Consider the following 128,676-nt stretch of genomic DNA (forward strand, 5'->3'; position numbering starts at 1 on the left):
TAATGACAAAACATCGTTTTCAACCTTGACCTGAATTCGCATATCCAATTGCTATTTCTACTTATTGCTTCAAGGCATTTTATTTTTTAAAGACAGTTTTAATACAAAAATTCAAAAACATATAATTCCCTGCTTATTTTATTTTTTTTATTTACACAGCAACATCACCATTGGTTTCTTGCGGAGATGCTGTTTCACATAAAAGCTTTGATTGAAAAATATCAATTCCTGCATCGCGTGAATTCATGTTCTGTGACCTCACTCAGTATGTCAGACGAGACTTTCATGTTTTAATGTGTTAAAATTTACCTACACCAATTCTATTGCTAACCTCCGTACAGATGTATTCAGAACAACATTAGACAATTTTATTGCGTAATATGCTAGGTATATTTCAGAGTAATCAAAACTTAGCCATTGGCAAATAGACACGGTCGTCTTGTCGGCATACCGCCTTTACGTGATCAGCATGCATTCTTGTCTGGGATTTAATTCCAGATATAATTTGAAACCTTTGACCTACCTTTTTGTTATTTTTTCACAAGATGTTTTGATACTAAAATTATAGTGTGGCGAAATGTTTCAAATGAAATTTTACTCCAAATACAACTTGATATTCTCATTCAAAAGTTTTGATTAATGGCTCATGTGTATACGTATTTCTTCCTATATACCAAGTCAAATGTTACGCGTCGGGATGTATCGCCAACCGTATACGCGGAGTTGTGGGGCGAAAACTGTGTTTTGAGAACGTCGCATCTTTGTACCATCTAAATATCCGAATTAAAGATTGCTGCTTAATAGGTACATTGTTTGGATTGTGTACCCGAAGAGGGAACGCGGTTCTAGTCATTTTTTGAACGGATTATCTTCCAAATTAGTCTCAACAACAAACTGTCAATTAGAGTTTAGACCCTACTGCGCTTTTACATAAGACAGGAGGAATTGCGTAACATTTAAAAATATTCGAACCCGTGCGGCCATGATGTTTTACGAAAGTATTCAACATATGCATCGGGTTTCTTAAGAATTCTTTTGCTCGTTGTAACATATGCAGCAGAAGCCGGTAATGGATGAAAAAGGAACGTAGATGTGAGGTGGCCGAGAATAAACACTTTTTAGGGATTTCCGTGTGAAATTGGATAAAAACAGACTTTGAAGTTATGAGTGCATCTTCGTTTTTGAATGAAAATTTGCTTACTTGCTACCAAACTCAAATCTGTGCCACCCGTTTAAAAAAACACAACACGGCAACATTGTTTTCTATTGAAATGAAAATATTTATCAGTATTTAGTGATACCATATCGTTTGTTTGAAGTAATTAACATATCTGTTAATAAGTTCTAATTTCTCTTCTAGATTAGAACAATCCTTAGATTAGAACAAGGTTCTGCAATCACTTTTAATCGCAACCCAAACAAACGATGATTTCGCGTGGGAGTTAATAAGGGAAGATCAGAACAAGGTTCTGCAATCACTTTTGATTTCAACCCAAACAAACGATGGTTTTGCGTGGAAGAAACACAAAGATTATAATCTAGATTATAATCTTTCACGCGTTACCATCGTAACCAACTCATACGTCATTCAATTCTTATCTATCACGTTTAAAACCCAGTCTAACCGAGTTTCCTGAGGCCATTTTGTATGGTCTCTTTCGACATTTTTATTATAGTCAACTGTTAGGCCCTAAAACGGCAATCATTAGTTTTTAGAAGCGTTAGTTCTTTTGATTGATTAAGTTCTTTTGATTGATTGACATTTTGACACGCATACAAACACATGACCTTGTTCATTTTTATTCCAGCTTTATCTTATCATCCATGCTTCACCACAATTTTTAATATATTGCACTTCAAAATCGTGACAGATTGCCAGTGTGCTTTCTATAAACGTTCGTTGTCATATTACGAAATTTTACAAATAACAACAAAGACTAAATACACAAAGATTGTCATATAGATAATTGCAGATCATATTAGTAGATATTGTCGCTAACGTATTTTTTTGCCAATATTCCTATGAGAAAATTTCAAATAAAACTAAACGTAGTTTTAAAAGTAATTTTCCGCACAATATTTATATCACGCTCAAATATGATTTCGAATAAAATTATTCAATCAAGAAACATAAAAAATAAATATAAAATTCAAATAAAGTCATACAAAAAAACAAAGATGTATAATATTACTCATTTGATTGAGCTATGTCATCCATTTCATGATTTATCACTAATCCCCAATATTTCAGCGGAATAGAACATTATTTAGCTAGTCGTAGAAAACACGTATAAATATAACCTTTTTTTACTGAAAACGTTCTGGTCAGTCTGGTAATCATGAAAAACTGGTACAAAATAGAATTTCGAAACAATATTTATAGTATTACATCTATGGAGTTTTAATTGCATGTAGTGGATAAATAAATATTACACATGAAATGGACTTCAGTTTTAGGACTATCATTGAAAGAATGGTGTTGGGCACTAGGTATCTAAATATACAGTTCCGAATGAAGTTGGGTTACGGTTATTCCGAATCTTGAGTGTTGAGTCCAAGTCCTACAAAAGTCGTAAAACTCTAGCCTGACTTTGTTCGATGTACTGCCAATTTGTAAGCCAAATCCTAGTACACGAATATAGCTCAAACTAGTAATCTAGAATGAAGTTTAAAATGTTATTATTCAGTTATAAAAACAGAAATACAAAGATGCGATCTGCAATATTCATAACTCATTTGATTATTCTAAATAATATGTAGTATTTATTTCATATAGAGAAAAAATGGGAAATCACGAATTTTAACACACATAGTCTAGGGCCATCTAATACTTCACCATTTAGCACTGTGATAAACTGTAGCAAGTTTACACACGCCCCCGGATATGTGCGCCCGGTATTCCATTTGACACCCGTGGGTAATTCATTATTATAAATAATTTCCTTACTCTGAAATATTTGTCTTTCCTATTTATTGATTTTGTAGTCCACGATTTTGTATTTCTATGTATTTTGTGTATAATATATATGTAGTTTGTTGAGTATTGTGATAATACTATACAGCCGAAGCGCTGCACGATGGCCCAGATCTGAAACCATCGGCCATTAGCGAGTCACAAAATATTTGTATTCTAATAAACTATCATTCATCAGTAGGGAAAATGTAAAAAACATTAGCCAAGAATTTAAAGAGAACATGGCATTGCGTCAGAACGGTCCGACATCTATCGACAAAGTCGGTGCCCACTGCTTACCTGATTTGCAATTTTGATTTAAAGCTTTTGAATGCTCATATGACGTATTTTTGTGTAAATTACATATTATGCTACTTGTACAGCGGTTCTGTCGGTAGTCGTTGGACACTTCTTTCATATATTTGAGCATTTCTCTCTTGTATTCTTCATAAGTGATATCTGAACAAGATAGAAATGCTCAAAATTATGGACACGAAAACGAAGTAGTGCGGATATGTAATCTTTCACAGTAGACTACCGGTACTGTAGCCTTCCCTGGCCACCAGATGGAAGCGAGCGCGAACTCGGGGTCGCCACACGGTGCGCAATTTTCGTTTTGATGACGTCATCACACACAAAAAACGAATGCCATAGGGCCTACAGAAATTTTTGTAATAAATAAAATTTGTATCCTTTTAGCGACAACAAGACTCTTAATTATTTAATTTCAAAGCAATTGGTCCAATAATTATGCAGAAAAGCGATTTTTTTATAACAACAAAAAAGAAAACAACAACAACATATATAATACCAAAACGATCTATAGGCCAACTTCGTGTCTGAAAGCTCAAGTGTTACTTTAACGTAGGATAGTAGGATGTGTACTGGACTACATGTCTTTTCTCCCTATCTACTTCGGATCCGATGCTTTATTAACAAGATAGTATTGAAGTGATAAATAGGAATAACATAAACTTGTAACATAAATAGCAGCCTATTTGTGAGCATTCGTTAGATGTAAATCTAACCTCTTCAGACAAAACAAGATAGAACTACTTGTTTGTTTAACATATTTTAACATCTTTTACCATAAATACACCTCGTGTTAAGTTTTTAATATCTTAATTTCCAATACAAAAACCGATTCAAATAAAACTCAATTAGACGTTTCATGTGATTCCTTTCTATTACGCTTAAGTCGAATGAGGGTGTTATATATATGTGATTACCAAACGTTATTTTATTACAATAACGTATACGAGGTAAGGCTAAAAAGAAACGGGACTGACGTCACAGATTGCGCAACACTTTTGCAGTGTGGCGTAATATGTGTTCTTTGTTTAACAGCTGTTTTGACACAATATCGCAATTATTTTTGCTCTTCAGGATCCATAAGTGAATGTGATAAATTTCTTGTTGAAAAAAAAATGCTGTGCGAGGTCTGATGGAGTTTTTTGGCGATAGGGGGTTCAATTAAAGAATGACGACTGAGCAAAGAATTAACATGAAATTTTTCGTATAAACGTTATAACAAATAAACGTTTCTGTATAATAAAGATATTCTTTTATAATCATATGGGTTCATTTTAGTTAACACTGTTACATTTGTATTGGGGAAGGCAGACTGAATCAGAGAAATGTCCTTGGTTATATGATTTCTTTCGGAAAGTGAGACAGTGGACTATTTAAGGTAAATTACTGTCGAATTCACTTATCCGCCATAACCTAAATCCTAACCTGGTACACAACGTGACTTGGTGCGCATACTTCAGGAGGTCCAGATATTCTTTTATATTCAGTAACTGGTAAGTGATTGTTTTGCGGTATAATCTTGCATCGAACAACAACTGCCCTAATAATAATTGGGTCCATTCTAGTTAACATGGGCAGACAGAATCAGAGAAATTTCTTTTTTTCATGAATTTTTTCTAAAAATAAGACAGTGGATTATTTAGGGTAAATTACTCTTGAATTTACGTATCCGCCATTTTTATGCGTACAGACTTTATCGATATATTGCATAGATCCGTTTTCCACTGCATTTTGATTTATTTCACGATAGATACCTATTATAGTGTATATCATTTTATTAATATTGTCTATCGAATATTAGGTATTTCTTAATCTTGTGTCTATATACGTGCTGAAAAGCAGTTTGATAGCGTTAGTGTTATTTTTAAAACTCAAGTGTTACTTTTATGACTTGAACAAACAAGGATATCACGCTTCTACTTTATTGCTATGCTGGAAAAACAAGCAATATGTCATGTGTTGCATGTTTTAATTAAATCGGTTTTTGTATTGGAATTTAAGATATTACAATCTTGACAAGAGATGTATTTATGATGAAAGATGTTAAAATTTGTTGAACAAACAAGTAGGACACATCATAAGATTGCATGAGAAAAGCTGTTTACTAAAAAACAAATATATATTTGTTTTTTAGTATATATATTTGTTTTTTAGTAAACAGCTTCTCTCATGCAATCTTATGATGTGTCCTACTTGTTTGTTCAACAAATTTCACCATCTTTCATCATAAATACATCTCTTGTTAAGATTGTAATATCTCTAATTCCAATACGAAAACCGATTTAAATAAAACATGCAACACATGACATATTGCTTGTTTTTTCGAATATATCACTTCTGATCTTTATTGCATTAACCACAATAATAAACGTTCTAAATGGCATATCGTGATGTTGCAGACCGGTATTCATTTTAGGAAACTTAATCATCAAAATACAAAACCAGCACCACAACGAGGAAATACATAACCGTTATTAGGTTGACGTTATTGGATCTGATCGAGTGCTATTTCGTGTTTTTGCTTGAAATTCATTTTGAATATTTAATTATGATCGTATTAAAGCAACATTCCAAGCATAATGTTTGTGTAATTTCTTGTGTTTAGTACATATCATATTCGAAAATGGACTTCATATCACGAATGCGTATAAAATATTTTACTCAGAACAATTTGAAAATTCAACATAAACAATCTCGCAATTGGTCGCTGATTGCCAGAAGATATATATATTCTTTTATAATCAGTAACTGGTAAGTGATTGTTTTGCGGTATAATCGTGCATCGAACAACCAAAAACTGCTCTTAAATTAGGTCCATTCTATAGTTAACACTGTTACATTTGCAATGTGGAATGGCAAACTGAATCAGAGAAATGTCCTTTTTTATATGATTTTTTCCTGGAAATTAGACAGTGGATTATTTAGGACAAATAAGTTTTGAATTTCCTTATCCGCCATTTTGATTTGTATACATACTTTATCGATGTATTTATTGTCTGGATCCGTTTTACTCTGCATTGTGTTCTATTTTACTAAATACGTGCTGGAAAGGAGCTTGATAGCGTTAGTGTTATTTCAAAAACCCAAGTGTTACTTTTATGATTTAAACAAACAAGATATCACGCTTCTACTTTATTCCTATGCTGGATATTTTTTTTGTTCAATAAACAGCTTCTCTTATGCATTCTTATGATGTGTCGAAATTGTTGTTCAACAAATTTTAACATCTTTTATCACAAATACATCTCGTGTTAAGTTTGTAATATCTTAATTTCCAATATAAAAACTGATTTATTCGAAATTTCTAAAAACATATAACACATGACATATTGCTTGTTTTTTAATAAATTGCTTTTGATCTTTCTTGCAGTCACCACAATTGACGATAACTAACCGTTCTAAATGGCATATCGTGATGTTCCAGATCGGTATTTATTTTAGAAAAATTCATCATCAAAATACCAAATCACCACAACGTTATTAAGTGGAAATAGAGTTCATTTTCGTGTTTTCGCTTAGAGTTCATTTTGAATATTCAATTCAGAAAATAACCTATTTAGATACGCTTAAAATTGAAAAGAAATATTTCCGGCAAAAGTGATAGCGTTCAATGTTAAACATTACAAAAAGTAAAGGTTTTTGCTGATGACTTTTTGTGAGACTCGTAATCCCTCAATACTAGTTCAAAATAGAGTCTTAAAGCAACATTCTACGCGGCATAATGTTTGTGTAATTTATTGTGTTTAGAGCAAGTACATATCATATTTGAAAATGGAGTTCATATCACGAATGTGTATAAAAAATATTTTACTCAAAACTATTTGAAATATCAATCAAAACAATTTCGCAATTGGTCGCTAATTTCCAGAAGATATATTATGAAGAACTTGTAAGCGCTCATATCTGATTTAGATTGACACTGTAGCTGAACCAGTTGTAAGTCAACGTCGTTAGGAAAACGCTAGGAAATTTCACATCGTTAATGGCGATTTTTTTCCTTTGACGTTTATTATGCTCAAGTCGAATGAAGGTGTCATATATAATATGTTACAACCGTTACTACAAAAAAACGTTTCCTGTATAATAAAGATATTCTTTTATAATCAGTAACTGGTAAGTGATTGTTTTGCGGTATAACCTTGCATCAAACAAACAACTGCTCTTAAATAATAATTGGGTCCATTCTAGTTAACACTGTTACATTTGCAATGTAGAATGGCAAACAGAATCGAGAAATGTCTTTTTTATATATATGATTTTATTTTCTGAAAATTAGACAGTGGATTATTCAGGGTAAATTACTCTTGAATTTACTTATCCACCATTTTTATGCGTACAGACTTTATCGATATATGGCCCAGATCCGTTTTCGACTGCATTTTGATTTATTTTACGATAGATACCTATTATAGTGTATATCATTTTTTAATATTGTCTATCGAATATTAGGTATTTCTTAATCTTGTGTCTATATACGTGCTGAAAAGCAGCTTGATAGTGTTAGTGTTATTTTTAAAACTCAAGTGTTACTTTTATGACTTGAACAAACGAGGATATCGTGCTTCTACTTTATTTCTATGCTGGATATTTTTTTTTTCAATAAACAGCTTTCTCATGCATTCTCATGATGTGTTCTACTTTTTTGTTCAACAAATTTTAACATCTTTCATCATAAATACGTCTTCTGTTAAGATTGTAATATTATAAATTCCAATACAAAAACCGATTTAATTAAAACATACAACACATGACATATTGCTTGTTTTTTCAAATATATCACTTCTGATCTTTATTGCATTAACCACAATATTTACCTGTTCTAAATGGCATATGGCATGGCATGTGATGTTGCAGACCGGTATTCATTTTAGGAAACTTAATCATCGAAATACAACACCACCACCACAACAAGGAAATACATAACCGTTATTAGGTTGACGTTATTGGAGCCGATCGAGTGCTATTTCGTGTTTTTATTTGAATATTCAATTTAGAAGATAACCCATTTAGATACGGTTAAAAGTGAGAGAAAATATTTTAGGTAAAATGTGATAGCGTTCAATGTTTGACATTGCAAAAAGTAAAGGCTTTTGCTGATGACTTTTTGTGAGACTCGTAATCCCGCGATACTAGTTCAAAACAGAGTCTTTTTCAAGTACATTGCACGCATAATGTTTGTGTAATTTCTTGTGTTTAGAGCAAGTACATATCATATTCAAAAATGAAGTTTATATCACGAACGCGTATAAAAATATCTCACTCAAAACAATTTGAAACATTCACCCAACACAATCTCGCAATTGGTCGCTACTGCCAGAAGATATATTATGAAGAACTTGCAAGCGTTCATTTCTGATGTCGATTGACACCATAGCTAAACAAGTTGTAAGTCAACATCGTTAGGAAAACGCTGGGAAATTTCACATCTTTTCTTGCGATTTTTTTCCTTTTACATTTAATGTGATTTCTGTTTATGTTACGCTGAAGTCGAATGGAGCTGTTATATATATGTTACAAACGTTATTACAAATAAACATTGTTACATTTGCATTGGAGAATGGAAGACAGAATCAGAGAAATGTCCTTTTTCATATGATTTTTTTTCTGAAAAGTAGACTGTGGATAATTTGAGACAAATAAGTTTTGAATTTCCTTATCCGCCATTTTGATGCGTGCAGACTTTATCGTTGTATTGTTTAGATCCGTATTCCTCTGCATTGTGTTCTATTTTACTATATACGTGCTGGGAAGCAGCTTGATAGCGTTAGTGTTATTTTAAACTCAAATTTTACTTTTATGACATAAACAAACAAGATATCACGCTTCTACTCTATCCTATGCTGGATATTTTTTTCAATTAACAGCTTCTCTTATACATTCTTATGATGTGTCGAAATTGTTGTTCAACAAATTTTAACATCTTTTATCATAAATTCATTTCGTGTTAAGTTTGTATAATCTTAATTTCCAATACAAAAACTGATTTAATTGAAATTTCTCAAAACATACAAGTCGAATGGAGCTGTTATATATATATATGAATGTTACAAACTAATAAAGATATCCCTGCATAATAAAGATATTCTTTTCTTACCGGTAACTGATAGTTTTTTTTATATTCTTTTATAATCAGTAACTGGTAAGTGATTGTTTTGCGGCATAATCTTGCATCGAACAACAACTGCTCTTAAATAATAATTGGGTTCATTTCGGTTAACACTGTTACATTTGCATTGAAGAATGGTAGACAGAATCAGCGAAATATCCTTTTTTATATGATTTTTTCCTAAAAATGAGACAGTGGATTATTTAGGTTTTAATTTAATTTTGAATTCACTTTTCCGCCATTTTTATGCGTACTGACTTTATCGATATATTGCCTAGATCCGCTTTCCGCTGCCTTTATGTTCTATTTTACGATATCTTGACGCGCTTATCACAGACATACTTATTATAGTGTACATTATTTTTTAATATTGTCCATCGAATATTACGTATTTCTTAATCTTTTCTCCATATAGGTGCCTAAAAGCGGCTTGAAAGCGCCAAGTGCTGATCGAAAGTTAGACACTTAGACAAAATTGATCATATTTTGCGATGTGCTGTAGCCACGTCGTCGAAAATTGCCTTCATCGAAATCGTCATCGATTTTTAATATTAGTTAATGAATGCGCCCTGAATTCGCAATTTAAAATGATGTTGATATTATGACACAAAAATAAATTTTATAGAAGCGTGCATGACGTCACTGCGAGGAGGAACCTCACAAATGAAATAGCCTAGCGCTCCTCATCATCTAAATCCGTCCATGCTTCAACTACATAAACATACTACTACTTCATAACATTTTACGCTTATTTTAGGTGGACTCGTTATGATTTTTTTTAGGTGGACTCATAGACAGAATCTACACTACACTGTCTTTCCTGACGACATGATCTTATGACCAAATTTATTTCTATCTTCAACCCAAGTATATATATATATATATACATATATATATATATTTATATTTGTCTACAACTCTAAGTTGCCTTTAAAACGCTTCATTTAGTTATTTTATGCTTCAATCTTACAATTTCTAAATGCAAATTTCAAAGCACCGCAGGGTATTCAACTCAAATTAGAAGAGTGCGATTCTTGTTGATATTTATTTAACATTTATGAGATCTGATTCTACAATCAGTCACAAACTGACTGATTGTAGAAGACACACATCTCACGACTTTCACAAACACGCCAAAACCCACGCCGAATAATGCAAATGGAAAAATACGCATCGTCGCCGTCGTTTTGCGTGACGGGACTCTGCGTCAAAGTACCAGTTGTAATGTTTAATGTTTTTTAATGTTTAAATATTGTTTATTCGAGTTTTTTCTAAATGAGCCATTCTGTTAGTTGCAAGCTGTGATTTCCCGCGGACAGAAACGCCATTAAATCCAGACTGGAGTCCGTCATCAATACAAAAGTCACAATCTATCTACCCATAATTTTCAGGGAAAGACAGTCTTTATGGAACGGTAATTAATTGGGAGCACCAATTTTTGAGATCTCCCCATGCCCATCTGTCTAGCTTGACTTTTCTTCGATGAAATTATAAATATTCTAACTCTTACACGCCTAGAGTACTAGACGATTTGAGCAGCCATAATTTTAGTCAAACGGTAAAACTTTGACACGCGTCCAGCGTGCGCGAAGGCGCAGCATTTGGAAATGCGAATCAATAACCTAGTACAAGTTGCGTATGCTCAGACAGCCTTAAGAAGAGCAGATATGCATTGTTAGTGGCTGTTACCAATGTCGCCGGAGAACCGATTGGATGAAAGTGTCGTCAATTACTGAAAAATAACCGTGAATGAATCTCGTATTTCACGGAATCATTCATCAGAACGCATCGTATTCGAGGGTTTTGCAGGCGGAATAAAGCACAGAGACATTAGAAATAAATTCAGTTTTCAACAGAATTGAAAGCAGATTATGATACTTACAGTACGTACCACTGTTATCTAAAATTCGATGGGTGAATACAGGCAATTTTTGCCATATTCTTTAGTTTTGTTGAGTTGTTAACAGACACAAGCAAACATTGATTATGAGAACTATGTAGAGTGTCGGGGAATTTTTACACCAAGCTCCGACTCCTAGTTAGCAAAAATGTAGACTCCAACTCAGAACAAAATTTTGGCGAATGAGAATGCTCAGTTAACATAACTCAGTTTCCCGTTTAACATACTTTGCACTAATGTGTTTTCGTGTTCTAAGGTACATATATATTATATATACACCCGCGAAAGTGTATTCGCCGCACTGATTAATTAGTAGAATAATAAAGGCACTTTGTTATATTTTTTTAGTTTTGCGCAAGACAGAAAACGGCGATAATTTATATAAACATTTGACAGTGCAACTATATCAACGAAAAGGTCATGTTTCACGTCACAAAGATTGAATCTTTTCTAATGCACTATTATTGTCACTTTTGAAGTCTTATTTTGTTGAATTCTAATTTGAATGTAGTGACTTTTTGGAACGACTGAGGACTCTCGCGAACAACAAGCATTTGTCTTGTTCTTGCCTAGTAAACAATGGCTAACCGGTACTACAACTAGATGAAAACCAGCGGTCCGTGCTATTTTGTTCACTTTTGTTATGTATAGTTACGAGACCCGATCAAAGTTTGAATTGGAATCCGAATATCATTTCGCATCCGGGTTTTTATTATATAGACAAAAACAATAATTCATTATAATACCAATTATAATCCAAACAAATAAAAAATCACTCTTAATAAAAAGTTCATTTTGCAATTTAAATGGGTTAATCATGGGACGATAATCATTTTTATAATTCAGAAAATATTTCCAAATTAGCAACACAATACAATAGAAATCATTCGACTATAGCAAGATTTCCGCCTTTTTTACTTATCGATTTTAATCTGTAAGTATGTTGATAGGCATTTGTCTGTCTGTCTGTTAGATGCACGCGATATCTCACGAAAGCGAGATTGAATCTGCTCCAGATTTTGCATGTCCGTTTATCATATCTCGGACCAGAAGCCTATTGATTTTGGGCGAATTATGTCGTATAATTAGCGAGTTATTAATTAATTAGTGATGGGGCACAAGGTGTCACTATGGAGTAAGAGCGCTGTTTAGGGGATCCCCTAACTTTCGATCGATAAGTCTTCGGTCTCTGACCGATATTCTCGTTTAAATATTGATCCTTTCACTTTGGAAAATTTATTGGTTTTGATGAGTCTCTCTCGACAGTCGACAGACAGTGTATTTAATTTAATAAATCAAGACATAAAATGCTTATTATCAACTAGTTACAAAGTTAAATATGGTCACGCTAATAACCGAATTGCGTAAGTCATTTTCGGCGATTTTGAGTTTTTTATAAAATAGGTATTTATGTAATGCTGCACACTTGTCTGTTAACTCAGATTTTATTTTAGGAATTCCGAAACCCATAAAAATGAAGGTTTAGTATGACATGCAAATTTGTGCAATGGTTTCGTCATAATGAATTATCATTGGTACCGCAGGACTATTGTGACGTCACAAAGGCAAATAACCTCGGCGAAGTATTTTCGAGTTTTTGCATCTCGGATTCTAGCTTACTGCGTATTAATTTGAATTTATACTACAGTATAAGAAGACGTGCATTTGTGATATTCACTGTCCGAGTCCAATTTACCTTGGTTGGCTTTTATATTGGGTGCATTGCTGTTTTTCTCTTCATATTTAATCTTAGTCTTATTTCGGTGGATGTGCAGAACGTGTTATATTGATGAAATATATATTTTTAAACATAAAAAATAATGTAATTGAAACGGATTAGCTATTTTGGGGATTAGACATTGTAGATACCGAGAATTACATTAGTTTTTGGAATGTTTAGTTTTCAGGACTGGTGCATATAGTAAAGTTGCAAAATTGCGTATGTCCCCAAGTCATAGACACATTTCTGCCTAAGTCACAGTGCGCCATTATGACGACACTTAACTGCATCATACAAATTAACTTAAATCCGGCTACGATCGAAAAATTGAACTATTGCAAATTATTGACTCTCATTGGCATAACAATATCATTAGGAAGTTATTTACGCTTTTTCAAAACTGCTAAATATGACTTACGCAATTCGGTTATTAGCGTGACGATATGTAGAAAAAATGGCATACGAAATATTCTAACAATATAGTTCTATGGAGTAAGGATTTGAGTTCAAAGTCACAGGATCAACGAATTTTTTGTTCATATGAAGTTTGTTTGTTTTCGGAGACTCAATTAAAATGATTTAATTGCTCAAATGGCTTACTGGGTCATCCGACATGTAATTGAATTCGATAATCTTGAAGAATTTGTGATCTATTTTTATGATCTTTTATTAATACGGAGTATATGGTGGTCGACAAGAACACTAGATAAAACAAGCACGAACCCCAAGAGCCATTTAATATAGCATAGACACTGACATTGTTTATATTCTTGCCTATTCCACGTAGTTGTTACTTATCGATTTTAATCGGTAAGTATGTTGATAAGTATTTGTCTGTCTGTTAGATGCACGCGATATCTCACAAAAGCGAGATTGGATCTGCTGCAGATTTTGCATGTGCATTCATCATCTCTACCAGAAGCCTATTGATTTTGGGCGAATTATGTCGTATAATTAACGAGTTATCATTTTGTCAAGGTGTCACTATGGAGTAAAAGCGCTGTTTTGGGATCCCCTGACTTTTGATCGATAAGTCTTCGGTCTCTGACCGATATTCTCGTTATTGTAGTAACATATATACACGACAAACAAACTTAAACTATATAGTCATATCGTCTTCCTCTGCCGTGCTGATTTGCCTTCAATCAATCGTTGCATATTACAAAGGTCGCAAAACATTGCATGTTTTCCCTATAATTCAGTACATACGAACTGAAAAAAAGACAAAACGCCACTGTGATGACCAGTAGGATGACATTATTACTTAAGTATAGTGCGATATAGTATTGTTTTGGTGTTTTATTTTGGATTTCACTTCGGAATTAGCTATATTGTCAATGCTGTTCAAGTATATATATATATCTAGGGAAGTGTTTATTGCCTTTTAAAATGCTTGTATTAAGTTGTTTTCTACCTATTGCATAAATGATCCGCTGGTTAGCTATACTTTACCGGATTTTTCGCGATTTTGGTTGTTGTTCTTGATTTTAAGGTTTGTCTTCAGATTTCAGGTCTTTTACTGAATATATATATAAATTGTTTTTCCTACACTGTGATACCTGGTATCTGGTATTCTTATTGTATCCTTTCTGTTCTGTTCATTTTAATGAATGCAGTGTTTAGTTGTATTAAGATTGTTAGTTGATAAATAAGATTAAAATAGCATTAATTGAAGTGAATATTGAGAAGAAGATTTGACATCAGACCCTATTATAAGATATTTCGAACTGGGAAAATTCATACATAGACTGACGGTACACTACAAATTTTTGGCGAAAGTACGCCGAAATATATTCTAGAGATAAAATGACATGCAAAGTTTGAAATAACAGCACATGGGGAGACAGGAAGACTTTAGTGGTCGAATTAATACACTGGAGGCTAAATCGACTACAATGGATGAACTTGGTATTGATGTAAAACAGTGCCATGACAGTGCGATGGGTCTTCATCAAATTGTGAGAAATTGGCGAGAGGAGCTGCAAGTGACATTACATGGTTTTCAGGAAAACGTGATTTAGACATTATCTAAAAGCAAAAGCGCCCAAGTCAGTTGGGCAACCCTAAAATGCGGGAAACGAGAACTGCACTGAAATGCGGGTATTACGGGAAACTTCACTAAAAAGCGGGAACGACGGGAAATTGCTCTACGGAACGGGAAATATACAATATATAGTATGTGGGGCAAATTGCACTAAAAAACGAAAGCAAAGGGGAACATGCACTTGGGTGTGGATGTACGGTAAATTGCACTAAAAATCGGGAACTACTGGAAATTTGGCTAAAAACATAGAACGACGGGAAATCGCTCTACGAAAAGGGAAATATACATTGTAGAGCAGGGGTCGGCAACCCCTGGCACGCGTGCCAATTGTGGCACGCGAGAGGATTTCTCATGGCACGCCAAGCGATTTGAGCCATATTCAGATATTTATTTTCGTAGTGCGACAAACATTCTACAATTGAACAAAAAATACCAAATCGGACAAATTCATTGAAAAAACATGCAATATTTAACTGCAATCGATGAGAGGCCGAAATCTATACCCAAAATCGGTGTAGATAAGCGTGTGCAGTCGATCATCCCCCTCCTTTTACATTTTTGGAAAACTGGAAAAGTCGCAAATACCGCGTGCGATTTTCTTTGTGCTAAAATACCTGATTGTTTTTATCAGCGTGACGTGTTATTTAGGTCCTAAACACTTTTAGTTGGTGTTTATTCTCCCTTAATCACAACAATTATATATTTCACGACAACGATAATAATTACTTTATTTTTGCTCAGAATTGAAATTCGCTGAGAGTTATTTTACAATCGATCGAAAATAAAAAAAAATTAGCCATTAGGCATGTTTATCTCATATTTTTACATCAAAAGATTGAGTGGTATTTCAGACTAATAATGTTTATATTTTGACGCAAGAAGACGTAACCGCGAGTTACGTTGGACACAAACTTATATCAATATAGAAGAAAGATTTAGATTCTCGTAGCTGTCATGAAATGAATATTTTACTGGAGATAAAAGTTGGTATACGCTGAAAAACTCGGTCTTTTTAACGAGCGCGTGATCGCGGCGACTGTTTTATAAGGAAATGAAAATTTTGAAACACCTCCTTTCGAAAATCCTGAATGCGCGCCTGGCTGATTTTCATCATTTCACCGTGAGCTACATGTAGCCTTAACAAAAACGATGAAATAAAGGCGCTTCGTGGTATGTGCACCAAGATGGCAGACACCGGAACGTAGAATGTGTACCAGGTTTGGGTTAGGGCATAAATTTATTCCAATTTTCCTTATTTCAGTTCTATTACGAGTTTGGGGACTAGCCAAATGACTCCCGTAGTATTTGTACCTGGAATTACGGCCTAACCCTTAACATGGTCCGCCATCATGGTGCACATACTACGGGAGTACCAAAATAAATTGTATCTTCGTTCGTATTTTCGCGTTCACATTGTTTCTGGCTACAAAACTAATCGCGAGTGGCCTTTATACCTATTGCTTTAAGTCGTCCAAAGACAGGTCGGATGTAGAAATGCCATATGCCGAAATCTCTCGTAAGCTAGTTTCCATGCACGTTATCCAATAAAATTAATTTGTTTCTCATCCGCTTACTATTCAAATCAGGTAGTTGGCTATGCCAACCATACACATAGAAATGTTTGGCAAGCGAAGGTGCTCATTATTCATAAACTGGCACGCCGAGGTCAAAAGGTTGCCGACCCCTGTTGTAGAGTATGTGTGGGGGAAATTGCACTAAAAAGCGGGAATGACGGGAACTACGAGAAATTATACCAATACAAACGGGAAATTTCACTAAAAAGCGGGATCGACGGGAAACTTCAATAAAAAGCGGGAAATTTCAACTAAAATACGGGAACTATGGAAAATTTCAATAATAAACTGAAACCATGGGAAATTTAGCTCAAATGCGGGAACTATATATAGAATATTTTACTAAAAGCGGGATATACGGAAAATTTGACTAATGGACGGGAACTACAGAAAATTGCCTTAAATAAGCGGGAATAATTTGCAGAAAATATTTAGTTAGGTATTTTTATACAGAGAGTTTGAATAAAATTCGAAAGATTTGAGAAATGGTGGGAAGAGCTGAAATCGGAAAGGCGGGGAGAGTGAGAAAATCGCTGAAAAACAGGAAGTATGTATTCAGGGGATTTATTACAGAAAATTGCAATAAAATGTGGAAGTATCGAGAAATTGCAGGAAGAGTAGGAAAATCGCGATTTCCCGTCGTTCCGGCCATTGTCGTAGTTGGCGCTTTTTTAGTGCAATTTTCCATACTTTCAAACCCATGTGTCTATTTTGCGTTGCTCTCGCATTCTAGTGCAATTTCCCCCACACATACTCTATAATGTATATTTCCCGTTCCGTAGAACGATTTCTAGTGCAAACCCCCCACATATACTCTATAATGTATATATCCCGTCCCGTAGAGCGATTTCCCGTCGTTCCAACTTTTTAGTGGAATTTCCCGTAGTTCCCGCTTTTTAGTGCAATTTACCAAACATACACACCCAAGTACATGTTCCCTTTTGCTCTCGCTTTCTAGTGCAATTTACCCCACAGACTCTATATTGTATATGTCCCGTTCCGGAGAGCGATTTCCTTTCGTTCCCGATTTTTTTAGTGAAATTTCTCGTAGTTCCCATCATTCTCGTAGTTCCCGCTTTTTAATGCAATTTTCCGTATATACACACCCAAGAGTATGTTTCCCGTTGCTATCTCTTTCTAATGCAATTTCCTCCACACATACGCTATAGTTGGGGTGGGCAACGTTTCTAGTCGGCGGGCCAGATGTGGGAAAATGAGGTCCTCGGTGGGCCGGATTATTACATGGATAGTATTCAATATCTTAATCACATATTTATTCGCTAATGCAAGAAAAAAAATTATAAATCGCGTTTAAAGTAAAGTTTAAACTTTGAAAAAAATAGAGACCAAAAAACACATAATGAATTTATCATAATGTACTAAAATTGTACTTCAATAGCTTCTAAATTCAGTGAGACATTTGTGGTCAATCAAAGTTGTCAACAAGTTGTTTAAACTCAGGCTTGTTTAGAGTTTGATGTAGAAATTTTAAGTAAAGAATGCAGGTTAACATCAGTTAGATTGGAACGTAGCTTGGTCTTGTTCATGTTCAAGGTCGAAAATGTTTGTTCACAAATGTATGTGGACCCAAACAGAACGAGTAGTTTCATGGCCAGTTCTAGCTGCACAGTATCCGGCGCTCTTTCAACGTGATGACAGAATATCAAATTCAGCAGCAAGTTTTTGAAAGTCCGCAAAACAACGACCAAATTCATTATCCAGTGCGTATATCATATTAGTGTACTTTTCAGTTGACATCATTGGTTGTGCCGCAGTTGCAAGTGTTGCAAAGTGTGTTGTGATATTCTGTGTGAGATGGCGAGAAAACAGTTTTAGCTTCACTCTAAATTGTCTAAATGCCCTCACTGTTGTGTACATTTCGTGAGTAAAAGTGCCCCTCCCTCGAAGTTTGGTGTTCAGTTCATTCATATGTTCAAAAATGTGCGGGGAGAGTAGAACGACCGGCAACTTTCAGGAATGATGCGTCGGCCCACATTACAGAGTGAGTTGGATACAGTCAGCGGGCCGGTCAGAAAAATTCTCGTCAAAAATGTACTACAAACCTGGGTGCGTATTATACAATATTATATAAGTTTACAAGATACTTTAATGTCAAATAACATCACATCATGATTGGCAGATGTTTCACTGGCAAATGCATAAAACATATTACCAGATATGTATAGTTAACAAAAGGCAAGCAGACAGAATGTCTGAAACGTCCGAAAAAAACACCTACAAGGCAAGAGAGGACGAAATTTTGATATGCGTATTATGCATGGAGTTTAAAAAATTCTCGTTAAAAATGTACTAAAAACCTGGGTGTGTATTATACACGGAGAAATACGGTATTCTTTTGCTAGCTTGAGGTGTATCAACAATTGGGTCAAATTGAAAACAAAAATAATTTTAAATTTTCTAAAACTACTCCCAGTAAATTGTCGTTTTCTGTGTGAATAATGAATTTCACTATGAAAGGTTTGAAAAATGTATTACATTTATATAGAAAAAACTTCAAAATATTACAATTATTGTTAAGCGTTCGGGGGCCGCATGCGGCCCGCGGGCCGCGAGTTTGACACCCCTGCCTTAAACAACCTAAATTGCACAGATTTTTGTTTTTGTATCGACTGCAAAACCCACAGTACACTTATAGATAGGCTTACCATACGTCCCGCTTTAGGCGGGACAGTCCCGCTTTTCAGCGTTTTGTCCCGCCGTCTCGATAAGTCAGCCAAAAGTCCCGCTTTTTCAGCATAATACACAAACATGTTCTCGTTACTGTTGTTTCTGTGTAGCGCAGCGCTAGCCTACTTACTGAAGGTGAATGGTTCGTTTCCCGCTGATTCCCATTGATGGCAGACGTATCGCATGTAAAACCAATACTGATTAGTCTAAATTCGAATTATTTGTACCGGTATCGTTGACGTCAATTCCTTCCTATTTTTCGAACTAAACCCGATATTTGGACAGAGAATATGCGCATGAAATTTCGATAACAATATGATCAATAAAGACAGCCGAGATAGCTTTAAATGTAGGAATGTAGGCCTATGTAGTAAAATCGGAAAATGTGAAGTTACAAAATCACAGCTAGGGAGTTGTTGTCTTTCAAGGCGTCCCGATTTGAAGTCACAAAAATATGGTAACCCTACTTATAGAGGAAAAGTCGATTTTCGAGAATGTGGATTTCAGAGGCAATTCAGAAAGAAAGTGAATTAGATATTGAAGTTAATTTATTAAATATTATTTATTGGTTTTTTTCAGACATCTGTCAGTGTCGTAGTCCTATTTCTAGAAATAATATTGCCTTTGTTTCAAATACACAACCACATAAACTAAAAAAAGACTAATTGTAATATTTTTGTTCACTATGTTCTTTGTTGTAAACTGCTTGTCTGAGGAAGTCTGATTTCGGTCAGACAAGACGTTACAGAAATACATTTGTGTTAGTGTGCAGCAGGGCTCTTGAATTGCATAGTTCTTGTGCTGTGTTGTTGTAAACCTATGGTTATTGATTTTCTGGGAACCCCTTATTTTCAGTTTCGCATCAGGATTGTGGAACAAACTGCAATGCGTTCAGTATGTTCATTTTAATACAAAACTAAAGAATTTATTCAGTTACCAGATGTGCGCTATGAAACTCTGGACGAAACTTTTCTGGGTGTTTTTTCGAGGCCTCGTCTCACGGCCTATATCCATGGTAAGGATCTACAAGTGTTTAATAACTTACTTATACTTTTTAACAACGCCTTAGCATAACTTAACTAATAGTAACTAAAAAGGCGATGGAAAGGCTACCCAACTCAACGCAAGATGGAGCAGTACTAACTGAGATTCATCCGCTCGATAACAGCTGATCAAATTTAATTGTTACGTCATGCAGAAGTCTGCGTTCATTGGCCAAAGTTGCCAGAAAAGTAGAGAAAATAGGACAGATCGTAGCACATATTTCTTGTAGTGAAAGCGTCTTTTTGGTAAAACGTGCAACTTTTGGAAATGGGAACAAGGTATTATTTGTTACTGAATTTCTAAGGAACATTGTAGAATTATTTCTAAGTAGTTCCCTTATGTGCGATACGAAACTCTTTTTTTAGGCGTTTTTCAGGGCCTCGTCTCACGGCCTAATAGTTCTTATGATGTGTTGTTGTAAACCTATGGTTATAGATTTTCCGGAGAATCCTCAATTTTGCATCAGGATTTTAACCGATTTACTTGTGTTTTTGTGTTCACGGTGTTAATTTGTAGCTTCATCGAATAAAAATGGATGCGTTTGATGGCTTCTATAAAATGAACGCAATTCTTCATGTTGTGTCGTTGTATACCAATGATTATTGATTTTCGGGTAATCTCCCGATATCCAATTTTTGCATCAAGACTTTTGTAGCATATTTTACAGAAAATGTGCAACTATCGTTAGTGGGAACAATGAGCATATATACAATGAGTGGAAACTTCCAAATATTTGCTCATTAATCCAATGTGCCCTGCATTTTTTACGTCGTCCAGATAAATAGTTCGTTGCATATGGAGAAAGCATATCGCTCGCAGCAAAAATCCTTTGCTTCGGCCGCGCCGGGTGCGAAATTGGCCGTATTGAGGCTTTTAATTTTTCGATTCGTGTTCGGTTTTGGGTTTCGAAGTATGGTACTTTGAAAGCATACTAACTATAAGCATATGCTTATTGGGAATGCATATCTATTAGGCAGAAAACGTAGCTATAGCACAGAATATGAAGTCAAGTGCGGTTATTTCTAATTATAGCATGGAATTTAGGTACATATTTATCCAGGGGAAAGCAATGGCGATAAGAAGGCCTAAATGTATGGCGAACCACGGCTTCTCACAATCATAGTTTATAAGGTGCTTCATACGAATCCCCAGGCTCCCCTATTTTAAATTACTTTGTCAGTCTGGGATATCTTGACATAAAAAACGAAAACAAAAATTCGAAGAATAGCAGGGAATCGCCATTTCTCTTCACCTATGTTAAATATGTTATATCAATGAATACAATTCCCCACGTCCCCCTTTACATGGGTCGCATTCCGTTTGATAAACTTTTTTATGCGAAACTTCTTCCACAAAAAAGCAGCACCGTCGTTATACGGTCGCGCATTATGGTTTCGTCAAAACTATATTATTCTGTGTATTATCACTGCAGCGCAATTAACACCGCCAGACTTTTTTATCTTTACGACATGTCATCTTTTTTAGTTGGCGCTAATAATGATAAATAAGAATGCGTGATTGTTATTCAGTAACACGCATGTAACCGTCGTTTAGTTAGGGCGTTCAAAATGAAAGAAGAGTTATAAGCTAATTTAAGGACATTCTCTTTTATTTTAATACAAATACAGGGCGCATTAAAAGCAAAATAGAATTTATTAACATAAATTTACAACGAGTTACGTAAAATTTACCGACGGCTATCGCCAACAGGCAGAAACGATGAATGTGAGAATTTTTTGTTTTTGCGCCATCATATATTTCAATTTCTAATTTTGCGTAAATCGCGTCAACATCGTTTTTGTAAATTTAGAAACGTTGAATCAGATAAGCAAGGCATGTGAATAAGGTATTCTATGCAAATTTCCCGAGATATTGTGGAGAAATAATATTTTGACCACGTAGAAATGCTATTATTGCTGATTTATTCACGTGTTAAGTATCAGTGTTTGAAACCAAAGCTGAGTTACGTGAATACTCAACAATTTGCGGAGTTTTTTAATTATTATTTAATACGAAAGTAATACGGAAACGATAAAAAATTAAAACATAAAAATGTCAACTATCAGCTTCACAAATATCGCATCCCGGGGTCAGTAAGGATAATATTGTTCGCTCAAAATTGGGGCCGTAACTGTGATACAAATCCTACACAGAAGATAAAAATCAGAATAAAATTAATTTTTGTTGTGAATGCATTCCTTAATAGTTGTCTTTAACATATTCGCCGATATTCGTTAAAATATTCGAATAATTTTATATAAGAAAAATACGATTTTGCCCACCAGTAATCACGACGCATGTAAATAATCATTGAATGGCAATAAAAAATCAACTTTATTAGCATTAAATTCCAAGTAAAAGTTCCACATTTCATGCATTCGATCGGCGCTACACGCGAGCGTGTTTTTGTATATATTCACCAAAACCGTCAGAGGCGAGTTACACATAACTGTGGAATTTCGCTGTGAACGACGCATTGTTTTTAATTTATTACCCGCCTTACGCCGTCATAAATTGAACTTTTGGTGCACTGTTTTAAAACCACCGTAATCCCCCCTCCCCCGTTGGAAAAATCCTGGCTGCGCCCCTTGTCCAAGTTCTATATCTCACTATTAATTACAAATATATAATTGCATCCAAATCAACAGTATCTATATATATGACTATATGAAGGATCGTTAAAAGTAAATAATATGTAGGCAAAAATCATAATTGATAACAAAATGTACTCTAAATAATATAATGAAAAATTTTTTTTTGGGTAAATTCACAAGACATGAAAACGGCAAACTTTAAATTTCAATGGCAAGATATCCCAGAGTAATTTATAGTTAAAATCAGTATTTTTAATAAATAAACGAATAAGTCACAAAGTCCTGGCAGCCTGGGAGTTTATATGGAGCACAGAGCTATTTGGAGAGGCCGTGGTTCGCCATATATATTCAGGCTTTCCTCTCTCCCTGGATAAATATGTAAGTCTCATGTTATATCAATGAATAAATACAGCAATAACCGCACCCCACTTGGCGACTGATTCATATTCTGTTCTGTAGCTACGTTTTCTGCCTATATGCATTCCCAATATGCATATGCTCCTAGTTAGTATGCTTTCAACGTACCATACTTCGAAACCCAAAACCGAACACGAACCGAAAAATTCAAAGCCTCAATACGGCCAATTTCGCACCCGGCGCGGCCGAAGCAAAGTATTTTTGCAGCGAGCGATATGCTTTCTCCATATGCAACGAACCATTTAGCTGGACGACGTAAACATTGCAGGGCACAATGGATAAATGAGCAAATATTTGGAAGTTTCCACTCATTGGTGGGAACAAGCTGTAATGCTGTATGTTCATTTTCACACAAAACTAAAGAATTTATTTAGTTTCACTGTTATAACTTGTGTGTTCTTTAGGACTGGGAATGGTCAACCGGGTAATCGATTTTAGATCGTTAACGGTTACGATTTATTTTAACCGTTAACTGACATCTCAGGTACAAATCATCTTAATAATGTACAATTTCTTCAAAAAAGATTACGTCATCGCAAAATCCTGTGGCGTTTAATTCTAAAGAATATCACTAACTGTATTAGTAAGGATCCAATATATGTGACTAATATTTGAAGTACCAAGATTGCTGATTATGAAAATTTGGCAATAATTAATTATGAATCAGTTTTCGGTCGAAATATATTGTTCACGAATTTATTTCAAATTCGTATATTCAACGTCAACCAACAAGTGAGTAGTTGATGCTGTTTTTCTTTATATATCTCAAAGTAGAATTTGCACATCGAACACTCATAATTTGTCACATAAATGATATTTAATAACGGAATCGGGTTTTACTAAAATACTTTCATATGTTCTAACCACGCTGCATATCTCTTGCAGCAGAGCGATCATGAAACTCTATCTCGATTCATGAATAATTTTGAGCGATACCGGGATAATATCACGCGAAATTGCTTTGTAACCATTGTGGCGATACAAGCTAATATTATAAATTATTACGTGAAACGTCATGCCGCGGGGACCCGGTTAATTTTACCCGGTTAACGGTTAATGTGTTTTCCTTGAAATTCCCAGCCCCAGTGTTATCATTTACATTTTGTCCTGGTGATTTTCGTCTTGGAATAACTGTGCTTTAATATATTTCCCACTCTTTAACTGGTCAATGACAGCACAGCATGGTGGTATTGCATTGTGGATAAAACCACTGAAGCATGCTTCCTGGGTATGCTGGTCTCCGGAGGTCATTCAGTATATTGGTGTAGCAGGGACAACATCTGTCTTATGTCTTTCTTACTTTATATTATGTTATTTGTGGTGACAACTGAACTGTTTATATTGAGTATTGCTTGTGTTCAATAAAACATTTATTTACACGTAATTATGGAGCATGGATACAAGAATCCTCCATTTTTTGAAGAAAGCAAACTGTAAAGTCAATAGAAAAATGAAGTGTCAATATGGACATTGGTTACAAGTCTTCCAAAGCCTAAACAGGCTATTGCTGTTGCTTTATCGCTGACTGGAAAAGCAAAAAAAAGCAGTGAAGATTGCTGCAGAAGAGTTGAACAAAAATAACGGTTTGTCAACTCTGCTAGAGAAATTGGATGCAGTTTTTGAAAGAGATAAAGTCGATCAGACATATGATGCGTACCACGCATTCGAATCTTTCAAATAAAAACCGAGTGAGAATGTCAAGGATTACATTTCGAGATTCGAAAGGATGTATACAAAGTCTAAGAAATTTGACATGACCTTACCAGATTCTGTATTGACGTATAAACTTTTGGAAGGTGCTGAATTGCGTCAACATGATAAACGACTTGTTTTGGCAGCAACCAGTAAACTGGAGTACGAAAGCATGAAATCCTCTTTGAAAAGAATTTTTGGGGAAAACCTGATGTTTAAGTCAACTTCTGTTGAAGTTAAAGATGAACCACTCTTTATCTCTGGCAAAGATTTGCATAAAAGAAAGGGTCTTCGAAAAATGAATCAATTGCGGAAATATGGAGCAGCGGAAGCAATTGAAATTCTGTTGTGCATTTTGAAAATCCAATCAACATCATACTACAAGGTGCCCTCACAAGGAAGATTTACTTCAGAAGTGGAGGCTGTTGATGAAGATGAGCTTGTCAATATCACACTATTATCAAATGGTCGAAATAGTCTGGTAGATGAAACAAGGGCATGTGCAGTAATTGATTCGGGTTGTACATCAACAGTTTGTGGAGAAGATTGGCTAGCGGACTACGTCGAATTGCTGCACAAAATTAAGCAAAAGGTGAGCTCCGTTACTTTGAAGTTTGGTGATGGCAGTAAAGTGCGATCTCTTTATGCTATATGCTTACCAATACAGGGAGTCCTCGGGTTACGACGGTCGCGACTTACGCTGTTTCGGGGTTACAACGCTGTTATAACCCTTCATAACGCACTCCATAAAAGATAATACTGTTATGTAATATCTAAGCCCTTAAACTGGATCGTTGTGATCAAGAAAATCATTTCTTTGGGCTCATTGGTTTTCGTCATTTACATCGTAAATGACGTGGACAATACAGTACGATATGTATAGAGTAATTTATATACTGTACAGTATAATGTTCCGACTTACACTGAAATTCGGGTTACACCGCGTCTCAGGAACGGAACGCCGTCGTAAGTCGAGGACTCCCTGTACAGATATCGGGAAAATCATGCTCCATAAATTGCGCCAATCATTGCGCCAGTCATTCCCAAATCACTTCCCCCACTTCTGAGTAAAAAAGCGTTAAAGAGAGCAAAAACAATCATAAATTTTGAAAATGACAAAATTACGATGTTTGGTCGAAGTGTTGAAATAAGAACAACCGATAGTAAACACTACTGTATTAAAATATTACCAAGTCAGATTGGGAATGAAATAGAATTCTTTTCTTGAAAAATGGTTACAATAAGAATGAGGCGAAAATACATTTAATAAAGCATATGCAAAACTCAAGAATCTTCTAGAAAAGCCGGGTCACTCTGAATTCTATATACGATTTAATGAAACTGTTGCGGTGAATTTGCACCAGTTGGACTTCAATTTATGGTACATGCACAGTAATGATTTGTTCACCCGATTGAGTGCTGGGTCCATCATATCAAGAAAAAGTTCCAAAGGTATTGTCAATCACTTTATTGATCATTGGATAAGTGTATATGGTACTCCAAGAAAAATCTTAACCAATGAATATAATAACTCTGAGTTTCGTGACATGGCCGAAAATTTTGGGATAGAGGTCAAAAAGACAGCGGCAGAAAGTCCGTGGAGTAATGGCATTCTGGAGAGGCATAATGGGGTGCTTACTGAAATAATGTTAAAAGTACGAAAAGAACAATCACTTGATTGGAATACCGCTTTAAAATGGTCAATCTTTGCCAAAAATTATTGCAAAACTGCCATGATTTTAGTCCTTATCAGTTGGTGTTCGATCGTAACCCAAATTTGCCATTAGTCCTAACCGATAAACTTCCAGCGTTAGAATGGGCCGCGGGACGATGACGTTTATCTCTCAGTTTCGTAGCGCACATAAGGGAACTACCTGAAAATGATTTTAAAATGCTCATTAGAAATTTAGTAACAGATAATACTTCGTTTCGATTGCCAAAAGTTGCACGTTTTACGAAAAAGACCGTAAATATATACTACTACTAGATGTCCAACTCCGCTCGCCGTATAATAAACAAACAAAGGCGATGTTGCACCTCCAAGTGGCGGGCGTCACGGTCGGTGGGTTCAGACAAGGTGCTTAACGACGACGACTCTCCTGCATCAGAGCTCGCAAACTCCCCTGTTCGTTGATGACTGATCGAAATATTTACTGAAGGGCGCGGAGAATTTGATAAAAATGTACAAATAATTGTGAAAATGAAGACACAATCTGTCTTGCACATCCCCAGGATGATGTGACAACTTTCTTGTCGAAAGAAAACAAGGCATCAAAAATGCGATGTATTGCAAAAAATGTCAGTCAGATGTAGGAAAAGTGGTGACGAAAATGAATACTTTGCACCTTATATATAAAAAAAAAACTTAGCAGCATAGCGTTTTGGTCTAACTTTATCTCAAGTATTGTACCTTTTACAGAAGTTTTATTCTCCACTTGACCTATAATCAGGGCTGCCATAACGTCCTTATTTCTAAGATTTGTCCTTATTTTTAACAAACGTCCTTATTTTGACATGTGTCCTTATGAATGAATATACCTGTAAATTAAACTTTAAATTTAGTTTAGATCTGGAATGAGTAAACGTAAAAACATTTGCCGGGATGATTATGAGAAAGAATTCCGCGGCGTCAAACCAAACGAAAGGCCAGTGATTTGCGCAATGCAGCTTTCGTGAATGTGACATTAACCTGGAATCCATAGATAAAGCAGCAATTTCTGCTCACAATGCAACCCAGAAGTCAGAAGCACAAGGACTCTGCTCAAGAAATTGAATCAAACCAAGAGTCAATGATTATACAAAGGTCGCACTGCATTAATACATTCTGTTTATTACATTTCATTCATTGTTATTTTATTACTATGTTTCCCTATCCTTATTTTGGGGTTCATATCGATGGCAGCACTGCCTATAATTATAATACTAAATCTCAAAAGCGTAATAACCACCAATCTCACAGTCGAAGAAATCGACTTTCATCGTTTTCATCGTAGTAAACACAGTCAATTATGCGCGCGATGTACCTTTTTTTCCCATTTTGAAACTACCGACGGAGCCGCACGTAATCAATTGTGCGCGCGATCCGCGATGTACCTTTTTTCATTCTGAAACTACCGACGGAGCCGAATGCAATAAAATAAATTTCGATTGTTCGTATTTGCCCATACATTGTGATTTTTTAATCGGCGATATCTTGCTTAAACATAATTTCAAGTGCGAAAGAACAAATCAAGTTTGACAAATCCCAAGATCGCAAAAATACGACTCCAATTTATTTATAGTTGGCAGTTTATCACATATATATTTTATGTTATTTTAAAATAGTATTCTTTAAATCAGCCTTAAATAATGTCATCAAGCTGTTATTGCTTCTTTGAACAGTTACAAAATTGGTCAGTATTTTGAAAAGTAATCGAATATCTCGCGGAGCCCCTGGGTTTCTCTCGCGGAGCCCTGGGGCTCCGTACGGAGCACTTTGAGAACCTATGCTCTACAACACAGTTTTTCAAATCTTCTTGTAAGTTTTCCGAATCTTCATTGACACTTGATAATCTCTCAAACATCGCAAATTTCCTTTCAGATACTTTTCGGCGCCAGTTTTTCAACTTTAGGACAAATGCTCTCATATGATCATTGAGCTGAATGATGTTTGCACCCTTCCCTTGTAACTTCAGATTTAAAATGTTCAGTTTTTTTAAAATATCGGCCAAATAGGCAAGATTATTCATCCACAATTGATCATTGAAGTAGGAAAGAAATTCATTTTTTTCATCGCAAAGAACAACTTCAATTCTTCCTTCATCTCAAAAATGCGGTTTAGAACGTTTCCTCTGGACAACCACCGCACAGCTGTATGGAAGAATCCATCTCTTTAAACTGGCGTGAGTTGAGGGTTCCGGATTTGATGTAATTTACGATTTTTACTACCGAATCTAGTACATTTCGCGGAGGGGTTGGCAAAGTTTTACTTGCAAGCGCGTATCTATGAATGACACAGTGTGTACCTTTGGCTTCAGGAGCAAGTTCTTTGACTTTCTTTTGAAACCCCGAACGTGGCCCTAGCATGGCAGGAGCTCCGTCAGTACAAACTCCACAAACACGTTTCCATTCTAGATTTGCGGATTCGAAAAATATTTTTAATTTCTCCATAATATCTGAGCTTGTAGTTGTACTGGCAAGCTCATGACAAAAGAGGAATTCTTCTTTGATGTCCCCTGAATAAATATATCTTGCAAAAACCAACAGTTGGGCGCATGAACTAACGTCTGTTGATTCATTAACCTGAAAGGAAAACATCGGAGAGGCTTTAATTCCATTTACCACTAAATCTTTGACATCTTGGGACATATCTGAGATGCGCCTCTTAATAGTTGTGTTGAAAAAGGAAAGTTGTTTTACTTTTGCCACGCTGTCTTCTCCGAGAATTAATTCCACAGTTTTCAACAAGCACGGATTAACAGAGTTTCTCAATTGTGTGAGGCTTTTTTTGTTTTGCAATTTGCAGAGAGACTTCATAGGATGCTTGCACTAAGGCCTGTTTTTCTTGATAGAAGCTCCCTGAAACATCAAGTCTTTGACGTTCCATAGCGGCTTCATGTCGTCGAAAAAATTCTAAATTCTTCGTGGTGTATTTGGAATGCTTAGTCTCCAAATGACGTTTCAATTTGGACGGTTTCCTGGATTCAGCACTGAGAACGACATTGCACAATACACACTGCGGCTTCTCAATACCAACGATGACCAAGGATGTAAAACTATACTTCAAATAGTCTTCCTCGTATTGTCGCTTCTTCGCCATGGTAAATAAAATACGGAATTATAAATTACTGCAGGATGTATGATAATCTTCAGGATAAAACAACATAGACTACAAGCCTACCCCACAGAAAACCCCTTGGTGCAGCATTTCTTCGAAGCCCGCGTGTTTACCGTATCTCGGCGCGCGGAAATGCAGACAGTTTTTGTGACGTCACAATGAATAACATGCCATAACCATCTCGTGCCGCTTGCTTGATTTTCAAGCAAGAAGCGACATTCTGGGGTCTCACCACAGCTAGTGAAAATCTCTCGAAGGCAAACGCGAGTCTATTCCAGACTTCTTTGCGTTCTATTACCAATATGTAACCTAAAGCATTGTAGTATTTTTTACTGTTTTGCAAGACCTTCGCGACCCCCCTAGAAACCCGTCGCGACCCCCAGGTTGGGAACCACTGTGCTAGACCAAGATGTCCGTTTCTTTTGAGTGCGATGTCATACTTAAATTTTATGATGGATTGAAAATTAAGGTCTGGTAACTGGTTTCCAAGTTTTTTTTATCGGCATAATGTTTTTTATAACTTCATTTAAACCCATGCCTTTGCATCATTTTTGGTATTACTATTAGGCGATGAACTATTTACCGTAAGGAGACGTTAGGTGCCTGTCGCTAGGTAACGTAAGCGAGTCGTTCGTTTTTGTTTGGGAGATTCTCTTTGTTGCTTTCTCCCAACACGTCGAAATCCTACAGGTGAGAGCAAAAAACTACTGACGACATTGGTTCGATGCCGTCTGGTACGAAATGGTTTTCAAATCAGGATTTGCTTATAGGCCAAGTGTATTAGTAAACTTCTTTGAGCAATTAGTACGGGTGAAGACGTGTTTTGCGATATGTTCTACCTATATATTTACGGTTCTACATGTTGTATATACTCTCGTACCACCATTTCTTGATATAAGTAGACAGATGTACCGTAACCGTTCGTTGGCAATATCTTCTTACATTTACGTTATTTTAGACGCTGTATAAGATCGACTTCATGCTGAACTTATTTGGTACAATCAATGCATTGTAGCTCGCTAGATTAAATATGAATTAGTAGCGATATATTTGCAAAAAGTTCGACGCTGGCATGTGGCAACAGCGTAAAAATAGTTTATGGTGAAGATGATGACGTAATCGATTGTAGTCTGTCGCAATGTTAGGATTCGATACTATGCCCCATGTTGCCAGTACTTGGGACGCATACGGGTCGCTTTGAAACCTTCACCGTTCGTATGTACGCAAGTACCGGTACCCTATTGCGTGTTAGTGGAGAATCCGTCTCGCAAATGAAGTCAATTATCTTCGTCGAGCACTTTTCAAAATTGGCCGCGATTTGCGTTCCCTATTCACGGCGCATGAGTAATGTTACGGTCGGTGTCGACCAAATATAGTCGTTCGGTAGAACGAAGTCTTTTCCCAGTGATCGTTTTCATTGTTGAATATTATAGAACTATCGAAACGTTAGATATGGGTTTTATAGAGTGGTAATTTATATGCAGATAGTAAAACTTCATGCAATATTACACGACAGTTACTTTCTAGTTAATTTGCCACAGGAGGCCACAAAATAAATCGTATTACTATAACAATATATCTTCCGCCTGGGGAATAATACTTCGAGAAGACCTAAAATTTCGATTTGACAGAGATTTCGTGACTTCGAGTTGCATTGTATTGATTCAATGACATGTGTTCATGTTATACCAGGTACACATGATCAATATAACATTACCGTACATTGTGATTGGTGTTCAATCGTTCCAAAGTCATAAATAGCAATAGATATGTTATCAATAACTAATAAACATTGTCAAAAAATGTCAATCCTGTTTGCATCACAAATGTTTGTCACGACCTTTGTCGACCGGCCTATCATTTTTTTTCGATTTTGTAGGCAAGGTAGCCTATATCAAAAAATGCCCATCTCATAAGGTAATATATATCAATGAACGAATTTTATCATCAACACCTGGGTCTGGAAGGGCAAACACTTCAGTGTATTTTACTACACTCTTATGTGAACTCATTTCTACCGTCACACCTGGCTCGCCACAATTACGTTGAGTCGAAGTGAAACAAGTCTCCCGGACAACGGAGCTAACTCAAGAGTAATAATGGCGGTCCACTTTTAATTGAGAATTTTTTTAGATTAAAGCAACATATTGTATATATAATAATCAAGGGGTTCGTTGTATTTTTCGTTCGAACTTTTAATCCATTCACGGAGTTGTTATATACGTCATTACTGCGTTGGCTGTGACACCATTTGCAGCATTTGTCATTCGTCGGCGTGCTGTGAACACCGCCAGGTCAATGTTACAGAGTTATTACGCAGATTCCTTTTCGGATCAACGGGTAGATTATGTACTTCGGCGATTGGCTATTACAGCGCACGTAGCGCTTTCAATCATTGTATCATCATTAGAAATTCTATTATTAATCAAATGTTTTCTCTCTGGTGACGAAGAACTTTCCGTTGGGAAGCACGGTCGTCGATCGCATGGTTTGGTGTCCTTTTTAATTAATAGTGATTCTCAGCATTTCTGTTTGCATTGGTCTATTTGGTTTGTTACCCAAGTGCGAAGTCTGTACCACGAAGTTTGCCCTATCTTATCAGAACTTCAACTATTATAGTTTCTTAGTAACATGTTGGCCAATGACATGCTTAATATGTAAATGATGACAAAATAGATGCTTGAATAAAATATCTCTAATGTCTGGATTCATCTAACAGAGACAGTAGTAGCAGTAACATTGCTTAATATGGTAGTGGAAACTGTTTGTGGATATTTAATGAAGGACATATGTTATTAACCACGTTGAAAACGTATTGGGATGTACCTGTGATAATTTTAGGATTGAATCACTAGTCACTACCAGTTATAACAGGAATTATTATAAAGAAAAACGATATCAATGAAATTAGAAATGATAGCAGACGAGGAACAACCGTTATGGAATGGATATCGTAAGTTTGAAGTATTTTGTATTTTTGCAGCAATTGCATTAACATTTTCTCTAGCATATTCGGAAATGTGAATGCTAAACTTATCTCATTTCATTGTTTACTTATATTTTGGCATATTGATGTTCAGATAAGGGCTGTGCATTATAAATATTTCCTTTGAGTTCTCGCCCGCAATGTTAATTTTTTATGTGAAATATTTTCTCAAAACCTAATTAGGACAACTGAACACTATTTTGTGCCATTTTTATTGAATTACCCCGTTTTAGTTCATGCCACCTAGAATATTATATGAACTGTGATCACCTGTTATCTGTGATGGAGAGCAAAAAATTACTGTTGTCTTCATCTAATTCGAAATTTTATTGAAAATATCCTTAATTGCATACTATTTTTGGACCTCAAATTCAATTATCTGTATGAAACTATAATTAATATTGACATGCGCTATACGTTACCAATGGGATTCATATTGGAAAGGTTGATACCATCGTACACTTTTCAAGCACTGCACACAAAAACGACAATCACCAATTGTGATATTGATCGTGATCAGTGAATGTAGTAGGTTATGGCTTTATTTGAGAATAAGTACTATTCAGTTTATTCTATTCAAGAATCAAATATATCACGGGTGAAATATTAAATTTCGATGCCTGTTTTATTGTATAATTTATAAACTATCCATTTGTCAAAAATGACCATTAGATCGCACTTAGTATTTATCGACGATTTGTACGCATCTCTGAATAAAAATAATTACCTGTACCTTTGGTTTGAATATCTTGAAGAATGAACAAATTTCTTTTTTCCACCTAATTGTTCGTTCTTCATTGCTAATTGCTAGGTATGAGCGAAGAAAGCAACGTATTCATACTATAGCATTATATAATATTATAATTATAAACACAATATTAAATGATATGAAACAATTTATCCAGCTCACTGTAATTGTATACAATTTTTATCCCCGCTAATTATGTCCACGACCGGCCGTATAATCTGTAATATCCGTCTCAATAACTCTTGTATAGACATGGTGGTACCTTTAATTGATGGAGCAGCATATAATTGACAATTAATTACATTAATATTTGATTTAGACTCTTGTGACATCGATTAACTGTAAACAACATTTTTGCATGAAAGCATAATTTTTATTGTCATAATATCACCTTTGGGGCCATATCTTCGAATACAGTTTCCTATAATGACAATATCCTAGTTATTATCAACTTCAGTTTGATTGTATTTTTATTTTTAATGTTTCGAATCATATGTATAAATGTTTAAAATAGTTTAAAGCCACTTTCAATAGTTTTACTGGTACCTTTTCTCGTCCAGATTTTCTGACAATCTGATTTTGGTTGACACACCAGCTTATTTTCCTACTTAGAAATCAGTGACACTGATCTAAATGGATTTTAACAAAAAATCACCGGAACATTTATCTTTAAATAATTTTCATCTTATTTTACAGTATATCAATTGCAGGGAGAAGCACCTCGACCCAAAGCAGTATTGTGTAACAAACCTGAGGTATGAATTGTATATTGCTCTTTTTGAGATAGATAGAAAAATCTGTATTATCTGATCTGATTTAACATAATATTGAAGTAATCATAGCATTTTGGGTATTATAGTCTCTATTACACTGTATTTGGAAATGAAGGTCACCCCTTTCTCATGTTGGTCGGTTACAGTACTTGAACAGTGACAGAAACGCACAGGAAGGACTTATTTTACGGTTGACCGCGATACACTGAGGATAATTTTCAACTCATTTTAAACAATGTGGTATTACATCACCTTAAACGTTGTATTCATAAGCCATCTTAATCAAAATTGTTTTTGTCGAGAGTGTATAAACCACGAATGGTTCGCCTTTCGAAGCTTGTGCTATTTCGATATCGAGACGTCTCGATTGTATTACAACGAACTTTTGTTCGCGGGTTTAAGCAATACTGAATATTACTTGTGGATATTGAATATTTACATTCAAAGTTTTGGTAGGGAGAAACAGACTACGCTCTTTTGAATCCACGGAGTACCTGAATCTTGAACGAAAACAAATCATTAACTCAATACACACAACGGTCGTGGAAGCAACATTTAATAAGATCCCATTCCCTTTTAGCATCTAACGAAATTGTGAAGGGAAATTGTTTTGCCAAACGTGATTCACAATGATATTGTGCTCCGTTCTGGATACATACTTGTAAAGTATGAAAGTTTTTTGCGTTAACTTCATTTCAAACTGTCAGTCGACTGAAATCTGATGTTTCGTTGGAAGATGTGATGCAATTTTTTCCCCTGGAAAAATTATTTCAAGCATATAATCAAAATCAGAAAGGATTTTGCATGTACTCCCTTCATAAACGATCATGTGAAATGGATGGTATCTCTCGATTAACCATTATTTGGTAAAATCTTATGGTGACTATCATATACCTACAGTATTTTCGCTATTCCAACATAATGACCAGCAAAACCAAAGCAATCTTTCTTGTTCGTCTTTGCGGGAGAGAAAACGCGGTCGTTCTTGGATAGTCACCCTCAGTAGTTTTATTGACTTAGTACTGATTATCTATTTTCCCGGCTCTTGTGGTGTAAATTATGGCAATGAGGTACTTTAACCGATCAAACTTTTAGATAATTGACACGAAAAGACAATTTGAACAACTTATTTTGGAATTAGGGACGAAGTCTGACGTATATGTGGTTTGAGGTTACGGCCATGTCGAATATATTGCGAATTAGGATAAGGGATCATTATGCTTATGAAATGTGTGTGAGTGTTAAGCAAGAAGCCTTTCATTATCACCTGTTTAATCACAAATATATTCAGGCATGCCTTAGGAATAAATTGCTCTTTGAGAATCGTCGTTCGCGAGGCATGTGCCTTTAGTGAAGTTTGAGTGAAGTCATTTTGACTTTGAAGTTACATTTGCCTATAAACAACGTTGAAGTATTCTTTATTTTTTTAGTATTATATATATTTTTATCTTTGTTTTTCACCGAGGCCGACCGATCATATGTACAACAATAGATCTAGGTTCTTTGGCGTGTTGGCTGTTATTTCTAGCATATTGTGGTTCCGTTACGCAGTGTCAAGCTGAATAGCTAGCTACTGATGGAAAGGAATGCAAAATATTAAGTTCCGTGTCACACTATCAAGGTTTATTGTTCTTCTCTAAAATAAATAAAAATCATATATTCATGGCGCGTGGGATTGATTTTGTGAAAAATATGATGGCACATAGAATTATTCGATGATTCCTGTAAAAAATATATAATTTCTTTCTCAAAATAAATAAAAGTAAATATCTTGAAATATAAGCCTAATAACAATCGCAGATTAGTTAGATTTTCATTTTCTACTTGGGAACCATGGTCGTGCCCGTGCCCCATTCATTCATAGTGCATGAGATTACCTATCATCGAATGTAAATTGTTATTAACAAGTTTTACTCATGGTTTGGACAAAGGAAAGTAATTGCAAGTACATCGCGCACCTGCTTGTCATGTTGCTCAGCAAAAATTTGTTCTTTGCAATGTGTAATCATTGTAAGATTACATGCAAATTAAACGTTGTTTTTCACGCCAATAATAATAATTATGATTCAAAACCCATTTTGAGACGCATTGTCATTTTCTATCTTTATCTTTTTTTTCAGACAAGATTTATGAGATTTTCCATTTCAAACATTCTTAAATATTATAACAGAATTCCTATTTCACACTATACTATATACTGATGTGCATAATGATCTAAATTTGGCGTTTTATTGCCCCTGGTCATAATGACAACCTGTTACGGTCTTGTGCCTTACATTGCTAGGCAAAGTACATTCCAATCCCCATGCCTAATTTCCGTAACACGATATGTCGTGTGCTTTGTTTTGTGTATCACAAATATCACAGAATGCGTCAAATATAGCGTATAGGAACGCGTGGTATTTACTGTCTATTGATATGAAAATCTTTGTTTTAATTTTGTTCAGCATGAAATAAATTAGTTCCTTGCATTTCTTGATTACCTTCAGCAGTCGTTCGGAATCAAATCCTTTCAGCTATGTGACTTTATGACCCTATATTTTACCTTATAATTTATATTTTGGTTCTTTGTGCTCAGTTGTTTCGATAATTGTTCAATGTGGAATTAAATACCAGACATAGTTTGACATACGCGCGGAACTTTTTTTTCACGAAATTGTTATATATATAATTACTTAATTTAATAAAATAAATTTTCTAAATATATTTATAGGTGTTTTTGAATAAGTTTTCTTAATGTTTATTTACCCTATTGTTGTCGTTTATTAAAGACCTTTGTCTTGTATTTGGAAGACCATCCATTAGTTATGTCTTATAAGTTTCATCGTGTTTCTATATATATCAGTTGGTTGCAAACCGATCCTTCATATAATTTCAAGTTATGACGATAATAACAAGTCACGTCAGGTCAAGAATTATAATGATGATTTGTTTGCTTACTTCATTTTTGATTGGATTATCCAATACGTAATTTGTCATGAATCAGTATTAGTTTTTGTACTCGTGATCAACGCTAAAACGGATAAGTCGTTGGACATATTTCAGTTTTGTTGTTGGTAAATAATATTGGATATATTCTAGGTCAAGCAGACTTTCACTTCAAAATTAAAGTTGAAAATTCTAGAGGATAACTTTTTCTCTTATACATTGATTATCTTGTCATTATATTGTCATTGATAGTTCAATTTATTGGATTTTGCGTTGGTCCCCAATACCTGACAAAGATACTCACTTCCAAGCAACGCTTGTATTTTGAACCTAAACCAATATAAAAATAATGTTAATATATCCTGAATAATCTCTGTTAAAAATCATTACCTAAAAATTGAGAGAAATAATTTGGTTTATTTACCTCTCTGCATTTTACAATATTCTTATTAATCTTTTGGCGCGATGCTGTAAACGTGATTTCTTTCGGAAGCTTATTGCTGTTGTTTGTTTTTGGTTCGAAGGTGATAAAATTGCACCTGTATTTTCGTGCTTCACTCACACATACTACGTCATATCGATAGGATTGTTCTATTTCGTATACATGTGTTATGAAATCAACATCTGTTACTCACTTGTAATGTTAATTAAGAGTGGATCAATTCATTGACGATTGCTCTGGTGCTTTTGTGGGATACAGACTTAGTGTCAACGCATATGCCGCATTCATTCCATAACATAATAAATAAAGCACATTGTGTAACACCATTTATATTTTCGAGTGTGATCATGGAAAAATCATAAAAATCGATCGATGACATTCAAAATAACTACGTGCTAAGCTGGTTGGGATATGCCAAAGTTGGTCATTCGATATATCCATCTTAGTCCGAATCTTTGTAATCTATACGAGGATATCACTAAATTTATAGTCTATATTCTTACAGGTGTATATTCAATCTATAGTCTACTACTTCAAAATATCTACTGTCTAATTTTATCGCTTTGTAAACAAATCTGAGAAAATACAAGAGAGATTTGAGAGAGTGAAACTAGACCCTCTGATTTACTAATACCCCGTCGAATTGACTTGCTCTTGCATGTCTTATTTTCACATTGTCCAAATTGAGAGCGATTATGGTACCACAGTTAACTTGGAAGTTGACACATGTTATTGAAATCCCTTGTAAGCAGCGGAATCGATTCGTGTTGTACATGGAGATGTTATCTCTATTTCACCTTTTTGAATGTTTTGGTAACATCGACTTAACGGACATCATCGTATGATATTAAAGCGTCTTTTGCAGGTGCAAACGCTTCGTAATTTTTGGCATTAGTCATAAATATACACCACATTAGATTAGTTTTGACATAAAGCCGACCATAATACGAAGTATAACCACGTTGGTCCGAAAATTACAAGCTGTATTTGTGCGATATTTGACGCATACGTGCTGCTCCATTTTTGCAAATACGTGTTACTGTACGAGATATTGCCCAGTAATCTAGTAGTATGATTTTTATATGCAAGTTTAACTCATACACGTTTTAACTACCGGAGACAACATAAACTTTGAAATACTCGAAAAGTTTGGATAAGGGATGGGTATATGGATCTAGATGCTATTTAAATACAACCTCCGTGGATGGATATTGGTCTGTCATATGGGGGAGCAGGTTCAGTCGACCGTGTCCATTTTTCTGCACAAGGCTAACATGGCGCATCACATCACATTAGTAGAGTAAATATGAACCGATGTACATCTTCCGATATGCGTGCCTGTCATAACGACGAGATTTCTATCCAATCCGTGGAAACCAAAAGTTTACCATCCTCTTCTCCTCGCCAAGTTGCTGAGATGAGATTTACTTATAGCCACCCCATACTTGGTAACTCGGTTTGTTTGTTGTGCCGTGTTTGTGCAGAAAAATTGATTTTCTACGGTAAAATGGGAGCGTTTTGTTGATAAAGTGGTCGCAAAGTCATAAATAGAACTTTCAACATATTACGAAAGCTTATTTCGGCATAGAAATTGATTCTTAGTAGTGCGTTTTTATCACACTTTAGAGGCTGTAGTGTGTTATGCGTTAATCAAGTTCAATTCGTTTGAGTGTACTGTTCTCAGTGCAGTCTAATCGTACTTTTTGTGTTTTTGCGTTCTTTCCATGAATTATTTATAATTGTTGTAGTTTGACGCCCAAATTTACGCTCCATAAATTTGGGTCCACATTAAAAGAGTACTCGTTATCACAATATCTGTCACCCAGCTCTCGCTGTTTATCGTTTTATCGGTGTAAATAATTGGCGATTAAACACGACTTCGTGTTTAATAACGTTAGCCCTCGACAGGTAATTTCAATCTTCGTTGGAGATTTTATTCATAAGTGGATCTGCATATTGACCCACCGTGCTAAGCAAACGAATACATGCCTGGACTTGTTCGCTCGTTAACGCATTGCCCAATGAAAGTAGACGTAACCCTACCTAGACATAATGTCGGCAAGGAATTTAAATCCCAGTTTCCTATTGTGTAGGTTGGAATGCGAGACGATATCAAGCTGATTCGTGGTTTATTTCAACTGTGCGAAAACGCGGATGAATTTTGAAGACACTGATTTTATAATACACATATCTAATGTATATAGTACAGTACTTAGTATTTGGAAATGACATGGAAATCACAAATATGAAAATTTGGCGTTAAATTATACTGAGCAATGTGTACGATACATTGGAATAAAGGTGTTACAAAAGATTAATCTGATCATCATTTCAATTCCCGTGTGAAACACAGGTATCATGTTCTGGTATTGTTAACGATGATTACCAGTAAAGATTACGTCACATTTGCACGACGATTGTTACATAATTTTGTAACGTTCAGTCAACCATCATTTCACAGTATTCAATGTAAGCCGCGTTTTCAGTCATATTTAAGCAAATGCGCGCTTGATATATACTTTTAGTTTAATTAAGTATTTAATTTAAATAATTTCCAGCAGTGTATCAATATGCTGACTTATTTATCATTGGTAGATTTGTATTGTTCCACAGTTATCTTTAAGATACCGATAGTCGATCCATCGTAGGGAAACGCTCCCCATTCTCATATCGTTTGGTGTGTATTCTCCTGAATCATTTCAAGTTAAAATGTGGTATACAATTAATAAACTATTGAAAAACTCCGGCCTAACTTTTCCCAATTCGGGCATGACGAGATCCGTTTAGCTGCGTCCGGTCTGTCGTCATGCTTCATATATAGATGCTCTTTGCTGGCTAAACTGAAAATAAGTTCAAAATGTAATTGAAGATAAGTTGAAAAGTAATATTACGACCTTTCCGGCGTTTTGTCTCCATAGTCGTGTAATTTGCCAGATACTCTTCCAAAGTATGCCGCTTTACCTTTTAGAGTTGTAAATGTGCTACATTCTTGAATCGTAGCAATAACGGTTCCCCGAGCCGTATCGCTCTCTCCTTTCAACGCTGTCCGCTCGCAGAAGGTCTGATTTTCGGTTTTATATTTATTGGGATTTGTTGCTGTTGTGGAGCGATAGTTGAATGTCGATTTGCGGATTCTGCTATCTGTATAACAGCTAATTTTACAAATATGCTCTCAACTTATGAATTAACCGTCAACCACGATTACCTCTTCCACAAACGTGTCCTTCATTTCCAAAAGCGGTTCAAATAATTATATACACACCGTCGTTGATGGTGGTGATTTACATTCTCTTTCAAAAACTCCCACGGTTTGAAAAAGGTATTCGCCGTACGGTATAGGTATAAACATTCAAGTCGAAACTTATTTTTAGTCTTCGAGGGAAGAAAAGTATCGAATTCGACTACCTGAAAGTTGCCGGTGAAAATAGAACCATAGCATAGAATCCACATTTTCGATAACGTGTGCATTGGTCCTCTTTAGCAAAGCCCTATGTCTGGATAAACTTGGACAATAATGACTATTTGTAGAATAAAATATCCCTCAACAGATGTATACAAATAAGGGTCGTTGATAATTTGCAACGTGTTCTATTAGTTCACTGACTCACGTAAAGTACAACATATGTAAACATGGGGTTGGTAAACATTATAATTTGTAATTCTGTGAGACGTGCACTAATTTACTGTTAATAATAAAAGTCAATAATCGTGGAATCGGGAGCTCCGTACGTTAAATAAGCAACCCAGCATACCCAGAAAAGACAAGAAATAAACCACTCGAAGCGAAATGTAATTGCCATCGATATTCCTGTCCAGATAAAGCCAGACAATAAAATTAAACATTCCGTCCATATGTCGGTCTCAAATTATATTCCCTTGGGTGCACTTCTAGCCGCTCGTATCTGATCGAAAATTCTAACTCGGTTATATGTTTACTCACTCCTTTGGCCTTAGAGTGGATTGGAAAAAAGTAAATTGCTGCATTACTAAAGCAGTCCAACAGTAGGTTAGGCATAGTTCTACCAAAACATCTAATACTGTGGTCTCCGTCATTTGCCACGTCCCAAGCGTTTACGACAGTTTTGATTGTTGCTGACAATTCATATTCATAATAATAATTCAGGATATTCAGCCCAGCACGACACATTATTTATACATTAATAAAGAGTTCAACGGTCTGATTCAATGCAACAACAATTCAATACGCAAAACAACTTGAAATGTACTGAATTTTGAATTCATTAAAACAGCTTTGACAGTTCTAGATATATTTTACTCTCAACCACATGCGATACCAACTGACCAACCAACATCACCAGCATTATTTGTGATATTTCTTCATTATTTATATTTTGACTTGTACTAGAATTCCGGCTCGTTTCCAAACTTCATTTGTTAACATTGCGGTATATTTTTATTATTGGTCACACCTGATGATTCATTCAGTAATCGACTTGACATAAGCCGGTAAATATTTTCAGCTTTGTCATAAACCTACCCATCACGTGGAAAAGCGTCAAATCCTAATTCTTTCGCGAGTTCTCAAGCCGAATCCAACAAAAGCGTACTCGTGTGCGGTATCCTTTAGTCATTGTTGTGCGGTATTAACAGTTCGAACATGGTTCTCAAGTTCTTTTGTGTTTCGCTGCACTTCAATTCCTTAAGATAAGCTATTCGGTCGATGGTGTTATGTGACTTTTGTTTGTAATAGGACTTGGGGGTGCTTGGAGTAATTTGTCTAAATGTCAAATTAAGTATCAAAGCGCGGATAAATGTCGATACCAAAGTACAGTAAAGTTTATGAAAAATGCCACGACCAAGAATATTATTCACCTGTGAAGATCGCAAAACATGTCATTAAACATATAAGGTTTGACGTAGTAAAAGATAAAGGTAACCATCAACCAGCGTGGTATCTCACACCTGGCTATGAAGTTGATTAGTAATAAATTGCCAAGTTGTATTTGGGTGGTCAAATCAACGTTTAAAATAGACAATCATAAGACCCACTATCAACGGGCTTGGGCTAACAGTGCTCATGAATGAAAATTGAGCTATTGTAAAACTCGTCATTTATCAAACCAAAAGGTGTTAATTTGGTTTTTGGATTTCTGCATTAAATGGAAACTTTCTATTTTTTTTTCAGGCAAAGATGGGACGTCCACCTTACTTCGGAGACGAATGTCATGGACTCATTTCCAGAGAAGATGGGGATATTTTGTGTCAGGAAGAGGGCAACTTCCTTATCCGCGAATCTCAAAACGAGCGAGGACGGTATACTTTAGTTTTAAGGTAATGTTTTTAAATATTTTTTCTCAACTATTGTAGCAGTAGTTGGCTTTCATGAATAAAGTTGTCTTTTGTCCATTAGCTAGTTGATTTTAAGTATAATTGACGTCTCAATGCGATAATGACGTCCAATGATATACCGGTAGTTGAAATTTCCTGTAGCATTAACCAGTTTTACATCCAACTCATAAAACCAATGAAATATGCTGTATTCAGTTCGTAAAAATATTTGTCTGAATTTTGTTGGAACCAAATTCTAAGCGTTGACTCTACCCTAACCAAACATTTAGCAGCACGGCGTGGAACAGTTAGAAATTTTTACTAGTCAAAACCATTCCCAATTTCATTATTTAACCATTATGCCAACATGAGACAAATGATGAAAATTGCCTGTTTATTTACGTTATTATCATTTCTATTTTAAAATCTTCATGAGTTGTATTATGTTACGTTGTCGGATGTTATGGTTGTCAGTTTAGGAAGATAAAGCACTTAAAGTTCTTTCGCGTGCGTGCTGATTAATTGTTTTTGAACTAGTTATCTAACAAGAGGGGATGCGGTACTAGATTTTGGCTTAATCTTTTGTGTGCCGACTAATTGAAAGGAATGCAAATAAAAGCTTGCTTTAAGGGCCATTTGCTAAGTTTGTCAAATAATGGACACCTGACGCGCCCTTCTAGACTCGAAAATTGAAATACATTTATGGTACTTGTCCGCAAATGCAGACAAGTACTACGGAGATATTTTTTTAGCAGTTTTTCACATGTTATAACAACGTAATTATCAGAGAAGAAAATCGTTAACCGAATTTGAAATACTCGTAATTTACTGTGTATTTACTTCGTCTCACATCTGTTGCGCCGTCATTTATTGGTAAAATCGTAAATTGGACGGTATTTCAAGCGATGTCGCAATATTAAAAGTATTATGGGCGCAATGTTTACATTTTCCGTATCGCTTTATTCTTTTATCGCACAAAATTTTACCTCAGGTTTTATGGCAGACAGCAAATATTTGAAGAACGGTCAAATTGAATATCACATTATCAGCTCCATCATATATGCCGTCTTTAGGCTTATCTGAAACGATAATATAATCCACGAAAAGTGAACAGACGAATTATTATATGGTTTTTCAATGCAGATACATATATAAGTAAATTAGTTTTTGAAATAATTTAGCCGCAAATTTATCTGCCGTCTGAAAGACATGATTATCGACCATAAGTTTTAACATGACTTTTTTATGCGGGAAGATTCATCGCAACGAGCGAAACGATCCATGCGGTTCGAATTCACTTATTTTTTAAGTATAAGACTTAAAAAAACAGATTACGACACTCTATGATGATGTTGTTATACGCAATGTGGTTTTTCTTCAATTGATTTACTTGTGCACTTGAATGCGTACGGATCTTATAGCTCTGAATAATGATGCTGTCATCCAACATCTATGTCGTGGTTGCACTGTTTTCAACTGGAACAGGTTCACGAAATACAACGAAATTGCCTCATGCTTAAATTATTATTGGATTACGACATTACAATACGAAAACAATTACTTCTTTAGTCAAAAATGCGGAAGAAGATGATTATTCATCAAGTTCCCGCCGTGCTTTCATGCATACTTCCTCATTCCTATTTCATTTTCTTTATATTTGAAGATTTCAGTATTTGATTTTGTTGTTTTTCAACTTACTTACTTTGACCACTATCAGATTTCATTACAAAGTACACCATATCCTGATGATCTAATAAAAGCAATCACGTTTTAGGGTAAACTGTGGTTTGATTAGTAAACCCTTCAGGTTATTCTGCTGAAAAATTTACTGAACTAATTCCGGTATGACGAATACTCAACCGCTTCACACATTCCGCAATGAATCATTATAGCAATACCGATTCACTTCAAATTCCTAGATGCTTGAGATTATCACAAATAAGTCTTGTTTAAGGACAAACGGTTGACGACCACTGATGTGGGTGTCATGGTTGCCACGGAACATTGTTGCAGGGGAGTTGCGCTGGTATGCATATGCAGTATATACTATATACATGTGAATGTATTGGAATTAGTAACAAAACGTATTTTTTTTTTTTAAACTTGGATCTGGAATCGTCAATTACTAATGCGAAATATCATTTTGGTGGTCTACTGGTCGGCATCAGTCAAATTTCTATAGTCCCCTACAGGCGAACTATTTATATTCCTTTTCTTATGATAAAATTAACCAATTACACACAAACCACATCCTCAGGTGTGGGAAAGTACGATTAAACTTTTAAACCCTTTGCTGTTTATTCGGGCAAAGAAATATGATATCGTAGTCGAGTTACCATATTTTCCCCTAAACTGCATATTGCGGCTAGGAAATGAGATTATTGTGCAAAGGTTGGGTAAAATACATGAAGCCAACAATATATATTTTGTAAGCTATTGTGTAATCTATTGCACATACCACAGACGATCGACTCGTAAGTACCGGAGCTGAAGTCCGATATTCGCTCCTAAATAGGGATTATATGATTTTATCTGTTTTTCACGTAATTGCTAATTTTCTAATATAAACATAGTTCATTCAAAGTTGTATTAGTTTACAGACAACTTGACCCGCGTCTGACAGTATAATTTCAATACACATGCTGAGATCGTGATTGTGGGTATATTTTCGAAATTATAGAAGGATTGGGTCACTTATTATAATCCAATCGAGCCGAAACGGAACTACTTATACAATCCGCGTTATAATTGCTGTTTTGAGTATGGGATGAATATATCTACCACGTGTTTTATCTCTGATCCATGCTGTGCTATATATAAATATTTGAATTTATCTGTAATGAAGTTTATGTACCGTCGTCGTTTTCAGTGTGATATTATGATTTCATTGTCAAGATAAAAATCAAGTATAAGCAAATGCGATATATAGCGCGTCGATGACCGCTTGCAGTTGTTCTATCAATATCCTTTCCACGTTTAGTTAAGGAATCCGGAAATTGATTTATTTGCTTGATAAAAGATGAAAAAATGAATGTGTATATTTTTTTATCCGCCTGTTTTAATAAGTAACAATTCATTTCTTACCCACTCAAGATATAGGATCGATTATCTTGGGCTAAGTTTTCTTCGTATTGCCCTGTATGCCAATAGTTGCAGAGTATTATCGCTATTCTGGTACTTAAAAACGTCGCGATGTGTGACCATTTCATTTTTGCCCTATGTCAAAGTAATCCATCTAGAAATGCCCTCCGCGTACCTTTCGAGGTATAAGCAGACGTTTGGGTTTTGAATTTCAGTCATTGTGAGAATAGCGTATCTGTCCTAATCTCTTACGAATCGAGTTCTAAATATATCCAGAGAGCTTATGAAATAGCTAAGCCTTGAAAATTGCAAGACTACGATTTCTATCCGATGCGACGATTTCTCCGAATGCCCCATTTACAGTGTGTATATTCAAATCACCGTGGTCTTGTGGAGTTGCGACCGATTTGTCGATGTAGAAGCACAGCGCTTCGTATTGCGTATTCCTTTACATTTGATATGAATTATGAAGTCGCCAATAACATTTCCAGCGAAAATGTTTTATTTATTTAGATTGCTTTTGCTGTCAGCTAAATTGAATATTTTAAAATTGAACTTTTAAGTCGTGGTTGATTTATGGTTATTGATAAATTGTGTATTCGTCGTTGGGGGCAATAACCCCAATAAAGGAAAGCGTGCCAGAAATTTGATTTACGGATGACAGACGGTGCCTAAATAAACTAAATTAACAAAAGGCGTCGATGGCCTTCGAGTACGTGACCCATTGTCTCCGATGATGAACGACCATTTAGTTTGGCCGCCTATATCTGCACCGGTAACATGTGTATCCAATTGTAAATCCGCTCTGCAAATACTTGAGCCACCTGCCAACTATTTCAAGACTTGACTTGGGTGGCTCTTCAACGTTTCCGCTTTTGATGAAACCGATTTCCCCGTTAATTGGCGGCAACACAAAAATCTATTTTGTAAGAAGGTTGACATTCATTTCTACTTCAGTGAGCGACAGTATTTTGTGAGGAAATTAAGGGGATACTTGATGTAACGCCTGGATAAATTCATGGAATGGAATTGTCGTCTGTGGAATTTAAGTTATCTACAAATTTTTCATATGCTTTCACAGAAGTAATGAATTTATACAAGATTGACAATATGCGAACAAAATTGGTCATAACGTACTCAATTCTCCAGGGGTTACTCAGGTTTTCAGAATCGCTTGTGTCGATACTCGATATCCATGTCAATAATACGTTTATTCGTGTGTTGGTGTACAGTTACAGTTGCACCTTGGCTTGTGTTTGGACGCAACCCCAAGTTCAATAGTATTTTGTCGTGTGCATGTCACATTTTGCATTGTTTTCCGTCATGCTGTGCTGTTTACCACACTAGTAGTAAGTAACATAAGTCTTATAAATAGGAATGGTTTAAATTCAAGTGACATGACCCCCTTCCCCGTGGTTAACCGCGAATGCTTGGTCGGCTGTAGTTTTTGCACTTCGTTTCCTGTTGACATAATGCCAACACATCTCGTCCACGAAACGAAATACAAATTTTTGTACGTGGTGCATTGCAAAACTAAATGAGGGCTGTATTTGAATTAGGGTTATCACAAACGACGCTAAGTGATTGCAAAGAGCATATTTATCCCCATTACCATAATACCCTTTTATATTTTCAATTATATTCAGCAGCTTGAATTATGCCTTTAGTCAAGGTTTGACCGAGCTATCAGATTCAGCTGCACTGTAAATTTACTGTTGGGTAGGTGGGCTGGTTACAGGTGACGTAGATCGCCGAAATAACATTGGAATGACTAAAACTTTGTCCCGTCGCCTTACTAATAACACAAAAAATACTAATTTTCAGTCGTTAATCGATAAACGTTATTAGGGTTCCTCCACGTCATAATTTAAAAATACGTCGAATTTCCACTTTTACTGTCACACGGCAATTTCCGACTTAAATATATCTTTATGACCACCCTCCATTATCATCCACTTGGAAATCAATCTTTTTAACAATCTCTCATCCCGATACTTTGTTTGCTTTAGTAGATCTTTTAAAATCGATGACTAAATGGACGAATACATCGACCAGTCGTCCGATTATTTAATCAATTCCACTATTGCGGGCCGATCTTGGCCGATGTTAAGTTTTATGTCTTCTATTCAAAGGTTGAGAAAAGGTCGACGTATTTCTCAAGAATTTCACGCTTTTATTATCCCAAATGCAGTGTTTTGTTATTCGTGGCAGGCCTATTGTGGATTATCACAGTGCGAAAAGTTTTCTTTATTTTACCGTGGCACAATTTTAATGCCTTGTTTTCAGGGAAGCACAGAAGCCAACCGACGATGGTCATGGTGAATTATTTAGCACAATCAAATCTTATGAGAAAGTTTTATATAAAATTAAATAGAAAACATAATGTGTGCTATTGAAATTTGCCAAACTGAATTTAAACATAATATTTGTTTCATAAGAGCGATGCTCCCAAATTTGTTGTATGATTATGAATACGCGAAATAGAGGCGCCCAATATTTCTCCATATTTTTCATAACATATAATAAATGTGAAGTCTAATTGAATGTTCTACTTATACTTCTAAGGTAGTATTTCTAACACTGAAATTGTCCGATTTGCATTCAGTCCAATTGGCAATTTGTGTTTCATGGTGTATTATAAATTTAATTTCTGTATTATATTTCATCCTACAAGAGCGGTTAGCGTCTAAGCTTTCGTTACATTTATGATTATGTTTATAAAACACTGGATGCTGTGAAGTCGGGCATTCGATACTTCTCATAAGTTCTTGTGTCAACATCCTGTCTGTCTGGTAAAAATATACAAACCGTCGAAGTCTTCGGTATAGCTATTTATCAAACGCGGGCGTGTTCAGATGTTATAATTAAACCGTACGCACACTTGCTGAATTACAGGTTCGTTTCCGCTACATTTTGTCTTTCTTGATTATTAGTGATCCTAGTACTTCGATTGTACGTTTCCTATTCTATAATCTGTTTATCTTCTCAGATAGTTGTGTGAATTGCCTAAACGAGTTTTTCCATATAAGTTAAGATAACAGATATAATGAAAAATCCAAATTAACTTACAATAATCGGACACTAAGTAAGTGTACATATGGATCGTTTTGGTATTATGTTGTTGTTGATCATGTTATTAGTATTTTCTTCTTCTTGTTGTTGTCATTAACTACTGGCCAGATGAAATTTTCTATGGTTAAACATTGTATTTTCGCTAGGTGGCTATTACTTATTCATTTCAAAAATTTCGGTTGCCTTTACCGGGTTCGTTTTTGTATGCAATGACGTCATCAAATTAAAAAATTGCGCTTCTTATGGCGGTTCCTCTTTCGCGTAAGTTGTTGTTGGTGGTTAGGTACCGGTAGACTACTGTACCCTATTGAATATTTATTTCGTGTCCATATATTTGCGCACCGCTCTCGTGTTTTATTGTTTTAGCATTTCAGATAATTAATTTGAACCTGACAAAATGAGTACATTAGATGACAGAAATGCGCCATCACTAATTACTTCGGAAAGTCAAGTGCATTTCAAAATTCAAACTATCGATAACGTAAACGTAATGAGGCGATACTTCAAATAGCGTCAAATAATCGTCCGGAGCGTGACTTGGAAATTGTTGAAACGCCAACATCTGACACACAAAAAAACTTAGTGTACCATAAACAAAGCGCCACACGCTTTATGACACTACCTGTTCTAGATAGTATCTGGATTGCAGTATGTCACAGATAAATTTAGAATTTGCTTAACTATATATTGTTGAATTTATAATACCCCACTACAAGAACTTTAGGTATCATACAGAAATTATGCTGGATTATGTCCTAGATTACAAAAAATATATGTAATTGCTTCGAAAAACGTATCATTTTGGTTCAAATGGCAACATATTTGAGCGGATTTTTGTGGAAAATTTGACCATAAAGAGTTTGACCTTTTATACATAATGCTCTTTTGTTGCTTGTACACCATCAAATTATACGTTCCCCAAATTCTAGATCAATGCCCAGGATATTTTGGATAAGCCTGTGTCGGCCACACACATTATATATATATATTACTATCTGTTAATAATATAACAGCAGATAGCAGCATTTAAAATATTTCGAAATACCTATGCTACTCTGCTTCATAGTTTTTGCATATAACGTTAAAAAATTTGCACCCGTTATTTTGAATTTTCAAGTAAGTTTAATTACAATTCAGCCAACTAAAATTAGCAAAAGATGAATTACAACTACAAGAGCGTATTTTATTGCTCATGTTTTGGTAGGTAACATTTGATTAGTAATAAAATGCCATTGAGTTTTCTGCAACTTTATTACAACATTTGTTGTGTTCAGCTCGGCCTTTGAAGGATTATAGACTTGTTGTTACACCGTGCGGCTGCGAGTGCAGTATTTTTACAGCTCGTCGCTGTTTTGGGGTTGTTTACTTAACATGCGGTAGTTTTAGCGACCATGCAACAACACCAGGTCTGTTCATTTGATTTCATGCGTGCAGGTTGTAGTTATAGCTCATATATTACATCCCGATGCATCATGAAAGGTATTGAATATGCAATTTCATTTGATGTCATAAAACTCAAAATGAAGTTGTGTTTCGCCTGTTTGGCGCAGGCGAGTGTGACGTGACAGACGTGCTTGGTAATTTCAATTTCAAGATAGCTGAAGCTGAATTCATACATTGTATTACAAGTATAGTTCTATTTTAAAGCATACTATATAGGTACATGTCACAAGGGCGTGCTTGTACTAATAAAAATCACTATTCTCTTTGAGATTACAGGTTCTGCATGTTCACTGTGCATAGTCTTAATTTGACTGTTACCTATTATACTACAAGGACATTTATTTAACTGTAGATTCAGATATTTGAACATTCGAATTATTTGCACTTTCATTAAAATAAAGCCCATATACAGACTGTGTTTTGATTCGCTTTAGCTGCTTATTTACTCATTTTTATCGGATCCCAAAATGCTCCATTGCGAACTTCGCCCAAATGAAACCCCAAAGAAGGTGAGCTTGCTGGAGTTGTTTTTATTCGATCAAAACGCTCTGCAATGATAGACGTTCCCCAGCATTGAAAGACAAATGCTTTGTTTATTTGGACGTCGCCGATTGTGGAATAGACCTTGATATATTTAACCACAGTCGCCACAGATTCTTTTGTTCTATAGAATACGGTATGTTTCGGGTCGCATGGCACGACGAAAGCCATGTCAAGTGTAAAACTTCAAAGAGAGATTAAATATAACCGTATCGGCTGCCGGTCACGCCTTCCGATCCTTAATTTTCAACAACAACAAGAGCAATGGTCAAGTGTACTGTCGAAACACAACAAATCCATACTTATATTTATTATAAGTAATTTGGTTAATCGTACGCAAATCATGCGGTGTCGAGAAGCGTTATTTCCTTCGGCACATTGTAGTGATCAAAATACAAGTAGATTCGATTTTCATTTTTTACAGTAAAATATGATAATAACTTCGTTGGTATGCTACTACAGGAAGCGAACTTCTAGATCCGATTTTTAATAGTCAGTAACCCATAACGAAATAACGTGCAACCGGCACTTTCCTCGATGAAGGGTTTAATGTGGCATATTAGTCTGCAACGGATGACCTATTTCGGCGAATTCTCGATGAGGCGGGCAATTTGCGATTTCATTTTCATTCAATTTTGGTGGTCTATAAATTTTACGCTATTATAATAATATAAGCTACGAACCATAATGGATATTGAAGAAACAGCTCCAATTTTTTTAATAGAATGCGTGTGACTCCTGGGAATATCTCGCCAAAACACGCGAATGCTTTCTAATGTATCAAAAAGAAAATTCCCATTCTCAATGTCGCTGCTTATCCTGTCAAAGTTTGTCAGAATTCAAACTTTGTTGCGCATTGAATAATGTCCAATGTGACTTGTCAGCGACTGTCTATGTATGGGCCATAAAATATGGTCACGGTCAACTATAATATACACATATTGACTTTATAAATGTCTGTTATCGAAAACGGCCTCTGATAAATGTATATCTTTTATCTTGCTATCAACTTACCAGGTTACGTCGCCTGGGATCGTCTATTGAGAGTGCGTCAAGAACGACTCGTGGGCTCATTCTTGACACCGTTGTACACGAATTTACGTTAACTTCGTTTTCCCCGGGGTCCGTCTATCCCATTTTAGTATAGTCAACGATGATAAAAAAGAAAGATCTCGCTCATCTTATTTTAAACTCCTATTATAAGCATATGATTCTATTGGAGACTCAAATGACAAATTATTATACAATATTTCAGAAGCAAATTTGAGCCACTAAAATTATTCCATGTTGAAATATTAAAATACGTCTAGGCTGCCCGATCCAGAGTTCCGGTTTGGGGTTTATCCGTGATATTCCGACAAGGTTCTTTCTGTATTTCCATATCCACCAAACCACTCACATAATATCTTTACTGTCCTTATGTATATCGCGATGTTCTTGGTAAGGGAAAGAGGGATGCCAGTGTTGTGACAGCCAACGTGTACCACGACCAAGTTTCGATATAAATCACCCCATTTATGACGAACAGATACGTCAAGATTTTTTAATCTGGGATTTTCGTATCACGACGCATATTTGATTCATGATAATTTTGGCTATTTTCGAAAATAATGACATTCATATTTTTTACCGGAGGCGTAATTCTTTTAACATAATTTATAAATTATATATTGGGTGGGCGTTAACACTGACATACCGTTACCGTTTACGTTTATAATCTAGTTTATCAGCGTCATTTCGCACTAAAACATAGTGTGAACTTATTGAAATCTATTTTACGTAATGGAATTTTTCGCCGTCTTCATCGATTGAAAAATTTGAACAGGGTGGACAATTAAAAGGATATAAAAACCGAAATAACTCATTGGCATACCTTTTATAGTTGAAGCTAACCATAGGTTAGCACCTTTATACACCTTTATATCAAACTGAGACTATATCAGAAATCTTCTTTTTTTGAACATTGGTCATGTGGATCTCACTACCTTAAAGCTGTTTTCCTGATCTTATTGACTTGAACTCAAGTCTCGCGTCAACCGGTATTTACCGGATCGTAATACACCACCATAATCGGTTCTAAACATTTTCAGTTTGTCGTTTTCGCTTAGAAATGGGTCTATTTAATTCTGAGTAAGTGCGTGTGACCTTGCTTTGAGAAAATTATCTTAAAAAATAAGAAATCTTTTAAATCCCATTTATAGATTGGACATAATTGTCCTATTTTTAGAAATATTTATGTTATTTTTAAATGGCTGGTAGACCTTTCTTCGCTTTTGTGTAACTGCCTCTTATTTACATCCTGACAGTGGCTTTCGGTCAAGCATGATATTAATATGACGAGGAAAAAAAGAACTGACCTCGAATTAATTTAGTAATAGATTACTGTCAATGGGCATCGGCGGGTTTTCACACTCACCCGTGAATCCTTTAGGACTTCACGGTTCGCCCGAAGTCACGCACTATTTATTTAGATTACCAAAGTACCGTACGATAGCTCACACAGACATAACATCGAATCTTATTATGTCATTTCCAGGATTCTAGGGGCTGTGAAGAACTTCAAGCTATATTGGGAAGACGGACAGCATTTTGTTGGTGACAAAAGATTTGATAAGTGAGTCAGATTTTATTTTCGCATATTTTGAACAAAGGTTCATTGTGTATTAGTCTGTTAGTCATGTAAATACAATTAATATGAAATTATTGGTGTTCGACTGACTCGGCAGATGTTTACGAAATACTTGAATGGTCGATTATAAGCCATAGAAGTATCATGCCTCTTCATATTTGATAAAACCACTCAATGTCGATAAATGCCAACCTTGTGCTAGTGAGATAATTTGAATTTTGACGAACCTTATGCATTTTCAACATTTCGAAGTATTACGCGTATTTTTAGTTCATTGCGTAAGGCTTTTTGCGCCTTAGGAATGTTTGTCGTTTTTGTGCGATTATTTATATTTTCTGACACATTATTTTGTCTGGTAGATAAGAGAGTTAAATTTGTTCTAATTGAAGCGGAGAAAGTTGATACTGTGGTCGTGAAATCATGGATTGGGGGTTCATTTTGTGAAGGTGGTGTAAATATTTCCAAATTTATCGATTGTGAAGTTTAAGAGGATTACTTGATTTGGAAGTTTCATGGAGCACCAGACAATGTATTATTATAAACTAAGTAGTTTTTTTAAAAGCTATCGATTTGGTTTCGTTATAACGCCCATGAAACTCATTTCCTAAGTGCAGTAAAAATATTATCAAGTTCTCAAATCATCTAATAAAAGATATAAAACAGTAACCATGTTATTCAAAACCAATCAAATTTATATATCCAAGTGAAAATTTACTCAACGAAACTTTATGATCCCCCTGATGTGTACTTTTGACATCTGTTATATGGAACTGTCGATTTTTCAGTATTTACGACCTTGTTGAGGATGGTCTTATCACAATGTACGTTGAAGAAAAAGCTCACGATTATATTCAGAATATGGCGAAAGATAGATCGGTGTATTCCAGCTTGAGCAGGTATTGATTTGATTCTCTCCATTCAGTCATATAAAAGTCGTTAAATATACCATATTTTTTGATTGAAAATAAGCCTCAGAGACAATTAGACTCATGTTCTGTATTTGATTTCTTAAGTCGCGCTATCTAATACGTTTTATTCCTTGAAATATATGAAATTTTTTCGCTTTGTACATTCAAATGCTATCCTCTCACAGAGCCAGACAGCTACTGACACAGCACCTACCAAACTATGGGCAACTTGTTCCACCGGTTACAAACGATAGAAGAATGAGTCCTCGTCGTGTTCCTTCAATTCGGAATTCGCCGCGGCACGCTCACAATGGAAGGAACACGGAATCAGCCGCATTACCTTACACACACTACCAAAACCAAGCCGCGATTGACCAATATAGTCAAGCGAGTACAGCGGCACTAGAAAACCAAATGACTGCCGCTCGTATTATCACAGAAGAATCACCGTACTTTCAAGACTCATCGTACTCTAATCCAACTCACGGTATGTTTTCGTAGAATTCTAATTTTAGACGAAATTTTTAACTAACGAGATTAACTTGACCATCCTCTATTTTGCAGTTGGTAGCAGTAGCAACAGTATGATTCACAATTTGATGTGCAGTCGAGCTCAGACGTTCAATTCAGAGTCGTTTCAAAACGGTGGACTTCGAGTTGAATCAAACGGAGGAACGAAAAAGTCTCTCACCCCTACTTCGTCCGACGAACGAAAACGTCCTAGAGCTAAAAAGGTCGCCACAGAAGAAACTGTTCAACAGCATCATTACGAAGCCTATAATCAATTAGGGCAAGGATCTCCAATGCATGTGAGGCAGCCTTCTCCTATGGCGACTTACGATCACAGTCGAACACCGAGCAATAGCAGTGGATCAAACACGGACAGTGAAGGGCGCAAACGATATCCTAGCAAACCAAACGTTCCGATGCATCTGCAGAATAGGCCATTTCACCAATCGGTACCAAACGCTTCTCCGCAACGATCACCAATGATTCGGAACAATTCAGACACTCAGCTAACGCCGTCTTCCAGCTCCTATCAATGTTCTATGCCAGCTCAACACACACATACGAATGTAGCTCACGTGAGGCAACTTGGAGGAAGCCAAGGCGGCAGATGTATCGCTAATATGTCAAATGTTCCAGCGCATGTTAATTTATCAGCAAACGGTAGACTAAATAGCGCAGGTCAGTCGCAATTTTTCATGATTATCATGCAGTTACAGTAATGTAGGGTTGTAATGAAGATTTATTTCTTATTAATATACCTCACTGACAGTCAGGAATAGTCGGTTAAGTGAATATGCGCTCCTAATCGTCCATTTCTATGGTCTGTTAGTATAGAAATCGGGTTGGATTTCAGAGCCGATACACATGCTTCTTAAATGAGGCCTCACACTTGATGCGAAACTGGGAAATTCAAGTGTGTGAACTTCACATAAGAAGTCTTACTTGTTTAACAATCTTATGCAATTTTACTTTGAAAAAGGCGCAAATTTAGTTTTAGTATTAAATATGAATTTGCACTTTGTAATTCTGTTCAGGGTCGGAAGATAAAATCGTACTGGACGCAAACGACAATCAGATGTATTTAGGCACTGCCACGCCACAATCAAGATCACAACTGAATCACAGCCCAAGTCGTGCTAGAAGCAGTCCCCGGCATCAGGGGTTCGATTCGTCTTCCGGAAGTGATGCGATTCCGGCCAAAACGTTTCATCAATTGAAAATGTTCCAAAAAAGATTAGAAGAAGGTGGTCTCTTACATTTCATGACATTACTGATACTATTAGTAGGACATGCATTTTATTTTAGCATACCTTGCCTTGCCCAACCTGGTCACAAACTAAAGTGTGTTGTATTGCCCCTACAATTTTGTCGTGTCTTATTATTCGCTTTGTCCTTTGAGTATGAGAAAACGAGGTCTGAGTGTTAGTTTTTATAATAGTTATTGAAATTCTGTTTTATCCAGACTTTTACTACATGTGTTTTGAAAACATTGTCAGATATGAAAACTACTGTATTTATCAAACAAGAAAGGAGGGTTAAGAATGAGTCAATCAACTAACAAACTGCCTAATGCAAGAATAGTTAACTAAAAACAAAAATAGAAACGGGATTATAAACTGAGTTTCGATAGAATTTTTCAAACGATTGAATAATGAATTCTTAGTACAAATAAGAAGAAATCTGGGTCTCCAAGCTATATTCTGAAAACCATACCTATTACCACCCTAAGAAACCCCAAATAGTGCAGTAGTAATCGTAGATGCATAGCTTTTTTACTTACATACCAATCAAAACTCTATTTTCTTACCTTTTCGACAATTTCATCTGTGTATAACTAAAAAGTAATTGGCTTAGATTTACTGTTTATAAAATTTATTGCGAGACCGCGCAAAACGACAAGCGACCGTTAGTGAACTTGACGTAACACGGACCGAGTAATTGGATTATCTTTCCGGTTTGACACTAACGCTGAGATGATATAAAGTCAACATCGACTCTTGTTTACATAAACCATTTTACAATTTATCGCTGATTTTAAATTGGTACTTTAAAATTGAACTAGTGTGAGATATGGCCATTACAGACCGCATGTTATTCACATTCCATGTAAAGTTCTGGCGTGATTTCAATGCAAAAACGGATAATGGTTTTGCAACTGAAGCGCGCGACCAATCGATTTCTTAAATGTTATCGCCCTCCGACCCGAAACGATATCTGGTTTAGTGACAGAAATCGAAGATTCTTGTTTAAAATTGTTTTATTTTTTAAACAGTTTGGTTTCTCTGGCAAACCACTTGTTGTATATTCTAATGCTGTATTTCATGGTCTATTTCATGCCTATTATGTAAAGGCGATAAGTGTAATTCCATCCATTGATTTTTCTTTATCTTATTGAGCAAGGACGTAGATTTAATTTTCTGTTTGTTCAATTCGATGGCGTGTATTTTATTCCCAAAACTCAACATTATCTATGGAAGACCCTTTCCACTCTATTTGTTTTATTCCTCATATTTAACTTTTACAGCCTCTGACGACGATATAAGAAAAGAAGCGCAAGACGAGGTCAGCACTTTGCGAGGACATCACAAGACGCCAGTAAGGTTGACGAGAAGTCACACCACTGCTGGCATGATGCCTATTGTCAGGCCACATAGTGGCGGAAAGGCGCCACCAAAACAAACCCCAAGAGATATTCACTGTCGTCAACGGTCTGAACCGGTCGAATTGTTTCAGAATCATCAAAATTCTCCAAGGAGATCGGCAAGGTGAATACTTGTAACTTGACACAAGAATGTTTGAAACTGTCCCAAACTTAACGGAAATGATGTTGTAGTATGTGTCAGTTATGGCATTGCGTAAATAATATTTGAAGAGGTTGAAACTAAGCCTTAGCGTTTTTTGCCTAGCAAAATTACACCTTGGTTTTTCAAATTATTGCACCCACTAAACGGCAATGTTGAAAATCTCATAAATCTCATAACATAAAATTGCAGTGAATCATTTCTGAAATTCCTTAATGCTATATGCAAATAATTATTAAAACGACGCCTTTAAACTAACAAGTTTCAAAGTTTTTTTTATAGCACTGAGCCACTGAAGTATGTTATTTTTCTCGTTTAAACTTGTACCTAAACGTTTTGTCACAATTAGACTGAATATTTAAAAAAAACTATTTTATTTTTGTTCCAGCGTTTTGAACAGCGGAGTTCAAGATAGTGCTACTTATCGGCAACAGCAAGCATCTAGAAACATCCGGGAACAATATTTAACGACAGAGCAAAATTTAATTTCTGAACTACGGTAAGCATGATTGTATTCAAAAATTCACCAATTTTAACGACCTATCGCGTTAACTTTTGTATAAAAGGTTATTGCATTGCTCACGTTCAACGTTTATCACTATTAATGAATTCTTTATTGCATACATTCTACCAATTCAGCGAGTAAACTGATCGAACATTAAACGCTCTGCTTCTGTTTGCATTTCGGCGACAGATTTACACCGATCTGTTTGTCATTTGTCGCCACTAATTACCTTCATGATGGCAGTTTTGATCTCGTCAATTATGTTGTCTGACATCGGACAAACAGCAATCCCGGATAGCTATCCTATCTCAGCTGGAAATGGATTGTAAAGAATTTACATTCACCTGCACTACCAAATACAAGGGCTATTCCAAGTGACTCTACAGAACAATTCCAGAAATTTTGCATGTTGTTAGATGCAATATGTTTTACATTGCTAGCTACATGTTTTGTATTATTGTCCAATCAGTTGCTTTATGGGGCTTCAACGAAACTGCACAAAAGTTTTAAACACAAGACTTAATTAGTGAATATAAAATATGTAATAAAATATAGCGTGACTCTACCGGACAGCAAATCCACCACGCATTAACGTTTCATTGTGTTGTGTTGTAAATTGTTGCGCTGGTACCGCGAGAGCCCTTAATATTTTCTGGTGCAGTAACTGGAAGACCCTCTTATGTGCCACCCAAGTTACCCAATGTAACACTGTAGATCTATGACGATAATGTGCACATTGTACGTGACTCTATTGGACGTGACACTATTGGACATTTTTCCACTTCGGAACAGCGGCTCATCATCTCATAGAATCCTAACAATAAATAGGTAATGACATGTCCTATACCACTGCAAACACCTAATCTTTATTAACTTGAGACCAGTGCATCTTTTTGAAATGAAATAACTGTACCAAACAACCAAACACTTTTTGTTACGAGTCATCACAAAAAATGTCAATTGTATCAAAATTTCTACATTTCAGGCCATTTTGTGTAAACCATCAAAAACCTGGGTGAAATTTAAACTTTTTCCATGAAATGAATGCAGTCCAATCAAATTCTTTGATATAGAAACTACAAAATTATTCCTTTCATGCACTTTTTAAAAAATTGATGAAATTCGACATTTACTTGGAATGGCCCACAAACGTACGTGCTTGTACTGAACGCGTAGGCTCGGTTGCATCAAGTCTCTACTAGAAAATTGCACTTGATCGTGTGTAGCTGCCTTGCAAATCACCCTGTCAATGCGGCAGCCCAATAGCCATCGATTCAACTCGTCCATATTGCTAACTTGCACAGACAGTCATTGCACTTCTCGATTCCTTTCTGTGTTACGCTTCGAACAAAATTATCTTAAACGTGAGATAATTTGCTTTAGTGTAATATTTTGGCAATCGGTTTTAGGAAACATCTTGGCGTATCATATGACCGTTTAATGAGCTAAAATTGAACTTTTATGCATATAATTGCGCAGTATTCGTTCCCTCCGAGACCGCCCGTATTGCGATCTAAGCGCGGTTTGTGACAAGACAATTTGAAGGATGGTGATTAATAATACTTGGTAAACTTTATTATGTGAAAAAATTAACTTTTAGTAAAATGTATTTTAGCGCCGCAAGTGGTGGATCATGTGATTCAAGTTTGAGTAGCATATCGATGGGAAGTTCACAACAGCAGCAACAGCAGACGTTTTATAAGGTATTTACGTTACAAATTTATCAATTTGGTTGCTCAAAAAAAACTCTGTTCTTATTTAATGTAATTAAATCACAAAATTCGTTCACCCGCGGGAATTTTTCGCATAAAATCCTTTTTATGTACTTAATTTTCTCCGGGCCAAGCATGAGCATCCATATCTTTGTTTTTGTTATACCTGTTATGTTAAAGTTCCTTCGCTATTTTCTATGAGTAAAATGAATTGGATATTTACTTTATTTTCCCGCAGTCTCCTGATTCAATAAGCCGTTTGTCGTCTGAAGAATGGACAGGAGAGGATAGAGAGAGTTCTCCATCGCCACACAGCACAAGTCAGCGAAGCTGTAGTTCAGGTACTAAAAAATGTATTTGTCATTCTAATTTTTCATGGATGGTGTTCAAACCAATCGTACGAATTTCTAATTTTGTCAACCAAAAAGTAATTTCAGTTCTGTACCTAAAATTTAGGAATTAGGTAAGATCGAAAGTTGGATTGTGTGCTTTTTATAACTTTTCTTTTTGGTATGTGAAGGTATATTTAATCCTTGCTCATAAAAATTGGTTTTTACTCACGTACAAAAATACCACAAAAAATTTGAATTTTTCAAATTTTTGGATATCTATTCTATCATCATTGTTATCGGTGACGCTATCTTGTATTTACCAATTGTACCTGTCCTCTATGTGCACTGATGTGTTTTTCTTATTCTCATATTACTAAACTCTTAAAATAAAGCTACAAAAAAAATTCTGACTTTTGGACTTTTTGCATTCCATTATCATATAACTGAAACGTATCTACATAATTCATATTCTTGTATTTCCTATTGGATGATTCGTTTGTAGTTACAACAAAATTTTTGTAACTTTGACGTAATTTTCCAAAGCAAAGTGTTAGCATTGTTTTGACACAAGGTCATAGTCATAAGCGAAGGGTGACATATAATCTCTCAATACAAAACAACATGTCATAGGTAAAATTGTTGCAAAATAATCAAATTTGAACTTGGAATACGTTAAAATTCCACTTGAAGTTATGGCGGGTTTAAAAAAAAACTAGTGGAAATAGTGACGTTGTCTATTCACATTGGCAATGGCCATCGTAATCGACAGCTCTGCTCCGATAAAAAAGTTCAACTCGACTATCTAAAAAAATTGTGGGTATTCTCATCGATATGACATCATGGGTTGTGAGTGCGCTGTTTTCCTTAATGATTCACATTTGCAATAATTAGATTTACTACTGGTCGAATCATCGCTGGAAATTTTTTAATGCGGTAACCAATATTCTATATAAAACTTTCCCTTCAATAACAAAACATGTTATCAATATGACTGACGCAAAATCAATGCAAAACACATCGCTAGTTTGAAGATCTAAGCAAAATACCACCACATGTTTCTCTTCTAATCGGCTTGACCAAAGTTTTCACATAAGAGTGCTAGAAACAATCATAGTTGGACTGAAATTAAAGTAAAGTCGATCCCCCGTTCTCCCAACAAGGCTCCGAACAAGCAACAAACTACTATTATATAGTGGTTATTACTTTTTGTATGGAACTTCACGGATAGTTTATCCTAGGTTGGGCTTCTGTTATCATATACCTCGCAAAACTATAGTTTATACTTATTTTAAATCTGCCCATCCCTATAGTAAATATAAATACATACAAAATTTAGCGAATCGTTTGCGAGCGGGTGGTGACCTTGGTAATAAAGTTCAATTCGAGCTATTCTCGGTGCTTAATTCTAGATGATAATTTGAGATAAATTTATTATTGAGAAAGCTTACAAGACCACCGTAATAACACAGGAATGCACTCAGTCAAGTACGTCTCCGTCTTATGAATTATTTTTCGCTTCATATTTAATGCTTAATTAAATCAGATACAGATCGATATGTCGCATTCATTCGCATATTTATAAGCATAAAATTTTATTTTTGATTGAAATTTTTATTTTTTGTGTGACTGTTCAAACACGGCCTTGGATAATCTGCGCTTGTGTAGTAGGGGATTGGACATGAACGTGTGTTTTATGGAATTTCAGAGCAATTTCATTTCACTTATCACCTCTACATAATTTGCATATAATAGACCTTTTTTCTGTTTTATACCACATTAATAGAAAACTAGTTTAATCAAGAATCTTCGATTTCTGGCACTAAACCAGATATCGTTTCGGGTCGGAGTGATAACATTTGAAAAATCGATTGGTCTGCACTTCAGCTGCAATTTTTGCCGATTTCAACTTCACACGTGTTTTTAATTAGCCCTGCTAGATTATGTATACATTGTATAGTACGATATAAGCAGGTTATCTTGTCTCAAGATCTCGATTTTGACAAACCGATTATTTTGCCTACGGGCTTATTTCTGCAAAAATATCTAATGCGCGTACATTACAAAACATCGACAACGAAAAAACATAAACATGAACTGTACTGCACTTGGCTCCTGTTATTTATTATAAGTCGAACTCGGCGACGAAAAACTGAATTTCAGCATGTTAGATTTGCCACAATCCGGTGTTTTAACTATAGCTCTTGTATATGTTTTTTACCACGTAGTCTTATGCTCGCACGCCCCGGGTCAGATCCGCCCTTCAAAGTTCGTTGTATAATTTTTATTTTTAAGGAGTGTAACCGTCGTAGTTTTTTTGAGATATAGAATGTTTATATACTTTTGGTTTACCTTCTTATATAATAAGACAATGTATATTAGGATTGAGAAATGCTTGTCCGAATTTTTTTGCTTGTTGATGGAACACGTTTAGTAGGTACCACGCCCACAATGCTAAGATGTGCTAATCCTTTAAAAATCTGTCAAGTTTGTGGTGAGTTAAAAATACTGATTTGATGACGACAAACTTCTTGCGAAATGCTTTTTATTTTCGTCACTAAATAAATTTAGGCGAAGAGTCTGTCATCTAACCAACTTCAGCTGAATTCGAAAATTGTAAAACAAAAAATCGAGTAAAAGGCCTTTTCTATTGGCACGATCAATTTTTCGTGCTCAAAAGTCGTGTTCAATATCGAAGATTTTTGTCTTGATTTTTCTGTGCCGTACTTAAGACTAAGCATTGCCCATACCACATATTTTCACAGAATGCTCGCCATTTCTGAAATCCCCTTGGACGTATGTCTGTGACTTTGATACATTAGGTATAACTTTACGTTTCTTATGTTATATTATACCCACTATCTTACGCCGAATCTATTTGATTTCTTTCTTGATTTGCTGCAATGAAAATACAAGAAGTTTATTCTGAACCACGGATTTTGTTTGGGTGCTCGTGACGTTGCTATATGCATATGTGAAAATATTTAGCGTCAAATCCGACGTTCAGTTATCAACATATTGTTACCTATCGGTTTAAATAAGATTATTAGCCTATTTTTTGAAAGTTCAGTGAGGAGAAAGAAATGTCCTAAACTAATTTTCCCAATGCTGAATCGAAATAGTTCAACTGTCCTTTTGCCGACCTCAAATTTCAAGTTCTGATTTCCCTTTGTTTATCACATCTAGGTTAAAGTTACGACTTTTTTTAACCTTTCACGTTTCCTAGTTTATCCGGCTCATGTCAAATGATTAAGATTGAGTTATTGATATCGGACCAGGACCACACCGGATTATCTCGCCTTCGCCCGTCGAAGTTTCATTTTGAACGGATTTCGTTTCACCCACGCGTGATGGTTTACGTATTAATTTAAGTATATTAAACCATTTCAGTAATCAGTTTGAACCTGTTTGTATCGGTTTAACATATACGGGAAGACATGGGATAATTAAAAAACAAGAAAAATCAAGACTAGTCATGTATATTTTTGAATTAGTTCAAACAGCTGACAATTTTGTTTGATTGAATGCATATATTATCAATATTAATAAACTGTTTTAACTTAACATATTTGTATGTAATTAAATTTGGCTATTTAGTTATGTAACGTTTAATTTTCGGTACTCCCGTAGTGTTGGGCCATAATTTTATTCCGATATTCCTTATTTTAGTTCTATTACGAGTTCGGGGACTGTCTGTGTTAGCCAAGTGAATATACCTACCCCCTGTCCATAGGTATCAGTTCCTTTACACAACTTGATGGTAAAGTAGGCGAACAAAATTAGTAGCCCCATATTGGTACGGTACACACACTTCTGGAGCGCCCACTTTTCTATACTATCTTTTTTATTTTTCTATTACGCATTAATTATATCATGTCAATTTTGTACTGCTTCATAATCTTAGAAAACTATAGGGACCTTGAATATCAAAATATATTTACATTTACATTAGCCATAAAATTGCTGTGAAATCTTCTATTACATTGCCAGTCTGTTTTGTTTTAATATTCGTACTTAGGAATACAACTGTGAATTTTTGTCGCGCTTGTTGTTAAACTATGAGTGGATTCACGTTTCTCATGTTAGAATTGCAAAAAGCACGTATATTTAAAGCGATAAGCAATGTTTTTCACTTTATTATAATTTTGTTATCCAATATTCGTGTTCGATCTGACGATTAAGCCTTCAATTACCCGTGTTCCAATGTCTGTTCATAAACTGGCCGTTTTTTTTTTCAATTTACTGACAAGCATTGCCTGTGAGGTTTGGTAAAGGCCAAAGCTGATAGTCTTTGCTTCTCGTTGTTTTGTGTTCGATTCATACTTGTTTCAACATTGTTTTATACGTTAGAAGCGTATATAAAGAAAAAACGAAAACGCCTAATTATCATTTCTATTATATTCTATTTCTCCGCTTTGCGACTGTTGTGACATATGGCAGCCGACCTTCAGTCTGGCAGAAAAGTGCTAACTGCGTTCCGCGGTTTCTTTTTTACGATAGATTCGGTTATTCGTCTTGGCGTGTGGGCTTTAATGATAGGTTCCTATACCGTGTCCATACCACTCCACAGACTTCTTTTTAGATTCGATGAACGTTAATCCTACTAATCCGGTTTTTTGATCCGAATGAAGTTTATTGCATTCTTTGAATACGTGTCACGATTATTTATGTCACCGTGAATTTTTGGATTATTGGCGCATATGAATTACACTAAGCACAACCAGCGTATATTACTCTTCCAACATTCGAATTATTTCAATTAATATCATCTAAACCAAAAACTCCCATTTCTGACTGCATTCATGTGCTGTACGGTTAATTCCACTATTGTCATTTGTGAGAATACTATTTTTGCGAACCCTTTTTCCATAAATTCCGCTTCATTTTCTTAGTGCCTACTATAGCAATTTTGATGAAGCCTTTACCTACCATAGCAAAGGATTGTTCCTTTGATATATGAAGTAGAAACGACAAAATTATTTTATTTCATTTTAATATTTACAGATGACAACAGTTTGTCGAGTTCTCGAGATGGAAGAAATCCTCTGGCACGCCAAAACGCAGTCATCACTACTGAAGCCTCGTGGCAGCGGAGATTAGCAGAAGAAAGAACGACCCGCGTATATGAAGATCGTAATAAGAATGGGTCAGCACCGATGGGGATGGTGGTTAACAACAAGACTGCATGTGTACCACCGGTATGTTTCTTAAAAGTGTTTTCTTCCGTAGTGTATTAACTGTTTTTAAAATCAAACATACCGTCTCAATAGCCGCCACTATTTTTTATCCATCATACTCCCCATCGACCCGAATTTACCAATGTAATGACCATCTTGTTTCATCGAATTATTTCTAGTATAGTTAATGTTAGCATGTTTAGACGTGAGATGTAGCTTTTAAAACATAAAAAGCAATCTTGCTGTTTTTTTTATGAATGAAGTGTTTATATCCAAGAAATACACTTCGTCGTAGTGTGAGTATTATATACTTACAACATGTACGACATGGATATATAACGATTCATAAAACAAACAATGTTTGACTGCTTATATGATGTCAGTAATGCGCCGTAATCGCTTGATGCGTTGTATATTTATTATTTGCCAGGCATAACTTTCTTATGACTTGACGGTCTCATTTTATATGTCTTAAGTCATGCTAGGATTAGATTTTCATATTTCCCCAGGGGGAAGGAAAGCCTAGATGGGCCTATTCATATGGCAAACCACGACTGTTCGTCTGGTTTTCTCCATCTTTCATTCAGAACGCAAATACAAAATTCAAATTCTATGTAATTTAAATTACCAGCTGGAATCATTGAACGCTTCAAAACCGAGACGGAAAAGCTCCGACTTCGACACTGCTACACGACAGAACGCGGGTATCAATGCTAAGCCGAGGCATCACTCTGAAACCTCGAGTGAGGAAGGGGTGCCACGACATCTGCTGCCATCGTCAGCACATAAGCCGCTACAACGCCGTGCAACAACCGGCTCTCCGAATAAGAAAGCGTCAGCGGCTAATGGTTCCGTGCCGACTATCAAAGAAGGAAAGGTTAGAAACGTATATTGTAAAAATCAATAATTGGACACGAAGTACCTATGGATCGTTTTGTCGAATTGTGGTATTTGTCCAGGAAAAATTTCCGTTCTCCGAAATTAAAAGACAAATCGATTGCAATTTTAAAAAGTAGTTGAAATTGTGAGAATTTGCTAGGAAGCTTATTACTTTTATTTTTTCATATTCCTTGAGTCCTACGGGACCCCATATTTAACCCAAAATTTTGATGGCTTTTTATAATTCATGGGCTCATATACAAATGCTATTCGGTACAATTCTTTTTCATTTGGCCGGGATTTTTCTGACATTGCAGTGGCTATATTAGTCCTTTCATTTTCGTGATCATATATTTGAGATTTGGTTTCTTGTTTATCAAATTGTTTTGTGAAAATTTTATGAAATCGTGCTTTTTTGTTAGAAATTGGCTCAGAGATCCAATAGCGGTCCTTCACCGAGAAAGGGGAAGAAAAGCCCAGATTGTCCGATGTCACCCAGAGCGCAACACATACACCATCAACGATCACTGTCTTCTCCCAGAAACGATAACATTCCATACTATGATAAAGAACATGTTTTTAAGGTGAGAAATACATAAGCCTCGAGCTCTTTCAAAGCCATACACCTATTTTAAACAGTGTGGCATTATTAAATAAATGCACTTCATTTTTTTAGTGCTGTACTGTGTTGTGGGTTTACTTAGTATGGGCTGTTAAGCGATATTAATGCGTCGAACTTGTCTTGATATGATTGTATATATGATAAGCGATCTTGTTATATTGTCATGCTGAGGTGTATGTACACCTTGCGCTCTTTAAAAAATTATAAATAATTCTGAGGTAAATAATATCAACAATTCACCGGTCAATTTGTAATTTGAAACTTCGTATAACCATAAAATATTCTTGATTTGATACAGCTTCGTATCAAAAAGACAAAATGCGAAAGGCCAAATGTTAAAATTTCCTGTTAGCAAATAACATTGCAATCTTCTTGCAATCATTTCGTATTGTGACAACCAGTACGACGAAACGCTGATTCACGTTAGTTCCTTATTTGGAACTTGGTACAAAAATAAAAGTGAACTTGAAATAAGTATACTCATTTAGAACTTGACGTCACCGTTTAAATTTTTTTATTCAAATTTAAATCCTTTAGTCTATTTTGACCTTACTTTGCCCAAAAAACAACAACTTTTTATAAATGAAATAGAGAGAGAAAAACGGTAATTATCATCCATCGCAGCTTGAAATTGCATTCCACCGGTTGTTAAATGAACCTTAATTTAAAAGATCGTGATAGCTTCAGGGAAAAGACTACTGACTACATCTATCAATTCAGGCCTTTGTATTTTGATTTTAATCCTATATATTTCTAAACAAAGGCGTTTCTTGCTTATCCCGCGCTTGATTTCCTTATCGTTCATGCTTGTTCCAACGTACACCCTGTGATTAGTAACCTAGAATTTTTGATAATAAGTAGCTTTGCCAACGAAATCGTCTCTTGGAATTTTTATTCTTCCGGAATACAATGCAGGACAATGTATTTTAGTTAGACTTCACAAAGGCTAATCAATTTTGAATGCCACGTCACAATCTGGGTTGTGTTCTAAGAACTAAAAACAAAAGTTTTTTTGGAAATTTGGAAACAACGCCCTTTTGATTTTTTTAGTGTTAGTACTTCGTTTGACCTCATTTGATCTGATTCCTGTTGTCTTGAAAATATTTTTGAAATAAATTTTTATTTTCAAGTAAATTCCATTTTATTCACTACATATGAGAACTCTTATACAATCTCCACCAATATTGTATCTCTCACTTTTTGACAGACCTTACGTCTGCCCACGTGAATAAAAAAGTTTTGGAATATACATTGCTACACAACCTCAAACGCCATTTTTAATCCAATGGTATAGCTATCCGGCGCAAATACTTTTTGCGTAGTTTTCCATGTAAACTGTAATCGGGATTATAATTTCTAAGCATGCTTTTTCTCAATACACAATGAAAGAATGATTTGTTCTTTGTTCGAATTCCTATTTGATTTTACGATGTTTACAATGACGCTTCCATTTACCTAGACCAAAAGGCTTAAAATTGTTCAAATTTACCCTTCCTCTGCTTACACTTTTATTACACGGTTTGAAATGTGAAATATTTCTTTTCATTTCGTTTGATGTTAGCCAGGTGCGATATACTAAGCTCATTGTCATTGTTGATCGAAATGTTATTGCCTTGTTCCGGGAATAAAATCAGTCATTGGTGGATCCTATTGTTGACATTATGACGTCAATTTAATGGGCGTGCCTCAACTTAAAGTTAAAAGAAATATACTCTTGCCTCATAAAAAGTTCATAATTTAAATCCTCTCAACATAGACCCTATTTTATGCATCTGATCGGCTTCGAATTGTAATGATCATTCGTATTTATACTTTTAACTGTACGATTAAATGCAGTCAATCAAACTATACAGGTTTGCAATATACTTGTCTGAGGAAATTTGACATCGACTAGACGAAACGTTAAAGAAATACATTTGTGTTTAATGTGCACAAACACTCCTGAAACTATATGCGACATGCGAAATTTATGACTGCCTCAACTTGATACGGTTAGAATTGTACAACAAAATAGAAAACTATTACCGTCTCGTCATATTCTTTGATGTATATGTTATTCATTTTTTCAATCATTTTACTTTGGTTCCACAGATTTTTACAAATGCAAATGTCTTCACTCTTCAGTGACGTTTCTCTGGTTGTCAATGACAATTTACAATTAATATAGTAATTGAATATAGCCAACTTACACCGTTTTAATATTTTTAGTCTCACACATATCGTGGATGGCAATGGTGCGAATACTGTGGAAACTTCATGTGGGGTATTATACAACAAGGCATGCAATGTAGAGGTAAATACCTTTGATTTATAATTGAGAATAGTAATTATAATCGCATTTAAACAAAGTACCAGACTTCTGTCGTGCTGCCGATGGTCTCCTATTTTTTATAGCTTAGAACTTAAGAGTGATATCTACTACACTTTGTAGTTGTGGTTTTCATATATCTTATAATACTAACCGTATTTTCATGAATACCTATTTCTATTCCAATATGCGTGCAACTATTTCGAAGGTTGCAAAGATAATGCCGCTAAATATTGAACTAATCAAACTAAAACAATCCGCTTCAGTAATTTTACAATTGTTTACGTGTTTATTGAAGGGCTGACTTTGGTGAACACATTGCATTTTATTGGCAAGTCACATCTTGTGTGTGATGGCCCTAAAAGTCAAATTTATAGACAATATAGCAATGCGATTGCCCTGGTCGATTGGGACCAGATATTCAACTCTAATCTTTTTTATTGAGCCAAGCTTTAGTTATAGTCCGATCCAGTTTCATATGGGTCTGGGTGTTGCAGCACATCTTATGCGCAATCCAAGTTTTTATTTAGGAAATGTATTACTTTGAAATGCTTTTGCATGATATGATATTTGTTACAAGTGTCGTGACTTCTTTGGAATTTCATGTGTGGTTGTGGTGTGTATTTTGTCTCTCAGATTAAAACCATTTGAATTTTATTAAAAAATGTGGGTAATTGATCGGATTTACGTATTATGAACCACAGAATAACATCGTTTATTTGCAAATTAAAATAAAATAGTTGAATGAATCACAATTTATCTCTTCTAGATTGTGGTCTCAACGTGCACAAACAATGTTCAAAGTTAGTGCCTGGTGATTGCCAACCCGCATTGAAACATGTAAAAACTGTGTTCGGAATAGATCTGACTGCGCTTGTGAAACTTCACGGAACAGAAATACCGATTGTGATTGATAAATGTATTGAAGAGATTGAAAAAAGAGGTAAGGAGAAATTATCTGTAATCTTTTTTTTGCAATATAAACAATATGGATTATTCAAATGAATACATGTGTGAAAATATAATATATGTAACCATTGTCGCAAAATTGAAATTTTTCTTGAGTGAGTTCGGCAGCTTTGTAATGAGAAAATTGCTGGACTTCGAAATAATCTGCTGTACTGTTGGAAGAGTTTGGCACTCTGCCGTTGAATATTTTGGTCGATGCTTCTCCAAACTTTGTTGATTAGAGGTTTTAGTGAAGTACGTACAAGTGTTACTATCGGTGACCGTACATTTGAACCCATGTACATTTGAACCCATGCGTATATCCACGGGTTCAATCTATATGCGGGTGCTAAAACCCATGGGTTAGGGTGAGTATGGGTTTAACTATCCGTGAAACAAAAAAAATCCATAGGTGCAATAGCATACAGGTGCAATTGTCATGGGTTCAAATGTACGTGGGTTCAAATGTAATGGAACCGTTACTATCATATTTGCCATACATGGACTAAATTTAGCTGGTATAAAACAGCAATCAAAATAACTCTATTTGTGCTGAACTGAAAACGACAATGAATATTGAGACAAGCAACAGTCCGGTAACATTTTTATGGAGCTCCGTGTCATAGGAAATTAGTTAGTTACCTTTGCAAGTGTTTTAGCATTGAGATTTAATGACTTTCATTTATAACTTTCCAGGTATGGATTCCGAAGGAATTTATCGTGTATCTGGGTTTCACGACGACGTCCAAGAATTGAAACTCGCTTTTGATCGATGTAAGTTCGACAACATTTTTTCGTTCCTCAATCATTTTCCCCCTTATTCATTACATTTTTGTTTACTTGAAACGGCGACCTTTTTAACTTACAATTTGATTTTTTCAGATGGAAATGACGTTAATCTGAGTGTATATGAAGACATTAACATCGTAGCTGGAGGTTTGAAGTTGTATCTTCGGGAACTGCCAGTACCGTTGATACCTTATAACTTGTATTCAAGATTCATAAATGCGGCGAGTGAGTATGATTTTACTGTATTCGTCGCCGTGTATTGAATGTTGTTCGTGTTTTCAAATAATTACAGCTATTTTTTCTTTTTGTTTCGCGGGTGATTTACGTCGCAATTTGTTCCATTGATTCCAAACCATAACGACATTTTTGTTTGTTTTGACAGAATTGGCATATTCTGACGGACAGTTGGAGGCAATCCGAAGAGCTATGGACGTCATGCCACCAGCGCATTTACAGACCTTGAAACACATTGTGCAACATTTGGCGAGGTGAAAAAGTTTTTCGATGTCTTATTTTGCTCCGATAATTCTACTATTTAAAAGCAGAACCACTGTAGTTGATAAAGGAATTTTAGTCAACGAATCAATTTTCACTTATCACAATCAGTTTCAACGATTAGTTTTGTTAGACAATATAGTAGTCAGGATTTAAGATTGAATTGAGAGCAACTGCATTTTAAGATCTTGCTATTTGATTGAAATCATTCTTTTCGTGTGTCCACTGTGAATCCTATAATCAAAAATACTTGTTCATTACATTTGCTTGGATGAATGGCAAAGATGCAGACTGCATCCTCAGCAGTAGCACTCCTGCATATTTATTTATCATTAATTAACTTTACCAAATCTTGATATGATTTCATTGCAGCATATTTTACAGTACTGATAACATTTTTTTTATATTTCAGGGTGTGCGATCAGGATGGCAACCAAATGAATGCGCAAAACTTGGGTATCGTTTTTGGACCGACTATGTTACGCCCTCTAGAAAAATCGCAGGATAAATCTTCCAGATATAACTTGAACGACGCGCAATATCAAAAGGAAATCGTACAGACTATAATTGAAAACAGGGAGAATTTATTTAGTCCACACAAGGACATTGTATCTATAAGAGAAACACACAATCTATGATAACCTGACAACACCAGACTTGCATATGTTCACACTGTTACTTTAAAAAACAAATGTTTATAACGTCATCGTGTTTATGACGTCACACAAATAAATAATGTGCATAATCAAAATGTTGAATCTGTAGGACGTAAACCGTGGACAGCTATCCTCAAAACTTTCTTATCATAACAAGTTTGAGCTTAGACTTTGGACCGAAAAACCGGGTTATTTCGTTTGAACTCCTTCTGTTTTGGTATGTATATTATGTTCCAATTTGAAGTTTTGTTTTAATTTAAAATTTATTTATTTTATTCCCAACTTTGGGTCCCCAATCAAACACCTTGTCTTCGTTTCAATCTTGGAACGTTCTGATATTCTATTCATCCATGACTTTGATATGTTTTTCCTGCATTTCTATTATTTATTTAATTTCATTTGTATGACATTTGGCGCGCACGGGCATGAGTGAATTGGAGCTAAATATCGACGTGGTCATGCTTGTTGATAGCCTGCCTTAATTCAATATAAAATTGCTGGTGAGCTTTTTCTTTTTTCTGTCTTATTTCAGCTTTTACGATTCTTTCAAAAAAAAAATAGTATTTTAATTCGGAATTTAAATTATGTTTTTTTTTAATTTTGTGATATTATATATTTGAAAGTTTCTTTCCTGTGTAATCCTATACCGATTCGCTTTAGTGATGTCGACGATTTTCGTTTTATTTTTTTAGAATTTCGTTTTAATTTGTCTATTTTCATATTCTGATTATGTTATTAATTATTACGATTATTGCTCAACTGATCCCTTTTCTTGAAATGATAAAAATATCGCAAAAGAGCCATTTTATTTTTACTTATTCATATTTTTCCAAAAAAGATTTGATTGTTTCATCCATGCTAATTTCATTAGCAATATGGGTTATTTAAGTTTATATAATTTTTATTTTTATGGAATTTCTATCGGAATGCCATTCTCATTTTTGCCGAATGAGATTGTGGCTTGAGTTGCTAGTAATTTTCCCGTTATTTTGTGGTAACTATAACTTCTTGGAATCCGAAAGACTAACACACGATTGTTGTGCTATTTGTTATATTGCTGGCAAGTATCACCGCGAAATGCTATAAAAGGTTACGTGTTGATCACAGTTTGTGCAATTCGAAAGTATAAGTTTTCTGAAATGTTATAATAAGACTAATTGTATAATTGGCAAAATTTTTTGTATTAAAAACTATGAACAAAGGATGAGCTGGAATTGAAAATTAAAGCTTATGATGCGTATGTATTTCGAATATGACTTGGAAGGTATAGCAAACTTATTAATCTTTCAGCAGTAATACATATTAAGAAGGCGTCTATTCGGTTCACCATTACTTTGGTATGTACCCGCGTATAGCGTATCTACGTGATTGTGTATCTATTTTCGTTCGCATTCCACCACTGTGTGTCGTTGGGTGATTTTTGTTTGAAGTCGTACTTTTTTGTTTCATTACATTCTTTGCAAAAAGCTGTTATCATTTTAATTTGTCCTAAATTTTTTCATCCTTAGTTTTTGATGTTTTTTCATCGGAAAGAAATTAAGCTGTTTCTTTATGTATAAAAAATAAAGCAAATGTGTCGCTACATGTGTGTTTGTTTTTTGTTGCCATTCTTTTCTTTAAACTTGAAATAAGTCCAACCAGAATATTTCAGTTTGGTATGAGATAGGATTTACAAATTTGTCCCGGGAAGAGGAAAGTCGAAGGCTTAATCATATTGCTAACCACAGCCTTTCATCCGATCCATGTCGGGTATGGGTTAGTTAGCCATGCGGTTATTTGTTTCAGATGCGTGGACTTGATGGTAGAGGAAGCCAAAAGCGACCGGCGGTTCCGTGAACCACCCTACGGCGGCGTGGAGTCCAGCATTCGTCTCGCACATATTATCCCCCACGGGATTCGAACCTCGCACGCAGGGTGATCAGAGTTGTGATGACGAGCGTATTCCTAACGCTTTGCACGCCGCACCGTCGAACTGATGTGGTTTATTACATCTTCTATATCTAAATGAGAAGGACGTCAGTTTTAACAAGTTTCAAATTGAACGCGACAATCAGATGTAGAAAGGAATGCTATCCATGCGCTTACGCAACTCCCTTAAATTCGATAGCGAACTTAAAATAAGACACGCTCACTGTGAGAAAATTGAGCCAAGCCAACGCGACATGAACCGAAGCACGTAGAAGCATGATTTTAGTATTTTGGGACGGGCCTAGAAAATTTACGACTGGCAGCGTATCTTTCAAAAATGCTCGCCTTCTCTCGCCGAAATGTGCATTTTGCTTTTCTGATGCAGAAAATTCAGTAATATATTCGAAAAATAGTCCATTTCCATAGCCATCGTTTGTACTTGTGGATTGTTTAGCTAGAGTTTTATTGCAATTTTTCTTGTCGATAGAAAATCGCTTTTCTTCGCAGCTAATGTACCAAACGATTAGAAATTTTTAGTACCTAGAATGGATCAAATTGCTAAAAGTCTGTTACTTTTATTTATTTTATTTGTCTTATGATACCCGATGTTTCACCCAAGATTTTGCTGTTTTATTTCTTGACAACACTGTTTTATGACATATGTGGGAGCACGTTATTTCCTCTCTCTTGTCTGTCTATCTTTTCATTACACTAGGCCAGGGGTGGCCAACCCGAGGCTCGTGAGCCGCATGCGGATCTTGCTCCGGTTTCATGCGGCTCTTTTCGCCTTGGATATTCTATAAGAAAAATATAACTTGCAAACTACAATTCATCATGTTTCGATTAAACGTATTAGGATTCATAGTGCATTCTTCTTTTACGTCGAAGATACATGAACGCTTTCATTCACTTTACCATGCAATCGTTCATTTTAATACACCCCAATGAAATTCTGGCCGGAACTCGGATCTAGGTTACTTCGCCAATACTATCAGACGAGAAATAGGCAAAAAGACGCCTGAAAAACATTCTTATCCAAATTTAAATAAAGATGAAATTATGGCACTAAAAGAACTCGAAAGACGAGCAGCACGAGATATCATTATATTTCCGGCCGATAAAGGAGGAGGTATTTGCATTATATTCCGAAATGACTATGTCGCTGAGGGGATGCGTCAATTAAATGACAAATCGGTGTACCGACTTCTGCTGAAAGATAAGTCAAGACAAATTGGAAAAGATGTTATAAATCTATGCTCAAAAATGAAGGAAGCTTGAGTGATAGACGATAAATTAGCTAAATCAATTCTTCCAAAAGACCCCAAACCAGGTCGCCTACGCCTCCAGTCCAAGATACACAAAGACAATCACCCTAGCCGTCCCATAATATCAACAAATGGCACAGCAACAGAAAAACTTTTGACCTATTTAGATTATAAACTGACTCCGCTCGTGTGTAAAAGAGAGATACCGTCATACGAGGGTATATTCAATACAGCATGGATTTCTTAAATCATTTACAAAAAATCAAAGCAATAGGACAGGAATCTTTACTAGTGAACGTAGTTTCCCTCTATACAAACATCCCGTACAACGATGGCATAGAAGCAAGGGGAAAATACCTCTACAGACTCAGTGAAGACAAACAAGAAATCCCCTGGATAGCAAAAGCAGCCAACTTAGTCCAGACAAACAACAACTTCGTTGTTGACGAGAAACATTACCTTCAAATTCAGGGAACAAAATTGGCACCCAAATATGCGAACATTTTTATGGCAAACCTGGAATCCAAATTATTAGACAAAACCTCTTTAAAACCACAGTACTATTGCCGCTTTATTGATAATTGTTTTCTTCTATATATAGACACATGGCAAAGAGAAACTATCAGAATTTGTTACCTCAGCAAATTCTTTACATCCAACCATCAAATTTACCTTCGAATGCTCACCAAACTGTTTACGTATTTGGGTGTTAAGGTTCATATCATTAACGACAAATTGGAAACGGAAATTTTAAGCAAAAAAAAACGACTCGCACCAGTATCTTTCGCCATCGTCCCGTCACCCTAAACATGTCACAAAACATATTCCAAAAAGTCTATTCATCAGAATAAGAAGAACCCATTCAACAAACGAGTTTTTTGATAAACATACAAAAATATTGAATACATACCTCACGAAGAGAAACTACCAAGATAATGTAGTTTACGATGCCATACAATCTGCAAAAGAACTTAATAGAAAACTTTTTTTAACCCCAAAAACTGAAACCAAAAAGGAACTTTGCTTCCATTCATCACAAGCTATCACCCGACCCAACCAAATATTCGAAATTTTTTTTCAGATTACCAATACATTTTGGACAACAACGAGAGACTAAAATAAATTTTGCCAAAACCACCAAGATTAGCTTATCGTAAATGGCGCCTGTACATGGACTCGAACTACATGGCTACGTTCAAAGTTGAAATTGGGTTGTAATGCATGCTTAACTGGTAACGTGGTAAGCAAACTAATTACAGTAGTTTACTCAACGTATTTGTAGTAGTTTGGTAGGACACGCCGAGTAGGGCCATCTCTCTGAAGTAGCAACCACTTGTTGTTGGGGATGAGTGACTGCAACTTAAAAATCCAATTCAAACGATGATGAATATGATTCGACGTATACGTACATGTATCCAGGTATCTCTGCTTCTTTTTGCGTTGTTTCGATTTATGTCAGAAATAAAAAGATTGATGATTGACATAGATACAAACTCATTCGCGTCTCCTCTGAGCAAAAGCAACGTTTTTTCCAGGTATATATGGGCTTTGGTTTTTTCAATCGAGTAATTGGACAGAGGTTACCATCATCACAAAATTCATTTTTTATTTATCATTTGATAGAAAATAATCTAAATTAATATATGTTGTGTAATTTCAATTATTTGTTGTGCAAAAATGATTTGCGTAAACAAATACAGATAAAAAGTGAAATAATGTAATTTTCCTCTTTCTTTTTTCATCTGCGCCAAATAAATAATAAATGATTTTCACGTGACTAGTTGCGCCATTTTGGAAAGCCAATTGTTCCGCCGCAAAACAGGATGATGTAGGTAGGATCGCAGGTTCTGATAGTCTGTTACTGTATTGGATAGGATAGGATTTACATATTTATTCGTTCTCCGACTTTTTTTCCCGCTGGAATTCCGGTACCGTATCTATCCAAGTTCACCGGTATACTGTACAATAGAAGTTTCTGAAATATTTTAATACTTACGGCAACATTGTTCTGCAAGTCCATGCAGCCATGCTTTCGAGAACAAATACGGTACCTGGCTAACTAATCCCATACACGACCTGGACTGGTAACCGGACGAGAGGCCCGTGGTTCGCCATATGATTAACCGTCTTATCGGCTTTTTTCTCCCCCTGGATAAATATGTAAATCCTATCCTATCTGTTATCAGGTTGGGGTCTAGTGAAGTAAACGCCGTAATCTCTACCGCCAAAAAAAAACTAACGAATATGTGATGTGAAATGAACGTCGTAACTGCTCAAATAACACCCAACAAGAATGTGACGTGAAATTTTAATGTAAAAAGATCGAAAGTACACCCATACGGTACGGTAAGGCGGTATCGTCTTAAAACTGTAAAACCTCATCTGTCCTCTTGTGAGTCGAGTTGTCCGCCTCCCATTTGTCTCATGCATTCAGTGTCAGAGTGTATTGTAGACTATGCGTTCGTGTATTGTGACATAATTTTATTTTTAGAAAAAAATGAAAATTTGGGTCGTATTTTTACATCATATTTTTGTTAGGCGTTCATTAAGCACTTACAGTTACAGCATTCATTTTCACGCCACATTTGTGTTTGGGGGTATTTATGCAGTTACGGCGTTTGCTTCACGAGACCCCACATTCTGACATTTTGTTACCATGAAAACAATTATTGCTCTTTCATGCTCTACGTTCCCTGTAAATTAAATTATTCGTTCCCTGTAAATATTTATCAATCTTTTATGGTTATGCTTTTCGATACACCCAGCTTAAGTAATAAGTTTTTACTTTTGTGCAAGAATTTTGTTTTTCTCCCACTGCTGCACTGTGTGATTACAAGATTAGTACCGGTATTTATTCTGATGCTTTCTTCAAGCTTGATTTCATGACGGCTTCCTTTACTGTGTTTCCTGTTACTAGTTCTTTTCACTTTTTGACAATTTACTTTCTATATTCTTCACCAGCAAATTGATTACACAAGATTTGTATTTCTTTTTTTTGATAACGTTACTCATTTGCCATTTTGTTATAAAAATGTACATTGTTTTGTCGTTTCACAAATAATTCACCGGCTCGTTATATCGTGCATTTCGAATTTGTTCCATCAAGTCCATGCATCTGGAACGGATAACTGGCTAACTAATCCCATACGCAACATAAACTGGTAACTGGACGAGAGGCCGTGGTTTGCCATATATGTTTAAGCTGTCTTATCGTCATTCCTCTCCCCCAGGATAAATATGTAAATCTTATCTTACATACAGAAATACAATTAACTACCGGTAAGAACAGAAAAATGTCATATCGTGATTGTAAACTTTATGTGGGAAATTTGGCTTCAAGTTGTACTCGCACTGATCTTGAGAAGGAGTTTGGGTATTATGGTCATCTTGCAAATGTTTGGGTTGCAAGGAATCCACCTGGCTTCGCATATGTTGAATTTGAAGATGCTCGTGATGCCAAAGATGCCGTGAGAGGCCTGGATGGGAGGTAAGCTAGTACCGTAACCTGTAGTCAGGAATTAGCCTATTACAGTATTACACATCCGGACATCAATGTACTGGTGTATGCTGGTATGGCAGTATGGTGCAGGTATCACCTGCAGGTTCTGAATTATGTCAGTAGGCCTATTTGCAATAACTGACTGACTGAATCCTGGACTAAAAAGTACCTTAAAGTACAGTACGGCACACTACAAATCGGGTGACATTGCCCCATTTTACAGATGATCAGACACCCCTCCCTCAGGAGAGACGTCTGGACATTGTTGTCCCTCAATAGCGGTAATAATACAGTATAATGAAGTTGCGCAAAATACTACAAAAAAGCGCAATCTAGTAACGTCATCATTGAATTCATTGGGATAAAATAAGCCGATTTACCGAAGAAAAAATAGAGTTTTAAGCAAAAACCGGCAATTATGGTCATGTGACGGCCGCGATTAATTTAGATTATTATTGAGACAAGCATGGTGCGATATGAAGCATCTGTCTTGGTCCCAGACGCCCCTCGTTTGTGAGACACATGGAGTGTTTGTTTTATTGAGCCAAATGGAGGGAAATTCTTGGAATTTGGATAGTGTGCTGTACTGAAGTAAAATATTAACAACTTACCTGAAAGAGTATCGCTGCAAAGTTTTTAGGTTTGTTTGCGTGTCTCCCTTTTCTTTGAATGAAAGCCAATATCTGAATATAGATTGACAAGTTAATACCCTACAATACAAAAGTAGAAAACTGACCTACTACATTAATACCCAACTCCTGAACTCTACGATTATTATCAAAAACCTCATGCTTCTAGTTATCAATTGAAAATATTGAATATATGGCTATTAATAAAGTACCAAAAAAGTCAATAAGATAAAAAATCATCAATCACTTAATATGGCGATATGGTAACTTATACTGCAAAATTTTGTCATGTCACGGATGTCATATACTGGTACTCACTACACACAAATGACACAATGATTGGTAAGAATTAGACATATCAGCTTGTAAAATTGTTGAAAAGATAATAAGCTCCAATATTATTCTATTTTTTAATTTTCAGGTCATTTATGAATCGTAAGCTTCGTGTTGAAATAGCTCACGGAATGCAGCGATCTCGTGGTGGTGGTGGCGGCGGCGGCGGCGGCGGTGGTCAATGGGGAGGTGTTGGTGGTAATATTCCACATGAACGACGCCGTGCATTTGACCCAAATGACCGATGCTACAATTGTGGTGAATGTGGGCATTATGCTTATGATTGCAGCCTATACAGGCGTCGAGGAGGAGGCGGCCGCAGGTTTGTCTGATATAATATTTATTGCCTCGAATGAATTTAATACATATTTTCACGATTTTAATTTCATCTTCACATACTGTCTGTGCTATCGGTCCTATGAACTTTTAAATAAGAAACACCCGAAACCGTAAAAAGGCTGTTAAAAATAATGAAGTATATCTTACCATACACATCTGATTTCAGGACATTGTGAACTAACCAAAGATATGCTTGATAATACACAAATTTTGCTTTATAAAAGTGTCTTAATTTCCTGTACTTTCCAGAGGTTGAAAAACCTTTTATAGATAAAATTAAATCTCAAATATGTAAAATAAATCAGTGGGATTGAAAGTTGCAACAGACTATATATGTAGTTCTAGCCAACATTTTTTTCTACAGCACTTTTTTATTTTTGTGTTCACTTAAAAAAGCGATATTTAATTACGGCGTAGACCTCCAGTCAAATCCCCTTTTTTTGATCTCGTTGACATTACAGTCACATACAGCATAAAAATGTACCTTGTTCTAAAGGTTTTTATTGTCTCATAGAATCGATATAGATCATACGTGTGAGAACTGAGTATGACAGATTCAGACTGAACGAATTATGAGAGGAGATACTCAGATTCATTCCTCTTGAAAGTGAGGTGGTTTCGTACACTGTGAGAGAAAAGAATTGAGCTCACAGAATGACAGAACTTTTTAGTAATTTTTTTCCAATATTCTTCCTAAGTATATTTTATCAAACTTTTGGTAATATGCCTTGGCTTATTTCCATTACACATATTGATCATGAAAGGGTAAGAAATTCTGTTAATTTTTGTTGCATTCGTCCACAACTATGATGGTGTAATTGACGATTGGCTTGAAATCATTCCATGTTTTATTCAAAATCTTCAACATTTTAAAGTTAAATACCGGTAATCTGAAATGCATGAACACCATTTCGAAAATCTCTGCACGTTGGTGCTAGGTTTTTATATAATGTAATGCCAGCGCTAATTGGTTCTTTCATACCAGGTCTCGCTCGAGGTCCAGAAGTCGTGGTCGTCGCAGCAGAACTCGCTCTCGATCAAAAGAAAGAAGAAGGCGATCCTACTCAAAATCGCCAAGACGAAGCTATTCTCGTTCACGATCCCGCAGTCCTCGTCGGAGTCCAAGTCGCTCACCTCGGCGGAGTAGAAGCCATTCCCATAGCAGGTAAGATATTAAAATTAAAGCCTGTTTTTTACTTGACTTGTGATAGATAAATTACAGCAAAAACTTGATAACCGATTAGCATTGATGATAAGAGTGTGAAGCTAAAATATTATGGTATTCAACTAAAGTTACCCAAACCACATTTTGGCATCTATCACTTCTATATGGTAGTAAATCTGGTAATACTATTGAAAAGAAGGTTTATGAATTTAGAAGGAAAAAAAAGAATTTGAAAAAATTATTTCGCTTTGTAGATCGAGGTCTGGAAGTCGCAAAAGATCTGAAAGTCCGCAGAGGAATGGTCAGAGAAGTCGATCTGGATCCAGATCAAGAAGTCGCTCACGATCTCGTTGAAAAATTCGATTTTTAAAAATTGAAGATGGTGATTCATATTAGTTGTGAATATCTCATTGTTTCATTACGTACTGTAACTATACTGGTTTGCTAAAGCGTTCAAGAAACTTGTCAGTCACATTTTATTACCGGAAAATACTATTTTAATTTGGGTTATCATTTATTGAAGCACATTCTTGTGTATTATAATCTTATTCCTGGTGCGCAAGTCGATTCCTGGTTTTTCTTATTTTACTATTAGCAAGACTGACTGTTAAGTAAAACGTTATAGCAAATTTTATCTGGATTGTGAATACATTTTTGTTACTTATAATACACCAAGCATCTCGCTCTGGAGTGGAAGAATTAGAATGAAGTTCGAAGTTTTCGGTGCTTCCGAATGGCAAACTTGATTCGCTTCGTTGTATTACGCCTGATAATGGGCTGGGTTGATAATTTAATATTGCTTTTGGCAGTGAACAGGAGTCGTAAAAATGTTTCACCGGGTCGACCGAGAAGGACAACGATAAAAATTTTAATTGGACGTTAACTTTGTCGTATGTGTAGCGGATATTAAAATATTGCATCTTCATAGTTGGTTGATTATAGCATAGGTTCGTCGACTAAAACGTCAATTTGTGGAGTTTTCGAGTTAAATGAGTAAATTTGAATGTTTTGGACCGTCATATCTCGCGACGTTAACGCTGCACCAGTGGGATCTCTGATAATAGTTTATTCCGTTAATGAACCAACCCCACATCTGGGAATTCGCATAGGTGAATTCCGAGAGCAGCACTAGATATTTTAGTCTAGTGATAATTCGGTGGCCTCCTTCGTATAGTGGTACATATATTATAGAAGTGTCCTATTGACAGAGGATTTGATTTTTCAAGCGGCTGCACAAATATTGCAATTCCCAGTCAAAGCTACGTTTATGAAAAGCGTGCGCGAATTAAGATGCCAATTACAAAAATTTGGAATACACAGAACGGAAGGTCAGGAAAGTTTCTAATACGGAAAATAAGTTTGAGTCATGAGACATAAAGGTACTGCATGGTCAATCTCACTTTGCGGCATAGAACTTTAGTGAAAAAACATGTAAAGATGCTCGCGAGTCTCAATTTATAGCTTCCAAAACTGTGTTACGGCACGCTAATGTGTCTCTAAAGTTCACCATTTGACCATAGCTAGCTCTATAAAATGTTTCCTCCGCATGTATTTGAACTGAATTTTATGGCTAAGAGATGATGCAGCGTGAAAATACATCAAAACTGGTTTAGGCCATCATAAATTGCCCGACTGTGTATCCTAAAAAAAAAACGATTTATAACAGTGGTTCTTAACCTTTGCGAGTCTGCTGAACCACTGCGCTATTCTGCAAGATCCCGTCGAACACTAAACTGATAAAGCAAAAATTGCAACGTTGGTAGCGCAGAAATAGAGATACCACTGAGCGTCATATTGAGGTCGTCCAGAATGGATGATAGGTTTAACTAAGCAAAGCTCTGCAATGAAATGATAATTTCCATAAATTTATCAATTGGTGAAATTCAAACACGCCCTGATTTTATATTGATATATGTACACTTTCTTCCCGTCTTCGACTTGTTCGTAAACTTGAGTTACAGATACAGATTGAGTTATAGATATTTGGCCCGCCTGCGAAAAAGGGTGCACACCCCTGGTATAGATAGAAGTACACCTGGATAGGGTTTTGTTTTTTTATCAATTCTAAAAAAAACATCGTGTTTTAAAACAAGGGCTTGTTTCAGATCAAAATTTTTCTGTATTTTTTATTGAAATACCCCTTGCATCGCCGCGAAACTGCGCCAAAACGTTGCATTCTGGCAGCTGCACACGCAGCCGGAATTATATTTTCAAAAATGTAAGTAAAATTTTTTATTTTGACTTTTACCACTAATGCGTACATTTATCGCCACTTTATATCTCCACCAAAGTCATAAGATTTTACCCGGAATGTTTAGCCGAGATATCAGAGGGACGCTTTGAGTATAAGAAAAATCATGTTAATTAGCTCACGAGCCTACTACAAAAAGCAATTCGATCAAGTGCAGCCCTTTGGCAAAACGTGTGGGTTGCGATAATGAGGAATTTGCTTATATCGGCGGTAATCTACTGATATGAACGATGAGACACCCTAACCTAGCCAATGTTAATTGTAGGGGTTCTCTGATGCAAAGACGCCACAACTAATCTGTTATGACGCCTTTAATATGGATTTTGAGGTCATGTATTGACATTTTTTCTCATAAAATGAACTCATTGTTAAGGTTAATACTGTTCGGTTAATTTATGCTTAGCATATATACTTTGTTTTTAGGGTTGAAGTGAGTTTTTCAAGGTTATACAAACTCATTTATTCGATCGCATTTTAATTTTAGCAAGGTGGTTTCATCGCAGCAGGGTCGTTCACGTAATGGCTTATCGGTTGCGTCTTACTGCGCCAACCCCTGAATTACAGCTTGAGAAGCACATGCATGAGACTCTATCGATATTTGTGGCGTTTTGAAAGATTTAGTGCAAATAAGAAGCGCTTGGCAAATTTTTCATCCATTTTTCTTCAACCTATTAATACAAAAAAATCAAATAGTACAGCCGTTTTGAACAAAACAGGCAAAAATACTTGATTTAAAACAATTCTTTTCGAACAAATCCATACACCTGGACAAATGACATCTGTTACGATATGAGATTTAGTGCACTAACTTCTAGGGTGTAACAGTCATTGACATGCCCGCTAAACTTTTTTTGATGCGCGAAGCTACACACAATTAAGCTATATTATGAGTTGTTTAAGCGTATAAGTTTGTATATCTGCGATGAACTATAGGTAATTGTGCATAGTTAGCAGGTTAATGATACGCATTCAATTCAGAGGACCTTCGTCGAACTCCTGCAACAGCGCCATCGAATTGTAGGGGTTCGACTGAACCCAGTGATTAAGAATTTGAATAAGCTTTAAGGGTTGCACCTGCAAGAAGCAGACGACAATGCAGCAATTTCGAATGAGCGGGTGATAATACTCTCCCGGTATAGCTATGCCGTGTCGATGGAATCGAACAATTCCACCCGAAGTATTGAGGATGGCCTGGAGGTGCTATTGTGAGGAATTTCATCCCATATTAAAAAAATTTATGCAGGCTTACCCACTCCTGAAAAAGTGGGCGTCTCGCTATCAGGACTTTTAGTGTATCACGCTATCACCTGTATCATTTGTTCATCGTGTCCAACTTGTATCACCTGTCCCACTTGCATCACATGTCCCACTTATCTCAGTGTATCACACGTTCCAGCTGCCCCACGTGTCTTACGCCTGCATCCCGTGACCCATTCGCCCAACACTTGTCCAGCGGGACATGTGGGGTAAGTGAGACACTGTTTGGTCCGTGACGACACAAATAAATTCTGATCGAGCTTTAAGCTTGATAGCATTGTAATATTACATGGCGGGAAGTGGAAAAGACACGATGAAATGGTCTTTGATCGAGCTTGTGAGCATTGTATAATAAAATACTCGATCAAAGACTCACCACCTGCTCAACCCAGAGCCAACTCTGTACAAGCATGATTTTCTAGCTGTTCTTTTCACAAATTCGCTCTGAGATTGGCTTTAAATCGACAACAAAGTATGGTTGTGTTCATTCAACTGTAAGTACAAGGCTCTGTACAATTATCTACTCAAAAGTACAACGGTGTACCATTTACTTATTTCTCTGAACTAGTATTTAAAATGGCCATGCTCATTTATTCATTCGCTCAGACGGATCTAATAAAGAGGCAACTACACAATTGTTACTTTCACATTTTCTCTCCGAAATAGACGCTGTAGAAGCCGCTACTTAAGATATGGACTTCCTTACATTACCCTGTACAGGTAACGTATGGCGATGTTTTTATATACGAACTAAGCTTCTTACGAGCGACTGTTGAAAAGTGTGTGATTGCTCATCCACTAACTAAACTAGGATCTTTACGGGCAATTACTCGTGACTATCGTGGTGATCCTTTTGCGAAGATGTTATCGAAGAAAGAGATAATATGTTAATAAACATCGCCATACTTTTGTGTAGTACTTTGTATGAGTCTAATTTGGAACAAATGTGTAAATGGATACCCAATCGCTTTAGCAGCTGCTAGCAACGATTTCTAGTTATGACGTACAAGTAGATGGGTGAAGATTTGCACCTTCGATTAATGGTTAGAATTAGATCATGTTTTGATGTACATTTTATTGTCATTATTTGAGTCTCGCAATCAATTCACAACGTAAATGAATCTGCAAATGGCGAACTACAACCCAACAACCTTATTTCAGCTGTTTAGTGGATTCATTTTTGACTGATAATCTTGTTGAAGCCGTGAAAAGTTGATTGCACAACATAAAACGTAATCAAGGATAATATTGCACCAATTGCTGTCAAATTATGTGAAACATTTTCAGGGCCCCGCCCAAAATAGTTCGTTCGTTTTTTTTTTTAATATGTCAAGTCATCTACCGAAACAAGCCAACGAGTTCCGAAACTAACTTTCTTTGTGTTGTTTGAGACATTTGCGAAATTTAACGAACGATGAATGGCAATGAGGTGGTATTGATATATATGTTGATAGATGTAAGACACGAAACTTGATACCTCACTACACATTCACTCAACGTGTCGGTGATTGCACATATTTTTATAATGTGTTTTGATACACTCACTTCCAACAAGACTTTCCTTTAACCTAAACGTTTCACGTTCATCTTTGCCTACCTAATTTATTGTGTCCTGGTTCAGTTGGAAGGCGTGGGGTATGAACCCGAGATGGGTACCATGCGATACCAATATAGTTAATTTTAACGCCCTAACCAATAGGCTTCTGCCCTCCATAATTGAACAATAATTTTTTTAGTAACAACATACAATTGCGACGCGACATTGAAAAGAATTGCCGCTTCGTTGCTATTTGTACGAGACGGCCTTGCGCCGTTGTGTATTGCCTATCGAATGTCTGAAGTTGGTTGCCATTGTCGTCACGCCTATGTGACGGTTTAGCGTGAATACATAAAGTATTTTGCTAAACTATTTGCTTTGTTGAGGCTGTGAGTACGCGGCCTAGTAGAATGTGTAAGCCATGTGTCTTCTTGCAGGGTATACAAACGGTAGAAATGAAATTTGTTTTCCTTTTTTACCTATCGCAGTATCGTAAAATAGTTAATGAACTTGATTTTCCTTGCAAGGTAAAACACCAAATTCAAGATATCAATTTGCAATGGTAGAGCGAGCCGATGTCTCTTCGATTTGTAACTTGAACCAATGCAAGGTATGTGGCATTCTTTTTCTGATTAATGGCAAAAAGGTGGACTAAACATCTTACAGATTTTTAGCACTGTTTATTTTATTTGAGAAATCTGGAAATTGGAAATTCAATTAAAATAATTTATTATCCTCATATTTATCCTTAATTTTTGAATATATTTAAGTGGTTTTTATACAGTTATAAGTGGTTATGGAAGTGTTTAAATGGAGTGATCTGGTTTATTTTGTCCAGTCCAATTACAATCCAATTCCACTAGTTAGAAGATCGAATGTAGTCACCTGCCATTTCGAAGCTAAGCCAATAACATATTGTCATTCCATAGGTAAAAAGACTACTTGCCCAAGGCACAAGACAAGTATTGCAAAATTGGTTTGAATCGAGTAATATTTATATTTAAACACCACTGAAGTTGAGTTTAATGTCTTTGAGAATAATAATAAAAAAAAGCTTCAAAAAAAAGAATTAATGCTTCATTCTCAATAGTATTCTTGTATAGAAATGTGTCTTTGGTAGTATATTTTTGGTGATAGTAATACCAAGAATGCAATCGTTTGATGTGAATTTACAATTGCAAAGTTAGAATTACGGACACTTGATCATTGATATGTCATGCCTTCTTAACAAGATAGCATTTTTCAAATATATAGACATGACCGCGTCCGCAATCCATAGGTAAACTTTGTTCCAATAATGTGTAGAGGGTGAATATCAAGAAATAGTTTTTGTTCAAAGCAGTGTATGTTTTTTATCTATTGGCAATATAAACTATATTATTTGGCTTATCATCATACATATGACGCTAATTACTTCCTGTAATAGTAAGTTGCAAAGTTATGTAAAATGACACACAACTATTTTGCTCGATTGAGGACCATTTGGCATTTATATTCAATATTTCTCATGCCATGAGTGCTTGAAGGACATTTTCAATAGAACTGTGCGATCTGTTACAGACTTTTTCTATTTTATTATATCTCTGAAAAAATTTTTTAAATAATGGTATATTTTCAATAACTTATTTTTGAAGAAACCTTTTCATATTATTTTAACTGTGTCAGTAAATTCTAAACAGTGAATCACTGGTCTTAATATAAAATATAAAATAAAGACAATAACAATATGCAATCATTTATATATATATAGTTTGCTTGCATACAATTTGCATCCAAAACCTAGTATTTCTGATTTTGTTCTTGTATTTTCTTGCTTAAATACTTGATACTACGGTAACTCTCTTGGCATCCAAACAAAAAGTCAGAAATTATAATAAAGAAAGTAGACACATTATAATTTCCATTTGTTATAAATATATGACATGACCTTAAGACATAGCATTATGTAACTCAAATTGAAACAATGGAATAAATCTCAAGAATGTAATCACTGACAAATCTTTGTTTCCTAAGTGGGGTTAAATTTGTGAATTGTATAGGATTATGTATATAATAAACATATGACAACATTCTCATTTTGCATTTGATTTGGTCTAAGAGAGATTACCTACGAGCCAATATGAGGTTGTTATTAGTACAAAAATGCTCAAAATGAAAGACATCTATTTGCAGATTGTGACATGAAAGCTGTAAATTGTTTTAAGGTCATGTATTAAGTGCCGTAGGTCATGTCAATATTATTTTCTAGAAATCACTGCTATAGTGACTATTGTTTTTAACTTTCACCGTGGTTGGGATGGGGTTGGGGGGTTATCGTGCGATTTAGTGTGAACAGATTGAAATGGATGCAAATTTTGATGAAAAAAAAATGATCGAAGCCTATATATTATTCGTTCATACGATAGTTTTACAGATATGCCATCAGGGTAATGAATTTCGAATAGATGAAGTTGATAAATCAATTGACTTGATGAAATTCTTGTTACATGTTCTACATAATATTATCTAATACATTTATACTTTATAATGAGTAGAATAAGTATGTGCTTTATTTCCGAAACACTTTTTAGCAGTCAAGAAAAACTTCATAAATCTGAAAGCTACTGAGGGCGAATTTGCATGATATGAACATTGTATCTAATCATTGTCATACCGGCCTTCTCTTTAGTCAAAGATAATTTGTGTGCCAATAAAATATTTATCTAAATATTTCTTTGTAATTTAGGGGTCCCGTAATTTTGCGTTGTATTATTTAAAAAAAAACAACTAGAAACATACGTTGGACTGAATTTTACTCCAAGCTTGATATCTATTCATAGCTAATATGATTGAGGAAAGATTTATATGGAAATTTATATGATTTATTTTTACTATGTTTCTAATATAATATTGTGGAATATATCTAGAGATAAATTTGTATTTAATGTATTTGATTTATTTAATAATGACCAAATGAGTATTGGTTTGCATAGAATTTCTTCATAAAACTCAGACATTACCAGGACATCCGAGTATTTGTAGAATCACTTTGAGCTATATTACTCCTAGAATTGCATTGTAAGATCATTACAGAAAACACAAAAATTACCTAATTCATTGAAGTTCAGAATTCAACTAATTGAATTACATTTGTATCAGATTATCGCACTTAATAGCTTCCAATCTGATATTTGCAATTTCTGATTTTTTCTTATATCATATATACTATTTAAAGTTTCTGGACTTTGAGATGCAAACATATTAGAGTATCAATTTTTGATTATACATGGTGTCCAAAAAGTTTCACCCGATAATAAAGTCTTTATAATCAAATGTTATTTTTTTTTTCAATTTCAAAAAGAAATATAGTCAACCTGTTTTTAATTGGTTGTTATAGATGTTGAATGTTCTAGTCCCCATTTATCATACAACCAAATTTATTCAAATTTGCAATTGGTGATGCTATGAAATTGGACGGAACTTTTTGGACACCCTGTACAATGGTTGTATAATCTTGAGACAATTTTTTCTATTATTCGGTAATTTGTATTTGAATTGTAGTCAATTTTCAACATTTTTAATCTATAGCATAAATTATGCTCATAACTTATTTCAATGCTAGGGATTGTATGTACCATAGCATGCTATATTCCACAATAAAATATTGGGGTTCATTTTTGATTTTCTATCGTATGATATGATAGTGTTTCCCACCTGAAGGATAGACTTGTTAGTGTTTCATTTTTCAAAAGTAGCAATACAAACATTCATGCTATTATTACACATGCTTCACCATTTTTTTCAGATTTTATATGTTGAAGAAGATGGAGTCTGTGAAGATGTCAGGAATATTTTACTCTCTTGTGATCTTTTTCATCAGTGGATGTATTGCAAACCAAACAGGTATAAGAATGAAATATAGTTTTGAAAAAATCTGAGGTATCGGATATCTGATAAGAGTATAAAATCAAAATTGTTAGGATTGCATTTAACTGATTAAATTTGAAGGCCAATTTTGAAATTTTTTTGATTAACGATATTCAATTGATGATGTTTTGTTACAAACATCATTCATATTTCATTTCAACTGCATTCCTTAGGAATACCAGGGTAATAGTATTAATATTTGAGATCTTCACACATGTGAACAACCTTCTCTTATCATATCTCCAATCAGTACATCTTAATCTTTCCTGACATTTGCATATTATTACTCTTATGATTATTATTATTTATATCTCCATTGCAGTTGTGTACTTTAACCATTTGTTTTTCTTTATCAGGATTTGAAGATAACTGAATCATATTAATAATATCTTGATTTATTTGAGCATTGACATACATCTGCAAAAGGAATTCAAATCTAACTGATAAAAACATAATTCAATACATGTCCTTTGTTGAACTCTTTGTTTGGGTTCTATTCACATAACATGGCATAAATTATAAACCAAGTGTTATATTATACAGAATGTTTATCTTAATATTGTTTGGGAGTTTGCTTACTTGGGTGATATCTGATAATGAGCAGTACCACCTGTTCTTGTTAGCACAGACAAATTTAGCAAGCATGGTCATTGCAATCTCCAGTAGAAAGTCTAGATAAATTTTGAAAGTCTTTGAATATAGTGTACCAACACATTTTGCATGCTGCTCATACTGTACACCAATAATCTAGTATCCATTTGAGCATTTTTGTATGAGGGTAATAGTTTAAGACATAAAAAGCAGGGCAATCTCAGACAATATGTGCTTCATCTCTATGTGAAGGCTACATATTTATTTCAAGTTAAATTTAGCTATTTGATTCCTTTATGGCACAGTTTGTTTTGATGAACTGACTTGACAGAGTTACATGGCCAAACCTTTGCAAAAACAAATCTCACTTGAGATAATTACACACAGAGAATTGTTGCTCTCCTTCCCACCATATGATGTTCATGTAACCAATAACAAGTCACAGATTTCTTTGCCATTAAGAAATTGTAAGAGTTCAACATATTATTATCCCTCTATCACCCAAAACGAAATTTCCATACTATCACTTGTAAAGTTTTAAGTCAAAAAGTATTATGTATTGTTCATGATATTACTATCATGTAATAACATGAATAACCTACAAGTGATAATGATAATCAAACTGATACAAGTAGTAGTTGTTCGCATGTGTTTACTTCTTGTTTCAATTACCTAATCTGTCATCATAATTGCATTCTACTATGAATCAGCTCAAGGAAAAATATTTCATGAAATAGTTTTTTATGCCCCTTTTAATATTAGAAAGTCGTTCTATAAATATTTCTTTGAAATCATTTTTATAAGGAATACTTAAAATCATATAGGTGGCATTTATCCATATTCAAGTAAACGGAATTTTCTGACAGAACCAGTCAGTATTATAGGTAAAATTTTGATACAAGAATAAAAAGGGAGGTAATTGTCTGCTACTAAGACCACTTACGTGACAAAATGCTTATTGCTTTCTGTTTACGTACAGAAAGTATCATTGTTCATTTTCATTACATGCTCTAAAAGTCTAAATCATTTAGTGCTTCTTTATTTTAAAATTTCTAGATTTCATGAATCAAATATATACAATATCATTTACCTAAGTAAGTAGGCTTATTTTTGAAATTTCAGTATGTTTCAAACCAGCTCATGCTTTTAAACAATTATCTATTGCAAGTATGTCTGTGGGTATTTATAACCATTCTGACAACTGACATTTATAGAAAGAAAATCAGTAATGGGATTTTTCAATTACAATATTCAGATGATATAAAACTTCATGTCTCCCCACATGAGATGGCTGTTGAACCTGGTTCTGATATATCTATCAAATGCAATTCTTCGTTGGCAATACACAGGGTAAACTTATTATTATTATTATTATTGATTTATTATTTATGCATGGTATATTATTTTTGAGCTGGCTTACAAATAGATTTGTTCCTTATAAATTTGTGTGTAAAAATATCATGTATGTAAAAAGTATGTTCAAGAACATTGCAAGTTCAGCATTGTTGAGAAAATTTTGATAACAATATTTTTCCTCTGAATCGCCATTAATTGGAATTATTTTTTGAACAACTGTTTTCTTGTTTGTGTTCATGTGATTTTACTGGTATTCATGAGTTGCTAAACATACTCAGTGGTTTCCTACAGCCTTACTTATAAATGATCTTTTTCATTTTCAGGTGAACACTTTTTCTGATCAAAAATAAAATTATGATACATACAATGTATTTACAGTGGTAATTTTTGCTTATTCCAATGTCAATCTTTTTCTTTATAAATCTTCAGTTCTATTGGAGTATTCGTGGAAAAATTGTTGATATGAAGTTTGTACAAAAGCTGGATGATCATTCTATGATAGTGAGCAAATTTGTGTATTCAAATGTATTTAGTAAATTTTAATAGTGTGTTACAATCATGCAGTTGAAAATACATAAAGATCAGAAAAGGGGAAAAATCCAGAGAAAAATGAATTTTTCACTTTTTTCCCCATTCAATCAACTGAATAAAAAAATCCATTTTCATTTTTCTAGTTATGAGTTAATAAAATATCAATAGGACAAGTCAGCTAGATGGTTCTCAACCGGGGACCTTGAAGCAGTTCAAGGGGGGCCACGGCACAAGGCTAATAATAATTGATGATAAAGCGACTTCGATTGCATACTTTCCTTTCAAAATAAAATTCTTCGTTTAGGCGTTCACTGCAGTTTCATTTTCTAAATAGGTTATTTGCGATCTCAGGGTGTATTCACTTTTTTGTGCATAGATTGTTTGATCATAATGGAATTTGAAATCTACCAATCAAAATAGTGCGCAAAAAATGCATTTGTGAATTCCTAATGCCCAAAATACGAAAATGGAACGACACTTATGTTGGCTTTGGCTTTACCAAAGTAAATCGAGATGACATAGAATGTGCTCAATGATTGCTCATTGCATGCAATGAGCAATGAATCATTACGTCCATCTAAACTCCAAATCCACAGTGACAAAAATCACCTTCCGATGAAAGACGTTGGCATCGGTTTCTTGGTTGCTAAGCAAGTTAGATTTGACAAGGAGGCAACATTGACCAAGTTCGGGCTTCTGTCTGAGGAAAAGCCCACTCTTGAATGCAATTATGAAGTGACATATCAGATTCCTACCAACTACTTAGCAAGAAAGCTTCTTCACTACTAGTTTAATTTGCTGCAACTTATCTGTGCGAATCTGGTTCTTCTGATCTTGTTACCATCAAATCAAAATCTAGAAACCATCTTGATGTTGACAGCGACATTCGTCTGGCTGTATCAAAGACGGTGTCTAATATAAGGAGCCTCGTCAGACAGTCCCAAGCGCAAGATTCTCATTGATTGTATACTAAAAAGCTTTTAGTTTCTTGTTCGTGGTTTGCTTCTGCATTAAAGATCATAAAAACATAATACAATCCAACACGATTAGTTTTTTGAAATGGTGAACAGGGGGGTCACATGTGCAAAAAGGCGCCGGAAGGGGGCCACGAGCCATAAAAGGTTGGGAACCACTACGTTAGATTATGAAAATAACGTCAATAAATGTTTTATTGTAAGTGCAAAGTTTGTCCAAAGTCACATGGAATATTTTTTTCAGCTAAATTTGAAAAATGTGGGACTAGATCCAACATATGATTTTCGTCAAAGTACAGATGTTGTTTGCACTGACAACTATTACAGTAACGGATGTACAGTAGATGTTGGTTGTAAGTATACCTTTGTAATGTCGTCATATGTTTCAATGAATACTCATTATAGTATATTAATGGCCAATTACTTATTGTTGTTCTGCTTTCCTTGAGATTCCTGACACAAATTTCATTGTAAACTTATGTTGTCTATTATGGTAGGATAGGATAGGATTTACATATTTATCCCGGGGAAGAGAAAAGCCGATAAGACGGCTTATCCATATGGCGAACCACGGCCTCTCGTCCGGTTACCATTCCAAGTCGGGTATGGGATTAGTTTTACTGTATTGTTTGTTTTCGGAAGCATGGACTTGGTGGTGGAGGAATCCGTAACCGACCAGCAGTTACGTGAACCACCCAATGACGACGAGGAGTCCAGCAATCCTCTCGCACATAACCATCCCTGCATGGGATTCGAACCTGCGAACCCACGCAGAGTAATTAGAGGTGCGGAGGCGAGCTTATTCCTAACGCTTAGCCCGTTGAGCCACACCGCCGCGCCGTAATTACTGTACTTCATAGATGCAATTAAAATTAGAAGTTAGAAATAGTGTTATTATTTAAAATATCTGAGTTATGAATAAAGGATATTGTTCATACAGATTAATTTTAAATTGATAAATTAGCTAATTTCAAATAGACGGCCTTTGATTTACTGGTAATGTTGAAGTAGTGTATATTTTGCTTGATTTGAAGACAATCTTTTTTGATTTGAGTCTAACTGATTAATATGAAATATAAATCTGGCAATCTTGAACATCAAAAATTTCTGATCAGATGTTGTTAGAAATATACATTGTTTTAAAAGAAACTCTATATGATATTGTTTTTTGAGGAATATATCTTTAGCTTAAGTTTGCCTATATTGCTATTTCATTTAAAGATGGTCCAGTAGCTCCAGAAGTTCAGTGTTTGATGCAGAATTTAAATGATCTGCATTGTAGATGGTCATATCTCGATAAGAGAACAGAGAGTCATCTAAACTGGCAGCATGAAACTACTTCAACTACTACATACAAAAGTTCAGGTTGGAGGTAAACTTTGTTTATATTGGTATATTCTGCTAACAACAGCTTGAAGCGTGTCTACCTTGTTTTAGTGACTATAGGTATTTGTCCCCGGGTACGTTTGAATACATGTGCTTTTTATTACCATAAATTGCGTTCATGTATACTTGCATCTACAATAGCCAATTTTAACATTGAGGTCGGTAGATGCGTATTTGGTCTTTTATTATTTTGAATAAACTTTGGATGTATTTACAACACCCTGTACAATGCTAAAAGTTTGTTGTAATGGATAGGTTTTGTGTCAGCATGTTTGGTATAAAATGACCAGTAAAGCAACTGTAAGCATTGTTGTGGAAATGTGCATAGTTGCACAAACACAGTACAGAGGTAATAAAAATTAGTGCATACCTCAGTATACATACCTTAGTGTATATGTTTATAGATGAGTCCCAGAGTGTATTCAGAGTGTAATTGTCATTTCAGTCCAACTTCAACAGGGCTGTGTAAAGAATCAACAGATGTGAAAAAATCAAACTTTCATGGGTCATGTGTTGTCAGAACAAAGGATGATTTGAGATATTGGAAAAATATGGAAATTGAAGTTGTTATATCAAATGTTATGGGGGAAAATTCATCTGTACTAGTGTTTACTCCAGAAGACAATGGTCAGTAGTGACAAATTCTCCATTTTATCTATGAATGTAACAAATTATCTTACATTCGATGCGGAACATGTGGCTATATTTGTTGTGTTTTATTTTATTGTAGTACAATTTTCCATCGGCACGCAAATGTATATATTGACATACAATTTTACCAATCGGCACACTAGAAAGAAAGCGTTGCCAACCCCTGATCTACAACCTCATTCGATGGTATCCTGTTACGAGAACTCATGAATGTCATAATACAAAAATGGGACATAATAGCAGGGTGTGTCACACCATCCTTGCGGGTGTGAGCAGTTGTTTTCATAGTTTTCACTTTTGTTTGAAATCGTTGTTTATCCTCTGTCTTTTATTTCTATTTATTGTGTAACATAATTTTTGGGGGTTAATATGACCTAACTTGATTTTGACTATGACAGTTTTGGGGAATTATGATGACCTAATTTGAGTTTGACTATTACAGTTATTACAATCTACAGTTTCCACAGAAATGGCAGTCAAGCCTCTTATATTACATACATAGTTTACTTTTCCGTGAGATGCTAATTTTACTGAGAATGTAGTAAAGTACATTTTCATTGTTTTGTAATTTATATACCGGTACTCAAAATTTTGTTAAATCAATCTACAGTGATGTTGTCTCCACCTATAATGAATACATCTATAACAAGGCAAGGAAATGTAGGTGGAACAGTACAGATTGAAGCAGTTTATTCCTCTAGTCCGGAAACTCATGAATACCTCCATCGATATTGCGCAAAGTGCTATAGACTCCAAGTAAGGCAAAATTAATGAGTGATGTACAATTCAGTTCATTCTAATAATATCGCTGGAAAATTGATAGAAATCCTCGAGAATAAAGATAAAATCAGTGTTTTAACATTTTTGAGACAGTGGTTTTCATACTTATTTTACATGCCACATTCTCATTGTAACAAAATTATGTTATCCAATTTTTTTCTTTTTATGAAAAGTTAAAGGTAGCTAAAAACTTTATTTCAAAACACTTCATAGATCTTTTTGTGGGCACAAAATGCAGTTGGTATTTAATTAGTGACTATAATTAGAGTTGGTATATAGTAGCCACTGAAGTAGAAGTCTGTGAAATGTATTATTTGAGCACATGCCTCAGTCATTTCAGTACGGCTCAATTACAAACATATTATGGTATATAGGTAGACTATAGCCCACAGAATGAGACATCCCAATTCTGAAAATTCTATATTTGAATAGATGATCTTCATTCAGAATTTTATCTCCAAGCAATACCGATTTTGATTACACCAATACCCAAAAATTACATTTCACGCCATAATTAAGGCAACTTGTATTGATTTAGTGAGAATAGCAAAGATTTGCAATTTTTGTGTCAACAAATCTAGGCACAAACCGTTGTGTTTAATGCTTGTATCTTCACACCACTGTGACACTGTGTTGGGACAGTTGGGACTGGGAGTATACTCACAATTTTTACGTGATTGAACAAAGACATGACCTGATGATTTTACTGTTTGTATTTTAACACTGCTGTGATCGTGACAGTATATATATATGTGTATCCTTATGAGTATATTATTGCTGAATGTTTTTAAAGAATTATTATGAATAGATTGTCATATACACCATAATTGAATCAAGTCAATTGATAAATTGATACAATAAGGTATAAAAAAATTATAAAAATCGAATTGTTCATCTTGCTATTGAATGATGCAACTCAATATGGTATCAATTTGAATAAAGGTTGTTTGTGCGTGGTATAGATAAACAACATGATTAGCCAATTTTTTTGAACATAAATTGTTCACATTGCTTTTTGTATGCAAATCCTCAGCTGATCCTCTTGCTTTAACACCTTAGTGTTATTGATTTATTTTATCTGCTTATAATATGATGACTCGCTTCATTAATATTTAATCATGTCAAGGTTATTGTTATGTATTGTCTGATGGTATGTGTTTGATGGATCGATGATAAATTCTTTTTGGGGTGAGATTTTCAAGTTTATTCCTGTTTCAAACACCAAAAATTTATATAGCGTGTAATCTAATATTGATCTTATGGTATTTTAAACATTGTAGCTAGATTTTTAATAATCAAACTGAATGGTTACATAACGTGGAGCACTTCAGTGCATATGCACAGTTAAGAGTCGGAAAGCATTGCGCATATAGTGTAGTGTTATGGACTGTGCTTGGATATCAATGCAATCTTTGACCATGTGACAATCAGTATCTCTTGGCATATCAGAGGTCAACCGTAACTTTACTCATAGATAAATTTTTGTTACAATGTGAATGCGTGTGACCTTGCTTTGAGAAAATTGTCTTGAAAATGTCATCCTGTATGTGATGTTGTGCAAGGAATTGTGAAATGAATCCTTCAACATGTTTTTATTTACAAGTTTAACTTTTTATCATTTGTCCTGTTTGTGTTTTTTTTATGAACTGCTGAATCTGCACATTTTTATGAGCTCATTTTACTATTATTCCATAAATTGTATATTCTCATCTAGAACAAATCATTCAAACCAAATCTATTTATCTACAATCACATGTATCGAATCAACCGATTACACTGAAACCCTCTGCCCAATAATACTGCTCCCTATTTCAATATTCCATATATATATCTCTATATTCAACATTCCACATTTATATGATCAAATATTAATTACCATAATTAATAAGCTTTTTTCACAGAAAGTCACCATATATTAATATTATACATGGCAATCTTTTATTTTGTTCAGGTTTCTTACAAAGAGATCCAGGATGATGTTGATGAGAAAAGTATAAAGCAGTATGATGAAAAGGTCTTGAATTGTTACTTTTTTTGTATATTTTTCTAATTTTTCTGTACCTTTTAATAAATTCAATCCTCTGTATCATATAAAAATTTATGGTATTTTATTCTAGATATTCTGGCAACAGTGGTCTCAAAACACATCTGAAGATGATCACCTGAATCGAAATTTAATGAATAGATCTTCATTCATTTCTGTTGATGCTCAAAAGGTCTGTTCAGCAATTTGATAATATTAGCTTCTCAATAGAGGTCCTGTTGCTGTAGTATTATCCATTTCTGCAGCGCAAGTTTGATTTTTGTTATATTAAATTAGTTTAAGAGAAAAATAAATCAGTTTTTATCATTGAAACTGGAATTAAAGCCATGCCGTCACCTATTCTGAAATGGAGTTTTCAAATGAACGCAATGGTTTTGTGGAATAAAAAAATTAAATTTGTGGGACAGAGAACTTGCCATTGAACTAGAAGTTTCACATTCATTTAAAATACTATTCTATGTTTTATTTGTAAATTAAGCTATAGATTTCATTATCAATTTTAATTAATAAGAAATCTAATGAGATAAACCAAATTGGTGAACCATATATGGCAATTGTTTTTTCCAAGATGATCTTGCACTGACCTGCAGCATATTGTTTGTCGCTGTCATTTTCCTAACAAACTTCAACATTACAATCGCAAAGACGAATTTGCTGAAGTTCAAATTTTTTTGCAATACTTATACTATTAGAATGCAATAGAACAGGGGTTCTCAACCTGGGGTTCGCGAACCCCCAGGGGTTCATGAGAAGATTTCCAGGGGTACTTGGATGACAGTCGAGTTTTTGTATGTTGCTGTTTTTTTTATATCCTTTATTACTATCATGAGAAAATGCGTGCCCATTGAAACTAGACGCCAATCGAAACTAGATTTTCCCTGATCTTGCGTTGTTGTGATTGTGATGCAACAATGTGAAATTCAAGGCTTTACGTAAAAACTGTGAAATCTCTAAATACAGTGTGCTGCGAGCATTGGAGAAGTGATTATGCTTATTGAAACTTGGGAAAGATTTTAAGAATTCATTAATTAGGCAGACGACAAGGGCAATAATATCAACAAGACGATTTAATTTAGTTACATATGGTCATTAAATTGGTGTCGCAACAAATTGTTAGTCAATATATCAGTATATCACAACTTTGTTCGGTGTCTGATTACCGGGGGTTCGCATCGATTGTTTCGTGACTCGGGGGGTACTTGACAAAAAAAAAAGGTTGAGAACCCTTGCAATAGAAGAACAAAAAATTTTTAATCTAGGCGAATGATGGTCGATTTTACAAAGTTCCAAAGTTTACGTATCAGTGAAAATGCAATATTAATTGGCTATGTCCCTATCTTTTTACAACAACTCAATTATTTTATTTGTGTATCTATTTTTAGTTGTCAATCCATAATCTGCCTGCAAACACAAGGTATATTTTCCAAGCTAGATGGAAGGTTGGTGGTGAAGACTTTTCCGGTGTTTGGAGCCTCAGCACGTTCTTTGTAACCAGAACAAACAACTTGGAGCCTCCTGCATTTTTTCAATCAGCTCTCTTATTCTTTAATTGTTCGTATTACTTGGATAAATAATTAATTTTCATCTAGTTTTTGTAATTATTCATTGACTTTAAGCATCATACAGCAAAGAATTGAATTTTAGAAATAACACTGTAAAAAAACTAAATTAAAATGACATAATTGAACTATTTTAACCACAACATAATTTTTGATTTTTGAAAAATGTATAAATTTTTAATAAATTTTGAATTACGGTAACAGCAACAATACAATCTTACTGATATATTGAGCAAGTACAAAATTTAATTGTAAGGATTATATTGCACAGCTCAATTCTTCCCATTTTTGTACATTGAAATCCATTGAGAATCGAAATTTATTTTAGATCATTATTGCATTAATTCAGTTATAATTTTCAATTTTTCAGACAATTCTTGTTCTTCCCTATCTTGTAATTATCCTGATGAAAGTCAAACCACCAACCATCAATTTCGTCCAATTCTATTTTGGAAGCATGTTAGTTAATTTGACTAATGCATGGCTTGCTTTTACTTTCATTATTATAGCATTAGAAAATGGATTTTTGTGTGGCTTCCTTCAATAATAGAAGTTGTACTATAAACAAATTCATGAGTGCCAGTTATGGGTGTCTTCCAATATCTTTAATGAGTTGTCTCGTTCTATAGAAGCATTTTTCATGATCGACCAAGTAGACCAGGCATTTGTTCTTTGCTATGTGATCTCATAATTGGTTAACACAGGAATATTCAGACATCTATATGATGGCAATTAGAATCATTGAATACTTGATTTGATTCTCTCATTTTAATGAAAACACAATCATTTCAATGTTATGAGTTTGTTTAGTATTCATTCAAGAATAGGCACAGCCAATTGAAAAATTATATTACATTTTTTTTCTTTGAAGTGGTCATTGTGCTTAGTAGAGTTGGGTTGTTATTTTGAATAATCAAAATCAATTGAAATAATAATCAAAATATATTGTCATCTATATATGCATATCATAGTAAAATTATGGAATATATTTGCTGACATTAGAAATGCTATTTTATGAACCAAATTGGTGAATGGTCTCATCTTTGATACTGTCATAATTAAGCGTGTGTGGGTATCATGAAAAACATTGTTCATGTGGAATATTTATTTTGCATGTAATTATTTTTCTGTTGCTATTCATGAACAGATTCAGGACTGTTGTGTTAGAGAAAAGTTATATTTGACTAAGGAGCATCTAAAAACCTGGATCTAACTTTTCGGCCAAGCATTGGTAAAAATGTTTGACTCTGACTCTATCTTCTGAATCCGTTATAAGAAAAAGTTTCGACCACCAGAAATTTACAAACCTTTTTTTAGTTTTTCTGAGAATTCCCACATTCCTCGTTCTGATGTTCTTACTTGTAGGCATTCAATTCTGACTCCCAAAACTGTTAGCTACAATTCTTGTCAATAAAAATACTCTGATTCCACATCTCAACTAGTGATGATTTTCATTTATGGCTAAAAACTCATTTACACTACAATATATTTGATGAAATCTCTTCTTCTAAAATTATTGCAGAGCGAGCGAGGGGAAATAATTCATGAAAAAAATATTTATCATTACCAATCAACCACTGAGAAACACAATATATCAAAATTATCAACATCCCTACCACTGTTCATTAATTCAACCTCTGAAATCAAGATATCTGCCGTCAACGATTTAGGAACAACCTCTTCACCATTGTTCACAATTTCTTTAGGTAATATATTATAATGGAGTGCATTCTGTACAAATCCTAACTGGATCAGCACACAAGACTAGTGACAGAAATACTGTTACAATCGATGTCCTGTGCAAGAATGTGATGCATGATGATTTTCACTGAAACATGATAAGTTAATCCATGCCAAATTAGAGTGTTTTTAATATAGAAAGCGGTTGCCTGCCCTATTGAATATCTGTTTTGAAATGAAACAAAATACCAATGTAAGATAACTTCATTTCTTCAAATTTCTTTCAGTCTTTAAAGTTTATTTAAAAAATGGGAAACTAACTATATCATATTCTCCAGGTATGTTTCATTATTTCGTAATCACACTTTTGGCAATAAACTAATGATATTTCAAATATATATATATAATTTTTGTAATCTTTGATTGTTTTCTGTTGGGTATACTAATAATTAAACCTACTTATTTCAACAGATTCATCATGTCATTTGGAGATTGTCTCCTTGACATTGAAAAACAACTTGGGAAAAGTATTGATATTTCAAATTGTTTGGGTTTATTTTTCAACCAATTCTTCAATTGAATGCAATCTCAAGGATATAGAGGTGAATGCACAGTATAGATCTCAAGGATAGCCAAACCAAATATTTTACTATTTCTAATACATTCTGAGAAAATGTTTTCTAATATGAAATATCGAAAACATTTTCAATTGGGGGTAAGTTTACATGGAAAATTACATAAATTACTATATCCTCATGTTGATCACATCTAAAACGACACAAATATAAAAGGTCCTTTTACTTATCGATCGGTAAGTATGTTGATAGGTATTTGTTTGTTTGTCTGTTAGCCACTTTCGTATGTTGCGCGATATCTCACGAAAGCGAGGTTGAATCTGCTTCAAATTTTGCATGTGCATTCATCATATCTCGGACCAGAAGCCTATAAGTTTTGATCTACTTGTCTAACAACTCAAAATCCCTGATTTTTTAAATAAAAATGTTTTAATTTATTCCCAATCCGAAAATTTACTATATTGAATATAATGAATTTTGGATGCATTCGAATATTCAATTCATTTTGGACATCCCTGATAGATCTTCACAATTACACATGTTAAATATTAATGCAAAAGTTTTGTATTTTTCTAATCTTTTTATTCATAGGAATCATTAAAAGTCAGCGTATTTTCGTGGCAAGAAAAATCTGCAAAGAATAAAAAGAAATCCTTTATCGGGTGATACCAGTTTAACTGTTCTATTGTGTGATATGTGGGAATGGGATGAACAGTTTCATAAAAATCTTCAATAATTTCCATTCATTTGAAACAAATATTGCAATGTTCAATTGTTCAGTACTGCTGTGATTTCTTTGTAGCACATCAACATCATCTGCCAATTATAAATTACTATGAGAAATGTCTTAATATGCTGCAAGCTATTAAAATTTGTTGAAGGGAATACTTTATTGAACACGAAGTGGACTTATGCATATTTTGTTAATATGTTGTCGTTAGTATTTTTCTTTTTGGTATTAAAAATCAATTTTCTTATTAAGTATTGGACCAATTGCTTTGAAATTTTCAGTGGTTAAATAGTGTTGTTGTGGCTAGTAGGCGACCTTTATTTGTTCCTGAATTTCCTATGAGAACCAATATTTCATCCAAAATTTCGCTATTTCATTTTTATTTACGAGAACAGACTTTATATTCCGCCAAACTTAACAATTTGATTTTGCGAACTCGGTGCTATTGTGCAGACATAGTATCGCAATGACTTCCGTACTTTTGTACCGTCATTTTTGTTATCAAATATCATAACTAGAACACAATATAACAACTTAGACTTAAGAGTTATACCAAAACTTTAAGTTTGGTTTATCATATGCATATATTAGCATATGAAAGGTATTATCTTATCTTGATAAATATCGCATAAAAATCAAATGAAAATTAAACGCAAACTAACTGAATGTACTGTCTGAATGTTGGACCATTATTCGATGACAAATTGTGATAGCTGTTTGAGTTCATTTTTCAGATCCAGTGAAATTCCATCCTATGTCAAGCTGAATACATTTTACATAGAAATTAACTCTACAAAATTACCTAATAGTAAAAAGAGAAGAGAAGTGGAATTTCATGTACAAGATGTGAGGTAAGGTAATTATCAAAGCAAGAGTGCAAAACTTTTATGCTACTGATTTGTGCATAATCTTGTGAAACAAGAAGCGTCAATCTAAAAACAACATAGGCTGAAATTTATATTTCCAGTTTAGTATATAAATCACACACTCTTTGTGATAAAATTTCTTCAGTGAACATCCTAATCACACTTTTTGAATTAGCTAATAGCCTAATATCTATTTTTTCATTTTATAAAATGCTTCATGTCTTTACTTCGAATGAGGCGCAGAACAGCAATCATTTGAATTTTTTATAATCTATTATTACTACAAAGGGGTGGATGTGGGCTTTGAACTCAGTAGTACAACTTCTAATTCAACTTGATTCTAACTACGGTTGTACCGATACCACTTTTGTCGTCGGTACCGATACACCAATATTTCAAAAAAACGATACCGATCCGATACCAATAGGCAAATATTTCAAAAAGCCGATATTGTCGATATTCCGATAATGATGCCCGATACATCTGTACATCTCTAGTTCTAACTAAGTTATCACACCAAATGCATGACATAACTAGGAAACTGAAATATGACGAGCAGAAGTTGATATATTAAACTAGATTTGCCAGAGTTGGAAATAATGCCATTTCAGCTTGTATTCTCCAATATATTCTTTACATCCAATTCCGTGTTGCTTGTTTTCTTGGATGATTTTCATATTTTTATAGTGATAATATATATTCTGAAACCTATCGATTATGTTCAGACACACAAATTCAACATTGCAGTTCTCATCTTATTTTCAACCATTCACTGCATATAGAATTGCTGTTGCTTTGTCATCTTCAGTTGGAAACAAAATATCTCAAGGGCCTGCAAGCCTCAATAGCAATTTGTATTACTATTCAATACAAAGTAAGTTGGCAATATTTCTGTAAATATATATTGCTTTATATTGCGTGATGATAAAATTAGCAAGTTGCACAAGTTGTTGAAACAAATACCTTTATAAATGATTGTCTCAATTCTTTCCAGAGCCTGTTGGAACACCTTCTTCAATAAATTGTACAGAAATAAGACAGACATCAATGATTGTAACATGGTCATCAGTTAAGCCAGAGGAGCGGGCTGGCCCAATTTTAGGATATTATGTACTATATTACACAACTAACAAGAACTGCCTTTCTGGACATCAGTCTATTAGTTGCCACAGTCCATATGGTAAGTAACAACGAAAAACTGAAATTTCCTTTGTTTACTTCGTGTTTTAAACATTTTGTTCAAAAATACTCGGGCGAAAGTTGAAATGGAATGTGTATGAATGAACATGTGTAATAAAATTATAATATTTTGAATCAAGTTAGATGAAATAGTTCTCAGATATATTTTAATTTGAATTAATCTCAAATGTAATATTAAACTATTTAGATTAATTATCCCTACTCATACAATTGTATTGTCAATTTCTGCGGTCAGATACTTTTCATGAAAATTGCAATAGAAGTCATGCTCATGTTGAAACGATTTGGATTAATGAACATGCAACTAAAGATAGAACAACATCAGGTGACTATTTGTCTTTTATGGGTTCAGCAATGCAATGTAATGTCGTGGTAATGATCATTTCAGATTTTATCTTTCTTACAATTATACACATCTATAAAATAGAAAATAGTGGTCAGTTATTAATTCATGAGTCCATGAAAAACAAAGTCATATTACCAAATTAAAATATTAATTTCAAATCAAGCTGAAAATGGCAAAGAATAAACAGATATGTACAATTCTGTTTTAAAAGTAACCCTAAAAATTGGATATTACTCATCTGAGACAATATGATTCATTAAGTTTGTGTTGATATTTTATTATATAAAAAGTAGTACAAGGAGACATTGCAAAACTACAATTTGAAAATTCAAGAATTCTTCAATTAACTATAGAATAGGATTTATATATTTATCCAAGGGGAGAAGAAATACGATAAGACGACTAATCATATGGCAAACCACGGCCTCTCGTCTGATTACTAGTCCATGTCGAGTAAGGGATTAGTTAGCCAGTTATTTGTTTCAAATGCATGGACTTGGTTGTATAGAAGGCACCCTACGATGGTGATTATCCCAGCGATCCTCTCACACATAATTACCCTATATGGGATTCAAACCTGCGAACCCACGTAGAGTAATCAGAGGTGTTGTGGCAAGCAGGGCTGGGGAGCTGGTTCGAAATCATGATGGCTCCGGCTCCCGCTCTGGAGTTGCAGTCTATTCAATCTTTGGCTCCAACTCCGGCTCTGAAGCTTTATTTTTTTATGCCGGAGCTGGCTCCAGCTCCGGTTCCATAGCCATTATCAGTAGTGCAGCCCAATACCGCACTTTGATAATTGTTTTCAAAGTGTGGCATGTTATTTAGGCTGTAAACACCCTTTAAGTCGATGTCATGATAATTCCTTTTAGTTCCTGCATGTACCGGTAACTTGTGAACCCACTGAGAGTTATTATATGCTGTATTTCCTGGTGAATCGGTCTACCCAGCATATAAGAGTTTTACATATAACCCCACAATAAGACGGGCAGGAAAAGGAAAATCGGCTTCTGGAATGGTCGTAGCGTTTGCGCATTCAGTAAAACAGCTCATAATGACTTTTTCTACCACATAATATTTAACCCATAATGACTCTCTTTCTATTTTAATTTAATTGTGTTCAACATAACTGACAATAATGCCGGCCAAATAAAATCTGTCGTGGGCCATTCTAAAGCAAAACTTGATGGTGTTTTCTGTTTTATTTTTAGTATTTTATAGTGTCGCTTTTTAATCAGGAAAATTTGATTTGTGTATTCACTTCATTTATCTTAGAATTTCATCACCGATGATTATGTAATAACTCGTTTTCTCACAAATATGGTGCGGGACACAAAACATATGTCTTGAGAAATTGTGATTATGATATAGCAACGAAAACAATTGACGTTTTTCACAAAATGCAGCGCACATGTGATAGTAACGGCAATGGTCCTTCAACTCATGATACATACACAAATTCGGGCAACTTAAAGTATGATAATAAAAGCGTTGATATTCCAGATACGCAGAGAGAGAAAACCAATTAATTTAAACTGGCCTTTTTATGGTCCAAATTGAATAAGCAGACCCAAAATAATGAAAATTACCATAGTCACCCAATAAGACGCCGTCCCCCTTCCCAAATCAGGTCAAAAGTTGGTTCTAGAATCGAGACGTGTTCATAATTATCAGCGATGAGATGTTAAAGATAAACAGAGGAGTCAATTTGCAAGCCGAATTTCCACATTGGAGAGTTATTATAAGATACTAAAATGAAACGGGAAACAATATAAACTTCGTTCTAGGAGACTCCCAACAGCTAAAAAAAAATGCCTTGTTAATCTCATTACTTTTTTTGCCTACGACATGTTATTTACCGGTTGACTTTGAAAATTATACGGTCACTAAAATAAATCTAAACGCAATCAATCTTGCTCGCGATATAATTTTTATATTTCAAAAAATAACAAAGGAAATTGATGAGACTTTTCTACATAACATAGCATCAAAACAAGATATAATCGGGCACTTTGCCATACATTTTTATGCCAGGTGACTGCCGCGGTGCATTTTGGGAGTAGTTAAACCTTTCTTTTGTCATAAAACGACTCAATCTCGATTCTCGAGATACGTTGAACAAAATTAAAGACATTTGAAATGAATTGGATATTCAACGCCACGAAAAAATCAAAATATGCGACATGGAAATTCCAAAATCACTTCTTTGGAAATCCATGGCCATTAGGTAGGGTTTTTGAGCTTGACCACAATCATGAAAAACTGTAGTTTAGTGGAAATGAGAATCAAAATTTTGATATAAGCGAGCAAAAAGCGACCGCTTCAAATTTTGATACTAAACTTTTAAACATACAGAATAACTGGGAACTTTTTGAATAATATTGGGAACTAAAATTTTTGAAATGATTTATAAGCTGAAAAGGAAAGATTTCATCATTTATAACGCTATCAGAAAAAAATTATAAATCCGAAAAACAAAAAATGAGATATTTAGGAGCTGGAGCCTGGAGCCACTAAATTTTTGGTAGCTCCAGCTCCGGCTCCAGCTCCATCTGTTATGAAAAGCTTGGCTCCAGGCTCCGACTCCAGCTTCGGCTCCCCAGCCCTGGTGGCAAGCATGATGTGATGTCTCGCACCGCTTAGCCAAATAAAGTAATATTCTCTTATGTCAATAACTTTTTAATGAAACCACGACTCTATCAGAGAACCACATTGTTTTCTTTTAAATTAAGTTCATTTGAATACACAAGACACTTCAGACATTTTTTGTTTGTTAAGAACACTTTTTTTCTTGAAGTTTTTTCAATACCTAGCTCTTTTTCCAACCTAGCTGTTTCTCTGGTAGTGTTGACTCAAATTGTTTCACGACTTTGTCAACATCTGTTTTAGAGCTCGCAGAGGATATTATGATATCTATATATAAATTAACATGTCAGTGAAACTCTTCTATCAGTACTTTCCCACCTATGATCAAAAATTAATTACACTATATTTGTAATAAACAGATGGATGGCATATTGAATCCACAGACAATAATAATGCTATGTCATTCACTTTAACTAATCTCCTTCCTGGATCACAATATTATATTGGAATTGCTGCTTTTAACAAGAAAGGAATAAGTAAATGTTTTCATCATGTTATTCAAGATACGGATAAAGCAAGGTAATTTATTGTTTAGTAAACTAAGAATGAAAGTCATCTATATCTATTTTCAAGACACAAAAGCAACACTTGGCGATATATTTTTAATTATGTAAAATATTGAGAAAGGATAGATATAGATAGGAATCATTCTCTTTAGGAGAGAAAAGGCGGTTGATCTGGTTTACAATTACAAGTCTGTTGTTGTAATAGTTGATACGCCAGTTATTCAACTTATTAGTGTCAGATGCATAGACTTGTATGGATGAAGAACTGCCTATTGGTAATATGAACCACACTGCTACATGGAAAAAATCTAGCAATTTTCTTGCATATACGGTAAATCATTCTTCAATCGAATCAGAAAGCCATGTGGGGTAATTAGTGATGAGAATGCAAGCGTGTAGACAACTGCCTCATCAGTCCAAGCATTATAAATTAAGTTTTGGTTTCAGACATACTACTTGGAAACCTTTTGTAATAATACTGACTATTATTGGATTTCTGGTCGTTGGTATCTGTATCATGCACCGATTTCGTAAATCCATATGGCAATGCTTACATCGTCCTATGACATCTGCTGAAGAAGTGTTCAGGATCCCATTGAACACTGTGAGTGCAGTTTTTGTTTAAAAATTTCCATCATGATGTAGTTAGGTCAGGCAAAATTATGCCACTCATTTGTGATAATCAGTTCTGTCATAAAACATGGTTCCAATGCTGTGATTTAAATAGAATTTATTAGTTGAGTTTGAAGATGAAATTGGAACAAAATCAAGTACAAATCAATGCACTCATTGAATCGATATATCTCCGAAGCTGGTGGCACAATAATATCTAAATTCTTATGCCAATATTAGCACCAGTAGTTTTCTTGTTATGCAGGATAATGAAGGTGAGGTTGATGAACTTGATGCAACAGTAACTACGATTGATACAGGAGACCCATATGATTGTTTTCATGCAAATGACAACAATGTTGATGAAATTGCTATAATTAAGACACAAGTAAGTTCAATTTCCATGCATTTAGTTTACTTGATGTGAAGGGGTGTCTGTTACAGAATTGTTGTGAACTATCTTGATGTGAATTTAGGTTAGCGTTACATTTTATGAAAATTAATACAAGCGAAGTTGCATGCAACAGTTTCGAGCTTCATCATAAATGGCAAGTGTTTTTGTAAGTGTTTCACACATTGACTAATAACATAGTCTATTAATGCTTAATCAAGTAAGTTGGTGGAAGAATCATTATGTATGTTATGAATCATGTTAGGAATCGAATTTCATCGGCAAAATCTATATAAAAAAAAATTATTCACTTTGACCCTGTGAAGTATTTATTATATAATTGCTGTTGATAGCTCACTGGTAAGGTTGGCTTGTATTGCAAGTAGATCAGTAATCAGTAATTTATTTCTTCATCATGCTGAAAATCTGCTCTAGACATACACAAATTAAAAGAAATATATGAAAAACATGAGCTATAGACATGAAATGTATAGCAGCGACAAATGACCATGTTTTATATAAATAACTATAATAGTTACCTTTTATCATTTTACCCTACAGTCTACACTATGCACAAAGCATCAACTATAGATTATTGTTATGTACTTGATATCAGTAAATCGTAGCTGCCAGATTAATATATTACGCCAGTGATTTTCAATCGGTTGTGCACAGAACACTGGTGTTTCGTGAAAAATCCAGGTGTTCTGCATTAAATTGTAGATTCACATTTTTTTCCCATGGCATAGTTTATGATAACAAATATAAATCAATTGTTAATAGGCACATATCTATTTGGTGTTTATTAGAGTCTGTTGTGAGATAGTGGACGTTTTCCTAGGTTGTTTCTTAAGCATGATGGTGATCATTAACTTGTTCTTAAAATCTCTTGCTGCATCGGTCAGTACTGTTCAAAACATTTTGTGAACTTTTGAAATAAACACTATAAATTTATCAATAGTAACAGTAGAAGAAGAGTATTTCACAAGTATAAGATTTGTGAAACATCCAGTTTTATAGACCTTGCCCTGCTTGTCTATTGCATAATAATAATACCCATCACTATGATGTAAAATATTTGACAAAGTGTCATTTAAAAGGGCTGATAGCTAATATTATCCAGGACTAGCGTTGTTTTTTGGAACAAATTCTTGATCTCTGCAACTAAACTATAACTCTTTCGAAAACGAAATGACCATTAAGGTATTTTATTTACCGATTATCTAAATTTTAGAACCACTACTAGAATCTAACAATTACCACAAATATCAGATTCTGAGTGGCAGCTCAAATTTCAATTGTTACGTAATTGTTAAATTTATTACTAAGTCATCATTGCAACGGCAATGGACAAGTGAGAACATCTATCAGCCATGCGACCTTTGAGATCCCGGAAGCCTGTTTTGAGCTTAATGGCATCATTAAAGAAATTTATTTAGGAGTTAGAGATTTTCAGATTGTATGCAGTTATTCATGATGCACACCGCTAGGTATATTAAACATAAATGCAACTGAGAACCGTTGGAGAACTACGCATTCTTCTTCTCCAGAATAGATTTGTTCTCATCGAAGCAACTCTCTATATCATTTTAAAATGGCGTTGCTATTGAGTCTACAAATAGCTTGCCTCAGTTTTTCTCATTGATATTTGAAAGTTTTGTGTCTGAAGGATAAAAATCTTTTAATTGTGCTGTAACCCTGAATTTGATTTTTTCAAGTCATCAGTCTTATCCTTTTTATACACTAACTAATTTATAACATGAAAAGTGTTCCGCGATTCAAAAACGGTTGAAAAACAGTGTATTTCATTATTTTTTTCTTGTATTAGGATGTATTTGTATTTTACTTGTCTCTTCACATGTTTTGATTTGGCGGCAGATGACTGCAGTTCTTACACTAAAAAATTTTGCCACTGCTATAATATATGATGTGTTTCAGTTGGCAATGGAAGAACACCAAAATATCAATAACAATGCTTCACACGCATTACTGCAAGATCATAATTGTACCGAATTGAAAAAATCATGCAATAATGTTAATGGGTAACTCTTTTTTCTTTTGTATAATAAGTTAAATTAATGTCTCCAGACTGCAATGACTATCAGTTTTCAGTAAAATTTATGAACTGATTGGCTTGCAGTCAGATCACACATTGAAAAAAAATATTTCATGAGAAGACATTGATTGACTTTTATAGATCCTTTTCTTCTGAAAAATTCCCAGGCCTAAAGAAAGTTGGTGGTAATGGTTGGTGTTTGAGCCAAACTATATTTGTAAGCAAAGTTCTTGCAAGAAGATTAACAATAGCAAAAATATATGCTCCTTGACAGATGTTAATATGTAGGCTGTGATGAGAATCTCAACTTGCACTATAGATCTTGTTTAAAAAAAACATTGCAAAAAAAAATTATAGGGTACATTTTTCTCATTGATAGAATTTGAAAAGTTAATGTGCCTGGATTTTAGTTTGAATAAAACTACTATGAAATATTTGACTGGTTTTTGTTTGTTAGCAATTTCCTACCGAGTTTGAAAGCAAATTACTTGGAATGCAATATCAATGAATAGTGTGGCCATATGGTAACTTCTGTGTCCCATGATGTGGATCGCAAGCAAAAAAAATTGTCCACCCCTGTTGTGAATCATTTTGATATGTACTAAATCATACTACGATCTTTAATCCTAGTATGCCCGCTTACCTGCAAAGTACTCCTCCCAGACATGATTCAGGTTCAACAAATCAAGACACAAGTTCTCTTGCATCTGATGTACCTGGTTGTTCACAGTCATCAACTACCGCTAGCACCAGCAGACCATCAACTTCATGCTGTGGTGAGTTAGCAATGTTGTCTGCGCACAGATAAAAATATGATTCCTACTCATTGTTTTTTATTGTTTGTTATTAAGATGACTCGGATAATAGCAGCATTTCTAGTACAGAAGATAAATATACATCACTTCAAAGAGCTCTATACATAAGTGGAAGAACAAGATGTTGTGTTAGAATATAATAGTAACGAGCAAGCAATTTGTGGTACACACTTTTACCAGTTTGATTATCTGGGAAATACGGGTAGCTTTTATGTTTACTGTATCTGAGTGCGTGTATATTTTGAATAATTGTTATGAAATGACAAAGTGATATCTTTTACCGTACTTCAATTTTTGAACTTTGACTGTTTCATGGCAATAAATTATGAGTTGATATTTGACAAACTGTTGAACAGTCATCATTACAAGCTTCTTTTTTCACCAGTTGTAAATGTACATACTTTCTACAGTAGTACATCTACTTAGGATTATCTCAATTCTATGTACATAAGGTCTAGTTAGACTGGCTGATTGAGTCATAAATATGTTCAATATCACAATATTGTTTGGTTTTCTCAGTATTTAAGAATATGTGTGGCACAATTCTATGCCTCTGATTATAAATTGAATTCATATAGCCTGATGTGTGAAGAAGTCAATGAACTTGATGATCAGGACCACATCAACCCAATATTGTATTTCATTGTATACATATTGTACAATTTATGGTATACTTGTGTTTTGTGTTGTATTCAGAACCATATGTCTTTCAGACGTTTTATACAACTTATAGGTTAAATCCAAAGTAGTATGGAAAATCACATAGGGTCAAATGTCAAATGCTCTTTCATGAATGTCCTCAACTTATTAACTTTTCATATTTTGCAAACAGTTGTACTTCAATTACATCACAATAGTCAAGAAGCTTGTGTAACCAAATAAGGATGCCTTGAAAAGTTGTAATAGTGACTTCCCACAACTTGGCTGTCACTGGGATATATTTGTAAAACTACTCTTTTTATTCTTATTGTGTTCCTACCATTACCCAATCCATGCCAAAACGACTATTCCAACTACCGTAGGTTGTTGTACTCTTGTCATGCTGCAACTTTCTATTCATGGTAATTTTTTTGCTCTTAGACACTGCGTAAAATCGTTAATTGAAGTTATTTTCAAAAATCTTCACTGATATCTGCATTTTCAAATTTAGATATTCCTACCTAAATTTTCTTCAATTTCTTTGTGCCAACATGTCAATTTGTTTATTATTAGCTTTTCGTGATATTTTGGTATACCACCATCTATACGTCCTCGTAACGGGTCGAAGCATTTGAGCACCAAACGTTTAATATCACAGTCCTGGTGCACAAAACTAAGCCAGTTATAAGCACCATTAAAATAATAATATAATAAATAATCTGTATTTAATGAAATTACACATGCTTGTTGTTTGCTTTTTTATTCTTGAATGATTATCCCCATTATTATGTGGACTATTTTTTGAGTGATCCCATCATTATTCATTCAACTGCATAAGTCCTGAAATTTCCATAAATCTTGACTGTATACAACAAATAGACTAGGGAGTCAAAATTTTTGACATATACAAGCAACTAACAATTCCCTTAATTGTATGCCTGCATTATATTTATTTTTCAAGGTCTATCATATGTAACATATGAACAATTCAAATACTACCATATCTTTTTTCTTTGCTTTAACATTTAATTTGTGAACTTAAAAGCTAAAAGCATATTATGAAAGGCAAGTACTGTTTAAAATCAAAACTCTTTTAACAGTTTTGTTTGCTGGTGGCCCTTTTTCTATTTTTAACCTAAATATTACATTTTTATTACAGTTTATTCTTAAAAATCTAGTATTGTCCTACAGCAATGTCTTCATATTTTGCACTTGTGTTCAAAGTTTCGGATTTTTTTCAATCTTCAACACATATTACACATAACTTTCTTCCTTTAATGTGATGTAAATTTATTGCTCAATTTGTAGTTTACAAAGTTGCTTTAAAACTCTCCTTATTGCTTCCATTCGTTTGGAACATTCTATTTTATGAATACTTTACTTTTTATGTCTATACCCGACACATTAGTGATAAGAAGGCAGGCATGCGCCAAATTTTATTAACTTTTGTCTTACATATAATTAATAGTAAGAGTTGTTAGTTGGCTCACAATATTCGCGAAAGCAGGATTTGTTTTAAAGTGATCTGTTCTTTATTTATCACGTCCGATTGCTTTCCTGTATTGAAATAATTTATATTTGAATTCATTCATTTAATTCATATAATTATCTTGATACTTTTATAAGCTTATTTCAAGGTGCTGTGTTTTTTTTTTACAAAGTTTCTGTATCTTCACCAGTGTTTTCTAACTTCTTTCGCTTTGTTTTCAATGTTGATATATATTAATATATTTGTCTCCTCTTGCCTACTGTTGGTGAAGTTTTCTAACGCTCCACTTTGTGCCGAGATATTCAGAGTGGACCTTGAACACATTCGGAACCAAGTATGTGCAACTGGAGCATTTGAAAGTTGAACAATTCCCATGCATTGTTAAACGGGCCAAGAAGCAGTTGTTCGCCATATGATCCAGTCGTCTCATCGGTGCTCCTCATTACTAGGTGATGGATATTTAAATCTTATCAATATCTTCATGGAACCACAAACTTCTGCACAGATACTCTGACGGACGTAAGATTAATGCTTGATCTGAAGCTTGGCATAAAGGTTCCGCTGTTTTCATATTTGTTTATTCATACTCTAAATTTGATATTTATTTTCTTCAAGTGTGTTTATTTGGAATTAAACTGAATCTTCCAATGATCCTTTCATGCGATGAATTCAAGTTAATCAGTTGTATGTACTCATAGAGTAATCAGATATATTTCAATTTCGTTGATTCCTGAGGAATAGATTGACACAGAAGGTCACGTAGACTTGCGCTGCCAAGAGCTCAGGGAAGCAGGTCACGGGCCCATAAAACGCTTACCGCCTCCAAAGTGTAAATGTTTCTTCTCTATATACGTGTAACGTTAATTGTTTGAAACACGTCACGTTAAATAAACTATGGTGTTTTTTTTATAGACGTTTCCTAGTTACCGACCGTTTATCTTTTCTGGGGTTGAGTAATTCCCATTTGCAGCCTTGGATTTTCATAAGCCAATAAAACACTATCATTCAAAATAAAATGTTCAAAAGTTTTCTCTGTCATCGGTGCACAATATAAGCCTGTATTCAGTGCAGCCAAGCAACTAACGTGTTTAAACGAGAATCATGAATAGAACAGTTTAAAAATATTTTAAAACTAATGACGTCATGATTCATGCCAATACAGGAGTGTAATTTCACTCTATTAAAACTTTGTTTGCGGTGGAGCAATGATCTCGACCTGGCTCTTTGCTGGTTCATTGTAGAAAATATGAACTTTGTCCCTATTTTTGACCGTTTTCTCTTTAGCATTTTAATACAATTATCTCTGCCTTACAAATGAAATGCGCTTGCCGGTAAAAGTGTACTACCAGTGGGAAAGTGTATTCTAGTTAATTTATTTTGATACATGGTACAAAAATGACAATACACAAGTCAAACACAATTCAAATGCGTTTTGAACATGCCATATAAAAGTGATTGAACAATCTCACCATGTGATGTAGAACAGAAGTGGAAAATAGATTAGATCCTATTGGGATTTAAGCTTGTGGGCATTGTGATAATACAGGGCGAACCAATAATATTTTTAATTACTTCTACGAAAAAGAAGAAATTTCTTTAATTTTGTTTGCGCGTAATTGTCAGTCATTCACTTGGGTTTCCTAAAGCGCACTTTTTGCAGTCTGGACTTGTCAATAGCAACAATAATGTTTACTGGGACATAGCGCCTCCGAAGGAAGTCTCAAAGAGACCATCAAACTCAGTGAGATGTAGGCGGAGTGGGTACTTATTTCCAAACATGGCACAATCGGTCCGCCGTATTGGCTGGAAGACGAAAATGAAAGGGGAAGGTTGGAAGACGAAATGAAAAGAATATGGAATGTTACGTGATCGTGCCGAAGAAGTTCTGGATATCACTTGGACGTTGTAGGTAGAGGGATTGATCGAGATGAGCAGTGATTCCAGCAGGACGAAGCGGCCCCACACATCAAATCACACCCTTGTCTGGCTGAGAGAGCGATTTCATGAAAGACTGGTCAGCAACGTCGAGTGGGCCTTATTCATCGGACTTGAACCCCACACGTTTTTATCTGTAGGAATATTCGAAGGACAATGTGCATCAGAACAATTACCAATATTCATACGAGTCAGCGGAGCGTGACGGCTGATGCCAGGCGCGCTTTCGCTTTTCATAAGCAAGTTTGAGCTTTTGTTTCGTTGAGTGCCAATGTTGCAACGGAAGTGTACTAGATCAGGTATGTCGTATTATCTTCTTTGATGGTTTAAAGTACGGTACTACTTTTAGCATGCTGACTAAATGAGGATGTCCGCGTACCAGTACCTGGCAGCAAGTTCGGCGGCGGTACCAATGCACGTACGGTACTGTATTGGTAACTTGATGGTCCGGCAAACTTGTAGCACTTTAGTGCGTATGCACAGTAATGGTCAAAAGACTTTGCGCGTAGGGCAAAAATAATGTGACGAAGTCTCTTGGCTAAGACCCATCGGGTTACCATTTCCCAGAAAACTGGCGGGCCGATCGGGACGAAACTTGGCATGTAGTAGGGGGCAGTTATCGAACTAACAAATAAAAATTTTCAGAACGATCGGGCCAAAGGAAGTGGGCCAAAACGGGCTTTTGGTGGCCCAAATTTAAGGTTGCGTGTCATTAATTATTTCAGGCTGTCAATCAAGTCACGCAAGAGTGATTTTGGGGTTTAGAAGCCGTTTAGCTGCGTTTCCGGGGCCAAAAAGCGTTTGCCCGAGTATTGGGATTTTTTCCAAGTGTAATTGGGGGTGGGGGCACTGCCACCGCCCCCCCCAGTGGTGAGAAAACGTGTGGAAAGCCACGCCCACTTAGGTAATATGGTTTTTGGGCTATTAGGAGCACTTGGAATTGGTTTTTGGGCAAAGTGATGATTAAATCTCAAAGGGACTAATATATAGAATATTTCACCACCTGAATCTTGGGAAATCCCCCTCCCAATCGCCCTCCAGTGGCGTAAGAAGGTTGCGCACCTAAAAATGAAGCTATCGAGAAATAAAATAGATAGGTATGTTGGGAAAATTTAGTTTAATGCCTTTTTCAAGAAATTTTTTTTCTCTCACTCCCCAGTCATGGTCTAGTGATTTTGGCTTATTGCAGGCCTCTGAAGGGACCTGTTGAGAAAGTAAAGGCATGGGCATGTTAGGAAAAATTATTTGAATCTATTTTGAAAGAAATTTTATTTCTTCATCTCCTCAGTCACGCTCCAGTGATTTCACGTTATATCTCGAGAATGGTAGAAGGTAGAGGTGCCATATTCGGGTCATACAAGGTAGTTGAGGTCTAGTTTATGTCAAAAAAAATTCGTCACGGTTGAGTGATCACGGACCTTAAAATTGGAAAAATTCGACTCCGGTTAGGGGTGATCAGTTTATTACAGGGTATTTGAACTTCTTAATGGACTAGAGTAGTCGGGGGCACAGCGCCGGACGAATTTCCGTCATTCGTCCGGCGCAACGACCCGGGTCCTCCAAAAAACTCCAAACAAACATATGCTTCTTAATTTACTAAAAATATTTCCATACATTTCCCCTCGCGGGTAGCGCAGCGACCTTCCCCTGGATGGTCAGGCAACATAGAGCACTAAAAGTGCGAATGCAAAGTTGAAGTCAGAATTCGTTGCACGAAAGTCATTGGTACGAAGTATCTTAGGTGAGAGCACTTGAATTACCATTTCCCAGAGAACTGGCGGGCCGATCCTGTTGAAATTTTGCATGAAGCGGGGGGTAGTTACCAAACTGACACAGAAAATTTTTGGGAGCGATCGGGCCAAAGGAAGTGGGCCAAAACGGGATTTTAGTGGCCCGGAGCTGCTTATTGGTCAATCGGCTGTCAGTCAAGTCACGCAAGAGTGAGTTTGGGGTTTAGAGGCCGTTTGCCTCTGTTTCCGGGGCCAGAAAGTGTTTGCCCGAGTATTGGAAATTTTTCCAAGTATTTTTGGGGGTGGGGGCACCGCCACCGCCCCTTCAGTGGTGAGAAAACGTGTGGAAAGCCACGCCCACTTAGGTAATATGGTTTTTGGGCGATTAGGAGCACTTGGAATCGGTTTTCGGGCAAAGTGATGCCTAAATATCAAAGGGACTAATTAATAGAATATATTACCACCCGAACTTTGGGGATTCCCCTTCCCCGTAACGGCCCAGTGAGTTCGGAATGTTGCGCTTAAGATTTGAGATATTGAGAAAAAAAAATACATAGGTAGGTTGAGAAAATTTAGTTTAATACTTTTTTAAGAAAATTTTTTTGCTCCCATGCCTCCGTCACGGTCTAGTGATTTTGGCGTTTTGCCGGCTTCTGGAAGGTCTTATAAATATTCTAAAGGCATGGGCATGATCAGAAAAATTATTCCAATCGCGTATCAGCGGAATTTTTTTTCTAGTAGCCTTCAGTCACGGTCCAGTGATTTTCTGCCATATCTCGAGAACGGTAATAGTTGGGGGTCTCATATTTGGGGTGTACAAGGTAGTTGGAGTGAAGTTTATGCCTAAAAAATTTCGTCACGGTCGAGTGATCACGGACCTTAAAATTGATAAAAATCGACATTCATCAATAGTGATCAGTTTATGACGTGTTGTTTAAACTACTTAATGAACCAAAGTGGCTGGGGGCTACGCGCCGGACGAATTTCCGCCATTCGTCCGGCGCAACGACCCTGATGCATCCAACAAACTCATAATGAAACATATGCTCCTTTATACTCAAATCTCTTTCTTACATTTCCCCTCGCGGGTAGCGCAGCGACCGTCCCTGGATGGTCAGGCAACAGTGTAGCACTTTAGTGCGTATGCACAGTAATGGTCAAAAGACTTTGCGCGTAGGGCAAAAATAATGTGACGAAGTCTCTTGGCTGAGACCCATCGGGTTACCATTTCCCAGAAAACTGGCGGGCCGATCGGGACGAAACTTGGCATGTAGTAGGGGGCAGTTACCAAAATAGCAAATAAAATTTTTCAGAACGATCGGGCCAAAGTAAGTGGGCCAAAACGGGCTTTTGATGGCCCAAATTTAAGGTTGCGTGACATTAATTATTTCAGGCTGTCAATCAAGTCTCGCAAGAGTGATTTTGGGGTTTAGAAGCCGTTTAGCTGCGTTTCCGGGGCCAGAAAGGGTTTGCCCGAGTATTGGGATTTTTTCCAAGTGCAATTGGGGGTGGGGGCACTGCCACCGCCCCCCCAGTGGTGGGAAAACGTGTGGAAAGCCACGCCCACTTAGATAATATGGTTTTTGGGCTATTAGGAGCACTTGGAATTGGTTTTTGGGCAAAGTGATGCTTAAATCTCAAAGGGACTAATATATAGAATATTTCACCACCTGAATCTTGGGAGTTCCCCCTCCCAATCGCCCTTCAGTGGCGTAAGAAGGTTGCGCACCTAAAAATTAAGTTATCGAGAAATAAAATAGATAGATATGTTGGGAAAATTTAGTTTAATGCTTTTTTCAAGAAATTTTTTTTCTCTCACTCCCCAGTCATGGTCTAGTGATTTTGGCTTATTGCAGGCCTCTGAAAGGACCTGTTGAGAAAGTAAAGGCATGGGCATGTTTAGAAAAATTATTTGAATCTATTTTGAAAGAAATTTTATTTCTCCATCACCTCAGTCACGCTCCAGTGATTTCACGTTATATCTCGAGAATGGTAGAAGGTAGAGGCGCCATATCCGGGTCATGCAAGGTAGTTGAGGTCTAGTTTATGTCAAAAAAATTTCGTAACGGTTGAGTGATCACGGACCTTAAAATTGGAAAAATTCGACTCCGGTTAGGGGTGATCAGTTTATTACAGGGTATTTGAACTTCTTAATGGACTAGAGTGGTCGGGGGCACAGCGCCGGACGAATTTCCGTCATTCGTCCGGCGCAACGACCCGGGTCCTCCAACAAGCTTCAAACAAACATATGCTTCTAAATTTACTAAAAATATTTCCATACATTTCCCCTCGCGGGTAGCGCAGCGACCTTACCCTGGATGGTCAGGCAACATAGAGCACTAAAAGTGCGAATGCAAAGTTGAAGTCAGAATTCGTTGCACGAAAGTCATTGGTACGAAGTATCTTAGGTGAGAGCACTTGAATTACCATTTCCCAGAGAACTGGCGGGCCGATCCTGACGAAATTTGACATGAAGCGGGGGGTAGTTACCAAACTGACACAGAAAATTTTTGGGAGCGATCGGGCCAAAGGAAGTGGGCCAAAACGGGATTTTAGTGGCCCGGAGCTGCTTATTGGTCAATCGGCTGTCAGTCAAGTCACGCAAGAGTGAGTTTGGGGTTTAGAGGCCGTTTGCCTCTGTTTCCTGGGCCAGAAAGTGTTTGCCCGAGTATTGGAAATTTTTCCAAGTATTTTTGGGGGTGGGGGCACCGCCACCGCCCCCTCAGTGGTGAGAAAACGTGTGGAAAGCCACGCCCACTTAGGTAATATGGTTTTTGGGCGATTAGGAGCACTTGGAATCGGTTTTCGGGCAAAGTGATGCCTAAATATCAAAGGGACTAATTAATAGAATATATTACCACCAGAACTTTGGGGGTTCCCCTTCCCCGTAACGGCCCAGTGAGTTCGGAATGTTGCGCTTAAGATTTGAGATATTGAGAAAAAAAAGTTGAGAAAATTTAGTTTGATACTTTTTCAAGAAATTTTTTTTGCTCCCATGCCTCCGTCACGGTCTAGTGATTTTGGCCTTTTGCCGGCTTCTGGAAGGTCTTATCAATAATCTAAAGGCATGGGCATGATCAGAAAAATTATTCCAATCGCGTATCAGCGGAATTTTTTTTCTAGTAGCCTTCAGTCACGGTCCAGTGATTTTCTGCCATATCTCGAGAACGGTAATAGTTGGGGGTCTCATATTTGGGGTGTACAAGGTAGTTGGAGTGAAGTTTATGCCTAAAAAATTTCGTCACGGTCGAGTGATCACGGACCTTAAAATTGATAAAAATCGACATTCATCAAGAGTGATCAGTTTATGACGTGTTGTTTAAACTACTTAATGAACCAAAGTGGCTGGGGGCTACGCGCCGGACGAATTTCCGCCATTCGTCCGGCGCAACGACCCTGATGCATCCAACAAACTCATAATGAAACATATGCTCCTTTATACTCAAATCTCTTTCTTACATTTCCCCTCGCGGGTAGCGCAGCGACCGTCCCTGGATGGTTAGGCAACCCGAGAGCACTGAAAGTGCGTATGCACAGTATAGAATCAAATTTCGTTGCACGAAAGTCAATAGCTACAGCTAACTACTCTAAGCGACCGTGAATCACTATTATCTGAAGAACCACAGGGCCGAGCCGGACGAAACTTTGCATGTAGCGGGGGCTAGTTACCAAACGAACACAGAAAATTTTTGGGAGCGATCGGGCCAGAGGAAGTGGGCCAAAACGGGATTTTAGTGTTCCGGAGCTGCTGATTGGTCAATCGGCTGTCCGTCAAGTCACGCGAGAGTGAGTTTGGGGTTTAGAGGCCGTTTAGCTCCGTTTCCGGGGTCGGAAAGCGTTTGCCCGAGTATTGGGAATTTTTCCAAGTATATTTGGGGGTGGGGGCAGTGCCACCGCCCCCCCAGTGGTGAGAAAACGTGTGGAAAGCCACGCCCACTTAGGTAATATCGTTTTGGGGCTATTAGGAGCACTTGGAATTGGTTTTTGGGCAAAGTGATGCTCAAATCTCAAAGGGACCAATATATAGAATATTTCACCACCTCAACTTTGGGACTTCCCCCTCCCAATCGCCCTCCAGTGGCGTAAGAAGGTTGCGCACCTAAAAACGAAGCTATCGAGAAATAAAATAGATAGGTATGTTGGGAAAATTTAGTTTAATGCTTTTTTCAAGAAATTTTTTTTCTCTCACTCCCCAGTCATGGTCTAGTGATTTTGGCTTATTGCAGGCCTCTGAAAGGACCTATTAGGAAAGTAGAGGCATGGGCATGTTAAGAAAGATTATATGAATCTATTTTGGAAAAATTTTTATTTCCTCATCTCCTCAGTCACGCTCCAGTGATTTTACGTTATATCTCGAGAATGGTAGAAGGTAGAGATATCATATTTGGGTCATACAAGGTAGTTGAGGTCTAGTTTGTGTCAAAAAAAATTCGTCTTGGTTGAGTGATCACGGACCTTAAAATTGAAAAAATTCGACTCCGGTTAGGGGTGATCAGTTTATTACGTGGTATTTGAACTTCCTAATGGACTGAAGGGGTCTGGGGCTGAGCGCCGGACGAATTTCCGCCATTCGTCCGGCGCAACGACCCGGGTCCTCCAACAAATTTCAAACAAACATCTTCTTCTTAATTTACTGAAGGTATTTCTATACATTTCCCCTCGCGGGTAGCGTAGCGACCTCCCCTGGATGGTATGGCAACCCGGTAGCACTTTAGTGCGTATGCACAGTATAGATCAAAAGTCTTTGCACAGAAGACAAAAAGCTGGAAGTACTCTCTGGGAGCACTCGTAAATCACTATTATCTGAAGAACCGAAGGGCCGATCAGGACGAAACTTGGCATGTAGCAGGGGACATTTACCAAATGAACACAGAAAATTTTTGGGAGCGATCGGGCCAAAGGAAGTGGGCCAAAACGGTAATTTAGTGGCCCGGAGCTGCTGATTGGTCAATCGGCTGTCCATCAAGTCACGCAAGAGTGGGTTTGGGGTTTAGAGGCCGTTTAGCTCCGTTTCCGGGGCCAGAAAGCGTTTGCCCGAGTATTAGGAATTTATCCAAGTATAATTGGGGGTGGGGGCACCGCCACCGCCCCCTCAATGGTGAGAAAACGTGTGGAAAGCCACGCCCACTTAGGTAATGTGGTTTTTGGGCGAATAGGAGCACTTGGAATCGGTTTTCGGGCAAAGCGATGCATAAATATCGAAGGGACTAATTAATAGAATATATCACCACCCGAACTTTGGGGATTCCCCGTCCCCGTAACGGTCCAGTGAGTTCGGAATGTTGCGCTTAAGAATTGAGATATTGAGAAAAAAAAATACATAGGTAGGTTGAGAAAGTTTAGTTTAATACTTTTTTCAAGAAATTTTTTTGCTCCCGTGCCTCCGTCACGGTCTAGTGATTTTGGCCTTTTGCCGGCTTCAGAGAGGTCTTATCAAGAATCTAAAGGCATGGGCATGATCAGAAAAATTATTCCAATCACGTATCAGCAAAATTTTTTTTCTAGTAGCCTTCAGTAACGGTCCAGTGATTTTCTGCCATATCTCGAGAACGGTAATAGACAGGGGTCTCATATTTGGGTTATACAAGGTAGTTGGAGTAAAGTTTCTGCCTATAAAATTTCGTCACGGTCGAGTGATCACGGACCTTAAAATTGATAAAAATCGACATCCATCAAGTGTGATCAGTTTATGACGTGTTATTTAAACTACTGAATGAACTAAAGTGGCTGGGGGCTACGCGCCGGACGAATTTCCGCCATTCGTCCGGCGCAACGACCCTGGTGCATCCAACAAACTCATAATGAAACATACGCTCGTTTATACTCAAATATCTCCCTTACATTTCCCCTCGCGGGTAGCGCAGCGACCGTCCCTGGATGTTCTCCCGCCCACGTCTCGTGATGGGTGGCGATAGCCACAACAAAAAACAAAAGCCAGCGGCCAGAGATATTAATGGAAGGTCTATTACACGAAGCGTTTCATCAGGGTATGTTACGGAGAACCACAAGTCCTAGAGACAAGCGGGTGGTGTCAAAAGATAGCTGAGGGTCCCAATATACCAAAGAAAATTTTTCAGAAAAATCGGGCCAGAGGAAGTGGGCCAAATCGAGATTTTAGTGGCCCAAAAGTAAGGATGTGCGACATTGCCATTTCTAGGCTGTCAATCAGGTCACGCAAGAGTGATTTTGGGGTTTAGAAGCCGTTTAGCTGCGTTTCCGGGCCGGCAAACGGTTTGCCCGGGTATTGGGAATTTTAGTCCAAACATGTTTGGGGGTGGGGGAAGTGCCCCCACCCCCCAGTGACGAGAAAACGTGTAGAAAGCCACGCCCACTTAGGTAATATGGTTTTTGGGCGATTAGGAGCACTTGGAATCGGTTTTTGGGCAAAGTGATGCATATTTATCGAAGGGACTAATTAATAGAATATATTACCACCCCAACTTTGGGGATTCCCCTACCCCGTAACGGTCCAGTGACTTCGGAACGTTGCGCTTAAGATTTGAGATATTGAGAAAAAAAAATACATAGGTAGGTTGAGAAAGTTTAGTTTAATACTTTTTTCAAGGAATTTTTTTGCCCCCGTGCCTCCGTCACGGTCTAGTGATTTTGGTCTTTTGCCGGCTAATGAAGGGTTTTATCGAGAATCTAAAGGCATGGGCATGATCAGAAAAATTATTTCAATCACGTATCAGCAAAATTTTTTTTCTAGTAGCCTTCAGTTACGGTCCAGTGATTTTAGGCCATATCTCGAGAACGGTAATAGATAGGGGTCTCGTATTTGGGTTATAGAAGGTAGTTGGAATAAAGTTTATGCCTATAAAATTTCGTCACGGTCGAGTGATCACGGACATTAAAATTGATAAAAATAGACTCCCGTCCATACGGACAGTACTGTTTATGTTAGGGGGGGTCAATGGCGTCGGTCGGATCATGCCGCGATCCGTCCGACGCAACGGATGGCGGCCAGAGCGTCACGGACATACCCGGCTTGGGCCGAACCGACCATTTGTGCGCCCGCGGCCTCCCTCGTCGTATGCCGCAGGCAGACGTCTACACTGGATGGTCAGGCAAACTTGTAGCACTTTAGTGCGAAAGCACAGTAGTGGTCGAAAGCCTTTGCTCGTAGAGCAAAAATAATGTGACGAAGTCTGTTAAGAGATAGCGTTAGAATTACCATTTCCCAGAAAACTGGCGGACCAATCGGGACGAAATTTGGCATGAAGCGGGAGGTAGTTACCAAACGAACACAGAAAATTTTTGGGAGCGATCGGGCCAAAGGAAGTGGGCCAAAACGGGATTTTAGTGGCCCGGAGCTGCTTATTGGTCAATCAGCTGTCAGTCAAGTCACGCAAGAGTGAGTTTGGGATTTAGAGGCCGTTTGCCTCTGTTTCCGGGGCCAGAAAGTGTTTGCCCGAGTATTGGGAATTTTTCCAAGTATTTTTGGCGGTGGGGGCTGTGCCCCCACGCCTCTGTGGTGAGAAAACTCGTGCAAAGCCACGCCCACTTAGGTTCTATTGTTTTTAGGCAATTCTGAGGCATGTGAATGGGATTTTGGGCAAAGTATTGCCTAATTCTCGAAGAATATAACTAATTGTAATTTTCTTTAGCCAATAATCGGTGCTTCCCCCTCCCAATCGCCCTCCAGTGGCGTAAGAAGGTTGCGTACCTAAAATTGAAGCTATCGAGAAATAAAATAGATGGGCATGGTTGGAAAATTTGGTTTAACATTTTTTTGAAGAATTTTTTTTTCTCCTACTCCCCAGTCACGCTTTAGTGATTTTGGCTTATTGCAGGCTTATGAAGGGACTTATTAAGAAAGTAAAGGCATGGGCATGTTTAGAAAAATTATTTGAAGTCATTTTAGAAGAAATTTTTTTTCTCCAGTACCTCAGTCACGCTCCAGTGATTTTACGTTATATCTCAAGAATGGTGAAAGGTAGAGGTGCCATATTTGGGTCTTACAAGGTAGTTGAGGTCTAGTTTGTGTCAAAAAAATTTCGTCACGGTTGAGTGATCACGGACTTTAAAATTGGAAAAATTCGACTCCGGTTAGGGATGATCAGTTTATTACGTGGTATTTGAACTTCTTAATGGACTAGAGGTGTCGGGGGCAGAGCGCCGGACGAATTTCCAACATTCGTCCGGCGCAACGACCCGGGTCCTTCAACAAACTTCAAACAAACATCTGCTTCTTAATTTACTAAAAATACTTCTAAACATATCCCCTCGCGGGTAGCGTAGCGACCTCCCCTGGATGGTCAGGCAAGGAAAAGCACTGAAAGTGCGTATGCACAGTATATATCAAAATTCGTTGCACGAAAGTTAATAGCTAAACTATAACCTCTGAGCGTATATGATTAAGCATTTCCCAGACAACTGGCGGGCCAATCCGGGCGAAACTTGGCATGTAGCTGGGGGCTGTTACCAAACGAACACAGAAAATTTTTGGGAACGATCGGGCCAAGGGAAGTGTGCCAAAACGGGCATTTAGTGGCCCTGGCGTGGCTACCTGTCAATCAAGCTGTCCTTCAAGTCACGCAAGAGTGATTTTGGGGTTTAGAGGCCGTTTAGCTCCGTTACCGGGGCCAGAAAGCGTTTGCCCGAGTATTGGGAATTTATCCAAACATGTTTGGGGGTGGGGGCACCGCCACCGCCCCCTCAGTGGTGAGAAAACGTGTGGAAAGCCACGCCCACTTAGATAATATGGTTTTTGGGCGATTAGGAGCCTTTGGAATAGGTTTTCGGGCAAAGTGATGCCTAAATATCAAAGGGACTAATTAATAGAATATGTTACCACCCGAACTTTGGGGATTCCCCTTCCCCGTAACGGTCCAGTGAGTTCGGAATGTTGCGCTTAAGATTTGAGATATTTGGAAAAAAAAATACATAGGTAGGTTGAGAAAATTTAGTTTAATACTTTTTTAAGAAAATTTTTTCGCTCCCATGCCTCCGTCACGGTCTAGTGATTTTGGCCTTTTGCCGGCTACTGGAAGGTCTTATCAATAATGTAAAGGCATGGGCATGATCAGAAAAATTATTCCAATCACGTATCAGCGGAATTTTTTTTCTAGTAGCCTTCAGTCACGGTCCAGTGATTTTCTGCCCTATCTCGAGAACGGTAATAGATGGGGGTCTCATATTTGGGTTATACAAGGTAGTTGGAGTGAAGTTTATGCCTAAAAAATTTCGTCACGGTCGAGTGATCACGGACCTTAAAATCGATAAAAATCGACATCCATCGAGAGTGATCAGTTTATGACTTGTTATTTAAACTACTGAATGAACTAAAGTGGCTGGGGGCTACGCGCCGGACGAATTCCCGCCATTCGTCCGGCGCAACGACTCTGGTGAATCCAACAAACTCATAATGAAACATACGCTCATTTATACTCAAATATCTTCCTTACATTTCCCCTCGCGGGTAGCGCAGCGACCGTCCCTGGATGGTCAGGCAACCTGAGAGCACTGAAAGTGCGTATGCACAGTATAGATCAGAATTCGTTGCACGAAAGACTAAAGCTGGAAGTACATTAACAGCCGTCGCTGGTAAAAACCATTTCCCAGAAAACTGGCGGGCCAATCGGGACGAAACTTGGCATGTAGCGGGAGGTAGTTACCAAACAAACACAGAAAATTTTTGGGAGCGATCGGGCCAAAGGAAGTGGGCCAAAACGGGATTTTAGGGGTCCAAGGCTGCTGATTGGTCAATCGGCTGTCCATCAAGTCACGCAAGAGTGAGTTTGGGGTTTAGAGGCCGTTTAGCTCTGTTTCCGGGGTCAGAAAGCGTTTGCCCGAGTATTGGGAAATGTTCCAAGTATAATTGGGGGTGGGGGCAGTGCCACCACCCCCCCAGTGGTGAGAAAACGTGTGCAAAGCCACGCCCACTTAGGTAATATGGTTTTTGGGCTATTAGGAGCACTTGGAATTGGTTTTTGGGCAAAGTGATGCATAAATCTCAAAGGGACTAATATATAGAATATTTCACCACCTGAATCTTGGGACTTCCCCCTCCCAATCGCCCTCCAGTGGCGTAAGCAGGTTGCGCACATAAAAATGAAGCTATCGAGAAATA

At 35.8% G+C, this 128,676-nt stretch overlaps 6 protein-coding genes across 7 annotated transcripts in view; 4 read left to right on the plus strand and 2 right to left on the minus strand.

The window, feature by feature from the left end:
* LOC120342990 (uncharacterized) overlaps positions 1-966 on the plus strand; it is a 3,389-nt gene extending 2,423 nt beyond the window's left edge. Inside the window, exon 6 of the mRNA XM_039412052.2 lies at positions 160-966. Within this exon, the coding sequence (XP_039267986.2) occupies positions 160-294 (135 nt within the window). The 3' untranslated portion in view covers positions 295-966. The remainder of the gene's footprint in view (positions 1-159) is intronic.
* Positions 967-28,860: 27,894 nt separating this feature from the next.
* On the minus strand, positions 28,861-29,391 carry LOC120340413 (protein FAM200C-like). Its single transcript, XM_039408659.2, has one exon. It carries the CDS (start codon positions 29,389-29,391, stop codon positions 28,861-28,863), a length of 531 nt encoding a protein of 176 aa, XP_039264593.2.
* Positions 29,392-29,497: 106 nt separating this feature from the next.
* Positions 29,498-29,842, minus strand: LOC120341818 (zinc finger BED domain-containing protein 5-like). The gene has a single exon (XM_039410377.2). The coding sequence runs from the start codon at positions 29,840-29,842 to the stop codon at positions 29,498-29,500; it is 345 nt and encodes a 114-aa protein (XP_039266311.2).
* A 2,716-nt stretch (positions 29,843-32,558) lies between these two features.
* Positions 32,559-74,012, plus strand: LOC120341990 (uncharacterized). Its single transcript, XM_039410613.2, has 21 exons — positions 32,559-32,813; positions 34,291-34,349; positions 42,884-43,029; positions 53,699-53,776; positions 54,577-54,687; positions 54,885-55,186; positions 55,264-55,887; positions 56,244-56,453; positions 57,734-57,974; positions 58,399-58,509; positions 60,131-60,218; positions 60,466-60,568; positions 65,561-65,754; positions 66,365-66,610; positions 67,035-67,196; positions 69,443-69,527; positions 70,312-70,485; positions 71,187-71,264; positions 71,373-71,504; positions 71,662-71,767; positions 72,187-74,012. The coding sequence occupies exons 1-21, from the start codon at positions 32,762-32,764 to the stop codon at positions 72,410-72,412; spliced, it is 3,528 nt and encodes a 1,175-aa protein (XP_039266547.2). The 5' UTR covers positions 32,559-32,761; the 3' UTR covers positions 72,413-74,012.
* Positions 74,013-78,846: 4,834 nt separating this feature from the next.
* LOC120343028 (serine/arginine-rich splicing factor x16-like) lies at positions 78,847-82,258 on the plus strand. Its single transcript, XM_039412096.2, has 4 exons — positions 78,847-79,090; positions 80,153-80,386; positions 81,389-81,568; positions 81,823-82,258. Exons 1-4 carry the CDS (start codon positions 78,897-78,899, stop codon positions 81,920-81,922), a joined length of 708 nt encoding a protein of 235 aa, XP_039268030.1. The 5' UTR covers positions 78,847-78,896; the 3' UTR covers positions 81,923-82,258.
* A 3,863-nt stretch (positions 82,259-86,121) lies between these two features.
* Positions 86,122-115,590, plus strand: LOC120342197 (uncharacterized). 2 transcript variants are annotated; one of them, XM_039410920.2, is made up of 25 exons: positions 86,128-87,223; positions 90,398-90,495; positions 92,366-92,460; positions 92,896-92,967; positions 94,216-94,324; positions 95,193-95,343; positions 95,803-95,984; positions 96,619-96,764; positions 98,740-98,802; positions 98,906-99,004; positions 100,215-100,383; positions 100,762-100,850; positions 101,914-102,097; positions 102,543-102,673; positions 103,238-103,308; positions 104,111-104,227; positions 104,968-105,116; positions 105,237-105,422; positions 105,678-105,767; positions 108,791-108,950; positions 109,385-109,541; positions 109,815-109,937; positions 111,879-111,982; positions 112,627-112,772; positions 112,848-115,590. In XM_039410920.2, the coding sequence occupies exons 2-25, from the start codon at positions 90,405-90,407 to the stop codon at positions 112,949-112,951; spliced, it is 2,988 nt and encodes a 995-aa protein (XP_039266854.2). In that variant the 5' UTR covers positions 86,128-87,223; positions 90,398-90,404; the 3' UTR covers positions 112,952-115,590. The 2 variants fall into 2 exon arrangements, 1 of the variants encoding a protein (XP_039266854.2); XR_005569482.2 differs by lacking the exons at positions 109,385-109,541; positions 112,627-112,772; positions 112,848-115,590 and having other exon boundaries at positions 86,122-87,223.
* Positions 115,591-128,676: the final 13,086 nt, after the last annotated feature.

This window comes from Styela clava, chromosome 3 (assembly GCF_964204865.1).
Source record: "Styela clava chromosome 3, kaStyClav1.hap1.2, whole genome shotgun sequence".
Taxonomy (NCBI): Eukaryota; Metazoa; Chordata; class Ascidiacea; order Stolidobranchia; family Styelidae; genus Styela; species Styela clava.

Bases quoted from the DNA above. Each gene is read 5' to 3' on its own strand.
- LOC120340413 (XM_039408659.2), bottom strand. From the start codon at position 29,391: ATGTCCCAAGATGTCAAAGATTTAGTGGTAAATGGAATTAAAGCCTCT.
- LOC120341818 (XM_039410377.2), bottom strand. From the start codon at position 29,842: ATGGCGAAGAAGCGACAATACGAGGAAGACTATTTGAAGTATAGTTTT.
- LOC120341990 (XM_039410613.2), top strand. From the start codon at position 32,762: ATGAAATTAGAAATGATAGCAGACGAGGAACAACCGTTATGGAATGGA. The intron at 65,755-66,364 runs GTATGTTTCTTA...TTAAATTACCAG, and splicing joins AGACTGCATGTGTACCACCG to CTGGAATCATTGAACGCTTC. The intron at 70,486-71,186 runs GTAAGGAGAAAT...ATAACTTTCCAG, and splicing joins TGAAGAGATTGAAAAAAGAG to GTATGGATTCCGAAGGAATT.
- LOC120343028 (XM_039412096.2), top strand. From the start codon at position 78,897: ATGTCATATCGTGATTGTAAACTTTATGTGGGAAATTTGGCTTCAAGT. The intron at 79,091-80,152 runs GTAAGCTAGTAC...TTTAATTTTCAG, and splicing joins GTGAGAGGCCTGGATGGGAG to GTCATTTATGAATCGTAAGC. The intron at 81,569-81,822 runs GTAAGATATTAA...TTCGCTTTGTAG, and splicing joins AGAAGCCATTCCCATAGCAG to ATCGAGGTCTGGAAGTCGCA.
- LOC120342197 (XM_039410920.2), top strand. From the start codon at position 90,405: ATGTTGAAGAAGATGGAGTCTGTGAAGATGTCAGGAATATTTTACTCT. The intron at 95,344-95,802 runs GTAAACTTTGTT...TTGTCATTTCAG, and splicing joins TACAAAAGTTCAGGTTGGAG to TCCAACTTCAACAGGGCTGT. The intron at 102,098-102,542 runs GTAATATATTAT...TTATTTCAACAG, and splicing joins ATTGTTCACAATTTCTTTAG to ATTCATCATGTCATTTGGAG.